The sequence below is a fragment of the Sus scrofa genome, chromosome 1 (genome assembly GCF_000003025.6).
Source record: "Sus scrofa isolate TJ Tabasco breed Duroc chromosome 1, Sscrofa11.1, whole genome shotgun sequence".
Taxonomy (NCBI): domain Eukaryota; kingdom Metazoa; phylum Chordata; class Mammalia; order Artiodactyla; family Suidae; genus Sus; species Sus scrofa.
In genome coordinates this window covers 265,933,579-266,077,757 of record NC_010443.5, presented here as the reverse complement: position 1 = coordinate 266,077,757, position 144,179 = coordinate 265,933,579, and the positions used below count along the sequence as shown (strand labels likewise).

The 144,179-nt window shown below is 44.3% G+C and overlaps 3 protein-coding genes across 33 annotated transcripts in view; 1 reads left to right on the top strand and 2 right to left on the bottom strand.

The window, feature by feature from the left end:
• Positions 1 to 3,071, bottom strand: part of LOC106507123 (collagen alpha-2(I) chain-like) — a 5,906-nt gene extending 2,835 nt beyond the window's left edge. The window contains exons 1-3 of the mRNA XM_021085471.1: positions 2,751 to 3,071; positions 2,476 to 2,688; positions 1 to 260 (exon numbers count right to left, since the gene is read on the bottom strand). The exon at positions 1 to 260 is cut by the window's left edge and continues 28 nt beyond it. Coding sequence (XP_020941130.1) covers positions 1 to 260; positions 2,476 to 2,688; positions 2,751 to 3,071 — 794 coding nt within the window. The remainder of the gene's footprint in view (positions 261 to 2,475; positions 2,689 to 2,750) is intronic.
• Positions 47,555 to 129,691, bottom strand: GAPVD1 (GTPase activating protein and VPS9 domains 1). Of its 30 annotated transcripts, none has more exons than XM_021068637.1 (29): positions 129,532 to 129,690; positions 126,587 to 126,766; positions 125,970 to 126,014; positions 105,031 to 105,248; positions 103,122 to 103,965; positions 102,229 to 102,315; positions 100,496 to 100,630; positions 100,163 to 100,352; positions 96,403 to 96,483; positions 93,830 to 93,990; positions 89,979 to 90,108; positions 88,793 to 88,918; positions 85,780 to 85,953; positions 83,711 to 83,851; positions 81,998 to 82,132; positions 81,387 to 81,506; positions 76,488 to 76,565; positions 75,987 to 76,357; positions 72,996 to 73,083; positions 71,943 to 72,023; positions 67,425 to 67,559; positions 63,055 to 63,184; positions 61,134 to 61,243; positions 60,689 to 60,848; positions 59,281 to 59,468; positions 58,325 to 58,538; positions 56,421 to 56,493; positions 55,281 to 55,478; positions 47,555 to 53,306 (listed from the first exon to the last, which is right to left on the bottom strand). In XM_021068637.1, exons 4-29 carry the CDS (start codon positions 105,213 to 105,215, stop codon positions 53,166 to 53,168), a joined length of 4,476 nt encoding a protein of 1,491 aa, XP_020924296.1. In that variant the 5' UTR covers positions 105,216 to 105,248; positions 125,970 to 126,014; positions 126,587 to 126,766; positions 129,532 to 129,690; the 3' UTR covers positions 47,555 to 53,165. The 30 variants fall into 30 exon arrangements, with proteins under 30 accessions (XP_020924296.1, XP_020924340.1, XP_020924404.1 ...); XM_021068642.1 differs by having other exon boundaries at positions 52,575 to 53,306; positions 67,437 to 67,559; positions 129,532 to 129,691; XM_021068646.1 differs by having other exon boundaries at positions 52,575 to 53,306; positions 90,042 to 90,108.
• HSPA5 (heat shock protein family A (Hsp70) member 5) overlaps positions 142,799 to 144,179 on the top strand; it is a 4,916-nt gene continuing 3,535 nt past the window's right edge. The window contains exons 1-4 of one of the 2 annotated variants that reach the window (XM_001927795.7): positions 142,799 to 142,908; positions 142,990 to 143,209; positions 143,295 to 143,526; positions 143,926 to 144,063. In XM_001927795.7, the coding sequence (XP_001927830.4) occupies positions 143,088 to 143,209; positions 143,295 to 143,526; positions 143,926 to 144,063 (492 nt within the window). In that variant the 5' untranslated portion in view covers positions 142,799 to 142,908; positions 142,990 to 143,087. Of the gene's footprint in view, positions 142,909 to 142,989; positions 143,527 to 143,925; positions 144,064 to 144,179 lie in introns of both variants that reach the window. The other variant, XM_021068830.1, reaches the window with a different exon arrangement.

Here is a 144,179-nt window from a genome sequence, read left to right as displayed (position 1 = left end):
GGACAGCCGGTCCTGCCCCTCCAGCCGGGCTGCTTTGACTCAGTCCTTTGCAGCTGCTTTGAGATGGGAACTACCTGCCCCTTTCTACGCACAGGAAACGAAGGCTCAGAGCGGGCTGTGACATGTCCAGAGTCACTCCAAGAAGAGCCGAAGAGATGAGGCCCTGAGGGCTGTCTGACTGGGACCTCAGCTCTTGTCCCTGCCCGACTGGCCTCCTGCCGGGAATGGCGCTCCACGCAGTGGTGGTGCATTGAGCCAACCTGTGCACAAAGAAGCAATGTTTGTATTTCTGGGCTGTTCAGGACTTTCCCAATTGCAGGAAAGCAAAAATGCAAAACATCTAAAGTCAACAAGGGGTTTGGGTTCAAACGTCAAGGAAAGGAAAGGTCGTAACAGTTTCTGCAGCCCATCCAGCAGGAAAGCCTCTGGCCAGGAGAGGGTCCCATGCCCATCTCTGAATCAGATGGACAACTCTGATTGGTCAGGCCAGGATGGGGTTTTCTTCCCTGTACTCCATAGCGGGTGCTGGGTTTGATGCCAGAAGGGAAGGGGGAAATACTGTGGGACCACAAAATCAGGCTACCACAAGGGCTATTTCACAGAGAGGTTAAGCAACCCTCCCCAATCACACAGCATGCCCCATCCCTTGTTCTGAACCAGTGTGTGCGTGCATGTGTGCGTGTGTGTGTCTGTGTGTATTGGGATGGGGGCAGGGCATGCTGGGTGGGGAAGTGGGTGGGGATGATTCTTCTGGTCCCTGGGAGAAAAAGTCTAAACTTCCTTTTTTTTTTTTTCTGGCACCAATGTCCTCCAAATCCTGGCTCCTGAAAGGCCATCCCACTTTCCACTTCTTCCTCTGACCGCATCCCTCCCACATGTGCAGCCACCAAAACACGTCCTATCTGCTCTGCTGGACTAGATACACCTGACCAGGGCGGGGCTTCCTTCATCTCTAAACTCTTTCCCACCCCCACCCTCCCAGGGCAGAGCCAGGCTCAGGGCAACTGCTTCTTAAAAGGATCTGTGCAGATTCTGGAAATGAGCTGGGAAGGACCTAAAGTCCCAGGGCTTAAAAACCTTGGGACAGGAGTTCCCGTCGTGGCTCAGCAGAAACGAATCTGACAGGCATCCATGAGGTTGCAGGTTCGATCCCTGGCCTCGCTCAGTGGGTTAAGGATCCAGCGTTACCGTGAGCTGTGGTGTGGGTCATAGATGCGGCTCAGATGCTGCTTTGCTGTGGCTGTGGCGTAGGCCAGTGGCTACAGCGTCTATTTAACCCCTAGCCTGGGAACTTCCAGATGCCATGGCTGCAGCTATAAGAAAGACCCAAAAAACAAACAAACAAAAAAAAAACCCCTCAGGACAGAGATGGCTCACCACGTCCAAGGCCCTCTCTTGTTTTTTTGTTTTGTTTTCTTTTTAGGGCCGCACCTGCGGCATATGGAGGTTCCCAGGCTTGGCGTTGAACTGAGCTGCAGCTGTTGCCAGATCTTTAACCCACTGAGCTAGGCGGCAGATGGAACTCACATCCTCATGGATACTAGTCGTGTTCTTAATCTGCAGATCCACAGCGGGAACTCTCCTGTTGCTGGTTTGGGGCAAATCCATCCCACTCCTAACCTTCCAGTCGGCCCCAGGGCATCGCTGTGTGAGGCTTGGAGTGGTGGGGGGGGTAGCACTGGGGAGGCGGGGGGCTTGGAGTCAAGGAAGCCCTGGAGATCAAAAGGTTTCTCCAGGGAGTTCCCCTCATGGCTCCATAGTAAGGAACCGGACTAGTACCCATAAGGACGTGGGTTCAATCCCTGGCCTCTCTCTCAGTGGTTTAAGAACCTGGTGTTGCCTGTGAGCTGTGTGGTGTAGGTCACAGATGCAGTTCGGATGGCACGTTGCTGTGGCTGTGGCATAGGCCGGCAGCTGTAGCTCCGATACCCCTAGCCTGGGAAGTTCCATGTGCCGGGGGTGCAGCCCTAAAAAGCAAAACCCAAAAAAATTCCGACAATAACACTACGCCCCCCCCCGCCCCTGCCCGCCCCCCCCCCCCCGCGCGCGCGCAAGGCTCTGCATCCTTCCAGCAGAGCTCCTGACCTACTCCATTCAAGTCTTGCCCCCGGGGAAGGAGCCACGGCATCTGGAGGTGGGAGGGGGAGGAAGCGACGCCCCCCCTCTTCATCGGCCAGCCCTTGTCAACCCTCGGCCTGGGACCCGCTGCTCACCCCGCTGCTCACCCCACCAGGCCCGCAGGGAGGACGGGCGGAAACAAAGGAAGCGTCCGCAGGGAACCCCGCGCACTCGCTCACAGCCCGGTCACGGGCCTGTTCCCCGCCCGGGCCACAGCCACACGCGGTGGACCCGCACAAGGTGACACCCAGTTCCGCGGTCACGCAGAGCGGGGTACACGCGGCGGGAAAGCCCGGGGGGCAGAGGCCGGCGTTTCTGGAGCCTTCGTCGCCGAGGCCCTGCGGAGGGACTGTGTACCGGGAGAGGAGCGGGTCCGGCCGCCCGAGGGTCGGAGGGTCTGCTGCCCGCGCGTCCATCCGGGCCTCGGCCTCTGTCGGCCGGGGTGCGACCGAAGCGCCCCAAACACCCGCGAGGATCTCCGTGGCCCGGCGGCCCGACGGCGGCGGTGCGGGCACGCGGCCCGAGATGGGCCCAGAGGCCCGCGCCCTCCCGCTCCGCGCCGCCCCTCGGCTGGACAGGGAGCCGCCAGGGAGGCCCAACCGCGGCCTCGTGGCGCCACCTGCGGTCCGCACTGCGCGGGCTTCGGCCCGGGCGCCGAGGGGCGCCGAGGTGGGTGTCTCCTCCTCTCCCGGGCGCGCGTGGGGGCTACTGTCGCGGCGACATCCTTTAGGTCCCGTCGCCCCTCCCGGAGCGGCCGGATGGAAAGGGCGGGAGGTGCCACCGCGCGCGGGTCCCGGGAGCCCGGCCAGAGCCCCGTGGCTGCGACCTCCCAGGCCCGCCCTGCCCGCGGCCCCCACCAGAGGTTGCGTCCTCATTTGACGGAGGGGGAAACCGAGGCTCGGCCCGCAGCCGGGAAGGAGGGAAACCAAGTCGGGACCTTGACTCCGGGGCATGTAGAAGGGGGACCCCTGAACCCCGCCTGCCACCTCCCAGGCCACTGAGCATGCTGGTTCCCTCCCGGCATCGCCAGCCACATCAGCGATGAGGCTGCAGCCCCCAGCCCTCCTCTGAGCCCCCACCCACACCGCACCGTCTGTCCTCAGGAACTGCTCCCACCCATTTAACACTGCCCTGGAGTCTTAGAAACATCACACCAGGAAAAAGCCCCTCGGAGACCCAGCCTCATTGCCCACCTTGGGCTCCAGAAACCAAGACCCATGCAGACCCCTTCGCTCTGACCTGGTCTCTTTGAGTCAGCCTGGTTGTCTGTGTCGAATGAGAGGCTTTAGAACCCCTCTACCACATCCTACTGTGCCAGTGGGATCATCACACCTGACGGTTTTTGCACCCAGAAGCGTTTTGAGGCCCTGTTCACCTCTCCTCTAATCCTCAGAGCCCTCATCTCAGCTCTGATTTCTAGGTGCCATTGTCTGTGCCAGTATCTGTCTCCTCCACTTTATCCCTCCTCCCAGATGGAGAGGTCCAGCTGAACTGATCCTGCAGAGTGGGGACTGCAGGCCTGAAGCACAGCTGGGTCAGATCCTGGAACCTGAACTCTTTTCCTGCCTGGGGTATTGAGCAGCCTAGACCACAGCTGCTCTGTGTGATCCTGAGCAAGACCCTGAATCTCAGGTCAGGAGGCTTGCCGGAGCTCTCAGGCAGGTGAGTGGCAGAGCTGAGGTTCCAGCCCCAACTTGAGACTCACTTCAGAGCTCCTGCTGGCCCGGTCTACAGCCACCATGTGGAATCCAGGCTGAGCTGGGCATCCGCACTGGCCTTTCCGTGTGAAAGCCCTGGGGAGTGGCCACTCCCTCGCACATACATCCCAAAAGTCACAATCGCATTGGTTACATGGTGTAAGGCTCTAGCCCAAGCCTGGTCCTCAGAGTTCCCAAGTGTCAGATGCTGCCAGGCTGACCCTCCCATTTTACAGACGGGCTAACTGAGTCCACAGAGATACAGGGTCTTGCTCAGGATCACACAGAGCAGCTGTGGTCTAGACTGCTCAATACCCCAGGCAAGAAAAGAGTTCAGGTTTCAGGATCTGAGCCAGCTGTGCTTCAGGCCTGCAGTCCCCACTCTGCAGGATCAGTTCAGCTGGACTTCTCCATCTGGGAGGAGGGATAAAGTGGAGGAGACAGATACTGGCACAGACAAGGGCACCTAGAAATCAGAGCTGAGATGAGGGCTCGGCTGGGGCTTGGGGAAGAAAAGACTGGGCATGGGAGGGGTCAGTCAGGAAGGATTCCCAAGGAAGTGACATCAAGTGGGCTTTAAAGGGTGCATAGGAGTTTGCCAGTGGAAGGTAGACAGGATATTTCAGGCTTAGAAGCTTGAGGGAACTCGGCTAGTTCCCTTCTATACCTTGGTAGTTAAGGGAATGGGCTTGGGCGCTTGACAAGCCTGGGCTGGAGTCCCAGCCCTGCTGTGTGACTTCTGGCAGGTGACTTAACCCTTCTGAGCCTCTCTTCCCTCAGCTATAAAAGGAGAGCAATGATGATCTCCTCAGACATGGGCGGTTGCAGGGTTAACAGGGGGTGGGATGCATAAGATGGGACGCACAGGGGCCTGGCAGGGAGACTAGAGACCACTGAAGGGAGCAGTTGAAAAGACTGCCGTGGCGGCGGAGGTCATTGGAAGGCACACAGACTGAGAGGGACCTTGAATGCTAAGCTGAGGAACTGGCTTCATTCTGAGCTCAGTGGGGAGACCTGAAAGGGCTTTGAGTCAAGGAGTCACAAACGGGATTTGTGTTGATTGATTTATTCATTCATTTATTTATTTATTGCTTTTTAGGGCCGCACTCGCGGCATATGGAAGTTCCCAGGCTAGGGGTCGCATCAGAGCTGTTAGCTGCCAGCCTACACTACAGCCACAGCAGTACAGGATCCTAGCCGAGTCTGCGACTTACACCACAGCTCACGGCAACGCCGGATCCTTAACCCACAGAGCGGGGCCAAGGATCAAACTCACATCGTCATGGATACTAGTCGGGTTCATTACGGCTGAGCCACAATGGGAACTCCCTGATTCGTGTTTAAGAAGGGGCCCACCTGGCCAGCATTAGGGCGTCCTCAAGGAAGGATGGAAACGAGGTACTGATCTCGAAGCCTGGCTGTGTCCTTGCCTCTGGGCCCCCTTAGTCCCTCCACTCTGTGAGGCTGAGAAGCGCCCCTGCCCTGATTCCAAGGCTGGGCCAGGGCAGGGGAAGGGCCTCGCCTGCAGCCCCTACTCTCACTGCCCTATGGCCCCAGACACCCCACACCTAAGAACCCGCAGCCCCTGTGATCAGAGCCTCACTCCCCCACCCCAAACACACACAGATCCATGCCACAGTCCCCAGTACAGGGAAAGAAGGGGCAGCACCACCATAATTTCTATTTCCTTCTAAATAGATGCTCCCAGACCTGCTCCCACAAAACCAATTAAAGCACCTGCCGGGGACGGGGCTTTGTCAGCAAATTATTTCCAGGCTCCAAGGCCCGGGAATAAATCTCAGAAGGATGAAGTGAATTGAATGAGGAAGGGACCTGAGCAGGCGGCGGGGGGGTGAGGAGAAGGGGGAGGGTCACTTTGGATCTGGGCATCTGCAAGTGGAGTCCTACTCCTGCCCCCAGACCCCTAGCCCAGACCCCAGCGCTCACCCCATGACAGTTCCATCAGAGAATTGGTTTCCAAGGGCTTGGACGTCCTGGCTCCAAGTCAGGAACTCCCCTGGGGAGCTGCCTGGAAGTGGGGCTTCTAGAGCTGGAGCAGGGGAGGGCGGATGGGTAGCTCCATGTCCTTGTCCCCATCACCAGCCTGTCCTGAGTCCCTTGGCTGCTCCCCTACTATGCAGCCAGAACTGGTGCGAACAGCCTCAGCGGGGAAGCTGGAGGTCTGGGCTCCTAACTCGCTGTGGGACCTTGGGCAAGTCCCTCCCTGCTTTGGGACTCAGTGTTTCTATCTGTAAAAAGGGTGAGGGAAGTTCAGCCATCGCTCCAGCTCCAATCTTTTTTTTTAAGCTGCACCCACGGCATGTGGAAGTTCCCAGGCCAGGGACTAGATCCAAGCCACAGCTGCAGTCTATGCCACAGCTACAGCAATGCCAGATCCTTAACCCACTGCGCTGGGCTGCTGATCAAACCGTTGCTTCCACAGAGACAAGCCAGATCGTTAATCCACCACGCCACAGTGGGAACTCCTCCAGCTCCAACTTTTTTATTTTTTTATTTTAATTTTTATTTTTTTAAGCACATGCTGAAATTTATTTTAAAAGGAAAGGCCCATCCTTTTTAAATTAAACTTGTACATTTTACTTTCTTCCTTTCAGAATCCTAATTTTAAAAAAAAACTTATGTTTCCACGTATTTAAAAAAAAAACCCTGAAACAAAGGAAACTACTAAAACATTACTTTTGTGACGGGAAAGGAGGTAATTGGATTCAACATAAGCAAAGAAAACTCTACATTGAGCAAAGAAATAAATGGTCCAACTTTTTTACTTAAAAATTTTTTTTATGATTTTTATTTTTTCCATTATACCTGGTTTACAGTGTTCTGTCAATTTTCTACTGTACACTAATGAAACTTTCCAGCTCCAGTTTTTTAAGGGCCTATGAAACTCCCGATGGCCTCCTATCTTAGGTCCAGACTAGCTTCTAGGATGCCCATGGACTCTCTTCCTGGGCAGGCAAAAGCCAGGGGGCAGGTAGAGTCCCAACCAATGCAGCCATCACTGCACCCAGCAGCTCATAGCCTGGCAGACGGGAGGGAGGGGCTGAGGGAGCCACAGGTGGGGAAGTGGGTAGTGACTGCTCCATAGAGGGTAGAGGCTTCCCCAGGGAGGGATTATTGGAGCTGGGCTTTGGAGGGTGAATGGGAGTTCAATGGATTGCAGTGTCTTTCTGGTTCACAAAGTACTTCTCTGAGAATTGGGAAAAGGCACCCTTACTTCCACTTTACTCCCATCAACTTAGCAGAAAATTGCCCTAAGTTTAGAAAAGCTGCCACATCTATGATTTGAACAGCGAGTGCCCCTAGAGTAGCGCAGTGTTCAACCCCAACAACTGTACTTCAGCTCTAAGAGAATCGGGCCCAAAGGGATAAGGAGCTGCCTATCCCACCAGCCTTGAGAGGGACTGAGGCAGGACAAGAGGCCCCCTGCCAGCAGAGGAGTGCCAGGGGACTGTCCCCAGGGGCGACACCCAACGTGCCCCATCAGCCAATGTCTTAGATTCAGAATGTTGAATGGTACGGATGGCGCCCCCATTTGGACCACAACCCTCAAGGAGTGACTGCCACTGCCCCGGATCCTCACTAACCTGCAACAGGTGCAGCGGAAGACACTGAGGCAGCTGGAGGCCTTGTCACAAAGGGACTACATGCCCATGCTTATGTTCAACCCAGCCCAGGTTCGAATCCCTGCTCATCCACTCACAGCGTGTGCACTTTGATGGGGAGGCATCCACTCTCCCCACAGGTTCCTGGTGACAGTGGCACAGTCAGCCAACAGCCAGAACTTGGCAGTACACCTTGCCCATGGTGAGGGCTCAGCAAGCGTAGCCCTTCTTACTGTTATTATAGTAGCTCTCCCCTCTCTGCACTGCCAGGACCCTCTGCTCCAGGTTGCATCCCCGTCAATTCACCACCGCCCACCTCGGCCCAGTGGGTAGTAAGGACCTGAGTGGCTGAGCCCCAAGCTAGGTGTTGCCATCATTGCCATTGTACACCTGACGAGACAGAGCCTCAGAGAGGTGAAGCAACACACTCAGAGTCACACAGCCCCTGCAGGGTGGAACGCGATTTGTAGCTAGTTCCCTCTCCTGCCAAAATGCCGACTGGAGCTAATTTCCTAGGTGCCTCCAAGGGGGAATCTGTGTTGGATCCAGATTCAGGGTCATTTTGAGAGGAGAAGCTACCAGGGGTCAGAGCTAGAAAGTTGCCGGGGGTCAGGAGCCTCCCAACTGCCCCAGATTGGAGGCTACTCACAAGGGCTGCAGAGTACCTGTGTCAGTGCCCAAGGGCACTCCCATCCATAGCTCCATAGCAGCAGGGAGGGTGCCCATCCCTCACCCAGCACCCAGCCTGGGGCACCTGGGAAGCCCTGGACTCTGGCACTATACTTCCCTAGGCCACAAGGGACACGCTCAGGCCACAGATTATTGGCAATGATAGCAGTAACCGTAGGTGGCACCTATCCTCCCAGCCTCTGAATTAGCTGAAGGAACCCTGGCAGTAACCCCTGAGGTAGGGACCAAGGTTATCCCATTTTATAGGTAAGAAAACTGAGGCCAGAGAGACATCACATCACATCCGGGGTCACTCCACTATCAAGAGAAGCAGTTTTCCCAGCCACCTGTCAGTGCTGGGTGGGAAGGGCTGTTTCCCCTGGTCTCCCAGAAGCATCTTTCCTTTAGGAGTTACACATTTCATTTCACCTGTCTCAGGAGAACACGGAAGCAGCCCTTCGAGCCCAAACCGTTCATGGATAGTGAATGTATTTTTTTTGAAGCAAGAAAAATCCTACATTGAGAACAGGTAGAACTGCTCCTGGACCCGGAGGGATGGAGGTGGGTCAGTGCTGAGATGCAGGGTCCATGTCCCTCCTCTGCATCCACACCCAGGGTTGTGGGCACCAGAGCAAGGGGATGAAGCCACAAGTCCTAAGGCATTCACCCAGAATGACTCCATGCCAGGCGGCAGGCGGGCACCCTGAGCACTGTGCAGTCACCATCGCTCACTGAGGCATATTCATGCCAGCTCTTCAGGGGGCTCACCTTCTGGACTTGACTTCTTTCTCATGATGGAGGAGAGAACTGGGCTCAGAGAGGTGAGGCCATATTCAGGGGCGCTGGGCTATGAAGTTGAGGCATGGGATTCCAGGACTTGCCTTTGCACCCTCGGGGGCCTGAGAAAGGCTGGACTTGCTTGAGGCAGTTTCCCAGGCCTGCGGGGCCATCCCAGAGGCTTCCTGTCAGTCTTGCACTTGCCCAGGATTTGTTTTTAGTTCTTTGGTGTCTGGGGGTGGGGGAATGGGCTGGGGTTTTTTGTTTGTTTTTCTTTTTCTTTTTTCTATTTGGCGTCTGTATACAGCAGCTTGATGCGAGATCTCAGTTCCCAGACTGGGAATTGAACCCAGGCCAGAGCAGTGAAATCACCAAGACCATCCTAGCCTGAGACCAGTAGGGAACCCCCATCTTGTTCTTTGTTTTTAATGACTTTTCTTTCTGACTCTAGAGGTGATTATACAAAGGAGTCCAGTACAACCCAGTAAGACGAGCTCGAAGAGTTTCTGAGCTTTAGGACAAGCTGTGTGCCTGTGGGGCGCATTACGTAGCTTCTCTGAGCAGCAGCTTCCTCATCTTCCAAGTAGGGGTCCTAATATCTTCCTCAGAGGGGCGTTTTGAGAGTGAAATGAGATAATATATGTGTATCTGTCAGCATTCAACTAGGAAAAGAGTATTGCAGCAGGTGGAATTATCGACGCACGTGACAGAAGAAGTCAGACGGGTGGGGCAGAGATCCAGAGATTATTGAAGCAGGCAGCCACTTGCTCCCTGGGTGGGGAGCACAAAAGGAGGAGATGGGGGGCCAAATGGAAGCTTGGAACCAAGGCGGGCCCTTCTAGGGGGTGGGGTGGGGCTGGAGCAGCAGAGGAAGTTCAGTCCTCAGTCAGAGGCGGCCCATGGCGCAGTGACAGGGGAGAAACATCCTGGCTTCCTCTTCCTCCTGCCCTCCTGTCTCCCCCAGTGCCCGCCCCCCACCCCAAGTGGCCACGTGAGGGGCCTGGGAAGCTCACTTGCAGGGTGGGCGCTATAGCACAAGACGGAGCAAGAAGAACCAGGGATGGATCTGAGGGCGTCTGCATGGGCGAGGGGGCAGCACAGCAGCAGGTGCCCAGCCCGGGCAGTAAATGGCTGGGATTCCTATACTTTTCCTTCATATTATTAAAATAACGCATGCTCACTATATTGGGACTCTTTGGGTTGTACCAGAGAGCTACTCAAGCCGGATTCAACAGGGGAAAAAGGAATTTAACAGAGCTCTACAGGGGAGTTTCCTGAAGGTAAAGCCTAGAAAGGCTGTTGGGTCTCCTCGAGCTCTCCCACTGTCTCCGTGGGGGCTGCTCCTTACTCTTGGCTGCACACAGGCTCCTCAGCCCGCCTGGCAGAAGACGGCCTCAGACAGCGGCCAGATTCAGAGTCAGGATTCCTTAGCCCCTTTTCCAAATTCCAGGGGAAGGTGTTCCAATTGGCCCAGCTTGAGTATCTGTGCCTGTCCTGATCCAATCAGCTATGGGGGTGCTGAGACACGGGGCTGCCCACATGAGTGAGGAGCTTGCACCGATCCCAAAACTTGTGCAGAAATTACAGAAAGTCTTTTTTCTTTCTTTCCTTTTTTTTTTTTTTTTTTTTTTTTTTTTTTTTCCTTATGGCTATACCCGGGGCATATGGAAGTTCCTGGGGCAGGGACTGTGAATCTGGGCTGCAGCTGCTGCAATGCTGGATCCTTTAACCCACTGTCTTTTCTTCCCAATTTCTATTATAAAGTTTTTCCTCTTTTTTGGGGGGGGGTGATTTTCTATGGCCACACCTGGGGCATATGGAGGTTCCCAGGCCAGGGGTCTAATCGGAGCCGTAGCCACTGGCCTATGCCACAGCCACAGCAATGCAGGATCCGAGTCTCGTCTGCAACCTACACCGCAGCTCACGGCAATGCCGGATCCTTAACCCACTGAGCAAGGGCAGGGATCAAACCTGCAACCCATGGTTCCTAGTCGGATTCGTTAACCACTCAGCCATGACGGGAACGCCTATACGGTTTTTCAAAACAGGCAAGTTGGAAGAATTGCACAATGAATACTCTCATACCCTCCATCTGGAGTCAACAGTGGTTCCTGCTTTGCCCATTTATCACTTTGTCTCTCTCTGGAGAGACAGTTTCTGTCTGTCTCTTTCTATACATATGTATATATGTATATAATACATATACAGGTTGGGTTTTTTTTCCTGTCTTTTTTGTCTTTTCTAGGGCTGCACCCGAGGCATGTGGAAGTTCCCAGGCTCGGGGTCAAATCGGAGCTGTAGCCACCAGGATCTGAGCCACATCTGCGACCTACACTACAGCTCACGGCAACACCAGATCCTTAACCCACTGAGCGAGGCCAGGGATCGAACCCGCAACCTCATGGTTCCTTGTCGGAGTCATTAACCACTGAGCCACGATGAGAACTCCTACATATACAGTTTCTGTCTGTCTCTCTCAGTTTCCGTCTCTCTCTTCCTATGCATATGTATATATGTATAGAAATATTTTATATATAAAAATATATAATGTATACAATATATATTAAAATATATAACATTTTTATATACATACAGATACATACCTATAATATGTTTTTCCTGAGCCTTTCAGAAATGGATGGCACATATCACGAATCTTCACCCACAAAAATCTCCCAAGAATAAGAACATTCTTTGACATACCCACAATGCCGTTATTATACCTAAGAAAATTAACAATGATTCCACAGTTCCATTAAACATTTCAGAGGGACTAATTCAAATTTCAGGGAGACTAATTGCCAGTGAGAGCAATTTCAAGGAATAAATAATATATGCAAAGTACCCAGCATAGTGCCTGGTACAAGTAGGAGCTTAGTAAATGTCCGTGTCCCCCCCACACACACTCCCCCAACCTCCGTCGCCACCACTTTTAAAACCACTAAGTAATTGCAACCCAGCATGACGCGATGTGCTGGTCAGACCCCCAGGGCGCCAGCTGGGGTTCCCCCAACTCTTCCATGCAGCCACAGGAGCAGACACTGAAAGCAAGAGGGAAATTGCTGGAAACAAAAGACGGAGTCACAGGGCACTGAACTTGGCCTCACCAGCCTCTGTGTGCCATGGCACCAGAGAGGGGAGCAGTGCCAGCCAATGCCACTCAGCCATGACATGGCAGATAGAGCTGGGCTTCTGGCCGGGGTCCCTCCACTTTCCAGGGCAAGAGCGAGTTTTTTTTTTTTTTTTTTAATTGTTTTCAAAACAGATTTCATGTGGTCCCAAAATGAGACCATGATTGTAAATTAAAGTGTAATTAGCCTTTACGCTTTTATATCATTAACTCTTCTCTGTTAATGATGCTGGCTGGAGCAGAAACCCTGCATTATGAAACCACATCCAGGAAATAAAATAGTGATTTAGATAATGGCCACAATGTATTGCTACTTACACATAATTAAACAAATGCTCCATTTAAACTTGGAAACATGACTGAATGTTGATTAACCCTCGCCCAGCGATTCTGCTCAGAACTGGGGAAGGGGAGGCGCCGTGAGCTCGTCCGGAACGAAGCATTTGGATCAGTCACATCTGCCCGCTATGTCGCCGGCCATGCCCCCCAGCCACACCTGTGCAGGGCGGGTAAGGTCTCGTGCCAGAGAGTGTGGCCATGGATGGCAGTGACCATGAAAGTTATCCTGGGACCCCTTAAGAAACCGCCACACGAAGAGAAGTCAGCCAGGCACAAAAAGATAAATATTGTACGATTCCTGTTATATGAGTCAACACCTAGAGGAGTCATATTCATAGAGACAGGAGTCCCCACTGTGGTTCAGCAGGTTAAGACCCCTACTAGTATCCATGAGGATTCGCCTTCGATCCCTGGCCTCTCTCAGTGGGTTAATGATCCAGCCTTGCCATGAGCTGCAACGTAGCTCACAGATGTAGCTTTGATCTGGTGTTGCTGTGGCTGTGGTGTAGGCTGGTAGGTGCAGCTCTGATTTGACCCCTTACCTAGGAACTTCCTTGTGCCACGGGGGAGGCCTTAAAAACAAGCAAAAAAATTCGTAGAGACAGAAAGAACAATGGTGGCTGCAAGGGGTTGGGGGCTAGTGTTTCATGGGTACAGAGGTTCAGCCTGGATGATGAAACTTCTGGAAATGGACAGTGGTGATGGTCATACAACAATGGGCATATAGTCAATGCCACTTAACTGTATGCTGTCAAATGGTTAAATAGTGAAATTTATGTATATTTTACCATGATTTTTATTTTAGTTTATTTAAAGCATAAGGAGTTCCCTGGTGGTCTAGTGGTTAGGAATCAGCACTTTCACTGCTGTGGCCTGGGTTAAATCCCTGGTCGGGGAATTGAGATTCCACATTACGGCGTGGCCTGAAAGGAGGAGAAAAAAAGCATTGAAAAAAGGACGAAGTCTCCACAACTCAGCTCTGCCGCCAACAGTTACAAAAAGTCTGAAGTTTCAGAGATCAACTCATTCAGTCCAGCATTGGGCCTGATGAGACCCAACTCAAAGCTTTATGGACATTTTTTATATTTCTTAAAACTGTGGGAGTTCCCATTGTGGCTCAGTGGTTAACGAACCCAGCTAGGAACCATGAGGTTGTGGGTTCAATCCCTGGCCTTGCTCAGTGGGTTAAGGGTCCGGCGTTGCTGTGAGCTGTGGTGTAGGTTGCAGACGTGGCTCAGATCTGGCGTTGCTCTGGCTGTGATGTAGGCCAGTGGCTACAGCGCCGAATCAACCCCTAGCCTGGGAACCTCCATGTGCCATGGGTGCCACCCTAAAAAGACAAAAAGACTAAATGAATAAATAAATAAAACCAAAGTGCATGACTGGATTGGTTATTTAGTGCTGCATCATAAGCGCCTCCAAAATCTAGTTACTAAAAACAACAATCCTTATCTGTTACCTCTCATGGTACCTGCAGGTCAGGACTGCTGACAGCAGGCATGAATTGTCTCTGCTTCACGATGTCTGGGGCCTTGGCTGGAAAACTCAAAGGCTAGGGCTGGACTTATCTGAAGGTTACCCCCTCACACATCTGACAGTTGGCACTGGTTGTCCACTGAGAGTCTAGCTGGGGCTGTCAGCCAAAACCTCCACACACAGCCTCTCCGGGTGGCCTGGGTTCCCGAACCACGGTGCTTAGGTTCCAAGAGCAACCATCACATGTGAGTGAGAGCGAGAGGATACAAGGCAGAAACCAGGTGGCCTCTGAAGGCCAGCCACAGGAGTCATGCAGCATCAGTTTCACCACCAGGTACAAAGTTCCGCCCAGGTTCGAAGATGGAGGATATTCATGACCCATTGTAACAAGAGTGTTGCGGGGGTTCCCTGGTGGCTCAGTGGGTTAAGGATCCAGCATTGTCCCTGCTGTGGCTCGGGGTGCTGTTGTGGCACGGGGTTTGATCCCTGGCCCAGAAACTTCCCTGTGCTGCTGGCATGACAAAAAAAACAAAAAAACAAACAAACAAAAAAAAAAAAACAGAGAGAGAGAGCACGCATGTGGGGAAATACAATATATGCCACAACCAGGCAAGTTACCCCAGTGGACCATCGGAATTAAATTCCAGTGGGCACCTCTAAGAGGTAACCTGCCACCCTAATATTTATTGAGCACTCGCTCTGGGGCAAGGGCTATGCAGAATACACACATATTATGCAGTAGTTAGTATTGTTGCCCCCATAATAAAGAGAAGGAGGCTGAGAGAGTGCTGGGGCAGAGACAGCCCGGCCAGCCACCAAACCCATCTTTCCTGCTTCCCATACGCACAGTTAGACCACATGGCCCAGCCTCCTGTGATTAGGTGTGGCCATATGCCTAAGCTCTCTGCCACGGTATGTGAGCCTAAATAAGGGGTGCCCCTTCCAGGTCAGGGCCGTAAACCTCCCTGTGGGTTCCTTCTCCCTTCTGGCCAGCAGGGACAGCGTTGGCACACAACCTTGGAAACACCCCTATTGAAGATGTCAGATCTTCTTCAGTCTGGGTCCCTGGATCACCTCCTGGAACAGGACCCCCCCCCCCAATTATTTATCACATCCTCACAACCTGGGACTGTTACTATAGCAACCAAACACTTCCACTGTATTTATCCATTACATATCGGGGTCTGTTTGTCACTGCAGCTCAATCTATTCTAATACAAGGGCATAGTATAGTATTAGATTGAATTTAACTCAAATTTCAAATCCAATTCCATTCCGAATTGCTACTTGACCACTGTGTAACTCAAAAATGGTCACATGTTAGCCATTTCTGATGATTCAACCTCATGCACACAAGTGCTTCTTCTCACCACTGGCTCTGTTCCACCTGCAGACGGCCGTAGCTTACTTAACCACTCCCCTTTGGACAAACATCTGTGTTGCTTCCAATTTTTTGTCCTTACACATAATGCTGCAAGAAATAGTCTGAAATATTTATCCTTGTGAATCTGTATGAGGGGGTCCGTCAGATAGATTCCACACAGTGGAATGGCTGAATTGGGGTTGCACATTTAAAAATTTGGGGCGTTCCCATAGTGGCTCAGCAGAAACGAATCTGCCTAGCATCCGTGAGGACGCAGGTTGGATCCTGGCCTCACTCAGTGGGTTAAGGATCTGGCATAGCCGTGAGCTGTGGTGTAGGTAGCAGACACAGCTCAGATCTGGTGTTGCCATGGCTGTGGTATAGACCGGCAGCTGCAGCTCCTATTCAACCCCTGGCCTGGAAACTTCCACATGCCATGGGGTGGCCCTAAAAAGACAAACAAAAAAAAAAAAAAAAGAAAGAAATTTTTTTTTTAATTTTTAAAAATTAAAAGAAATAACCACCTTACATCGGCTAGAATGGCCATCATCAAAAAGCCTACAAACAATGCTGGAGATGGTGTTGAGAAAAGGGCACCCTATTACACTGTTGGTGGGAGTGTAAATTGGTGCAACCACTATGGAAAACAGTATGGAGATTCTTCAGAAAACTAAAAATAGAACTACCATTTGACCCAGCAATCCCACTCCTGGGCATCTATCCAGAGAAAACCATGACTTGCAAAGACACATGTACCCCGATGTTCATTGTAGCACTATTTGCAATAGCCAAGACATGGAAACAACCTAAATGTCCATCGATAGAGGAGTGGATCAAGAAGATGTGGTACATACACACAATGGAATATTACTCAGCCATAAAAAGGAAAGGAATAACGATGTTTGCAGCAACATGGATGGGCCTAGAAATTATCATGCTAAGTGAAGTCAGTCAGACCATGAGGCACCAACGTCATAAGCTATCACTTATATGTGGAATCTAAAAAAGGACAGACTGAACTTCTTTGCATAACAGATACTGACTCACAGACTTTGAAAAACTTATGGTTTCCAAAGGAGACAGGTTGTGGGGTGGGGGCATGCACTGAGGTTTTGGGATGGAAATGCTCTAAAATTTGGTTGTGACGATTGTTGCACAACTATAAATGTAATAAAATTCATTGAGTAAAAAAAAGTTTTTTAATTAAAATTTGACGTGTGATGTTCAGATTACTCTCCAACAGTTTCTTACAATTGTGTGTGTGTATACATATATATATATATATAGTATAAATATATATATATATGTATTTGTGTGTGTTTAAACAAATGCTAATATAGGACTTAGTATCTATCAGGCACTGGTCTGTGTTCTTTACAAATACTAATTTATTTAATCATCGAAACAATGCTGTGAGGTATGTACTATTATTATCCCCATCCTACAGATGGGACAACTGAGGCCAAGAGCGCTAACTTGCCTCAGGTCGCACCAATGTACTTGGTGGAGCTGGGATTTGAGCCCAGCCTCCCCGGCTCCGGAGTCCCTCTTCATAAGCACACGGTCCTGCTGTATATGAGGGTGGGGCCTGCCCCAGAGAGGGCTCCTCAGACAAAACGTGGCAGCTGGAGGTCTGCTCTCTTCCCTCTAGGAAAAAAATGAACTTATAGCACAGGGTCACTGCCACTGTGAGCATGGAGCCTGCCGTGGGGTAGAGCTGTTTAATTAAGGAAAAAATTTTAACTTTTGCCTCCCCAACGCACAAGGAAGTTCCTGGACCATTTCCCGGGTCTGTACCACAGCAGTGAGAATACTGGATTTTTTTTTTTTTGGCTTTTTGGCTTTTTGGCTTTTTGCCTTTTCTAGGGCCGCTCCCTCGACATATGGAGGTTCCCAGGCTAGGGGTCTAATAGGAGCTGTAGCCACCAGCCTACACCAGAGCCACAGCAACACGGGATCCAAGCCATGTCTGTGACCCACACCACAGCTCATGGCAACACCGGATCCTTAACCCACTGAGCAAGGCCAGGGATCGAACCTGCAACCTCATGGTTCCTAGTCAGATTCGTTAACCACTGAGCCACGACGGGAACTCCGACAATACTGGATCTGTAACCTACTGCACCACAAGAGAATTCTAAGGACTTTTTTTTTTTTTTTCTTGTCTTTTTAGGGGATATGGAGGTTCCCAGGCTAGGGGTCGAATTAGAGCTGTAGCCACCGACCTATGCCACAGCCACAGCAACTCAAGATTCGAGCTACATCTGCGACCTACACCGTAGCTCACTGTAACGCTGGATTCTTAATCCACTGAATGAGGCCAGGGATGGAACCTGCATCCTCATGGATGCTAGTCAGATTTGTTTCCATTGCACCACAGTAGGAACTCCAGGACAATTTTAAATTGAGTAACTCTTGGAGCTCTCACTGTGGCACAACAGGTTAAGGATCCAGTATTGTTTCGGCAGTGTTGCAGCTTTGGCCAAAAAAAAAGAGAGAGAGAGAGAGAGAGAGTAACTTGCAGAAGTCTTCTCCCTAATTTCCTTTTGTCATCGTCTTGTTTTGTTTCTTTTCTTTTTTTTTTTTTTTTTTTTTTTTTTGTATTTTTTTGCCTTTTCTAGGGCTGCTCCTGCAACATATGGAGGTTCCCAGGCTAGGGGTCTAATCGGAGCTGTTGCTGCTGGCTCTGTGACCCACACCACAGCTCATGGCAACGCCAGATCCTTAACCCACTGAGCAAGGCCAGGGATCAAACCCCAAATCTCATGGTTCCTAGTGGGATTCGTTTCCACTGTGCCACGTCAGGAACTCCTCATTTTGGGTTTTCTTTTTTTTTTTTTTTTTTGGCTACACCCACAACATGCAGAAGTTCCTGGGCCAGGGATCAAACCTGAGCCACAGCAGTGACAATGCCTGATCGCTTAACCCACTGAGCACCAAGGAACTCCTGACTTCCTTTATTTCTCTCTTTTTTTTTTTTTTTTTTTTTTTTTTTGTCTTTTTAAAGCCTCACCAACAGCATATGGAAGTTCCCAGGCTAGGGATGGAATTGGAGCTGCAGCTGCCAGCCTAAGCCCCAGCCCCAGCAACATGGGAGCCGAGCCATGTCTGCAACCTACAACCACAGCTCACAGCAACGCTGGATACTTAACCCACTGAGCAGGGCCAGGGATCAAACCCTCATCCTCGTGGATACTCGTCAGGTTCGTTAATCACTGATCCACGATAGGAACTCCAAGGGCAGGGTAATTTTTCTATGAACAGGGAAATGCGTATGGGAATGGAAGTGAGGGTGGGGCACGATAATGGAACGGATATGAAGTATTGAAGTGGGCAGGTGCCCGAAGTGGAGTTCCCGGACTCCTGTGTTAGTCCAAGCAGCTGGGGATGGCTCCGCAGGGTTGCTCAGTGGGTTCGTGGAAAGCCAACCCCAAGGTAGCCTACAGAGAGAAGCTGAGATGCAGGGTTCTTTAGTATAATGTACAAGAAAGTCTCCCAAAGATCTGAGCAAGGAGTTCCCGTCGTGGCTCAGTGGTTAACGAATCTGACTAGGAACCATGAGGTTGCGGGTTCAATCCCTGGCCTTGCTCAGTGGGTTAAGGATCTGGCGTTGCCATGAGTTGTGGTGTAGGTTGCAGATGTGGCTCGGATCTGGCTCGGATCTGGCGTTGCCGTGGCTCTGGTGTAGGCCGGCGGCTACAGCTCCGATTCGACCCCTATCCTGGGAACCTCCATGTGCCACGGGAGCGGTCCAAGAAATGGCAAAAAGACAAAAAAAAAAAAAAAAAAAAAAAAAGATCTGAGCAAAAGATCTCTGCTCAGCCACCCCCCACTCCCCTGCTACGTTCTCTGGTGGGAGTGGGTGGTGGGGGGATGGAATTATTTCCAATCGATTAATCAATCAATCCATCATAGTGTCCCTAAGACCAAAGCAGGTAGGCAGCCTAACTTGACTGGTAGAAGCAGGAAAGCTCTAGGCCTGGTACACGGAAGTCTGAACTAAAACAACGGAATAGAGAATGTGGGCCAATGACCACCAAAGCCTAGACGGGGCATTTCAGAGTGGCAGAGCCGCTTGAGGAAGGACCCGCTACACAGCCAAGACTGTACACAATGCATTTTCCTCCTGGTTTCCCCCCAAAGGGACATGAGGCCTGAGTGACGGTCTGAGTTTGGAGAAAAGAAAATGCCGCGGAGTTCCTGTTGTGGCGCAGCTGAAACGAATCCGACTAGGAACCATGAGGTTGTGGGTTCGATCCATGGCCTTGCTCAGTGGGTTAAGGATCTGGCATTGCTATGAGCTGTGGTGTAGACTGCAGACATGGCTCGGATCCAGCGTTGCTCTGGCTGTGGCATAGGTTGGCAGCTGTAGCTCCAATTAGACCCCTAGCCTGGGAACCTCCATATGCCGCAGGTGCAGCCCTAAAAAGACCAAAAAAAAAAAAAAGGGAGAGAGAGAGAGAGAAAATGCCAAATATTTTAGGGATGACAAGGTGCTGGCTCTGAGCTGACACTCATTCCTGGAAACCCAAAATGCCACCGTGGTCCAGTCAGAGCAAGGGCTTCCAGAAGTATCCTAGTATCTTTGCCGCATAACAAACCACAACCATTTTCTTATGTCTCGTTACAAGGTGAGGAGTTCAGGCAGCACTCAGCGGGACATCTCTTCCTTTGGGTGTCCTCTGAGATCATTCAGTGTCACTCAGCTGGCCATGGACTGCTCTGGAGGGCTTGAGACATTGTCTCTCAAGTATCTGGTGCCCTGGCTGGAGGGCAGGGCTCAGCTAGGACTGCTGACCTGAGGGTCTGGCACGGGTCTCAGAGTCGTCAGGCTTCTTACTCAGCGCCTTGGGGTTCCAAGAGCAGCAGCGGCGGCAGACAAGGTGGGAAGTCCATCATCTTGCCAGGCCTGGCCTCAGAGGTTACATAGCCCCACTTCTTTTATTTATTTTTTAATTAATTAATTTATTTTTTTGTTTTTTTGTTTTTGCGGGGTTTTTTTGCCATTTCTTGGGCCACTCTTGCGGCATATGGAGGTTCCCAGGCTAGGGGTCTAATCAGAGCTGTAGCCACCAGCCTACGCCAGAGCCACAGCAACGCAGGATCTGAGCCGCATCTGCAACCTACACCACAGCTCATGGCAACGCCGGATCCTTAACCCACTGAGCAAGGCCAGGGATCAAACCCCCAACCTCATGGTTCCTAGTCGGATTCACTAACCACTGAGCCACGACGGGAACTCCCCCCAATTCTTTTATACTCTGTTGGTCAAAGCAGTCACAAGCCCACCTGGATTCAAGAGAAAAGGACACAATCTCCACCTGTTTTTTTGTTTGTTTTGGGTTTTTGTTTTTTGTTTTGTTTTGTTTTGTTTTTTTGTCTCTTCAGGGCCACACAAGCCCATGTGGAAATTCCCAGGCTAGGGATAGAATCAGAACTGCAGCTACCGACCTATGCCACAGTCAGAATAATGCTGGATCCGAGCCATGTCTGCGACCTACACCACAGCTCAGGCAAAGCTGAATCCTTAACCCACTGAGTGGGGTCAGGGATCGAACCTGCATCGTTATGGATACTGGGCAGATTCGTTATAGCTGAGCCACAACAAGAACTCCAACAGTCTCCACCTCTTCATGGGATAAATTTCAAGAAGATAGGGTCATATTTTTTAAAAAATCCTGTGGGGAGTTCCCTGGTGGCTCAGCAGGTTAAGAATCCAGTGTTACCACTGCCGTGGTTTGGGTTTAATCCCTGGCCCTGGAATTTCCACATGCCTCCGGTGCAACCAATAAATAAATAAACAAACAAACAAACTGTTGGGAATCGAATCAGGTAATTAGGAGAGTTTTGCTCACGGGCCAGCTCACCTGGATGCAGCGGATCCCTGAACACAGCTCAGAGTTACCTTCCCAGTTGGGATGCACAGCTGGAAGTCACATACTCAGCACCTGGTAGTTCCCTCACCTGTGCACGGAAAGCTGTTATGGGAAATAAAGGCCGGAAGGGGGCGCCCTACCAACCTGTAAAGCAGAAGCAACCCACACTCCTGAGAGGTGGCAGAGACGGGCGCCTCTGTCAGGGACGAGAAGGAGGCGGAGGTGGTGATTCTTGCGGCATCCCCCTTCTTCTCAACTCTTGGGTCTGAACCAAAGACAGAGCCGGTGGGTCCTGGAGAATGGCGGTAGCGTATCCTAAACTTCATCAGGTGTGGTTCCAAGTGTGAAGAATGTTCTCACGTTGTTTCTTTGCCAGAGCTCCTCAGCACATCTGGTACCACTTTTCTTTCCGGCAGCAGTTTACCTCCAGTGGGCCGGGCACCCGATGGCCTTCACCAACCTACCTCGGGGTTATATCAGCCCTCCAGCCCTCTTTCACATTCTAGACCACAGGAACCTCGACTGCGTTTCCCACGGGCCATCACGCTTGTTCCCTGAGCCCGCTATATATGGCACCACTCCCCATGGGGGACCAGAGCGTCATCTGGGGGCGGACGGAGGACACAGGACACTTCCATCACAACAGGAGCACCCTCTGCCCTCCTTGGCACAGACACTTCTTCTGAGTATGGATTTGCTTTCCCGGCCAAAGGCTCTGCCAAAACCACCTTCTCTGGACTTAACACAGCACCTTATCCATCAACATGGTATTCCATGAAGCACTGCTTCTGACCAGGGTGCTTATTTTGCAGCAAATTAAGTCTGGCTATGGGCTCGTGGAATTCACCACGGAATTCCCTATCACCCCAAAGTACCGTCTTTACAGAGGGGTGAGGTGGCCTGCTGGAGACCCCATTATGGCACCAGCGAGGAGGGACGCCTCGCAGGGCTGGGGCAGTATCCAGTATCCTCCAGGGAGCAGACTGTGATGCAAATGAGCATTCAGCAGGTGGGGCTCCTTCTCCCACAGCCATGATTCACGAGAACAGGATAGAACTAGGAGCAGCTCTTCTCACTATTATTCTTAACAACCCACTAGCAAAACTTTTGTTTCCCATCCCTGCAATTTTGAATTCCCCCCGGGGAGAAACGTTCCCACCTGGGGACCCAACAATCGTTGCACTAAATCATTGTTTCCCTCTGGCCACATTGGGTTCTTCATGCTGCTGAATCAACAGCCAAAAGGGGGTGATTAGTCCTGACTATCTGGGAAAATAGAGCCGCTAAACAAACAATGGGGATAAAGATGGGGGGATAGTGGGAATGGAAATTACAACTCAATAAAGGGAGGAACACTGGCCCAGACCTTCAGGAGGGAAGGACGGGATCGCCCCACCAGGCATGGAACCACCACCAGCTGGGTGCCTGCTCGGTGATGAAACGGAGTGAATACCAGCTCTGGCCATGTAGCATGTTGGAGAAACCGGGGCCGCAGTAGCCACCGGTATTTCTTCATTGTTTACCTATGAGTGTACTTAGGGATGCAATCAATTCTTTTCCTTTTTCCTCCTCTCCCATCCCCCTGTTATAAAGCATAGAAGGCGCTCATAGCTGTTAAACTTGCATCGGTGCTCAAGTTCTAGGTTATCAAAGAGCAAGTGTGACACAGCTGGGAGAGGAATAAACACCTCCCCCCACCCAGAGATGGACGAAGGGGCCTTTATACGCCCTGTGTATCCCATGGCTATGGAGCCACCGAGACGGGAGCAACATATGGGCAACGCCCAAGGTCAGCAGCTGGACAGCTGGATGGGCTTTGCTCGCCAGGCTGGCTGGGGGGTGATTCTTCCTCTGATCCTGCAGTTTCTCCTCTGGATCGTCTCTATCCCAGGTCCTTCCACAGCCATGTCAGGTCTAACCTTACACGAACCCCTCATCCGCCGTACCTGTGGTTCTGGATGGACCGTGGCTGGCATAAGGGACAGCTGTGGAAGGGCTCAGGGGTGAGAATGTGCAGGGGTGAGTTCTGTGGGGGTCCTGGAGGGGTGGGAGGCAGGAGGGAGCAGTGCTGGAAGAGGCCGTGGGGAGGAGGGTTTGGTCCCTCTGGGTTGCGAAGCCCATGCCAGTCAAAAGTGCTGCGCAAGGGAATGTGCGAGACACGGCCCCTCGCCAGCAAGGTCCCCCTGGCACCCACGTGGTTGTGTCTGTTTCCTCAACTATACACAGGAGGGAAAGACTCATCTAAGGAAGCTTTTCCAGCTTCCAAGCTTGCTGAGTCTCATATGGGAAGTATCTGGTTTGTGAGAACAGAGCCCCGTACGAAAAGACGAAAACGGGAGGTTTTTTTTTGTTTTTTTGTTTTGTTTTGTTTTTGTCTTTTTGCTATTTCTTGGGCCGCTCCTGCGGCATATGGAGGTTCCCAGGCTAGGGGTCGAATCGGAGCTGTAGCCACCAGCCTACGCCAGAGTCACAGCAATGCTGGATCCGAGCCGCGTCTGCAACCTACACCACAGCTCACGGCAACGCCAGATCGTTAACCCACTGAGCAAGGGCAGGGATCGAACCCGCAACCTCATGGTTCCTAGTCGGATTCGTTAACCACTGCGCCATGACGGGAACTCTGAAACCGGGAGTTCTTGTCGCGGCTCAGCGGAAACGCATCTGACGAGCATCCATAAAGACACAGGTTTGATCCCTGGCCTTGCTCAGTGGGTTAAAGATCTGGCATTGCCATGATCTGTGGTGTAGTTCACAGGCAAGGCTCAGATCTGGTGTGGCTGTGGCTGTGGCTGTGGCGTAGGCCAGTGGCTACAGCTCCAATTCAATCCCTAGCCTGCGAACCTCCATATGCTGCAGGTGCAGCCCAAAAAAGACAAAAAAAAAAAAAAAAAAAAAAGACTAAAATGGGAGTTTCCATTGTTGGATTCGATCCCTGGCCTCGATCAGTGGGTTAAGGATCCTGCATTGCCTCAAGCTGTGGCATAGGTAGCAGATGGGCTCAGATCCTATATTGCTGTGGCTGCAGTTGTGGCTGCAGTTTCAATTCGACCCCTGGCCCAATTAACTTCCATATGCTGCAAGTGCAGCCCTAAAAGAAGAAGAAAAAAAAAAAAAAAACAGAAACAAGCAACAACAAAACAGGTGTTCCTGCCCAGCCACACCTGACTCAAGTCTTGTTTGGGGGCAGGGTCCCAGCCTTGGGCAGCCTTTCGGTGGGGCCCAGGGCCTGCAGACAGCAGGTCCAGGCTGAGCAGAAGAAGGGACACTTCCCCTCCAAACTTTGGGGCTCGTGGCCCAGTGACACTGGCACCAGCCCTGGTGGCTGGCTGGCAGGTCATCCCCCGACGTGGATGAGGAAAACCAGGCTCAGGAAGCCTTGTCCAAAGTGCCACAGGGAGCGAGGGTGGAGGGGCCGGGGTCTGCCCAGCTCCCCAGCCCTTCTCAGTGGGGGCAGCTTGGCTTAGTGGCTCTATTTGTTCCCTAGGCCTACCATCACCAGTGCCACTCTGGGTGGTTTAAACAACGGAAACTGTCTCACGATCTGGAGGCCACAAGCCTGAGATCAAGGAGTCAGCATGGTTGGTTCCTTCTAAGGTTGAGAGAGAGAACTGTGGGCATCTTTGTGTCCGTTGGCTTGTAGAGCCACCCCAATCTCTGCCTCTGTCTTCGCAGGTCATTCTCTTTGTATGTTTTTTGCATCTTTTTCTCTATTCCAGTTGTGGTATGCAGCTGCTTGAGGTGGGATCTCATTTCCCAAACATGGGATCAGTTCCCAGCCCAGGGACTGAACCCAGGCTGCAGCAGTGAAAGCACCAAATCCTAACCACTAGACCACCAGGGAGCTCCCTAAATTTCTCCTTTTTATAAACACCAGATGCCACCAATCAGACTGATTAGAGCCCACCCTTCTTTTTTTTTTTTTTTTCCTGGCCACAGATATAAGGAAATTCCTAAGTCAGGAATTGAATCTGAGCCACAATTGCAACCTACGCCATAGCTGCAGCAACACTGCATCCTTAACCCACTGTGCCGGGCTAGGTATTGAAACCTCTGCTTCAGAGATAATGCCAGATCCTTAACCTGCTGTGCCACAGTGGAAACTCCATGACTTCCTTATGTGAAGACAAGCTCTTTATAGAGGGAATCAGATTTTTTAACTTTATAGAGGCAATCGAGTATTTTAATTTGGGGTGAGATATCATGGCACGGTGACTGGGGGAGGCACCTATAAGGATGGGGTTTGTGTGATGGATGGTATGAATCTGCTTATTGATGAGTCAGGGACGAGGGGTCTCTGACACCAGGGCAGGTATTTCTCATCCCGGGACTTCCCGTTCTGGTCCCTTAGATCATCCGAGATCCCACAAGCCCAGGCTTCCTCTGGGAAGAGGGGTCACAGCTGCAGGCCTGCTTCCACCCTTCTCTGAGCCACCCCTGGTGCTCAGCCCAGCCCAACCCATCCTCTCCCCGACCCCCATCAGGGCCGCATATGCACGCGCACACACGCACGCACGCAGGCACATGTGCACACACACACACACACATGTGTTTTAACTTGATTACCACTGCAAATACCTTGCTTCCAATAAGGGTGCATTCTGAGGTTCCAGGGGTTAGGACTTCAACGTTTGAATTTGGGGGGAAGGAACGGAATGCAACCCATAATAGTGGCTGAGAACCAATTTGCTCACCCAGACCTGCTCTGCTGTAAATCTTCCCTGGACGGTTCCCTTGTTAAACACACAGCAGGCTGGTCTCTGTTCATTCGGGAGGCAGAGGGCCAGGCTTCCCTGCCTGGATAGAGAGAGGTGGGCAGCCGTGTTTACCCCCAGCAGGGTCTGACAGATGAGCTCAGCAGCTTCTCCCAGCTCTGCCCTTGCCAAGGACCCTGACCCTGTGGGCACCTCATATAGCCCTCATTTGACCCTCACAACCACCTGCAAGGTAGGGATAAACTAGTCCCATTTTACAGATGAAACCACTGAGACTCAGAGGAGGGAATTCACCTGCTCACAGTGTCCGAGCTGATAAGCGTCAGGGCCAAGATCCAAAACCTGGCAACCTGGCCCCTGAACCCGAACTCTCAACCCTTACACTCAACTGCACAAATGGACTACGGCCACCTCCTGCGGGGCTGAGGGTATGGAGGGGTGAGCAAGGTGGAGGGTAGAGGAGGCCCAGTGACTGAAGCCCCAGACACCAGCCACAGGCAGGGCTCCACTGCCCGCTGCACCTGGCAAGGAGTTGGCAGGGGCTGAGCTGCCTCCCTCCAAGGCTCAGTTTTTCCACTATACAGTAGGGGAGCAGTGCTCAATGGTTCAGGCTGCTAGGAGCCTCTAGTGGAATCCACCAGGACAGGACAGCCCCATGTCCCATGAGGCACACTGGCTCTGTGCTGTCCCCTTCCCAGCCCAGCAGGGCCTGGTGTGCTGAAGGCACTGAGTAAAAGCACCATACCAGACACGTGGTTTCCATAACAGTGAATAATTAGCAAAAGTCACAGCCTACATGGAGAGATCAGATTGGCTGGCACAGACAACAGGCAAGCTAATAGGAAGAATATAGCTAAAATTTGGACAACTTGCTAAAATCAAAGTGTGAGCTAGTGTGAAGTGTGAAATCCCCAGGAGCCACAGACACAGGGGAATTCCTACCCCATGAAGGCTCTTCCCCGCGGAGCTCACCCAGGGCTCATTAGAAGGACTGGGGGGAGTTCCCGTTGCAGCTCAACAGTAATGAATCCGACTAGCATCCATGAGGATGCAGGTTCGATCCCTTGCCTTGCTCAGTGGACTATGGATCTGGCATTGCCATGAGCTGCAGTGTAGGTCACAGATGAGTCTTGGATCCAGCATTGCTGGGACTGAGGTGCCACCCGGCAGCTGCAGCTCTGATTCAATCCCTAGCCTAGGAATTTCCATATGCTGCTTGTGCAGCCCTGAAAAAAAAAGAAGAAAGAAAGTAAGATTGGGGGCAGGAAAAAGGTCAAGAGGCCCTAGAAAGTTCTAGAAGGCAGTCACTGTAGGAAAGGCATGAAGCCCCACCCACTATCTCCTTTTCCACTCTCTCCCCTAGGAAACAACCCCTAAGCATCAGAGAGCAGGGCAGGAAAAGCCCTCAGGGCACAGGCAAACACCCTCAAACTCTGGGCAAGAGGTAGAAATACATCCTGGACCTAGACCAATAGGTTTCACCTGCCACTGGGGGACACCCAGCTCCAGCCTAACACTGAGGCAGAACCAAGCAACAGAGAATGCTGCTTCTCCAGCCAGGCTTAGGAGCAGCTGCTGGGGGTGGGAAAAGAACAGAGAGGCTGCAGAGGCAAGGCAGAAGGGAAGGCCCAAAAGCTGAGGGTGGAACAGACACTGAGGAAAACCCTCTGACAAATCAGGCCCAACCCTAAAAATGGAAATGCTGGAGGTATGTAAAGCAACCCAGTTATAAAAGGGGGATGTGCAAAAAAACAGGCAAAAGATTTGAATAGACACTTCATCGAAGAAGATACAGGCATGGCCAACAAGCACATGAACTGATGCTCTTCAGTTGGTGGACCAAGGCAATGCTAGAGGAGCATGAAGCACTGAGGGAAAAATTACACCATGGTCAAAATTCTGCTCAACTGCTGGCTAGATTGACTGGACTCCCCAGAAGAAAGGCCCAGCCAAAGAAGTGTGCCCATTTCCAGGTTGAAATACCATTTAAGCTTAACAGCAATCGGGGGAAGTAGAAAACAATGGGATTAAACCCCCAAAATTATCTGGGGGTGTGACTTCCCACCTAGAATATCATACCCAGCCAAACTATCAGTCAGAATGGGCTAAAGCCATTTTCAGACTTACAAGATTTCTATTCAGCCACACAGAAGACTGACCCCAGGATTTCTCTCATGGCTCAGCAAGTTAAGGATCCAGCAAAGTCACTGCTGAGGGTCTGGTTACAGCTATGATGCAGTTTTTATCCCTGGCCCACGAATTTCTGCATGTCGAAAAAGAAAACAGACTTCAGAGGGGTTCTACAGTTCTTTTGGGGAGTGGGGAAGCATTAACCATCAGAACATAAAAACCTAATCAAAGGAAAACCTGAGATTCAAAAAAATTATCCAAGAAAGGAAATGTGATCAAAATTCCCTGCATGGGACAGATGTGAACAATACCTGCATTAGGTACTGCATACTGATTTAGCAAATGTTGGTACATTGTGTGCATGGAAAAAAAGAAAGTTGAGGTCAGGTTAGAAAGAGAACTAAATTTCCTGGGAGTTCCTGTCGTGGCTCAGTGGTTAATGAATCCGACTAGGAACCATGAGGTTGCAGGTATGATTCCTGGCCTTGCTCAGTGGATTAAGGATCTGGTATTGCCGTGAGCTATGGTGTAGGTAGCAGACTCAACTTGGACCCCGAATTGCTGTGGCATAGGCTGTCGGCTACATCTCTGATCAGACCCCTAGCCTGGGAACCTCCATATGCTACAGGCGTAGCCCTAGAAAAAGGCAAAAAGAAAAAAAAAAAGAAAGAGAACTAAATTTTCATGTTTCATTACAGGAAGTGAATAGTCATGTCTATAGTTGATGAGTCAAGGAGTTCCCAGGTGGCTTAGCAGATTAAGGATCCAAGGTTGTCATTGCTGTGGCTCTGGTTGCTGCTGTGGTGAGAGTTTGATCCCTGGCCTGGGAAATTCTGCATGTCACCAGTGCAACCAAAAAAAAAAAAAAAAAAAAAACCCCATGAATAAATAAATAAATAAATAAAATTGATGAGTCTGGAAATAGTGGTATAAAGTTGACAAATACAAATTAAGCGTCTATAAATTGTTTACAGTAATCACCTTTGTGGAAAGAGACTCAGGAAGGACATAGGGACGGGTCAAGGAAGAGCTGGCTTTTGTTAGGAGCTGTTAGTACTATTGGACTTTTTAAAACTATGTTCTTAAACAATTTGGGGGGAGGGAATTGAAATAATTAAAATGCAATAAGGATGAGGAAGCTGAACTGGTTTGGTCTCAGGAAGCCTTTCTACTTCTGCCAATCTATGGTTCTACAACTGCCATGAACAATGGGACAGTGAGAGCCATCAGATCTGAGAACCCATTCACCAGTTCTGCCAGTTGTACTAGTGTTTGCCTAATATTATCATTATTATTTTAATTATAGGGCTGTATTTAGGACGGTGTTATGGGTTGAATTGTATCCCCTAAAAAGGTACCTGGAAGTCTGGTTATAACCTCACAGCAGCTGTGAATGTGGCCTTATTTGGAAATAGAGTCTGTGCAGATGAAATCAAGTTAAAATGAGGTCCCTGGGGAGTTCACTGTGGCTCAGTGGTAACGAAACCGACTAGTATCCAGGAGGACACAGGTTCGACCCCGGTCTCTCTCAGTGGCTTAAGCATCCAGCATTGCCGTGAGCTGTGGTGCTGTCCGCAGACTCGGCTTGGATCTGATGTTGCTGGGACTGTGGCACTGGCTGGTGGCTACAGCCCTGAATTGGTCCTTAGCCTGGGCACTTTCATATGCCGCAGGTGTGCCCCTAAAAAGCAAAAAAAAAAATTTTTTTTAACTATTTTTGGTATCTTTGATATGACCATTTGGTTTTCACTGTTTAACAATCAGTGTAATTAATTCTGTTGATATATATTACCTGATAATGGTCTACCCTTCTTTTTTTGTATTTTTATTTTTTTACAGAATAAAATACATATATTTAAACAGAATTACATTCACATAGATTATTATATCATGGATCTTAAGAAAGAGATTAAGTGACTCCCTCTGGAGAAGTGGAATGGAAAATATGCTGAGACAATTAGGAAATTTATCTATACTTTATCCCATTTTGTATGGCTTTCATTTTTACTATTTAGTATTGTCTATTACATTTCAATTTTTCTTTAAAAATTAGCATTATATTAAAATTGTGTATATTACACAACTAAAATTTATAAAGAAGAAAGCCTTATATACCATTAAATATTTTATATAGCATAATAAAAAAATAGCTTAACTGGTAAGAATAACAAAAATAATATACCCTCTCCTCTGAAAATAAGTAAAATACAAAATGCATAAATTGGTTAAAAAACAGTGTAACTATATAAATATGTCCTCACAATTTGTTACATCTTACTGATTCTTCAGTATAGGCATTACACCATTCTAGGTGATGTGATAAACAAGACATTATAGACCTTACATTGTATCATGGAGAGAAATGGTTATTAATAATACAATTGTAGAACTCTATTATTTAATTGTAGAGTAGCATTATTTAATTATAATTATCATAAATTTTTTGATGGAGAGGAAATCAGAATCAGATCTAAGGAGACTTCAGCATTCCGAGAATGATGTCAAATGACCCCCTTCATGGTGGATTATGCACTTATTTACTATGAGATATATTTCTTCTCCAGAGATTCCTTGTTTGTGTATCAATTGTAGATTTTTGCTTTGCAGTTATTCTGAAGTTTTGATGTAAGAGTCTATATGTATGTGAGATTGTTTTAAGTTGTTGTTCTCTTAATTGCAAGTTCATCTCCGGTGTCCCGCATTTGTACCCACCTCTTCTCATGATTTCTGATTTTGGTGGTATAATTGTGCATGGACGATTTCTTATCTTTACTGTATGTATATCTTTACTGGTGAGCCTTGTCATGTGTGGCATTTTTGCTTCCTGTTGCTGTGTTTTCTTTTCTGCTTAGAGAAGTTCCTTTAGTATTTGTTGTAAGGCTGGTTTAGTGTTGCTGAATTCTCTCAGCTTTTGCTTATCTGAGAAGGTTTTTATTTCTCCTTCAAATCTGAATGAGAGCCTTGCTGGGTAGAGTATTCTTGGTTGGAGGTTTTTTCCTTTCATCACATTAAGTATATCATGTCACTCCCTTCTAGCCTGCAGAGTTTCTGCTGAAAAATCTGCTGATAACCTTATTGGGGTTCCCTTGTATGTTACTTGTTTCTTTTCCCTAGCTGCTTTTTTTTTTTTCCCACTGTACAGCAAGGGGGTCAGGTTATCCTTAGATGTATACATTGCAGTTACAGTTTTTCCCCCACCCTTTCTTCTGTTGCGACATGAGTATCTAGACATAGTTCTTAATGCTATTCAGCAGGATCTCCTTGTAAATCTGTTCTAGGTTGTGTCTGATAAGCCCAAGCTCCCGATCCCTCCCACTCCCTCCCCCTCCCATCAGGCAGCCACAAGTCTCATCTCCAAGTCCATGATTTTCTTTTCTGAGGAGATGTTCATTTGTGCTGGATATTAGATTCCAGTTATAAGTGATATCATATGGTATTTGTCTTTGTCTTTCTGGCTCATTTCACTCAGTATGAGATTCTCTAGTTCCATCCATGTTGCTGCAAATGGCATTATGTCATCCTTTTTTATGGCTGAGTAGTATTCCATTGTGTATATATACCACATCTTCAAAGCCACAGTCATCAAAACAGTGTGGTACTGGTATCAAAACAGACAGACAGACCAATGGAACAGAATAGAGAATCCGGAAATAAACCCTGACACCTATGGTCAATTAATCTTTGACAAGGGAGGCAAGAACATAAAATGGGAAAAGGAAAGTCTATTCAGCAAGCATTGCTGGGAAACCTGGACAGCAACATGCAAAGCAATGAAACTAGAACACACCCTCACACCATGCACAAAAATAAACTCCAAATGGCTGAAAGACCTAGCTGCTTTTGAGATTTTCTCTTTGTCTTTAATTTTGGTCAGTTTGATTAATATGTGTCTTGGTGTATTCCTCCTTGGGTTTATTTATTTATTTGTTTATTTTGTCTTTTTGCCATTTCTTGGGCCGTTCCTGCAGCATATGGAGGTTCCTGGGCTAGGAGTCGAATCGGAGCTGTAGCTGCCAGCCTACGCCAGAGCCACAGCAATGCAGGATCCGAGCCGCGTCTGTGACCTACACCACAGCTCACGGCAATGCCAGAACCTTGACCCACTGAGCAAGGGCAGGGATCGAACCCGCAACCTCATGGTTCCTAGTTGGATTCGTTAACCACTGCACCACGATGGGAACTCCCCCTTAGGTTTATTTTATATGGTACTCATTGTGCTTCCTGGATTTGAGTGAGTGGTTCCTTTCCCATGTTAGGGAAGTTTTTGGATATTATCTCTTGGAATATTTTTTCTGTCCCCTTCTCTCTCTCTTCTCCTTCTGGCACCCCTATGATACGGATGTTGGTGTGTTTAATGTTGTCCCAGAGTTCTCTGAAACTCTCTTCATTCGTTTTCAATCTTTTTTCTCTTTTATGTTCTGCATCCATAATTTCCACTAATTTGTCCTCCACCTCGCTTATTTGTTCTTCTGCCTCCTGTATTCTGCTGTTGGCTGCTTCTAGTGAATTTTTTATTTCGGTTATTGTATTTTGCGTCTCTTCTTGTTTAAGTTTTATATCTTGTATCTCTTTGGTCAGTGTTTCCTGTAAGTTATCCATCTTTGCCTCCAGGTTATTTCCAATGCCTTGCATCATCTTCAGCATCAACAATCTAAAGTCTTTTTCCTGGAGGCTAAAAATCTCATTGCTTAGCTGATTTTCTGGGGTTTTTCCTTTCTCCCTCATCTGAGTTATAGTTCTCTGTCTTTTCATTTTTATAGGTTTTTGGTGTGGTGATCTTTTTACAGATACTAGAGTTGTAGCCTCTCTTACTTCTGGTGTCTGCCCCCCTTGTGACTGAAGTCGGTATGGGGGCTTGGTGTAGGCTTCCTGATGGGAGGGGCTGACGGCTGCCCCCTGGTAGGTGGAGCTGATTCTAATCCCTCTAGTGGGTGGGGCTTAGTCTCTGGATGGGATTAGAGGCAGCTGTGTGCCTGAGGGGTCTTTAGGCAGCCTGTTTACTGAGGGGGGGGTGCTGTGATCCCACCTGGATTATTGTTTGCCCTGGGACTTCTCAGTGCTGACTGACAGGTGGGGCCAGATTTTCCAAAAATGGCCACCTCCAGAGAGAGGCAGCTGCTGAATATTCAGGAGAGCTTTGCCTTCAATGTCCCTTCCTCACAACAAGCCACATTCACCCCTGTTTTCCCAAGATGTCCTCCAAGAACTGCAGACAGGTTTGACCCAGATTCCCGTGGAGACCTCGCTCTGCCCTAGGATCCAGTGCACGTGAAAATCTGTGTGTGCCTTTTAAGAATGGGGTCTCCGTTTCCCCCAGTCCTGTGGGGCTCCTGTGCACAAGCCCCACTGGCCTTCAATGCCAAGATGCTCCAGGGGCTCTTTCTCCCAGTGCCAGATCCCAGCACATGAAGGTTTGATGTGGGGCTCAGAACTCTCACTCCTGTAGGTGAGTCTCTGTGAACCAGTTAGTTTTCAGTCTGTGGAGCTTCCCATCCGGGAGGTATGAGGTTGTTTATATCACAAAATCGTCCCTCCTACCTCTTGATGTGGCCTCCTCTTTTTCTTCTGGAGTAGGGTCTCTTTTTTAAGGTTTCCAGTCCATGGTCTACCCTTCTTGAAATAAACCCTCGTGAACATCATAGCTTATTCATTTGCTACAAAGCCAGATTCTCTTTGATAATATTTTTTGAAATTGTGTACTTATATTCAGAAGAAAGTTTTGTGTGTGTGTGTGTGTGCTACTTTACCAGGTTTTTGAAATAAAAGGTATACAATATTCAAAAAATAATTGGAATAGCTATATTTTTCTGTGGCTTGATAGTTAACACTATTTTATTTAAACAACTTAACATGTAGAAACTTTATTTTTGGTGTACAGTTCTATAAATTTTAACACGTGTAATGCATGTAATGATAACTACAATCAGGATACAGGACAATTTCTTCACTCCAAAAAACTCCTGTGCAAATCTTCCCTACAACAAATAACCCTGGCAAACACTGATTTGCTTTCCATTATTATAAAGGGAGTCTTTTTTAAGAATGTCATATAAATGAAATCAGAATATATAACCTTTAAGATGAGCTATTAAAAAAAAAAAAAGGATGAGGTCATTGGTATGGACCCTAATCCCATATGCCTGGGGCTATCACAAGAAGAGAAGAGAGACACACACACAGAAGGCCGCGTAACAACAGAGGCAGAGACTGGCGTGATGGGGCTGAAAGCCAAGGACTGCCATCCACTGCCCGGAACTGAGAGGGCAGGAAGGATTCTCCCCAGAGTTGCAGGGGGACCATGGCCCTGCTGACCCCTTGATTTCAGACGTGTATCTTCTAGAACTGAGAGAGACCACACATGGCTGTTGCTTTAGGCCACCCAGTTTGTGGTACTTAGTTATGGCTGCCCGGGGTGACGAACATAGAAGGAAACTGGAATCCTAGCACTACTTTGCCATTAAACTGTAGAAACATGCCTTTTGTTGTTGTTTGTTTGTTTGTTTGTTTGTTTTTGGTCTTTTTTGCTATTTCTTTGGGCCACTTCCTCGGCATATGGAGGTTCCCAGGCTAGGGGTCTAATCGGAGCTGTAGCCACTGGCCTACGCCAGAGCCACAGCAACGCCAGATCCGAGCCGCGTCTGCAACCTACACCACAGCTCACGGCAACGCCGGATCCTTACCCACTGAGCAAGGGCAGGGACCGAACCCGCAACCTCATGGTTCCTAGTCAGATTCGTTAACCACTGCGCCACAACGGGAACTCCTTTTTTTGTTTGTTTGTTTGTTTGTTGTTTTTTGTTTTTGCTGCACCTGCAGCATGTGGAAGTTCCTGTGTGGGCCAGGGATCAAACCCACACTGCAGTTGCAGCCTGTGCCACAGCTTTGGCGAGGCTGGATGCTTAACCTGCTGTGTCACAAAGGAACTTCCAGGAAGACTGCATTTTTATCACCATGTTTTTAATGTCTGGCACCACCAAGCTCGTCCCTGTCCAGCAATCTTACCGCTGATCCCGTCTGTGGAAGTGGGTCAGCTTCCTGCCTTCCTGGCTGGGCCTGGCCTCAGGACAGCTGAAGAACGGGGCTGGCTGACGACCCTGTGCTGCTGACAGCCACCATCCTTCCAGCTACTTCCAAATCCCCGCAGAGATGTGGACATGCTCTTTCAGCCTCAGGTAGGGCTCTGGCAGGGCTGAGAGCCTGCTCTCCAAGGAGAAGGGCAGGATAAAGGCCAAGATTAAGGCTCTTCTGGCCCAAGCAACCCCATTCTGGGGGTTTCCTGGTGGCTGTGCAAAGTTCAATGCACGCTGGGTGTGACAGCCGTGGAGGCTGTGGTTCCAGGACCATTCTCAGGGGACCTCCCTGCCCAACAGATGTAGGGAGCTGACTTGAAGCAGACCAGCACACTTGGGGGCCGGAAGACAGCCTGGGGGGAGCACCCCTCATGCAGGGTTCTAGGTAGGCTCTCCCTTGAAGGGACCACTTGTTCCCATCTCCGTCCCTCCCAGGGTCGTCTGGCTCCATGCTTCTGACTCTGTCCAATGAGCTCATCAATCTGGAAGACAGGCTCAGGGAAAGCTCCAGAGCAAGGGACGGTCTTTAAGGGGGTGGGGGGTCCACGCCGGTAGGAAAACAGAGCGTGCGGTCAAGAGGCTGGACCCTTGGAACGAACTTGTCATTGTCAAGGGCGGGGGAGGAGTGGCACTTTGGGGTCAGCCGATACAAATTACTATATAGGATGGATTAAACAAGGTCCTATCGTACAGCATAGGAACAATATTCAATATCCTGTGATCCACCACAATGGAAAAAACACGAAAAATATATACATATAACTGAATCACTTTGCTATACAGTAGAAATTAAAACATTGTAACTAAAATAAATAAAAATTTTTTTAGAAAAAGAGGCTGAGGGTGTTCCCATTGTGGCCCAGGGGGTTAAGAACCCAACTAGTATCCATGATGAGGGTTCAATTCCTGGCCTTGCTCAGTGGGTTAAGGATCCCACATTGCCACAAGCTGTGGTGTCAGTTGCAGACACGTCTTGGATCCTACATGGTTGTGGCTGTGGTGTAGGCTGGCAGCGGCAGCTCAGAGTCAACCCCTGGCCTGGGAACTTCCATATGCCGCAGGCGTGGCCCTAAAATGTAAAAAAGAAAAAAATGAGAAAAGGAGGCTGAGCTTTCTGGAACGTGGGGTGTGAGCCTAAGTGTGTGCAGAAATTAGAATTTCTGCCTCATTATCATGGAATCGTAGCTAAGCTCACTGCGTACAAGTGTGCGTGGTTGTGTGTGTTTGAGTGCATGCATATGTGTCTATGTGCATCCCTGAACACGAGTGTGTGCCCTGGGCTGGAGCGGACGAGCTCTGTCAATCCAACCAGGTCCACCCCTCGTGGCTTTCCATCCCCAAACTTTTTGCTCAGGAAATTCATTTAGACATTTTGCCACCTCCATTCGTTCCCACAATCACTATTGATGATGACGATGGCAGCCTCCAGTCCTCCGTTTGGAAAGTCTTTTTCTGCCCGGTGCTCACCAGCTCGTGACCAACTTCCAGGTAGAGTAAAGGATTAAATGGAAGGCACAATAAGAAGTGAAACAATTAGAATTTCTGCCTCATTATCATGGTAATCTTATCAGTCGGATAATGAGGTATTAATGGAGATTTAATGTGCATCTCATAACAGAATCCCTTGGAGAAAACACACAGGGAAATTGCTGTAAATCCACTTAATGATGGAGAAGTCCCAAAACACCATATTCCAAAGGATGAAAAATGCAGGATGCAAATGAGAAAGAATCAAGGTCAATAACACCGCGGGGACAGGCCTAATGGCAGATTTGGAGATATATGTAATAAAAATTGCATGTTGCTTTTAAAGCTCACCCTCTGTTGTTTTCAAATGTGCATTCCTCGTAATGAAACACGGAAGTGCAGCCAGAATGATTTGTATGTTTTAGAAACCGTAGGCGGGGTAGAAACATGTCTGGCAGCCCACGGGGAGCCATGGGGAAATGGGGTGTTTTACCGAGAGGCCTCAAGAGAACGGGGGGGGCAGAGGAAGAGCCCCTTGGTTGGCAGAGGGGAAGCAGCCTGAGTTCAAAGTCATTTGGGAAACCCCAGCAGAGAGAACCCCATCTACTTCTGCCCCTTCATTCACTCAGCATTTGTCGGGCACCTGCCGCGTGGCTGACTGCAGGCAACTCCAAAGATACAACCGACATAGGCCGAAAATAAAAGCTCTACTTCAGAGAGCACCTACTATGTGCCAGGCATTACTGAAATGCCGTACATGGATGATCTGGTGTGCTTCCAGCAGCAACACTGAGATGTAGAAACTATTAAGCTCCATTTTTTTTTTATTCTTTTTTTGCTTTTTAGGGCCGTACCCATGGCATATGGAGGTTCCCAGGCCAGGGGTCTGATCGGAGCTGTAGCCACTGGCCTATGCCACAGCCACAGCAGCGCAGGATCCGAGCCGGGTCTGCAACCTACACCACAGCTCACGGCAACGCCGGATCCTTAACCCACTGAGCGAGGCCAGGGATCAAACCCACAACCTCATGGTTCCTAGTCGGATTCTTTTCTGCTGCTCCACGAATGGGAACTCCTTTATTCTTCTTCTTCTTTTTTTCTTTTTTTTTTTTTTTTCCATGGCATGTGGAAGTTCTTGGGTCAGGGACTGAACCTGCACCACAGCAGCAAACCAAGCAACTGCAGTGACAATACCAGATCTTTAATCCACTGCACCACAGAACAAGAGTCCCGTTTTTCAGATAAGAGACTGAAGTTCAGAGAATTTAAGTTGCCTCAGGTTGCATCATGACCTGAACTTCACCACTATGACCCACACAAAAATGCTGGTATTTTTGGTTTATTCATATGGTTTATTCTAATAATTTTTTTGTGTGTGTCTTCTGTCTTTTTTTTAGGGCCACATCCATGGCATATGGATGTTCCCAGGCTAGGAGTCCAATCGGAGCTGTAGCTGCCCACCTACACCACAGCTCACAGCAATGCCGGATCCTTAACCCACTGAGTGAGGCCAGGGATGGAACCCGCAACCTCATGGTTCCTAGTTGGATTCATTTCCGCTGTACCATGATGGGAACTCCCATTCTAATATTTTTACTTCCTGCCTAGGGACACTTTCTGAGTGTGGAAGCTTCTAACAGGCAGGAGCGGGGACAGAAACATGACCTGACTTAAGAGTCACAGAGTCTAAGGAGCTGCCAGCTCTGCAGCCTGGCAGGGGACGAATGTGCTTCTGACATGGCCCCTGAAGTGCTAGTTCCCACACCAGTCCTGAGGGCTCAGTCTGTGGGTACCGAGTAAACAGAAAGGAAGCCCTGAAACACCCATCCTGTAAATGAAAAGCAGTTTGTGAGTTGGAAAACGCTAAGCAAATGTTGGTCCTTATATTTTATCGATAATCACAGATAGGAGTTCCCGTCGTGGCGCAGTGGTTAACGAATCCGACTAGGAACCATGAGGTTGCGGGTTCTGTCCCTGCCCTTGCTCAGTGGGTTAACGATCCGGCGTTGTCGTGAGCTGTGGTGTAGGTTGCAGACGCGGCTCAGATCCCGCGTTGCTGTGGCTCTGGCGTAGGCCGGTAGCTACAGCTCCGATTCAACCCCTAGCCTGGGAACCTCCATATGCCGAGGGAGAGGCCCAAGAAATAGCAACAACAACAACAAAAATAAATTAAAAAAAAATAAAAATAAAAAAAATAAAATAAAATCAATTGATAATCACAGATAACTCTTGGGCCTCCCAGACCCTTGCAAGGATTGAAGGTAAAGTTAGCTCAATTTTCTGTTTATTTTAGCGAACTTGGCAAAGGAGAATTTCATGGGGCTCTGAGAGCACAAGTGACTAACTGTCCCTGTTTTAGTTCTAACAAACCCCACATCCTGGGAAACACACAGGCCTGGGCAAACTGAAACGGTTTGTCACATTATCCCAGGGGGACACCTGAACACCCAGGGTCCCGGAGTGGAGACATCAGGCCGATGCCATCCAATGCTGGGCAAGCGGTTCCTGGGTGTCAGGCCCTGTGCTGGGTCCCCAAGGTAGCAGCCGACACAGACTTTCCTCATCAAGGACTGTCTGGGGGGTCCCTGGAACCTCCATCTTAATGACAGCCCAGGAATGTGCGGGGCAGAGGGGGAGGAAAGGGGAGGAATCTTCACCATCAAGCTACTGGCTGGGGTCTGGAACAGCCACTGAACCCCCATCCCAACAGCCAGAGGATCACGCACCCACTTTACAGATGAGGAAACTGAGACGTGGGCTGGTGACGGGACTTGCCCAGAGTCACAGGCAGCCAGTGAGCATCTGGAGGGCTGAAGAATGATGACAAGACCCCACTTGAGGGTAGAAATGGCCCCCAGAGAAGAGGCCTGTCGGAATCAGGAAAAAGGCAGATATTAGGCCACATTTCTTGGAGTCTTGCAGCTGTGTTCCATTTAATCACAGACTGCAAATTGAATGAAGTGAAGACAGTGTTGCCTCTTTGAATTTCCCCCAGGCCCTGTTTAATGAATAAATAGGCATGATTTGTAATTAGCTTATCCATTGTGCGAATGCTTCTAGAGCACCTGAAGTGAGTTAAACATGCCCCCTGCAAGCTGGTCGACAATATTAATCGCGCAGCAAACTTTTTCTTCCTGGTCCATGGTGCGTGCGACCGAAGGATCACATATTGTTCTGCAGTGGACATGTTGAGAAAAATTGGGATTTTTTTTTTTTTTTTTTTTTTTTTTTTGGTGTGGAAAGATGAAAGTGTCATCATCAGCTCTGCCTCCCCGTGTGGAACTTGGAAGCTACAAGTCCCCTTGGTTTTCATCAGCAAACACCAGATAACCTACAAAATCATCTCCCCGCCTCGCCCTCAACCAGCCGTTGAAAACCCCACAGCTGCCCACAGCAAAGGCTCCTGGTCACTACAGCCACCTCGCTGAGGGATCTGAGGCTGGAGCTTGGGTCCTCCACCACGCGGGCTGCCCTTCTTTGTGCAAGCTGTCATCTGTTTGCAGGGGCCGCCTGATACTCGCCCGCAGCCGCTGTTGGAGTCCACTAATTCCTGCCAAGCCAACGGGCGTCCTGTATCATTTATCCTGTAATTGAGGCGGCTTATCAGGAGTTCCTGCTTTTTCCGTGTAAACGATGTGGCTGGTGCTGAAATTCCGACTCCTAACATTTCCCTGCGCAGAGCTGGTGGGAGGGCCCCTCTCGGCACAGGTAGCTGTCTTGATTGCCTCCACATTTTCCAGCAAAGGGGTTTCCATTCATCTTCATCATGGGCTCAATCTGTGCGCAGAGAGGAGGCGGCTGCCCCGGTGGGGCCTCTCCACCCAGTCACCTGGAGGCTCTTGCTCATCTGTTCCTCTGCATTCGCAGCCGCATTTATATTCCGCCTGCCCTGCTGATTTCTCCAGGGTCTGTGAGGGATCTCTAGCAACCAAGCCCTCTCCCTCTGGGCCCCGCGTGGGAGGCCAGGTGCCAGCCTATTACAACAAAGGAGGAAGAGAAGGTCACCCCTTCCTCTGAACGAAGCGAGTCGTGAGGTGGAGACGGACTGTCCCTGCCTTGGCCTTGAAGTGGAAGTGGACTGGGGCCATGGAGGGGTGAGTGGGGAAGTGGGCTTTCCCTGCTTCAGAGACTCAAATTCTGTCCCATCTGCTGGTGCCCACAGGGTGCCAGCCTCCATTGTGCGCACTGGGGATGCCAAGGGGCTCACACGCTCAACAGGATCAGGGCAATAATGCACCATCCTCTACAGTTTGCAAAGCTCCACCCACTCGCACGTCACTTGACTCCCCCATAATCCTAGGCAGCTGAAACTTTGCAGAGAGGCAGACAGGATTCCATAGCAGCTAAAAATAAGGACTCGGAACTCCTATAGACCTGGATCAGATCCTGGCTCTGCCATTTATTTTCTGTGTGGCTTTGGTTGAGCCACTTCACCTCTCTGAGCCTCAGATTCCTCATCTGTAAAATGGGGCTCATAATGTTACCGGCTCACAGGTGAGGGTTTCTCGCAGGTGGCATGTTTAGAGCCTGGCACAGGAAAATGAGCCTTGGGAGTTCTTGTTGTGGCTCAACAGTTAACAAATCTGAGTAACATCCGAGAGAACGCATGCTCAATCCCTGACTTAGCTCAGTGTGTTAAGGTTCCACCATTGCTGTGGTGTAAACCAGCAGTTGTAGCTCTGATTTAGCCTCTCACCTGAAAACCTCTATATGCTGCTGGTGCAACCCTAAGAAGCAAAAAAAAAAAAAAAAAAAGCCACCCTTGAACCAGTAATATTCTCACCCCCAGAAGAATAAGGTGGAAGGGCTCTGGCAGTTCTCAGCCTTATATTGGACAGAACTGGGCTTAAGTCCTGCCTTGGTGACTCACTAGCTATTGACTCTGGGTTCTTGCCTCATCTGTAAAATGGGAATAATAACTTTGTCATTAGGTTGCTATAGAGAAGCCTTATAATTTTTCAAAATTTTGTTATTGTAGTTGATGACTTACAATGTTGCATTAATTTCTGCTGTACAGCAAAGTGATTCAGTTATAAATATATACATATATATATATATATATATATTTTTTTTTTGGTCTTTTTAGGGCCTGGAAGTTCCCAGGCTAGGGGCTGAATCAGAGCAGTAGCTCAGGCCTACGCCACAGCCGCAACACCAGATCCAAGCCATGTCTACAATCTGCACCGCAGCTCATGGCAATGTCAGATCCTTAGCCCACTGAGCAAGACAATGGATCGAACCTGCATCCTCATGCATACTAGTCGGGTTCGTTACTGCTGAGCCACATAGGAACTCCTACATATACATTTTATTCATATTCTTGAAAGCATATGGAAGTTCCAGGGGCCAGGGGCTGAATCCAAGCAGTGGCATGACCTATGCCACAGCTGTAGCAATGCCAAGTCCTTAACCCTCCCCTCCACAGAGACAAGCCAGATCATTAACCCACTGCGCCTCAGCAGGAATGCCTCATATTCTTTTCCATTATGGTTTATTACAGGTTATTGAATTTAGTTCCCTGTGCTATACAGTAGGACGTTGTTGTTTATTCATTCTATTTAATAGTTTGCATCTGCTAGTCCCAAACTCCCAATCCACAGAAAAGCTTACTCTAGCAAGAATGATAGTTATCATTTGTCCTAACAAGCGTGGGCCGAGAAGAACCTGGTGCATTGGTGTGTCTAGCACTGGGAACCCAGGTGAGTTTGGGGTCCATCTAGAGCTGTCCTAGTAGAGTTCAGTGAAAGGCCCAATTAAGGGGGGCAGGTTGGGACTGCCAGATGCAGAGAGGCCTGAGAGGGGCCTTTGCTGCACAGCTGTGCAGCCAGTGGTTTGTACCTGTCCTTGGCCACAAGATGTCACCCAAGCAACAGCAAAGCGGGGCCTGGAAGGAGCAGGGCCAGCCCAGACATCAACTCCGGGAACAGTAAATTCCAGCCACAGCACTTTTGCACCACCCACACCTAGGGATGCCTCAGGGGAAGAGCCTACTCCGCCGTGGGTTCAAATCCCAAGATTTCCTGCAGAATATGATACTGTTGCCACTAGAAGACCTCACCTGAAGGAGTTAATAAATAGGGTTAATGACCTCCTACTTCACAGAGTGGGATTAAACTAAGCCTGCGGAGCAGGGCGGGTGAGGAGGACGCGGTGCGAACAGACACTTGGTGATTCAGGGCGTCAGCGGGGCCCGCGCTCAGGACACCTGAGTTCCTCCACCCCCGCCCGGAGCCTCCTTACGGGTGAGGAGCTGAGCCGGGACAGGCGACAATGTGGCAGATCCTCGGCCCCCGAGGCGGCCCCAGATGGCCCAGCAGGGCCCACACCTACTCTGCGTGGCAGCCCCCTGGGGCTGGGATGGGGTCTCCAAAAGGGAGGAAGGGCGTGATCCGGTCCCCCGCTCTCCCGAGCGCAGCCCTGGGCGCAGGCCGATCCATCGAGGCCCGGCTAAGGGACCCCTGACCTCCAGACCCGAGGGCGGGCTGGGGCTGGAGAAGCCTGGAGTCCTGGGCGGCCAGCCTGAGCCTCCGAAGCTCCTCGCGCACCGGGGACGTGGCGCCGCTGCGCCGGCACTTGTCCACGTGTCCCTCCACCAGTTCGGGCCTGGGAAGGGACCACCTCGGTGACGCCGCCTCTCCAGCCCGGGGTGCGTGGTGCTGGCGGGGCATCAGCGTGCAGGGGATGGGAGTGGGGAGGCCGAATGGCGGGCGGGGCTGCGGGAGCCTGCCCCCACCTCTGGCTCCCCGGTGGAGATCCAGGGCTTGGGGCGGAGGTCTTCCCAGAGGATGTGAGGAGCTACGACCCTAGATCAGGTGGAGGTCGAGGAGCGAGAGCCTCAGTCTCGGCAGGAGCTGAATTTGGGAGGAAAGAATATGGAATTCCCACGGCGGGGGCCCGGGGGGGGCGCTGTGTGGCCTCTCACTCACCACCCCCATCGCCCCGATTTGCGGATATTTGGAGACACCTGCCATTCGGGGTCGGACAGTCCTCAAAGTGAGCACGGGCTCCGAAGAGATCACTACTGGTAGAGAATCGAGAATCTTTGCGGAGGAGCCTCCTGGGAGAGGGAAGAAAGGGTGGGGGCGTCTGGGGAGTCTTCCTCTTGGAAGGGCCATTGGAGCCAGAGGAGAGAGTGGTTAGGGAGAGCCTTGAAATCGGAGGGGTCCGCAAAGACTTAGAGGCAGGCCAAGGCTGACTGACTTTGGGTAAAGTGAGAGGTGTGAGGGGCAGGAGCCCAGCTGGAGGGGGAGGAAAAGGGGTAGAGGCATAAGGATGCAAATGCAGGTTGGAACCCAAGTAGAAAAGAGATGCTTTGGGGCAGAAGAGAAATCGGATCAAAATTAGCTCTAGAAGAAAGGGGGTCAGGGAGGCATGGAGACCCCCTAGTCAGGGGACAGTTGTGGTAATGGGGGTGACAAAAGTTGTGGTAGTGAGGCACATGAAAGATTTTTTTTTTTGTCTTTTGTTGTTGTTGTTGCTATTTCTTGGGCCGCTCCCACGGCATATGGAGGTTCCCAGGCTAGGGGTCCAATCGGAGCTGTAGCCACCGGCCTACGCCAGAGCCACAGCAACGCGGGATCCAAGCCGCGTCTGCAACCTACACCACAGCTCACGGCAACGCCGGATCCTTAACCCACTGAGCAAGGGCAGGGACCGAACCCGAAACCTCATGGTTCCTAGTCGGATTCGTTAACCACTGCGCCGCGACGTGAACTCCTGAAAGATTTTCTTCAGGAGGTGAGAGTGATCTGGACGTTGGGGGCAGTGATGCTTATGAGAGGGTACTTAAGGACTGGAATATCCAAATCCAGAAAAGTACTGACAACTAAAAAGTCACTCTCGGGGGTTCTCCTCCTGGCTCTGGTATCGAAGCTGACTAGCATCCATGAGCACGTGGGTTCGATCCCTGGCCTTCCTCAGTGGGTTAAGGATCCGGCATTGCCATGAGCTGTGGTGTAGGCCACAGACGTGGCTCGGATCCCTTGTCGTTGTGGCTGTGGTGTAGGCTGCCAGCTGCAGCTCCAATTGAAAGGCCTAGCCTGCGGACTTACATATGCCGCAGGTGCAGCCCTGTAAAGAAAAAAAAAAAAGTCACTCGCCATCTGGTTCTACGAGAATGAAGTCACTAGCTGCTGCAGTCACTACCTTGAAAGGAGCTCTGGGTGGATATCAGGAATGAGGCGCCCTGGGCTCTGGGGAAAACCGGCAGAACAGGCCTTTGGTCGTTAAAGATTTTCAGGAGAAAATTTTATGAACCCAGTTTTTTGCATCTTCTTATTCCTAAAAAAGCACTAAAGTCTTTAATGGAGCCGTGTGCTTCTCACGACTAGCAGTTCCTCAGAGCTGTCTGCTTAGCAAGTTCCCAAATAAAACTCAACTCACGGCTCTCTTGTTGTGGTTTCTTTTTCAGTCAAGAGCATGAAGGAAAATTTGAGAAATTGTGTCAAGGTGGTTATACTCATGACCACAAAGCACAGGGGCGCCTTTAAGTTAAAAATGAGTGGTTTCTATGCTCACAGGTGGTTCGCGTTTTCCCGGAATGTCTGGAGGCAGAGCTGGTGCTGCCTCTGTTTCTGTGACTGCTCTGCTGGAAGAGAGGAATGCTTTTCCAGGACTATGCGGCCTGTCTCTTGCCACCCACAATAGATCAGTCCTGGTTCAAGTTCATGAAATGGGATTAAAAACTAGATTGGAAAGAAGCTTGGTGCCTAAATTTGCGTTCACTGGCCAGAGTCTCAAGTCCCTGCTTGAGTCAGCTCAGGGGGCAGCCTCTTCCATCCTGGCTTCCAAACACGCGTGGTCCTTCTGGCACCGTCTGCAGGGTCACTGCGTTTGAGTTACATCCCTCAGTTAAATGCTACCGCAGGAGAAGTATTTCAAACACACACACACATATTCACCAAGGGTAGTGTCCGGGATCATTGGGGTGATACAGCCCAACTCAAGAAAAGCCCTTCAAAGAGGTTTTCCCTTGCCCTAGATTTGGTTCGTAGCAGATCGAAGATTAAATCCGTCTTCAGCCTCCTGGATCTGACATTACGACCACACACCACTCGAAACCTGTGGCTTTCCAGTAAGTGGCAAGAGTGACCCAAAAAGGGAAAAATACTTGTTTTTTGGCCACGGTGTGCAGTGGCCTGATGTGGGATCTCAGGTTCCAGGCCAGGGATGGGTCCAGAGCCACAGCAGTGAAAGTGCCAATTCCTATTGACTAGACTACCAGGGAACTCCTGGAAAACACTACCTTAGGCTCATTGGTGTCGCCCCGATTTGCTGTGGAGGAGGTGTTGCTGGGTATCACTGTGACACTGTGGTAATAGGTGGCCTTGGCATCTTCCCTCCTATCATCTGTTCCCTCTTATAATGTACCTCTATCTTCCTCCTCACCAGGCTGGCTCACTCCCAGCTCGCTACCCCCAAGTGGCAGCCCACTGCCTCATTTGTCACCATCAGAGCCACGAGAAAAAGATAAACAGGGTTAAGTGATTAAAAAGTGAGCTAAGGGAGTTCCTGCTGTGGTGCAGTAGAAACAAATCCGACTGGTGTTCATGAAGATACGGGTTCGATCCCTGGCCTTGCTCAGTGGGTCAGGGATCCAGCGTTGCCGTGAGCTGTGGTGTAGGTCACAGACGCGGCTCAGATCCCACATTGCTGTGGCTGTGGTGTAAGCTGGCAGCTGTTGCTCCAATTTGACCCCTGGCCTGGGAGCTTCCACATGCTGAGGGCACAGCCCTAAAAAGCAAAAAGCAAAAACAAACAAACAAATGAGCTAGGGAAGAGGGAGGAGTTAGAACCGACATATCGATGGATGGGAACCAGAAACAAGAGAAGAGAGTTTCTCAAAGATTCCCTTCCTTTCAGGAGGGGAGGGGTTAGGCTGCCCTTTGGGGCCAAAAGTCAAGTTGGTGGCCAGGGGCTGCTGGAACCAATGCTGTTATTTCACATGGGACACGGGTAATGAATGGAAACCAAACACAACAGAAATTAAACAGCCATTTGAAAAGCTGACACACTGAGGAAGACTAGACAAGTAACGTTTCATACAGAAATTTGAACACCATGAGCATCGGGAAATGTTCAGCACTTTGAGGTTTGGGAAAGAAACCGTTTTTACATAACCAGAGTATCAGTACAGGGAACATTTGAACTTAGGCAAAACTTTTTTTTTTTTAGTCTTTTTGCCATTTCTTGGCAGGTTCCCAGGCTAGGGATCTAATTGGAGCTGTAGCCACCAGCCTACGCCAGAGCCACAGCAACGCGGGATCCGAGCCGCGTCTGCAACCTACACCACAGCTCACGGCAACGCCGGATCGTTAACCCACTGAGCAAGGGGCAGGGATCGAACCTGCAACCTCATGGTTCCTAGTCAGATTCGTTAACCACTGCACCACAATGGGAACTCTCTCAGCAAAACTTTTAAAAACTATCATTACAGGATAAATGAGATGGGCTGCCAGGCAAGAGTTCTTGTCCTTTAAAAGGGGCTGCCTACGCATACCCTTGGGGGAGGTGGAGCCAAGCCTTTAGGAATTGAATACCTCCCACAGATGACAACTTTTACTGAGCCTCAGAGTCAGAAGGGGAGTTTTCCAGGAATACAGACTCCCAGGCTCTTCCTCAGAAATCGATCCAACAGGTACGGGGCAGGATCATGAGACTGCAGTTTATCATTGTCCCCCGGTAACGGTGAGGGCGGTCCTCTGACTCGTGATGCTCCTCAAACGTCCGTGAGGGTAAGTCACAGGAGTGACTTGTTGAAAGATGCCTGTCCCATCCCCTATGGATTCGGACTTGCCAACAGGAGCACCAGGTGATTCTTAACCGTAAAGCTGGAAAACAGCGGTCTATGGAGGAACTCTCTAGGGCACCTAGAAATGGACCCAAATCAGGCACCACCCCCAAAGACTGTAATTCATTTGGTCAACATGAGTCAGATCAGACAGATGCCTCCACTGAATTCACCAGGAATTATTGCTACAAAACATCGCAGCTATGTGTATTAACTAACAGCCCTGGTTACAAGAGTTCTGTCACAACTACAAACTAGAAGGACTAAGGAAAGCTGAAGTGAAATGTTCAATTTTTTAAAAAATCACACTGGATACCCTTTTCACAGGAGCATAAAATTTAATGTTTTTGGCCAGCAATATGCTGAATTCCTAGTGAACAGAAGTAAGATTACCATGGTTTCGTTGTCCACTGTCTGAACAGGTTCCATGACTGGGAATTGAGAGCTTTTTCCATTTTAGCACAAAAGCGGGATGATGCTTCCCGGATCCCCACAACCAGAGATTTTCTGGATTCTTTGATCAATTTTTTAAAGTCTGTGCACTGTGTTTTGGTATCCTCGGAAGATGGAACAAGATTCTTCAGGCGTGAAATGACTGAAACAAAAGCTCTTCAATGAATACTTAAATCTCTAGGTAGAGGACACGTTTACAGCCAAAAGGGCCTGATTTTACTTCCCAGAATCATGACACATTTTCCAGGCCGCACTACACAGAGGTCTAGCTAAACACCTTCACTAGCTCAGCATCCTCCGGGGAAAGCTGCAGAGCCACTTATTTAGAGAGAGGGTTGAGTGGGAACAAATATAACAAGAGTCCAGGTGACAGGGGTAATTCCAAGTTGGGAAGGAAAGTTGAATTCTACTTTCAGTTCTAGGCAAGTCACTGCATTAATTTTAATACTGAACAGACGGAACGAAAACAGAGCCCTAAGCCAACTTTTAAATGCTTCCTTCCAGATGAAGTGCAATTAGTATGGGGAAAGGGCTATTCCACCACGTGTGGGGGGAGCTTGCCCCTATGACAAAGGCTCCTGGCTCACAGAAATGTCCCTCGGCTGAAAAGATTAATAAGGGTTTCGGTGAATACTGTGATTAGGACATCTGCTCTCAGAACTAAGGCTACCACATACAGGCGTCCGACAGGAACGGTGTTAAAACAGTAAATGTTTACCGTCTTGTTAGCAACTGCTGGACAATGATTCTAATGCCTTCCTATATTGCACGTAACAAATACCCTTAAATGTTCAGATGAAAAAGACAAGTACGAATTCATGGAGAATATGAGTAATAGCTGAGAAGTCCAAAAAAATTTCAGAAGTGCTTCCGAATACAAAAGAGATGATGAAAACATGAAAACCCAGTGACTTCAACTGCTCTCCCTTTTTAATCAGTTTTGCAGAATGCTGTCATACATGGACAATCAGTCACACTAGGAGACAGGATGGGTTTCCTGTACAGATACAAGATTGTGCAAACTCATTAACTGAGGCTTACATATGGTTTTGTTTCACGAGGAGAGGCAGTCCAAAGCTGTTGAGGACAGGTGAAGCACAAGAACAGAGCGAACAAAATATCAACTCAGCAGAGGTGAATTTGTAAGGCGTGGGGCCCCTGCCCACCCTGTCTGCCATTAACCAAGGGAGAGGACTTCCTCTCCTGAATTTAACCTTCGCCGAGCACAGGTCCGTGGGACACGGAGCTCCGTGGTGCCTCTGCAGCTCAACCACCCCAACCCTGACACTGAAGCAAACTCTAGCTCCCTTTCTCCAAGTGGTCTCAAGAGTAATAACGCTACTCCTGGTCATCCTACTCTGCATAACCTATGTCCCGAGATCTATTAAGTGATTTTTAACCTGGCAACGTTCTCAAGCACTTTGGCATTCAAAATACCTTAAATATCTCACCACTGTTAATCTACTTCCCAAAAATTCTTTGAACCCTTGATAAGAGTATTTTTCTCTCCTTTTTTTTTTTCATTTTCTTTTTACAGTTGCACCTGTGGCATATGAAAGTTCCTGGGCTAGGGGTGGAATTCAAGTCGAAGCTACCATCCTACACCACAACCACAGCAGTGCCGGATCCAAGCCACATCTCTGTGACCTATGGTGCAGCTTGCGGCAACACCAACCCACTAAGTGAGGCCAAGGATCGAACCCGCAGCCTCACAGACACTATGTCAGGTGCCCAACCCGCTGAGCCACAGTGGGAACTCTGATAAGATTCTTTTTAATGTATATCCCCAAAGTCAGCAATTACATACAGAATAAACTCACTAGAGTTAGAAGAACTAAAAAGAGGGCAGACTTTTCCTAAAGAAAGAAAGCAGGGATGGAGAGGGGAAAGCCGCAAACACGCAAACGGAGGAAGCAAATTCCACGACCGTTTCCATCACCTCTATGCCTCCACTAACAAGTCGGAGCAAGTGCATCCCTACTTTCCATTTCACCCCCAATCGCATCAGAGAAAGGAATTGTTAAAGCTTCACAATATTGACCTTCCCTTGGCCCAAACTGGAATGGCTATGCAGGTAATAGGAAAACAGCATCAACCGGCTTGCACAGTCAGTTACTGCTCCTTATGGCCAGAACATGGCCTTGTGACTGTCTGCGAGGGTTTATGTTCTCTTGCTTATGAACCTCAGGACACGTGTGTTCAAAGTCTATGTTAAACAAAGGCTTCCAGGATACAACAGGAAAAGAGAAACCATGCACCACATCCACATTTCTTTTGGGGGGGGGGGGCGGCACACTCATGGCTTGTGGAAGTTTCCAGGCCAGGGATCGAACCTGCACCACAGCATTGCCCCAAGCTGCTGCAGTGACAATGCTGATCCTTAACCTGCTGTGCCAAAAGGGAACTCCTGACATCTATTTCCAATCATTCATGAAGTCTAATCCTCTTAAAGCAATTTAATAGCTGCATTAAAAAGACTTTCATAAGCAGGTGTTTTTTTGGGGTTTTTTTTTTTGGGTCTTTTTAGGGTCACACCCATGGCACATGGAGGTTCCCAGACAAGGGGCTGAATCAGAGCTGCAGCTGCCGGCCACAGCCACAGCCACGCAGATCTGAGCCACATCTGCAACCTACACCACAGCTCATGGCAATGCTAGATCCTTATCCCACTGAGCAAGGCCAGGGATTGAACCCGCATCCTCATGGACACTAGTTGGGTTTGTAACCCACTGAGCCACAACGAGAACTTCCCATAAGCAGGTTTTTTAAAAAGAAAAAGCAGCAAAAGCAGTAAGTGGCTGAGATTTGACCTAAAGTAGAGAAAGAAAACAAGATGCTTACTAGATTTAAAAAAATACTAATTTTACAAGGGAAGACAATCTTCCATCAGTATTTATATTACTTAACTGCCTCCAGAAGTAGAATATTAACACAAAATATAAACTGATTTTTCATTAGTTAATTCTACAAGATTTCAGTGAATTGAGCCACCGGCTCCCCATTTAACATCCGTTATCCTTATAAATTTCATGTAATAATTGGAAGCTACCAAATGTCTCCTGTGTGTGATTTTGTACTTTTGCACTAATTCTTCACATAAAGTTAGTTACTGGGGGGAACTGTGGTACCAAACACCCGAGGAACAACTACTCCTCTTTCCTGAAAGAGCAAAATCAAGTTACTACTATCTCACACCTCCACCATGCCATGCAGATAGTTAGCAATTCCTCAATTCGGAATTCAACACTATAATAAAACCCTGTCATGAAATCAAACCAGTGATGGTTAATGCTGAAGCCGTCCTTACTCCTGACAGGTTTCCAGAGGAAAAGAGCTGAACCGTCAGCAGCTGGGCCATGCGTCTCTGCCAGCACCCGAGTCAAGCCTCGAGCACCTGCCTCCGACGCAGAGATGTATCGCTGACGCCAAATCTCTGGGTTTCTGCCCTCGCCACTGTCTCAAGCACTGCAGAGGCCCGTCTCCTGCCGCCAGTGTGGCCCTGCACCCCCAGGTCACCACCTTCCCCTCCGTGTGTGATGTCCACATCTTTGTGCGTATTTCCACAAGACGGAAAAGATGTGGTGACCATCCTGAGGGAAAACAATTTCTCCCTAAGACTTAAGAGTTAATCCCAAAACAATGAGTTTCATCTATTCCAAGTCTTCGATTAACATTTACTGACTCAAATGCTGAACTCCCTCTAGGCCTTCGAAATCGTGTCAGATGGCTTGTTTGACTTGTAAAGTATTTACTTGTTTGACTTGTAAAGTATTTACCATGGGATTTGACTTTCTGAGACCTAGACAAGCTTGACAGTTACAGCCCACGAAGCACATGACTCTGTACACAGATTTCTTGACCTACCGTTCAAAAGGACATTTAGCTTAATTCTGATCTCCTCCTAAAAGGCAGAAACCACATCCCACGCTCCTATGCAACTTGCAATCAGTATTTTAGAATGAAAGGAACGAGAAGAGGTCGAGGCATAAAGAAAACCCAGCTTCTTCAGACACAATGGAGCACGATTCCTGGAGAGAGAGAGAGAGGAGACAGCCTCTGCTCCAGGCCGCTGGTCACAGGTCCCTTAAAAATGCCTGGAAATGCTGCCAGCAACAGGAAGACTCAAAGTACGGGACCAAGTTTTATAAAAGAAGCTAAGCATGTTTAGGAAACATACAAAATGAACCCAGTCAGTGATAACCAATGTACAACACTTGTGCTTGAAGCTTTGATGGGGCCTCCTTGGCCAGTTTCTGAGACACCAAAACCCCTTGCTGATTCATTATCAACACACAATCAACCCAAAATACAGAAACACGTATCTTTGTTCAGAAGAGGGAAACAAAGGCACGGAAACCTGCCAAAATAGATTTTTTTTTCCATAAGAAGAGTAGGGTTGATTAAAATAGTTTATCACTAGGAAAACACATATCACTAGAGTAGACAATACAAATTAGATTTTTAAAAATTACATTCACTGAATTCCTGGTCTGTGCATTCAATGTGAATCATCATCAAAAATATATTAAAGGTTTATAAGGAGTTCCGTCTGGGGTTTCTACACTATATCCAGCTGAGAAGTACCACAAGAACGCATCGGGCATCTACTGTTGCTTCGTACGTAATACATGGCGATGAAAGACCCTCTGTCCTACTGCGGGCTCAAAGACGTCCGAGGTGAGAAACGCCCAAGTGACCTACTCTGTGATCTTTATGCCCCTCATCAAAGGCAGTCCTGTGCATCAAACTCTACACCTAGAAACTTCAATAAACTGCATTACACTTTAATAAATACTTCTGCATATTTGTTTGCCTTTTGCTTTTAAGCGCAGCTTAAATTTTGTCAAGGAAACCATCCCACAAGAGGGTACATTACAACCCACTATCAGCAATAGTCCTTGTTTATTAGAATCTGAAGAATGTCCATATTACATCAAATATAAATATATATTATATTTACATTTCCTTCTTAGCTTTTCGATTTAGGTGAGTGTATTTATAGATAATGCCACTAATGTCACCACTATCACAATCCTCAGTGCAACTGGTATTTTCCTTCCATCAGATGCATATAAGATTAGACAGCATCTTCAAAGAGGTGTACTGCTTTTTTTTTTTTTTTTAATGAAAAGAAAGAATGGGTATCCATAAATGGAGATCTAAGAATTTTCTAGAAGATTTTGTTTTGTTTTTAGTATTTCAAAATACCTGAAAAATATGGTCCCTTTTTGCAGTACTCTTCTCCACATGGGGACAAGAAAATAAAAGATGCAACTCAGAAAGGAAAAGAGCCCAAAGAAAAGAGAACCTGCTTGTTAGCTCATTAATCTGTTTAGTAAAGATCTGTTTTAAAATGTCTGAATGCTGTACAGTATCATACAAAAACAAGTGTCAGCCTTCAAAGCAGCTGGTACATTTTCCAAGAGATCTGTTTGCCCTCCGAACAGTCTGCTGCCTTGGTGGGCCTTGGTCTTGGTCACTTTCGGTCATCGATGGTTTTAATGAATTCCACTGCTGCTGTGAACTGCATCCACCAATAGGACTCCTCTCCAGACAGGCAGCTGGCATAAAAGCTGCTGATATACTGAACAGTAGACAGCAAACAGGGTGGATTTGCCTAGAGAAATGGAAAATAAAAAAGAGTCAATCACTCAGAGCACAGCTCTGCAAAAATCACTCAGGGTAACATCTTCAAATGTTTTTCGTGAAAAGAGACACCAGTCCTTTTGAAAATAATCCTCCAAATCCTTTTTGGAACCTTAGCTATTACAAGCAGCAAGAGTATAAGCGACTTGGGTTTTAATCCTAGCTGAACTATCTAGAGCTTTCTATCCTAACAAAGCACTTAACCTTACAGGTCCTTAAAGAGGCTGAACTAATCCCAGTGGATTTACTCAGCATCCCAGGATTCCAGCATGTTAGATAAGGAGAGAAATGCTGCAGGCATATTAAGTTATGTCTGGTTAGCAAGTCCAGGTATAATCAGCTGAGAAAGAAAAAAACTGAAAAAGAGAGTACGTCTTCTGCTGCAAGAGGTAAAGAACATCTCCCACTTTTTCTTTTCCTTCTTGGCTGCGCCTTTGGTCTATGGAAGTTCCCAGGCCAAGAATCAAGTCTGAGCCGCAGCTGCAACCTATGCCACAGCTGTGGCAACATCCTTAACCTGCTGCACCATAGTGGGAACTCTGAATATCTGCTTTTTCACCTTCTTCATGCAGACAGAAAGGACACAGGTGTGTTAAGAGGTTGGGAGGACAAGCTAAGGCCTGTTTCTTAAAACGAGCTTAAATTGTTTCTACACAGAGACTAAACACTCCATCTGTGGAAGAGAGGAGCAACAGGCAACAGGAAGAGTTATGAAGGCATACTGATCCTACGGGTTCTGACTCTGAGCTAAGGGTTCAGTCTGCAGAGATACAGCAAACATTAAGAATGAGTAAGACAACAAATTTTTTGGCTGCATCCTTGGAATGGAGACGTTCCCAGGCCAGGGATTGAACACATGCCACAGCAGTGCCCACAGCTCTGACGACACTGGATCCCCAGGGAACTCTAAGAATGGGTAAGATATATATTGAATATACTTTATACATCCATAGATGGGCTGGGCTGACTGGATTACAAGAGTGATGAGGTTATTTGGTGGCTGTGTGTACTCAAACTGCATGGTACCACTCAACTAAAATGTTCAAAATAAACCATTTATTGATTTATTGATTTATTTATTATTTTTATTTCTTGGTCTTTTTGCCTTTTCTAGGGCCGCTCCTGAAGCATATGGAGGTTCCCAGGCTAGGGGTTGAATTGGAGCTGTAGCTGCCAGCCTACGCCAGAGCCATAGCAACGCGGGATCTAAGCCGCGTCTGCATCCTACATCACAGCTCATGGCAACGCCAGATCCTTAACCCACTGAGCAAGGCCAGGGATCAAACCCGCAACCTCACGGTTCCTAGTCGGATTCGTTAACCACTGCGCTGCGACGGGAACTCCAAAATAAACCATTTAAATGATGAAATTTTAACATCAAAAAAGGATGAGATGTCACTACTTTTAAAAATAATATGGTACAGAGTTCCCTGGTGGCTCAGTGAATTAAGGATCCAGCATTGTCATTGCTGTGGCTCAGGTCACTGCTGTGGCATGGGTTCAATTCCTAGCCCGGGAACTTCTGCATGCTCTGAGCATGACCCCCCCCCCCAAAAAAAGGTATAATTATAAAATAAGCTAAAAGAGGAGAAAGACAATTGGTAAATGTAGTAGTTTATATGCCAAGCACTATGAAGAATTCAATGTGAAAGAAGATGGAAAAAACACAGTAAAAAGAACTGCCCTTACTCGCTCATTCAGTAACTCTACACTGAGCTCCAACCAAGAACTTCAGGCACTGCTTTAAAAGCTGAAAATGTTCAGCCGGGAATCTGGTCCTCCCATCCTTTCTTTTGAAAATCCCAACTTGTGGACAGAACACAACTTGACATTAGATTCTTTCTGGGTTAACAGAGAGGGTGAAACGTGTAAAAGAGCCCAAGTCTCTGGCATCTCCTCGGAATGCCAACTAAACTCTTCTCACTAGGAGCCGCGAGGGGCCCACCTTTATCAACACAAACACCAACACGGGGACAAAGTCATCCGCTCCTGGGACGGAGTCCTCGTTGGCCAGGCTCAGCAGGTTCATGATCGTGGAGCACATTCTCAGGATGCACTGCACTTTGTCCCGGGGGGTCTTGTAAGCACTTATCGTCCTGATTTCTGACTGAGCAGATGGCCACGGAGCCTCCCGAAGATAAACCTACGTGAGACACAGGCAGACAGCTCCCAGATCAAACGGCAACCACCTCCATGGCAGGAGGCAGAGGGTAAGACGGGTACACATTCCTTTCTTCAGTAAAACCCGAACTGCGATTCCTCCCCTCCCTCCCACTTAAGACTGAAGCCTAACTTTTTAAAACACTTGGCTTTGCATTTTAAAAGACCACCCAGATACACATTAATAGAGAGATACGATAACACAGAACCTAGAATTTGTAAAATTTCAAACAACTATCTTTCTTAAACAGCTAGAATGGAACTTATCTATGCCTGGTACTTTTGTTGCAGTAGTTCTAGAAATCAAAGATGATTGAAAATAATTAATGTTTCATTACTAAGGATTAAAAAAATAAAAAAAAAAAACCCAGAAAACTCAAATACCTGAAACTTTCCTATTTTCTCATTTTGTAAGAAAGTGGTAAAATGTAAATATAAATAAAGACAGGTAAAAATGCTAATATAAATAAAAGGTCATTTGAGGTCATATTCAGATTCAATTCCCTCTCACACGCTTTGATGAGTTTTCACACTCTTTGATGTGCCCCCAGACCCCTTCCTCAAACGGGACATTCCTACAAAAATCTAACTGTAGAAGCATCAATGGACGGCAACCCTAACCCTAACCCTAACCCATCAGCAGAGCTGTGGACAGGAAGCCCTGCCTTCGCAGGGCAGCTTCGGGGCAGGGGCTCCTCCATGCTGCCCTCCCTCCTCTCACTATTAAGGTCCCTTCCCACGCCAGGGAATTTTAATCCTTGGAAAGACCTTTGAGAACCTTACAGTTAGACTAACCTGCATCTAGTGCAAATGGTGTTTTATCACTTATCATATTTCGCTTCCTTGAAAACTTGGAAACAGGTACATAGTGCACCAAGCAATTTTTATCAAGCAACAGCACACATGTTACATAAACCTGTGTTACCTCTGGTATCTGAAGAGCTCTGTGGTTTGCAGTTACTACTTTAGACAGTCTCTGAATATGTTCATGAAGAACCCTGAAAAACCCAAAAAACATATGTGAATATTTACTTCAGAAACAGGTACACAGTCCTAATTAATTTTTTTCAAAACACATTTAAAATGCTTCAGATTGACTTCTGGATATAGATTACAAACATAGTTGAGACTCTCTCTTAGCTGTAAGTATTCTATCTTGCCAAAAAACCTCTCATATTTAGGATTTGCTGAGAAATGCTGAGTGAGCTAAGGGGATGCCAGGGGAAGAGTGGAGTGGAGAAGCTCCCATTCCTGGCCTAGGACCGCATCCCGCATCCCAAGGGAGAAAGGAGAGGAGCTGCTTGGACAAACTAACTGATAAATAGGCCAAGAGCAAGTAAAGGGATCAAAAGCCAGAAACAAAGATCACAGATGCTTAGATGGAGAAGGGTCTCTGAAGTCGCTCTGTCATTTCATAGATGAAAATAACTAGAATTAAAAAGGTGAAGGAGGGAGTTCCCATCATGGCTCAGTGGTTAATGAATCTGACTAGGAACCATGAGGTTGTAGGTTCGATCCCTGGCCTTGCTCAGTGGGTTAATGATCCAGCGTTGCCGTGAGCTGTGGTGTAGGTCGCAGACGCAGCTCAGATCCCGTGTTGCTGTGGCTCTGGAGTAGGCAGGCGGCTACAGCTCCGATTAGACCCCTAGCCTGGGAACCTCCATATGCTGAGGGAGAGGCCCAAGAAATGGCAAAAAGACCAAAAAAAAAAAAAAAAAAAAAAAAAAAGGTGAAGGAGGAGTTCCCTGCGTGGCTCAGTGGAAACAAATCTGACTAGTATCCAGGAAGACTAGGTTCAACCCCTGGCCTCACTCAGTGGATTAAGGATCCAGCACTGCCATGAGCGGTGGTGCAGGTTGAAGACGCAGCTCAGATCCTGCACTGATGTGGCTGTGGCTGTGGCGTAGGGGCGGCTACAGCTCTGATTTGACCCCTACCTTGGGAACCTCCATATGCCCAAGTGTGGCCATAAAAAGACCAAAAAAAAAAAAAAAACAAAACAAAACTACTTTTAAAACTAAGCTTTCTTGAGATACAATTCATATCCCATACAATTCCAGATTTTTTGATATTCAAATATAACTTTTCAATCCCAGTAAATAGTGAGGATATGGTACAAGTCCCTCACTGTGCTTGACAGGGAGATGATTAAATGCATTATGTTCCTGCTCTCGAGACAAGAACAATCCAGGGGAGGACAGAGGCATTCATCACGTGACCACACAAGCCAGGGGCCGAGAACAGGGGACATCTGGCAATGTCTAGAGACACTGACATGTTTGGTTCTCACACCTGGTAGGATGCTACTGCCTCCAGCACACAGAGGCCAGGGATGCTGCTCAATGTCCTACAATACGCAGGACAGCCTCCCACTTCAAAGAATTATTTGGCCCCAAATGCTAGTCGTGCCAGGTTGAGAAACTATGACTACGACAAGTTTAAAACGGCAAGTGCTGAAGAAAGATACCCAGGCCTGAGGGAGCCCTGACAGTCAGAAAGGCCAGAAGAGGTTTCCCTGAGGGAGTGATGTCTGAGTCAAGATCTAAAGGAGAAGAGCAGGCGGAAGAAAGAAGGGAAGAACAGCTGAGGCCGAGTAAACAGCGGTGCCTTCCCAAAAGGCCAGACCAATTTCCGCACCCTCCAGCCTGATTCCCCACGTCTCTGAAAACTGAGCATTGTCATTCTTTCCGATCTTGTAAATCGGATGGCTGAAAAAAGGTTACGTGCATTTTTTCCTTTACTATCAGATACTAAGTCTCAGAGATAGTGTGTCTAAAATATGGGGCTGGCTGGTCTAAAACACAGGCACATGAAAGCAGAAGGACTCACTGGTCACGGAGTATGTCCCCATCCTGATTGGGGTAGAAAGCCAGCTTGAAGATCCGATTCATCACACTCCGCTCGATGGCCAGCTGAGCATCCTGGAGCTGCTCTTCACTTGCGTTCTGCCAGATGACATCCTGGGCCATCGCACCGTAAAGGAACTGCAGAAAGTCTTCCACCTGAGCAGTTTTATCATCAGCTGCTGTGAGTTTCTGAAAGTCTCCAATGCAAAATAATAATTTTTAAAACACAGTATTTGAACAATTTTAAATAGAAAATTAGAGAGGAATCGTGTTAATCACGCTCCTCAAGCCAAAAGTAGCTGGGCATAGTTTATCTCAGGAGAAAATGCAGCCAATTCATTAAAAACTGGGGGAGGGTAAGAAGAACGTAAAAGGTTTGGTTTTTTGTTTTTTGTCTTTTCTAGGGCTGCTCCCAGGGCATAAGGAGGTTCCCAGGCTAGGGGTCGAATCGGAGCTGTAACTGCCGGCCTACGCCAGAGCCACAGCAATGCAGGATCCGAGCCATGTCTGCAACCTACACCACAGCTCACGGCAACACCAGATCCTTAACCCACTGAGCGAGGCCAGGGATCGAACCCACAACCTCATGGTTCCTAGTCAGATTCGTTAACCACTGCGCCACGATGGAAACTCCGAACGCAAAAGCTTTAAGAACAAGATTGCTCTGTTTAAAAAAAAAAAAAAAAAATAAGGAAAACTGTGTGGATCCAAAACTTTATTAATTTTCCAATTTTTGCATACATTATAGATATTCAATCCGGGATAAAAATGAAACTTATTGGTTTGATATCAAGGTTTAATTAAGAAATGCCTGGGAATTTAAGGAACTGTTCTTAGACCGGTAGATACTCAAAAAAAGTAGCAAAACAGTAGAAAATGTCCGAACCTTCCCAATAACATATGGCTGAAGAGATGCTTAACCTAAAGGTCTTTGGTTACCTTGAATGAATTCCCTGATCTTCTTTTCTTTGCTCTCAAGCAGCAGCCTCACACAGACAGTGGTAAAATACCGATTGGCCACCTCTTTGTCCCGCAAAACCCTTTGCAGCAGCCTTTCCAGGTGAGCCTGTGTGGTCTGCAGTCCTTGTCGACAGCGAGTGAGGTAAGCAATGTAGGGGGCCCGTTTCCTAAAAAGGAAATATGCTCTGCAGGACATCACACACACACAGAGCATGCTTCCTGCAGGGACCAAGAGTCCTAAGTTTTCTTTAACCCCCAAAATTGCTTCAAAGACTCTGGTTTTACAAATTAGAATGTCAGGCCCCAGACAACCAGCCTAAGGACCGATTATGCTGCCAGCTCAAGAAACAGAACCACATGCAAGGACGTCATGTAAGCACAGGGACTAGAACCAATACTTTATAACAACTTTAAATGGAGTAAAATCTACAAAAATAAAATGGAGTAAAATCTACAAAAGTATCAAATCACTACGTTGTACACCTGAAACTACACCATACACTGTAAATCAACTACACTTCAATTAAAAAAAAAAAAAAGAGCGCTCTTGGATTGCTGCTCTGGTGCGAGTTCAATCCCTGGCCCAGGGAACTTCTACATGCCACAGGTGCAACGAAATAAAGAGTGAGAGAGGGAGAATGAAAGAAAGAAGGGAAGGGAAGAGGAGAGGAGAGAGAAAAGGGAAAGAAAAGAAAAACAGAACCATTCTGCATGTTTGCGAAGAAAATCATCTAGTGGGCTGATCACTCGGCTCCTTAACTCACTAAACATTAAGTCCCTTTGCACTGTTGGTCTGTTTTACACTGGGGCAGAGTCTCCACCCAGGGAGAACCTCACACTTCACAGAAAATTGACTGCCACGAAAACTAAAATAACAACAAAACACAGGCTAATATACCGCTCGATCATTAAACACACCACCAATTATTTGCTTATAGTTTAAATGTAACAATCGATAAAGAGCGCCCACTCCCTAAGCTTCCCTACTTCCAAAGCATCTCAGTTCCTTTTCTCCTTAGCTGTTAGCAAGTGACTCACAGCAGACAAAGGGTAGCGATTCCTAGGCCTACTCTTGCTTCCCTGGATGCAGGGAAGCAGTCTTTTCTGTCACTCCTAAAAAGGGGAACAACGACCTAGTTATCCTGGCCCCGCCTCCGCTAAAGGTGCTTTTGTACAAAGCTGCCGCAAACTGCACCCTCTTTACTGAGAGCTGCTCATTTATAACTACACTTCCAGACTAAACATCCAAATTCGTTCCTTAGACATCTACATCCAGGTACACACAGCCCTTTGTAGTAAGCCTAGATTCACTTCTGAAATAAGGACTGAGGAGAAAATACTTGCAGCTGAAAACAGGTGCGCAAGTGAAACAGTCAGGGCACCTTACCTGTAGTCCTCGGCGATAGAAGCCAACAGTTTCCTACAAGTCCTATTATCGAAGCGGCACACACAACGCATTGTCTCTTGCAGTTGAGCCATCAAGTTCTTATCTTGTAAATTAATTGCTTCAGCTATTTGAACTTTTAGGAAGCAGACAATTTCATTGTCTAAACAAACAAACAAACAAACAAAAACTTCTGTGATTGCTGAGAATTTCCATGGTCTTACACACACGGAAGGTCACCCTTCAGCCTCTGGGATGTCAATTTTGCTTTACCACATGTATCGGCAGAACTAATCTGAATCCCACTTCCAATCAGAGAACATTTTAATGACCCCTCAGAACTGTATGGAATGGCTACATAGTTTCAATACAGGAGAATACTGGCAATTTCATATGGCTCAACCTATAAATACAGAAAAAAAACATAAACCATCCTGCAGCAACTTACCTTCTGGGTCTGTGTGGTCGGGCAAACCATTCCTTGTTGAATGGGTTAGCACTGGGAAAGCAACAGAATCAGCAGAGCAAAGAGCAAGCCTCAGTTTCTTTTTTGCATCTCTGAAGAGTGAGTTAAAGATACATTAATTTCTTTGTCCAGATATGGTCACATTTTATGAACTATTATTATGTTTACTACACAAATTAACATGCCACCTCGAGACTCAAATGCTTCAAGTAGTCATAAATAAAAGATGATTTTTAACTTATTGACACCTCATTTAAGGAGCAGCCTCTCTAGTTACCTGGGGAGCAAGGCTGCAGAGTGCTCTGCACCAGGATCATTCAGCAGTCAACAGACTCAAGAGACCAATCAACACATGCTGAGTTCTATGCTCAGCACGATGAGCAAAGTCACAAAGGCGAATTATGCCAGAGTTGGGAGGGAGTCAACAGAAGTCATCCAAACTACCTCACCACCCAAACTAAGTCTTCTACCGCATCTCTTGAGAAACGAGCCTACCATAAGACAGCTCACCACCTCTCAAGAAGCCCCTCCTGTTGCCCCGTTGCTTTAACCTTGTGTGGAGCAGAAATCTGCTTGCTTTGAACTTCCAACTCCTGAACCACCCGCTATTATCTCTACAATGATGACACCAACACGGCTCTTCACACTGGGAGGGGCTGTCTGGATTCTTTTATCTGCTGATGCCTGTGTCCCTTTTCTGGTTCTGAAGGGCATGGACCAGAGCTTCTTCAGAATGTCCAAAGCTGCCATCCAAAAATGGAGTTGAAACACCTCAGAGAACGAGCCAGTTTGCTCCTCCTGCAGGATTACCACTTGCCCACCTCATCTGACTAGCTCTGAGTCTTTCCTCATTGGCTTGCTTCCTCTAAAATGAGTAATTTACAAATCAAACCAGTCAAATGTAATTATTTGCTCACTTTGCAAAGACTCCTAAACTGTATAAAAGTAAAGTCATGGCTGGAAAATAAAAATTATATCTTCCATTCCCCCTGATTTTAATGCAAGAAAAAATTATAAAGCTCCACAATATTTAAAAATAAAATGATATGTAAAATGCAGGGAATACAGACAATATTTTATATTAACTATAAATAGAGTATAACCTTTAAAAACTGTGAATCACTGTGTTGTACATCCGAAACATGTAACTATACCTCAGTAAAAAAATAAAATACAATAAAAGGACATGCTATTTAGAGTTTGCTTTGAATTGGAGGAAAATATGAAACAATATTGGCCATGTATTAGTAACTATGAAATCTGAGTAATGGGCACATCACTGTACTCTTCTACTTCGGTACATGCTTGAAAATGTCTATAATAAAGTTTAAAAAGAGAGAAAGACAGAGACAAAAATAGAGGATTGAATGGATAATCAGTGCTTTAAAACTGATCACCTTGTCGGAAAAACAAAGGTTCCTTATGAAACAAAAGCAAATTTTTCAGGCTCCTAAAGTCATTTTCTGTCTCAAGCCAAATTAGACACAGAGATCTGCCCAGGGAATGAGGAGAATGACAAACTGGGAAGGCTCCAGTAGGTTTACTGGGGACAGCGGGCTATTCAACAACTCTGAAGGGGGTCTTACCTCCTAGCTCTGTCCCCTCAGCACCGGTCACATGCTGGGAGTCTGCATGGGCAGAGGCACTGCCACTGTTTCACTAAAATTACTTATGTGGCCCCTGTGAGCATATGAGGTTTGTTTTTTTAAATCCCTGAATTAAAGCCTTTAATGTATGACATCCACAAGGGAAGCAACGTCTTCGCAATAAACAGCATTTCATTCTTATGTCGTCTCTGCTTTACACATTTATTAAGGGACTCAATGAAACACTTGACCTGAAGTGACAGCAATGGTGGTGAAAAGTTCACATCCAAAGGTCCTAAGTCCTACGAAAGAAATACCTGTAAGAGAAAGCTGAATCCTGAGGGTGGGCTGCTTGGCTCGCGGAGTCCGGGAGATCATCAGCTGAGATGTTTTGCAGGGTCTCATCACGAGGGGAATCATGGGCACTTTCACCATCACCCATAACTTCTAAACAAAACCCACCCCCCAAAAGGATAAGCAGGTTAATCTGGAATATTCTGGCACTGCTAGGTATTCAGAGCAACAATAAAGCAGTTCGTGCTCCTATCTCAGAGTAAATAAGTGCATAATCCACCATGAAGGGGGTCATTTGACATCATTCTTGGAATGCTGAAGTCTCCTTAGATCTGATTCTGATTTCCTCTCCATCAAAAAATTTATGATAATTATAATCAAATAATGCAACTCTACAATTAAATAATACAGTTCTACAATTGTATTATTAATAACCATTTCTCTCCATGGTACAATGTAAGGTCTATAATGTCTTGTTTATCACATCACCTAGAATGGTGTAATGCCTATATTGAAGAATCAATAAGATGTAACAAATTGTGAGGACATATTTATATAGCTACACTGTTTTTTAACCAATTTATGCATTTTATATTTTACTTATTTTCAGAGGGTGTATTATTTTTGTTATTCTTACCACTTAAGTTATTCTTTTTATTATGCTATATAAAATATTTCATGGTATATAAGGCTTTCTTCTTTATAAATTTTAGTTGTGTAATATACACAATTTTAATATAATGCTAATTTTTAAAGAAAAATTGAAATGTCATAGATAATACTAAATAGTAAAGATGAAAGCCATACACAATGGGATAAAGCATATAGAATAAATTTCCTATTTGTCTCAGCATATTTTCCATTCCACTTCTCCAGAGGGAGTCACTTAATCTCTTTCTTAAGATCCATGATATAATAATCTGTGTAAATGTAACTGTGTTTAAATATATGTATTTTATTCTGTAAAAAATAAATAAAATTTCAAAAAAAAATAAAGTAGTTCGTGCTTTCTAATAGTTCTTTGAAAAAAAACTTAAGTTATTGACAGCAATGATAATATACTGAGAAAGCAGTTGCTGAGAATAGTTTTACTTCTTAATCCAATCTTAATCCAAACAAAAGAAGTCTTTATTAAATTAATAAAGAGGAGTTCCCATTGTGGTGGCGCAGTGGTTAATGAATCCGACTAGGAACCATGAGGTTGCGGGTTCGGTCCCTGCCCTTGCTCAATGGGTTAACGATCCGGCGTTGCCGTGAGCTGTGGTGTAGACCAGTGGCAACGCAGACGCGGCTCGGATCCTGCGTTGCTGTGGCTCTGGTGTAGACCAGTGGCTACAGCTCCGATTCGACCCCTGGCCTGGGAACCTCCGTATGCCGCGGGACCGTCCCAATGAAATAGCAAAAAGACAAAAAAAATAAAAAAATAAATAAAAAATAAATAAATAAAAATAAATTAATAAAGATAATACTCTGTTATCACAATCACTGAACCACAGAACTATGAGGGGCCTCAAAAATTATCACCATGGAGTTTCCTGGTGGCCTAGCAGGTTAAGGATCCAGCTTTATCACTGCTGTGGCATGGGTTCGACCCCTGGCCCAGGAACTTCTGCATGCCTTAGGCACGGCTAAAAAGAAAAAAAAAAAAAAAAAAATCAATTCACATAACACCCTCATCTCACAGACATGGACTCTTGCCCAGGCAGAAAACGGCTGGCTGTGAACCCCTTGGCTGGCCAGTGCTAAGGTCTCCCATTCTTATCAGGGCTTCGCCCGCTGCCTGAGAAAAAGCTGAGGATGAACTAAAAAATGCAGCTAAAAGACATCTATGGTTCCCAAAGTTGTTTTTACGTTTTTAATTAATCAATTTTGATTATCCATGTATGTATAAAATCAAAAGAAATTAAAGTTCCTCAGTGTGGAGTTCCCGTCATGGCGCAGTGGTTAACGAATCCGACTAGGAACCATGAGGTTGTGGGTTCGGTCCCTGCCCTTGCTCAGTGGGTTAACGATCCGGTGTTGCCGTGAGCTGTGGTGTAGGTTGCAGACGCGGCTCAGATCCCGCGTTGCTGTGGCTCTGGCGTAGGCCGGTGGCTATAGCTCCGATTGGACCCCTAGCCTGGGAACCTCCATATGCCGCAGGAGCGGCCCAAGAAATAGCAACAACAATAACAACAACAAAAAAAAAAAAAAAAAAAAAAAAAAAAAAAGTTCCTCAGTGTGATAAAGATATTGGGCCTATTTAGGAAAAATATCTTTATCCTTAGGAGATAATTTCAAATGCTTCAGGAAAAAAAAAAATAGAAAATGCGGCAAAATGTTACTATTTGCTAAGTCTAAGTAGTGCTACTCCTTCAATTTTTTGGTTATTTTAAAAATTTCCCAGAGTTCCCTGGTGGCTCAGCAGGTTAAGGATCTGGTGTTGTCACTGCTGTGGCACAGGTTTGATCCCTGGCCAGGGAATTTCTGCATGCTGCCCCTGGCACGGCCAAAAAAACCAAATGAAATTTAAATGCCCATCCACCCCCACCCCGCCCAAAAGTGTGGGAAGTTCTCCCTGGCATTCCCTGTGAGTCTCCCATGGGCCAACTCACAGTACCAATGTCAAGAGATTCTTCCAGAGACACTCTGTGCACATACAAGCATAAATACTTGCAGTATACAATTTATGCTTTGATGTACTTTGGTTTCCTCTTAATTGATCTTGGGGATGATACCATATTTTTCTGACAACTATTCAAAAGTAGCTGTTAAAAGGCTACTTCTACCAACGACATTTTTCGCAGAACTTGAACAAAATATTTTAAAGTTTGTGTGGAAGCACAAAAGACCCAGAATAGCCAAAGACATCCTGAAAAAGAAAAATGGAGCTGGAAGAATCAGGCTCCTGGACTTCAGACTCTACTACAAAGCAACAATCATCAAAACCGTATGGTACTGGCACAAAGACAGAAATATAGATCAGCAGAACAGGATAGAAAGCCCAGAATTAAACCCATGCACCTACAGCCAACTCATCCATGACAAAGGAGGCAAGAAAATACAATGGAGAAAGGTCAGCTTGTTCAATAAGTGGTGCTGGGAAAGCTGGACAGCCACATGGAAAAGAATGAATGAGAACACTCCCTAACACCATATACAAAAATAAACTCCAAATGGATTAAAGACCTGGATATAAGACCAGGCACTATACAACTCTTCAGCCAAATACTCTCTGACATAAACAACAGCAACATCTTCTCAGATCCACCTCTTATAGTATTGACAATAAAAACAAACAAACAAAAAAAACAAACGGGACCTAATCAGACTTCAAAGTTTCTGCACAGCAAAGGAAACCCTAAACAAAATGAAAAGACAACCCACAGAATGGGAGAAAATCTTTGCAAGTGAATCAACTGACAAGGGATTAATCTCCAAAATTTATAAATACCTTCTGCAGCTCCATACCAAAAAAACAAACAACCGATTCAAAAAATGGGCGGAAGATCTAAACAGACAGTTCTCCAAAGAAGACATGCAGATGGCCAAAAAACACATGAAAAGATGTTCAACATCACTCATTATTAGAGAAATGCAAATCAAAACCACCATGAGGTACCACCTGACACCAGTCAGAATGGCCATCATCAAAAAGTCTACAAACAAGAAGTGCTGAAGAGGGTGTGGAGAAAAAGGAACCCTAGTACACTGTTGGTGGGATTGTAAATTGGTGCAACCACTGTGGAAAGCAGGATGGAGATTCCTCAGAAAACTAAAAATAGAACTCCCATTTGATCCAGCAATCCCACTCCTGGGCATCTATCCAGAGAAAACCACAACTTGCAAAGACACATGTACTCTGATGTTCATTGTAGCACTATTTACAATAGCCACGACGTGGAAACAACCTAAATGTCCATCAACAGAGGAGTGGGTCAATAAGATGTGGTACATATACACAATGGAATATTACTCAGCCATTAAAAAGAATGAAATACTGGCATTTTCAGCAACATGGATGGACCTAGAAATTATCATGCTAAGTGAAGTCAGCCATACAATGAGACACCAACATCCAATGCTTTCACTGACATGTGGAATCTGAAAAAAGGACAGACTGAATTTCTTTGCAGAACAGATGCTGACTCACAGACATTGAAAAACTTATGGTCGCCGGAGGAGAGAGTTTGGGGGATGGGGGGATGTGCTTGGGTTATGGGATGGAAATCCTGTGAAACTGGATTGTGATGATCATTATACAACTACAGATGTGATAAATTCATTTGAGTAATAATAAAAAAATAAAAAAATAAAACAAAAAAAAAAAAAAAAAAAAAGGAAAAGGCTACTTCAACTCGGATCACCTTTACCCTTCATCACCGTGATAAAAAGTGACTATTCCGTTCTTTACCATGATTATCACCTGCACTCTCATAGTTTGCCAGTGCTCCTTCACTGGGGCTGGTTCGTTTAATGGCATTCCTGTATTTGTCCAGGATATCTTCAGCGACCTGAGCTTGTGCACTGAGTCTAGGGCTGGGATCATCTGCAGGGGAAAGGAGAGTGAGAGAATGAGCTCCCCTTGCTTTGCCCCCACTCTGATGTTAGTACGATACCAGTAGCATAATCCCGAAGGCGGATTAGGAGGTAAGACTTAAAAAGAGCACATATCTCAATGTTATAAGAGGCACCATGCAGCTGCCTACTTATCCCATCTCTAGGTCTGAGAGCCTTGCCAAAGCACGAAATTGGGGAGGTTAGCTCCACTTTCTCATCATCGCCAGAATTCTGCATGACAGCGTCAAAAAGTTCAGTGCAGACTGAATGGATGATGGGTTTCTAAAGTGTTTACGCTCAAATCACTGTTATTAGCAATTCATGCTAACAGAACTTCCAACAATGCATTTTTATCTGCAGACTTCATTTATTCAGACTCTATTCTGGAGAAGGAAAAACAGCATTCAAACTTAGAATTAAATCCTTTTAAATAATCATTTTAAAATGCCTTCCTCCACTCTTCCTTCATGAATTTCTCTCTCTATACCACATCTGAAAACTTCAGATATTAACATTCTACCTCACTAACTCGCACCATGACGGAGCAGACCCTGGAGCAGAGCACTTTTGTACATGCAATGGTGACAAGGCACTTCTAGAAAATCTAGACATTGCTGGGGAGTGCTGGAATTGTACCTGGGGTGCGCAGAGAAAAAGCTTATTATCACAACTACGGATGCAGCACTGGTTACTGACAGGCCCACTATCCTGTCTGCAAAATCAGCACAGCCAAATATTTTCCTGGAGTCAGATGATAGAGTCACTAACATTTGACAAAGCAAAGAACTGCTACAGATCTATGGGACAAAATACAGCTCCATAGTGAAATGCAAACTGCTGTAATAGATCTTGGCCAAGCAGGTCATGTTCACATTCTGGTAGAATCCCATTTTTAAAAAAGTCTAGGAGTTGGAGTTCCCATCGTGGCTCAGTGGTTAACGAATCCACTGTGGACTGTGCTGTAGGTCGCAGACATGGCTCGGATCCTGTGTTGCTGTGGCTCTGGCATAGGCTGGCAGCTACAGCTCCGATTAGACCCCTAGCCTGGGAACCTCCATATGCCGCAGGTGTGGCCCTAAAAGGACAAAAGACCAAAAAAAAAAAAAAAGAGTCTAAAAACACATAGGAGTTCCTGCTGTGGCACAGTGGGTTAGGAATCCAACCGTGGTGGCTCATGTCTCCACAGAGGCTCAAGTTCCATCCCAGGCCCAATGCGGTGGGTTAAAGGATCTGGCATTGCCACAGCTCATGCACAGGCCACAGCTGAGGTTTGGATGCAATTCCTGGCCTAGGAACTTCTATATGCCATAGGTGTGACTGTAAAAAAAAAAATAAAAATAAAAGCACATAAAAATCACTAGGATTTATGTATGTGTGTGTTAATAGCAGCTAACATTTATTGAGCACTTACCAATGCCAGGAACTGTGCTAAGCGCCTTGCATGAGTGATCTCAATCATTTATCACAACAACCCCTAGAGTGAGGTACTATTATCACCCCCGGTTTTAAGAAGAAATCAAAGTAGGAAGAGGTTAAAGTCTATGTGCACAGGCTCTTCTCTTGCTTCCATTAAAAAAAAAAATACTTAACATTCGTGTCTCTGCACAAGTATGGGAAACAGTAAAGAGAAATGATTTCCAAAATAATTTAATCTTTCTGCTACAATGATATCTGAATGCCTAAGAGTCCTAATAAAATCTGACCTTCTTCAAAATGTAAACTGATAAAAACTTTATCATTACAAAATCTTTTTTTTTTCTTTTGCTATTGGTTTTGAGTGCTGTTGAGGGCTCTGAAAAAGCGCTGAATATAGTGAAAAAAATAGTGTTGCTTATAACCTTTATCTCTAAACATCATTCTTAAGAATTTTATCTGAGGACAATAATTAAAACACACACAGGAGTTCCCGTCATGGCTCAGTGGTTAACAAATCCGACTAGGAACCATGAGGTTGTGGGTTTGATCCCTGGCCTTGCTCAGTGGGTTGAGGATCCAGCGTTGCCGTGAGCTGTGGTGTAGGTCGCAGACACGGCTCGGATCCAGCGTTGCTGTGGCTCTGGCATAGGCTGGTGGCTATAGCTCCGATTTGACCCCTAGCCTGGGAACCTCCATATGCCGCAGGGGAGCAGCCCAAGAAATGGCAAAAAGACAAAATAGATAAATAAATAAATATTCTTAAAAAAAAAAAAACCAAAAAACACACACACACACACAAAATGCTGTATCTACAAAGCTGTGAGCAGTATTTTCAAAGTAGAAAAAAAATTGATATATTTTATGTATCCAAAAAAATTTAAATATCCAAAAACAGGAGAATGTTCACTGTAGTAAAATCATATAATAGATTATCTTAGAAACAGTAAAAATATTTTAAAAACCAATTACGTCTAGTAGAAGCTGAAAGAGATTTATGAAACAGCATGTGGCAAAAGAATACAAAGACACATACATACTCTGATGTTATCATGAAAAACCATGTACTATGGAAAGGCTGGGAGAGAACATGAAAAAAAAACAGAATAGTTAAGGTGGTAAGATTATGCGAAGACTGCTACAAAATTTCCTTTCATAACATTTAAAAAAACTGATTTAATGATACTTTTCAATGGGTCATTAATTAGTGGGTAGAAATTTCTGCACCAATAGTGAAGCTAAACTGCTTAAATCAAACACAAACAAAATGAAATATTGCATGGAAAAAACTTCCTCAGCTTCTAGCTTAGGCACCAAGAACTAAGAAAAGTGTATTGCCTAAAGACACAAGAAAAAGCAGTTCCTAACTTCTCCAGTTACCACTCCAACATTTTGAAAACATGAGCTTTCATTAAGCGTCTACTCTGCGGACGGCGGTGGAGTCCTACAACTAGGAGTCTGGAAAGAAAACGTAAATATCTCGCCTTTCCCACTCCTCTCAATCAGACTCTAAGTTCTGAAAGAACCAGAGTCGTGTGTGATTTGCCTTAACACCTACAACACTTAGCACAGTGCCTGGCATGAGTCAGATATTCAACAAGTATGTGCTGATTGAATAAGATAGGCTTGACCCCTCTCAGCAGGGAACTGGGGGCCTGAAAGCACAGCTCCTGCTGTTTAAAACCCTTTATTCTGGGAAAGTCTCCTCATCAAATCAACAGGGATGTATTCAAGGACATGGAAACGTCTATTTTAGAACCAGACGTGACACTGAAATGGGATTCTACCGGTACCATGCTGAGCTCTTTGGGAAGGACGTTCTTTTGAAACCTATCCCAGTTTTAAATAAATATCTTCATTTTAACTTAGTAGGATCATTTAAAATCAAGATAAAGAAAAAAAGAGGTGGGGAGTTCCCGTCGTGGCGCAGTGGTTAACGAATCCGACTAGGAACCATGAGGTTGCGGGTTCGGTCCCTGCCCTTGCTCAGTGGGTTAACGATCCGGCGTTGCCGTGAGCTGTGGTGTAGGTTGCAGACGCAGCTCGGATCCCGCGTTGCTGTGGCTCTGGCGTGGGCCAGTGGCTACAGCTCCGAATAGACCCCTAGCCTGGGAACCTCCATATGCCGAGGGAGCGGCCCAAAGAAATAGCAAAAAGACAAAAAAAAAGAAAAAAAGAAAAAAAGAGGTGAGAAATTGATTTCCCTCTAGATGCTCTTCCGTTCCTGGAAACAGGACACAGCTACCAAACTCCAGGCTGGGTCATGGACACTACCTCTCAGACTTTCTCCTTTTAAGGTGTTCACTCGTAACATGCCAAAAAGAAGCTGCGAAATCACAAATGCTGAATAAGGTAAGAACCCAACCCCTAGTTGTATTTTCCTTGGGTCAGATGGCAATGTTAAAATGATTCAAGCTGTAAAAAATTGGTCAAGTTTATAATAAATTTACAATACTGTTTGAACACTTATCACAAAAAAAAAAAGGAAATGATTAAGTAAAACAGAATTTCACGGTGATCCTGAATAATCGAGAACTACAGATGGAAATAAATTTAGAATTCTATGATCAACGTTCGAGAAAACTATTCCGTTCACGATCCAAAGATACGGCATGCACAGCCCTAAAACCGTCACCACACTCCTAGCAGGCACTGGGTGTCATCATCCCGCTAATGTCGGGCTCGAGGGTGTGGCTGGAGGCTCGGCATCAGGGGCCTCATCATAAACCGAGGTTATGATAATGAGGATGAGGATGGCGGGGGCAGTCTGCAGGAAGAGCACACCGAGAGTCACTGTGGCCACCAGCCGGAGACCACAGGGCTATGAAGAACACACTCCCCACTGGACACACACAGACACACTCTTCTAAAAAGGCAACGCTTATGGCACCCAAGAAAAAGTGTTATGAAATATGTGCTCTGGGAATGAAGGAGCCAGGAAGTCCATGGGTCTACAAACCTGTGAGTGTTGAGAATCTGTCAGGCCCCAGATCATCTTTGTCTTTTTCTTGTTTTTCTTTCTTTCTAAATGGTATAGGAGCTGGAAATTAAATAAAGTCAGTAGTGTGACACATATAACATACTGCACTACTCGGAAGACAGCAGTCATTTTGGAGTTTACTGGTGTGCCAACATTTCTAAGTGAAAGAGGTGAAACGTTTAAAAGCTACGAAATCCCGAGTGTCAACTGATAATCATTCTTAGAATAGCACTGAAGGTTCTTAAAGAAGCTTTCTGAATCTGCTTCGGGGTCATCTGCCAGAGGAAGAACGATTTAACAGGAATCTATTGGGACTGAATCAAAACCACGGCATCTGAACCTCTACTCAAAAAAACAACACATCCAAGCTCTGAGCCTCATTCTCTCCTCCTCAAGTGGGCTTGAGTCTGGCGTGAAAGCAGTGCTCCAAAGCTCCTGAGCGCCACAGTGCCGGGAAGAGGCCTTTGGAAGAAGCCCCTCGATCATCTCTCCTTTCTGGAAAAGGTGCTTCTGCCAACTCAAATTTCAATACCCATTGGTGTGATGCCAGGCCACTCATGAAAAAAGCAAACGATTTTTACACAACTGCCTTCCAAAATAAATACTAACATTCAGGGTATTGCCATTCTCAATGAACATAAACCTAAGAAGTTTAAATTTTCTCCAGGAATGTCAAGGATGAATTTTCCATGTTTGTTTAATAGCATCCCTTTTTCCTACAATAATTTTTAGTAATGAATACATCAAAAGTCCTGTATTTTTAACTTCAATGGTACATGATATTTAAACAACCATGACCTTCATGACTTTCATTTAAGAAACCACTCCTACCTCCTACAAAGAACAGGCGCCGTCACTTCAAGAGCTCTACCTTAGCATTCACTTGAGTGGAAGCATTTTCTATCCCTCAGAGAGCTAGAAACTCGGGCCCCACAAGCCTCACAGAGGAGTTGAGATATGGGCTCTCTGAAAGAGATTTGGGGGCTTTGCTTCTTGTTGCTAATATAGCATTCTGATATTTTATAAAATTACCTTTAGGCATGGCAGAAACAAAACGTTTTCTCCACCAAGGTCTGTTCCTGTCTGATTTCTCATCATCGCTATCTTTGCGTTCTTCAGTCTGTAGAAAAAGTGTGGGATGATTTATTTGGAGTTGGATAGCTGGATAAATTACTATGAAAAGGATTTTAGTTGGTCTGTCAAATGCAAAAACCACTAGTTTGTCTTCAAAGCAAAACTGTTCTTATTGTGGAGGCAACTTTTGGAACATGGAACTATACATTTAAGCACCAGATGAGGATCAGATCACTTGAAGGTATTCATTATTGTGCATCACTCTTAGTACACCAAAAACTTCACACAGAGTCTAACATAGAGTAGGCACCAATAAATACTCATACAGAATGAGTAAATACAATGAAAATAAAATCTAGAGGGAGGAGTTCTCACTGTGGCACAATGGGATCAGGGGCATCTCTGCAGCACCAGGACACAGGTTCAATCCCCAGCCCAGCACAGTGAGTTAAAGGATCCGGCTTTGCTGCAGCTGTGACACAGGGCACACCTGTGGCTTGGAGCTCATCCCTGGCCCGGGAACTCCATATGCTGTGGAGTGGCCAAAAAAGAAAAGAAAATCTAGGGGTCGTAGAGATGATAGCAGGAGTATTAATAATAAAACTAAGTATGTACTGAGTGCCAAACACTGAACATGAGGACATAAACTATCTCATTTAAACGTCACAGTAGCCTTAGGATATAGATACGATTATTAAGCCCTTTTTAGATGAGAAACATGGGGCTGAAAAAGGTTACCTCCCCTTCTTCCCCAAAGTTATACAGACTGTATGTGGCACAGGTGGGATTCAAACCTAGATCTGACCAACTTCTAGGTTCGTGTTTTGATCACAAATTACGAGTTATCATTAAGACCACATGTCAAAAGGTACAGACTGTGATTCCTTTACTAACCTATCATGTGACCTTAGACAAATCATTTAATTTCTGTTTTTTCATCTACAAAACCAGAAAAAAAAATACCTTCTCTAAGGATACCTATGTGAATGGGACATCAGAACCTAAGCAGAGAAATGAGGGCATCCAGGGAGGGGATGGGATACTGATTACATACAGGGGGACTGATCAAATGAGCACGTAACATGAAGAATAATGAAAGCAGGTTTCTCACTGCTGGAGAAGGGAATTACAAAATGGAATGGGAGGAAGACGAACTCAGTTCTATTGTTTTTAGACTAGAAATGGTTCTCTACATATAAAGATATAAAATACAGAAAGAAATACAATGTAAATGTAGTACACTCACATACATAAACACACACACACACATACACACTCCCTACCTCTGTCTACTCAGAAGCCCTGGGAGCAGCAACACCCCTACAGCAAAGAGCAGACCTAATATCCAGATCTTGATTTCTAAAAACTGTTTTCTAAAAGGAACAGGGTTCCTTGGAGAAATGGCTGATGCCAGGACAGATAGTACATTTTGTGGCCAGAAATAATTTCTTGTAACATTTTGTGCCAGAAAACAAAGAAATACTCAAAGAGGGCATTCCCATCATAGCTCAGCAGAAACAAACCTGACTAGCATCTATGAGAATGAAGATGTGATCCCTGGCCTCGCTCAGTGGGTTGAGGATCCGGCATTGCCGTGAGCTATGGTGTAGGTTGCAGATGCAGCTCAGATCCCACGTTGCTATGGCTCTGGCGCAGGCCGGTGGCTACAGCTCCGATTCAACCCCTAGCTGGGAACCTCCATATGCCTCAGGAGCAGCCCTAGAAAAGGCAAAAAGACAAAAAAAAAAAAAAAAAAAAAAAAAGAATACTGGACCCAACTTGAAGGGTGACTGCTGGCCAAATCAGGGACAAGCGGGTTTCAAAATAAATGGCAATTAACAAACCCGCTGACTAAAAACGGAAAAGCATGAGCCCATAAGATATAATAAATGGATAAATTAAAAACTTGATCAAAACCAGGATATTTACATATTTTCAAAATTCTCTCTCCCCCTGAAAATATGTATTAATTACAAAGGGGAAAAGAGTAACTAACAGTAGTAGAGGCTGGCAGACAGCACCTTCATCAAATGATCCAAACGAAGAGCAGAGCAACGGGACAGATTCAAAGCGTGTGCTACCGAAGAGCATGCGATGAAATGAACACAGTGTCACTTCAGCGACAGTCCTGCCGAAGATGAACAGCCTGAATCTAATCATGAGAAAATATCAAGCCGACCCAAATTGAGGTACATTCTAGAAAATAACTGGCCTGCAACTTTCAAGTCTGTAAAGGTCATGAAAGTCAAGGAGAAACTGAGGAAATGTCCTAGACTGAAAGAGACCAAAAACACATGACACCTAAATACATGATGTGATTCTGAATGGGACCCTTTCACTGTAAAGAATGTTCCTGGCACAACTGGGGACACACAAATGGGGCATGAGACTGAGACGGCGGTGATGCATCAGTATTTATTTCCTGACGTTCATGGCTGTACTAGGATGTGTAGGAGAAGGTGCTTGTTTGTAGGAAGCAGACACTAAAGTCTTCACAGGTGACAGAGCCTTGGAGCATCAGGTTGGCAACTTACTCTCACATGGCTGGGCTGGGAAGGTTCTTTGTATCTCCTTGCAACTTTTTTTGTAACTCTGATTGTTTCAAAATTTTAAATGATACCTCATTGGGAAAAAAGAAAAAAAGATAGGAAAAAAAATACTTCCTCTAACCATCTCTGAAGGAAACTGTGAGGTTTAAATGAAATGAGATAAAAAGTTGCTTAGAGAAAAGTTAAAAGTACCATAAAGATGCAAGATTCATTACTACAAAAGCAAAGTGCAGGTTTTTCATGGGTTCTATAGTCCTGGACATACCAGACGGACAAATCATCTTTCATCATGACACTGTCCATCCTTCATCCTAGATTTACATGCTGCACGTTAACTGCAGGTAACAAGAGAAGCAGACAGATGGAACACTACAGCTAACCACAGTTAGCAAGTCCATACCTCTCCTCTTGAGGAGTCCTTACTCGGGGACGACGATGACGAATGAGGTGCAGCCACCAAAGAAGTAGCACCAATGGCTGCGGCTGGAGGGAGTTCTCGCTCTTCGTTCCCTGGACGTCGGTTCCAGCTGGGGTCACTCATAGGTCGCCGGACAGAAGACACTATATCAGAGCTTCTGCTGCGAACTAATCTCTCAGGGTAAGAATGCCTTTGTTTGAATGCTTCCATCTCAGCTGGAGTTAAAACATGGGAACTGAAGTTTGGCAACCTGGCCTCATTTCCTCCCACAGCTCCTTCCAGGATTGGGGGGTCGGGAGGTGGATGCGATGGCCTGGCATAGTGAACCTTTGGCCTTACCACGGCGGAAGCCCCTGGAACACAGGGAAAAAAGTTTGCAGCTGAGAAACAACTGGTCCGACAAAGGCATGAACAAAGGGTTTTGGTTTCATTCTTCTGTCTATGACAAAACAAGAGTCAAAAAGTCCATGTGGCTACTGTTACCTTCATGTGAAGACAGTGGATCAAACATGGCCAGCAGAGACTCTGACTGAGAAGGAGGAGAGGTCAGCTGGTGGGCACCTAAAAAACAGATGAGCCAGCTGTCAGACCAAGTCAGAACTCATGCCTCAGGGAGGGTTACAAGACAGTGAAAAAAGGCTCTATCTTCCCAGCCTTCCTTTTTTGACCAATTAGAACCTGAGGGAGGAGTTTCTGCTGTGGCACAGAGGAAACAAATCCAACCAGAATCTATGAAGATGAGGAGTCAATCGCTGGCCTCACTCAGTGGCTCAGGGATCCGGCATCACCGTCAGCTGTGGTGTAGGTCACAGACATGGCTTGGATCCTGCACTGCTGTGGCTGTGGCATAGGGTGGCAGCTGTAGCTCTGACTGGACCCCTAGCCTGGGAACCTCCATATGCCTCGGGTGCAGCCCTAAAAAGCAAAAACAAACAAAAAGAACTTGACGGGCATATCAGGAAAAACAGAATCTAATAAATAGATTCCGATTACTTCAAATTCACTTTACGTTTTTATCTACATACATGGATTTTAATTATATTTCAGTAGTCTAGCATCCACATGCACATTATTGCTAATGGCCAAATTGCACTATGGTTCATGCAAAGAGCAGAGCCAAGAGATGTAAATCATCACAATTTTCAGAATGTCACACACACACACAAAGGAGTTCCCAAATGGTGTCCATGAGGATGCAGGTTTGATCCCTGGCCTCGCTCAGTGGGTTAAGGATTTGGCATTGCTGTGACTGTGGCATAGGCCAGAGCTGTAGCTCTGATTCAACCCCTAGCCTGGGAACTTCCATGTGCTGCAGGTGTGCGCCCCCCCCCCCAAAAGAATATCACAAGTTCCTTGAATCTCACCTTCCTTCCATCTACAAAATAGGGGCAATACTATCTACAGAAAGAGATAATTAAAAGTCGTAAAATTTGAAATTCTAATACTGCTCTCAGCAAAACCCAATTTTTAAGAGAACTTATAACAAAAGTAATACTAGATAATACCATAAAACGAACTTGAACTTCTAAAGTAAACTTACTTAAAGCTATAGGGTAAAAGATGACTCCTCTAAGCATATGTCTAAACAACCAAAATTATGATATTAGAGTAGATAAGTATGCAGAGACTAAAAGTACAAATATACAAAAGAAACTGTTATTCTAAACTTTTTGATTCTGAGCTCTTTTTTGATAATGAATTATTTTGCCATTTGATTTTTTTGTTCTATGTCTACCTTCCTTTTTTAAAATTATAAAACTACTATGTCATTATGAAAGACAGCTTAGAATATTCTCAAAATTTTGGTCTCAGAACACTTTTACATTCCTATAACTTTTTTTTTTTTACTTTTTGGGGCCACTCTCGAGGCATATGGAAGTTCCCAGGCTAGAGGTCAAATTGTTGCTGCATCTCCTGGCCTACACCATAGCCACAGCCACAAGGGATCCAAGCTGAGTCTGGGACCTACATCACAGCTCACAGCAACAACGGATCCTTAACCCAGTGAGCAAGGTCAGGGATCGAACTCACATCTTCATGGATACTAGTCGGGTTCATTTCCACTGTTCCACAATGGGAACTCCTAAAACTTTTGATCCTATAAGCTTACTTACGTTGGTTTTATCTAATGGTATTTACCATATTAGAAATTAAAACTGTAAAGAATACATAAATAGAATTTTTAATTTTTAGTAAATTTTATATTAAAAGTTTATATATTAATTCATTGAAACTTACCCATTACATGGTAACCCAACACTTTTTAATGAAAAATAACTAAATTTTCCAAAATAAAAAAGAAGAGTGACATTTTTACATTTTTGGTAATGCCTTTTAATGCAGGACTTAATAGCACATGGCTAGAGTTCCCTCGTGGCTCCATGGGTTAAGGATTCAGCATTGTCACTTCTGTGGCTTGTGTTTCAGCTGTGTTGTGGGTTCCAGCCCTGGCCTAAGAGCTTCCACATGCCACAGGTGTGGAAAAAAAAAAAACAGAACACAGCTAGATTCTCATATCTCCTTCTGCTTTCAATGTGTTATACTATGCTGTTTTGGTTGAAGTATAGCTGGTCTCACACAGATATGTAGGTGGAAAAGAGGCAATATTTTAATATCCTTTTCAGGAAAATGTGGAATATTATTCTTTGATACTATACCAAATCTTGACAAGTAGTAGGTTTTTTAAAGGTGAGCCACAATTTGGAATCTGAAACCAAATCAATAAACTTTGTGTACTCTGTTACACTGAAACTAATTGGTCTATCTTGCACTTTGAATGGATTTTTTTTTTTTTTTTTTGGCTGCACCTGTGGCATGTGGAATCAAACCGTATCACAGCAGTGACCCAAGACACTACAGTGACAACGCCGGATCTCTTACCCACTTGCACCACAAGGGAACTCCTAAACGGATCTATTACTCAAGTATGATTTTGTAACATCATTGCAGTGATCATCTGAAAAATATCAGTTCAACAGATATGCAGATCTTGCAAATGTTGGCACATTTCATCATATATCAAAAAATGACATTCTTAAGATCACCGCCAATCTTGTCAGAAAAGTTTTTAAATAGCAGAAAGCTGTCCAGCTCATGGAGGTGGAAACAAGTTTTCCAAATCTCTAATTTTTATTTGAAGGCTTGAATTTTATCACTGGCAACAAACTCTACCCTGCCAATTGTTTTCCTTGAAATGTCAGGCTCATTTTGTTAATTTTCCAGAAATGTCTGTGAAATAACGCAAGTATGAATAACTACAAGTCTGTCATTCTTTCAAGTAAAAATGAAAAACAAGTAAGCTCACAACTCAATCATCTAAGTGCTTTTCCTTGAGACACTTTATCACATTTCAGAATGCAGCAGATATGCACTTATGGGTCTTTCTTATTTCTTCAGAATACTAGACCAACGCGTACTCAAGAGTTAAGATACAGAATTAAATAACTTTTATTGCCTCATAAAAGACATTCACAAGCAAAACACTTTTAACTGTGACAGAGTACAGTGACTGCTGGCACGCTCTGGCGCCACTGCCTTGCTTTGTGCTAAGGCCTTAACAAATCTACCCACCTCTGCTTGTGCACTATTAGTGCAACATCAATAACCTTTTATTATTATAAAACTAGTTTTGACCTCTTAACTCCCCAGCCCTGAAAAGGTCTTAAAGGCCCTCAGGGGTACATGGAGACTACAGTTTGAAAACTGCTGGGTTTTTTTGGTTTTTTGCTTTTTAAGGCTACACCCGAGGCATATGGAAGTTCCCGGGCTAGAGCCAAATTGAGCTATAGCTGCCAGCCTACAGCACGGCCACAACAACGCTGGATCCTTAACCCACTGAGCCAGGCCAGGGATCAAACCTGCATCCTCAAGAATACTAGTCAGGTTCATTACTGTTGAACCACAAAGGGAACTCCAAAAACTGCTGTTTTAGAACAGTGGTTCTCAACTGGTGCTATTTTGTCCCCTAAGGGATCATATGGCAACATCTAGAAACTCCCATTGTGGCTCAGCAGGTTAAGAACTGACAAGAATCCATGAGGATATGGGTTCAATGCCTGGCCTCACTCAGTGGGTTAAAGATCCAGCATTGCTGCAGACGTGGCTCAGATCATGTGTTGCTGTGGCCGTGGCACAGGCTGGCCGCTGCAGCTCCAATTCGACCCCTAGCTTGGGAACTTCCATGTACCACGGGTGTGGCCTTAAAAACACCAAAAACAACAACAACAAAAGGCAACATCTGGAAACATTTTTGGTTTTCATAACCGCATGAGAGGGAGGGGATAGTATACTTTTGGTAGAGGCCAGAGATGCTGCTAAACATCCTCCACAGTACTGAGTATAAGGAAACTGGTTTAGAATAAACAAATATATACATACATATAAAAGTACTTCAAACCCAGCACCCCATATATAAAACCACTACTTACTAGCATTCTGGTGCTTCTTTACGGTGCTTTCTCTAAGAAAGGTGGTTTTTAGTGTTTTATTATCTTATATAAAACTATTTAAAATAAATTTTCCAAGTGATATTATGTTCTAGGTATTTCTCTAAGTTATTTCTTATTCTTTAAAGTGTTTAAAAGATAGCTGATTATGAGTTCCCATTGTCGCTCAGCGGCTGACGAATCCGACTAGGAACCATGAGGTTGCGGGTTCGATCCCTGGCCTCGTTCCGTGGGTTAAGGATCCTGCATTACAGTGAGCTGTGGTGTAGATTGCAGACGCAGCTTGGATCCTGAGTTGTTGTGGCTCTAGCATAGGCAGGCAGCTATAGCTCGGATTAGACCCCTAGCCTGGGAACCTCTATATGTTGCAGGTACGGCCCTAGAAGAGGCAAAAAGACAAAAATAAAATACAATAAAATAAAATAAAGATAGCTGTATAAATTCTAATAAGTGGTTACATCAAAACTCGCTTAAGAGTTCTCCTGGTGGCCTAGTGGGTTAAGGTTCTGTGGTTGTCACTGCAGTGGCTCAGGTCACGGCTATGGTGCAGGTTCAATCCCTGGCCTGCGAACCTCCACATGCAGAGCCCTCGGCCAAAAAAAAAAAAAAATTCACTTAGCCATTCTATTTTTCAGTTCTTAGGTTGTTTCTAATTTTCCGCCAATATAAACATTACACAGAACATGTCTGTTCATATGTAATGAAATATGAAATAGTTCTCTGTACATGAATTATTTCCTTATGACTGATTTCTAAAGTGGACTTAAGAAACCAAATTTAGTACATGAACTTTATTTAAAGGCCTTATGCACATATTGCCAAGTTATGCCCCAAGGTGCTATACCAATTCATATTATCACCAGTGATGTGTTAAGAGTGCCAGTTTCAGCCACAGATACGATCATTTCAAAAAGCCGTTCTCATTTGCCCTTCTTACCATGAGCTATTTCATCCATGTCTGGACTAGTGACAGAGTCTTTACCCCCAAAATCAGAGCTGCACTCAGACCTCAGGTCTTCAATTTTATTGGGAATATCCTCAGAGGTTGCACTTATACCTTAAAAAAAAAAAAAAAAAAAAAAAAAGGTAAAAAATAAACAGCAAGAAGAACAAAATAACCACACAAAAAGTTTATGAAGTTTGGAAAAATGTATACATCTCAAACTTTGGGGTCCCAGTTCTTTACATGTGAGTTGCTTGGTATTACATCCTTTACTGTATTAGTGCTTAAATATATTTACCTTGATTTGTACAATATAATCAGAATTATCACGTGATATCTAAATAAAGCCACAGAGGCTACCAAGAACAGATAGAGTTCTGCGTGTGTTAGAGGTGTTAGAGGTAACACACGCAGATTGTTTATGAACTATTTTGACAGGTTCTATAAAGCCATGCATTAACTTCTCATAGATGTCAAGTCCCATGGAAATACCTGTTTCCTGGAAATTACTCAGATCTTAAATAAAACATCCTTGCTATCAACTATAAATGGGGAGGTAGGAACACACCTTCAAATCCTTATTCCTTAAAACAAGACAGACATACCCGACACAACACTGAGGCCTGGTGTGCTGGGGCGGGAACTGACCTCCCTGACATCCGTATCATCAGATGTGCTACCCAGTCCAGAACAGCTCTCCAGTTCTTGCAGACGTTCCTCCTGCTTTAGATCTGGGGCCTCTAAACAGAAGATGTGAGGTAGCACATTAGGGATTCTATTAGCAAGTCACAGCTTCAGCTTTCATGACCCAGATGAAGAAGACTACCAGGGCATGAATGGGATCAGTGCAAAGTGACTTCTAAGTCTGGGCCAGTTAGCAAAGTCACTGAAATCGAGTGTTAAAGAAGTCGAGGTTGTGATTTTCATTCCAATACAGGCCAGTTCACTGCGGAGAGATGAAAACTCTGCTTCCAGACCACTAATCGAATATTCTATTGGTTAACAAGCAAACTAACAAGAGAATACAGAATAGCTTAGCATTAAGTCAACCACTTTAAAAGAAAAAAAAGGAAAAAAAATAGAATGGATAAACACTGAGATCCTACTACGTGGCACAGGGAACTATATTCAATATCCTGAGATAAATCATAATGGAAAAGAATGTATATACGTATAACTGAATCAATTTGCTGTCCAATAGAAATTAACACAACAATGTAAATCACCCACACTTCAATAAAAAATTTTTAAAGTACAAAAAATAAACAAATAAATAGATAAAATAAAAAATAATTCCTGTGGATGATCAATGGTAGTGAACTTATCCTACTGCCTCCTTACGTAAAGGTTAGCATGTCTGAATGTGTTGACATTATAAAATACACATCAGAATAACTTCATTGTTCTTGAGCCAAGCTGGTCAAATAGAATGTAATTCAGATATATGTCTATATTTGCATTCAGGTGTTTGATATTTAGGTGAAGGATTTATATTCATAATCAGAAAAAAGAAAGGCAATGCATAAGAGAAAGTACAAAAGACCTTCTATACATTTATGATAATCCTGCACAAAATAATTCTCAGGATTCCAGAGTCTCAATTTCAATGCTTTTCAAAAGCACATTAGGTATCTTTGGGTCAACTTTTCCAAATCTAAACATGTTTGCCAGGCATCCAACCACTCAGGGTTCAAGCTGTACTGCTTTCCTATCTTGTGATAAGTTAGTGGGAGATACTGAATTCAATGTTCCACAGTATGCTGATGAGTTACTAACAACTGCTCCCAAAATGACTGAACAGAGTCAGAAAGCACCTGCCATTTAGCCTATGCCATCTAACACTGCATTTTTTTCATGATGGACAGAAAATACCCTAAAGTAAATTGTCCCTTTGAAATTATTAGCAATGTGGAGTTCCCGTCGTGGCTCAGTGGTTAACGAATCCAACCAGGAACCATGAGGTTGCCGGTTCGATTCCTGGCCTAGCTCAGCAGGTTAAGGATCTGGCGTTGCCACGAGCTGCAGTGTAGGTTGCAGACTCGGCTCGGATCCCACGTTGCTGAGGCTGTGGCACAGGCCGGTGGCTACAGCTCCGATTAGACCCCTAGCCTGGGAACCTCCATGTGCCACGGGAGCGGCCCTAGAAATGGCAAAAAGACAAAAAAAAAAAAAAAAAAAAAAATGAAATTATTAACAATGTGATCGCCTCATACTTGTCAAATGTATATCTGACAAAATGTACGTAACAAAGAAATTAGGATACCTTATATTTAAAACTTCTGTGCACATCAAAAAGCAAACAATGAGAGCATACTAACCTGAGTCACTTGGCAATACCTCTACACTCCAAGCTTCGCTTGTTGTCTCTGATATGGTAGAACCAGTGCAGGGGTCAAGAAGCACTGACCCTGAACCTGGCAGGCAGAGTAAACTGCCTAACATATTCTCCGCTGCTGCACCTGTATAACCAGTAGGGAGCAAAGGGTTAACAAAGATCCTGAGGGAAAGAGCAATGACAATGGAAAAAGGCCAAAGCTACGCTAACAAAATCTCTTTACCCACAAGAAAGAAGCCAAGGGAAGAGCAGTTTCAATCAATAATACCACGAAAAACACAAAGTTCCCACTTTGGCCATGATGACACAAACTCCTTTCCATCAGTTTCCTACTGTTCACCTTGGTCTCCATAGAGAAAACACAAACCATGAGGTCATTTCAACAAGCCTTCACCTTGGCTTTTCAGCAAATGTGACATGTCCTTAACATCTTTCTAATATTGACTGTCTCTCAGGGATTAAAAACACTCAAACACAGACATTTAACCACCAGAAGGTTATACTGGCCAAATGTTTTCTTCTGGCACTTTAGCCACATACTCAAAGCAATAAAACACACATTGCCTCTGCAGCACGCATTCAACTGCAAATACAGCTTGTTGGCCCAATACAGCTTACTGCCAGGAAAAATACTACTTTGGCATCTGGAACAAAATAATACAAAACCAACTGAGAAATCTATTTATACTACTTAAAAATACAAATAGAAAAGATGAAGCATTATTATACACCTGTTCTGAATACTCAAGTTCAGAATGCTCCACTACTTCTGATTAAATCTAATAAAAGAATGATTCTATTTCAGTCCAACCCTTTTGGCATAGGGTTACTGGTAAAAGTTATTTTTTAAAGATATGTCATGAATAATTACAAATAAAATAATGCCTGGAACCTCCCTAAACATAATGGGGGGAGTGGATAAAAAGGTGGGAGGAGATGAAACAAAACTGCCATGGGTATGAGTTCTCTGGTGGCACAGTAGGTTAAGGATCTGGCATTGTCACTGCAGCAGCTCAGGCTGCTGCTGTGGCTTGGGTTCAGTCCCTGGCCGGGGAACTTCCACATGCCATGTGGGAAAAAAAACTGGCCAAGTGTGTATGCATAATTGCTGAAGCTGAGTGATGGGTATTCAGTGTTCATTATGCTGTTCTCTCATGTAGTTGTTTGAAATGTTCCATGATTTAAAAAGAAAATAAAGGAGTTCCCATTGTGGCACAGTGGTAATGAACCCAACTAGTATGTATCCATGAGGACTCAGGTTCAATACTTGCTCAGTGGATTAAGGATCTGGCGTTGCCATGGGTTGTGGTGCAGGTCACAGATGCAGCTTGGACCCATCGTTGCTGTGGCTGTGGTGTAGGCCAGCGGCTGCAGCTCTGATTCGACCCCTAGCCTGGAAACTTCCATATGCTGCAGGTGCAGCCCTAAAAAGACCACCCCCCAAAAAAAAGAAAAGGAAAGAAAAAAAAAAGATGGTGATTACAAAATTACATGAATTTGTCAGAGCAGAAAGAACAGTATCCTAAAAAGGGTATCCTAAAAAGGGTAAATTTTAATGTGTGTAGACTGTATCTCAATAAATTTGATATTAAAAAAAAAAGAACAACAACGACAAAAAACTGGTCCTTCTTTCTAGCTGAATTAAATCTTCCAGAAGTAAATTCAGTTTTTAAAGAATCTCAGTTATCATATTATTCTGAAAATTTTTATGGCCATAATCTGTAAGAATTCTCATCCTAAGGTAAGTTGTTTAGTCTCAAAAATATAAGCTAATCATAGGCTAAGTCAAGACTAGATAAGAAGTTAATTCAAAAGACTGGTTTTTATTTTTTGCAGGGGACAGGCACTTAAATGTAGACAGGGAAAACACTACCTATATTTAAGAAAAGAAAAAAAGAAATACACAAATGCCTTGTCACAATCATCTCAGCTTCCCAGTTACTGCTAACATATACACCATGTTTCTCAGAGCACCGAAGTTCCCTCCCATGAAGGGTAGGTGGGTAGGAAAAACTAAACAGCAATCTTCCAGAGACGTTAAATAGCAGTTACCTGCAATTTCTTGTAAGCGATCTTCATCGACGTTAGGGTCAAAATCACTTCCCAAGACATCTGTACTCCAGGTTTCACTCACTGTCTCTGATATATCCCTATCATCTGTCAGACCCATCATGTCACGAATTTCAAACTTCCTTAGCTTATCATCAAGATTATCCTGTGTTGTAGCTATCAAAAACAAAATTTCATTTTTTAATCAACTTTTAAAGAACCCATGTCTTTGAACTTCAAGTTTCATATTTGACCATTAACATTCAGCACATAGTATGTTCAGTGTTTTACTAAACTATTCCCTCAAGGATGACCTCTTTCTCTGAACTGAGCTCAGCATACATCCTCCCCCCTTCTGGTAAATTAACTGGGGCCACTGATGTCATCAATGGTCTCCCTGTCCTCTACATTGTGACTTTGGTCAAGAATTGGGATACAGTCTTCTGTCTTTGAATTTGCATAGGCCTGGTTACTTGCTTTGTCCAAAAGAGTAAGGAGGAAGTGTGCCAGTTGCAAGGTTAGGCCTCAAGAGGCCTTAGGAATGTCTGCTCTCTCATCCCTGCTTCTCCCAGGAGAACAAGCTACCTCAGCCTGCTGAAGGATAAGGAATCACATGGAGCAAAGCAAAGGTCATCCTAGACCAGTTCCCCATTAACCAAGAGACCCCCAGCTAAGATCAGCAGAGCTCCCTGCTCGACTGCTGGTGACCATAAACACATACACGGGTGAGCCCAGTTCACCTGACATGCTCAGACTTGAGCGCAAAAAATAAATGCTTACTGTTTTAAGTCACTAAGTTTTGGGGTGGTTTGTTATGTAGCATTATTGTGGCAATAATTAACAGATAAACCCATGGCAAATAAAAATTTTTCCACTTGACTTGGATACATCCTCTCAATTGAAGCAGTCTGCAATTTGCTTCACTCACTTCTTAATCTACTATTTCACGAAGTGTAGACTGCCAATCACCCATGTCAGAATCACCTACAGGGCTTGTTAAAGAGGTAATACTCTTTCAACTTTTTTTTTTTTCCTCTTTTAATTTTTTTTTTTTTTTGTCGTTTTGCTATTTCTTTGGGCCACTTCTGCGGCATATGGAGGTTCCCAGGCGAGGGGTCGAATCGGAGCTGTAGCCACCGGCCTACACCAGAGCCACAGCAACGCGGGATCCGAGCCACGTCTGTGACCCACACCACAGCTCACAGCAACGCCGGATCGTTAACCCACTAAGCAAGGGCAGGGACCGAACCCGCAACCTCATGGTTCCTAGTCGGATTTGTTAACCACTGCGCCACGACGGGAACTCCTAATTTTTTTTTTTTTTTTTTTTTTTTTTAAGGGCTGCACTTGAGGCATATGGAAGTTCCCAGGCCAGGGGTTCAATCAGACCTATATCTGCCAGCCGTAGTCACAGCCACAGCCATTCAGGATCTGAGCTGCATCTGCAACCTACACCACAACTCCTGGCAACGCTGGGTCCCTGACCCACTGAGCAAGCCCAGGGATCAAACTCGCATCTATGGTTACTAGTCAGATTCGTTTCCGCTGCGTCACAGTGAGTACTTCCTCAACTTCTATCTTAAGCTAATATTATTTTAGGTTTCTGCTATTTGCAGAAATTTTTTTTTTTTTTTTAGGGCCTCATCCATGGCATATAAGTTCCCAGGCTAGGGGTCCAATCAGAGCTACAGCTGCCGGCCTACATCACAGCTACAGCAACGCCAGATCTGAGCTGGGTCTGCAACCTACACCACAGCTCATGGCAATGCTGGATCCTTAACCTGCTGAGTAAGGCCAGGGATCAAACCTGCGACCTCATGGTTCCTAGTCAGACTCATTTCCGCTGGGCCACGATGGGAACTCCCTATTTGCAGAAATTTTTATCCTAAATATAACAGTGACAAACTGGTCCAGTGAAACACAGCAGTAGTTTTATTCAACACACGTATAACCCAACTGGCAATACTCTCTTCCTTTCTAAAAATACACTTACCCAGGATTTCTAGAAACGAGACATGGGAACTGCCTTCTGCCCCCGACTCCCTGGTGATTTTTTTTTTTTTTTTTTTTTTTTTGGTCTTTTTGCCTTTTCTAAGGCGGCTCCTACAGCACGTGGAGGTTCCCAGGCTAGGGGTCTAATCAGAGATGTAGCCGTTGGCCTATGCCAGTGCAACAGAAACTTGGGATCCGAGCCTCATCTGCAACCTACACCACAGCTCGAACCTACACCACAGGGATCGAACCCACAACCTCATGGTTCCTAGTCAGATTCATTAACCACTGAGCCATGACGGGAACTTCTCCCTGCTTTTTATGCCCATTAAAGTCACTGCCTCAAATTCTGCTGAGTGCATGTGCCCTCAACACTCCTGTGAAAGCCACCAGTGATCTTTCAATGGACAAATATAAAGGACTTTTTCCAATTAATCTCCCTAAAGCACAACAAGGATCCATCTACTTTTCATCCTTACCTTACACTGTTACTCTACTTGACAGTTCCCAAGTACTACGGTTTTCTGACTTGCTTATATTATGTGTTTACCTAGAATATCTCTAGTTTCAGCCAACACAATGCCAGCCAGGCTTTAAGCATAGCATTTTTTCCAAGTAAGCTTTTCCTTATACTCTCAACCACATGCATTACTCACTCAGAACTGCCTGGGCACTTTTATGATACTTTTAATCATTTGCGTACCATTCTCTTCCTATTCTAAGTTCCTTGAGCCCTGAGTACTTATCCTAGCATCTCCTTAAGATTTTAATATTACAGAATTGAAATACCAAATATTACAGAATTCAAGTAATTCATTTTAACTATTCTACGTGACTTAAGCCTAAATAATTCATTTAGCAACCAAAGACCGTTGTAAGAGCTGAAGGAACTATGAATAAATGCAACTTTAATGGTCATTATATCATCAACCGAACACAGTCAACGTACATGGAAACAGATTGTTTACTGTGCAACCAGGTAAATTCTCTGCTCCTCCAGCAACTGCATTCAACCTCACTTTACCTTGCTCATGCTCTAACAGCTGTAGAGCTTCCACTCCATTACTCCCAGAAGGTCCCGCTCCAAGTTCGGACACAGATTCCCCTTCCAGGTCTAGTGAGGATACTGAATTGGAACGATTTGAAGGACCTAGAGGAACAGCGATACTGTGAGTGACCTTTTTAAAACAGTCAAGATCTACCATAAAATTTTTTGTGCCTTGGTAAGAAACTAAAAACACTCATTAAAGTGCTTTTAATGCTGCATTTACACCCTGAAAATAAACATGCCTTTTAAGCCAGCAATTGTGCTTTAGAAATTTATCCTAAGAAACTAATCACAAAGTCATCTGAGGTTGCTTGTTACAGGGCTTCTTATAATGTCTGAAAAGTGGAAGCAATCCATATGTTGAAATAAATTTTGATATTTGCCCATTTGAGATGAAAACAGCTCTTAAAAACCATGTCATTCAAGAATAATAAATTACAAAGGGAAAGGTTACCGTTATATTGTTAAACAAAAAAAGGTTACGAAACAGCATAAATTTAGTTTTGCTCTAAAGAAAGCAAAATGTTAACTGTTATTAACAGAACGGCAAAGTTAGAGATGATTCCATTTTTTTCCCTCATTTTCTTATGTTTTCAAAAGTTAAGTCAAAAGGAAAACCTATTACAGTTAATGTTTATTTTAAAATGTTAGTAAACTTGAAAACTTTTCTTTAAAATTTTGTCCCAGCACATGGAGTGACATATTCTCATTTTACAATCTTGCCGTTTAATTTTCTTTCTTATTCCTATCCTTTTTTCCATTGTATCTTTCCGCCTTATTAAAACAACATAAGTATACACAACAGCCTGGAATACTAGTGAGCCCATTTTTTCCCATTTAGACATGCATCATATCCCTCTAAAGGAGCGCTATAAGCTTTGGTACATATCAATGCTAGTGAAACAGAACGTGGTATTATTCAAGACGCAAAGAAGACTTAGATCTTCTCCATTTTACACGACCAAAGGTCTCTTGCAATCTTAATTTTATTCAAGAAACAATCTTTACAGCCAACTGTTTTAAGATCACTGCAGGAAAACTTCATTACTCTCCTCAGTGAGAGGCACAGATGGTGTAATTATAATTTATAAGGCTCCTTTAAAGAACACAAAACAAAGTATTACTTGAATCACACAACTCCTTGAATGAAGTAACCCTTCACCTTCAGATATTCCTTCCAGATTATCACTGCAGAGGGAAAAGCGCAAGGTTTTATCAGGTTTACCGTGGAGTTTGTTTTCATCAACAGGGACATCTCCTTGCCCTCCATCCGAAAGCTGCATATTTAGGACCTGAAAATTAAAAACGCCCTTAGTTTATCACAACTGAGAAATTACTAATAAGAAAACAAACCACAGCTAATGCATATTTAAGTTCTTCTTAATATTACGTTATCACTTTAAACTAAAACCCTATTTACAGTGTTCAAGTTAAGCACCCCTGGGATAAAAGTGTAACAGTTAGTGGAGTTCCCATTGTGCCTCAGTGGGTTAAGAACTTGACTAGTACCCATGAGGATGTGGGGTTTGATCCCTGGCCTCGATCAGTGGGTTAAAGGATCTGACGTTGCCGTGAGCTAAGCTGTAGGTCGCAGGTGCAGCTTGGATCCTGTGTTGCTATGGCTGCAGCTCCGATTCAACCCCTAGGCCGGGAACTTCCATACGTAGGTGCAGCCCTAAAAAGAAAAAAAGAGCATCAGGAGTTCCTGATGTGGCGCACGAGGTTAAGGATCCAGTGTTGTCTCTGTGGTGGTGCAGGTTCTATCCCTGGCCCAGCACAGTGGGTTAAGTATCTGGCATTGCCACAGCTATGGCACAGGTCACAGCTCGGATTCTATCCCTGACCTGAAACTTCTATATGACGTGGGTGCAGCCAAAAACAAAAGAAACCAAAACATGTATCCGTCAGAGGAACTGAACCTATGATTTCCCATCACATTACTAGTGTCAGAGGCGGAACAGGCAATGGGATATAGATGAGTAGTGACTGGGATTGCAGGAATCAGAGGCTTAGGAGTCAGCAGTCTGGTCCTCCTAGTTCTGCCACAGGCCAACCACATGAACCTGGATAAGTTTTTTAAGCTCCCTAAGCCTCATCTTCTTCATCTATAAAATGGTAACAGTAACAGTATGTGCCACGGAGTTGTTAAGGATTAAATTTAAAATGTACTTAAAGCATTTGGCATAGTAAAATGACATATTAATTTTGTGTACATTTTTTTCAAAAGTTAATAAACTAATTCAACAGGAAGAAAACACATAAATTATTTTGTAGGCACCCGAATTAATCAGTCTAGTTTGAACTGCCACTCTATCACCATATACATGGCTGTTAGATGATTTCCAAGTAACATAAGTACTTCTCACTCCCCACAAGCTTCATAACTCAGTTTTGTGTGTGTATTTACAGCTTAATGAAGAACTGAGTGTTTTGCTGGAAGTCACATAGAATGTTTTAAGCACACCTGGAACTTGAACTCACAGCTACTGGGTTCCTAGCCTGTTGCTAGAATATGAATAATAGTATCCTCACTTAAAAAGAAAAAACATACAAAACCCCCCCAAAAAACTTAAAACAATGTGTAGGCACTGTTTCGACCCTGCATTTAAAGATAATCAATTAAAGGTTTTTCTAATGGCTCTATATTTACTTACTCATGTGATGCTTTTTTTTTTTTTTTTTTTTTTTTGTCTTTTTGCCTTTTCTAGGGCCGCTCCTACAGCATATGGAAGTTCCCAGGCTAGGGGTTTAATCAGAGCTGTAGCCACCGGCCTATGCCAGAGCCACAGCAACTCAGGATCCGAGCGAGTCTGTGACCTACTCCACAGCTCACAACAACGCAGGATCCTTAATCCACTGAGCAGGGCCAGGGATCGAACCCACAACCTCATGGTCCCTAGTCGGATTCATTAACCACTGCGCCTCCATGGGAACTCCTATGATGCTTTTAATCAGTCATTTAAAAATATAATTTGGGGAGTTCCCGTCGTGGCGCAGTGGTTAACGAATCCGACTAGGAACCATGAGGTTGTGGGTTCGGTCCCTGCCCTTGCTCAGTGGGTTAACGATCCGGCGTTGCCGTGAGCTGTGGTGTAGGTTGCAGACGCGGCTCGGATCCCGCGTCGCTGTGGCTCTGGCGTAGGCCGGTGGCTACAGCTCCGATTCAACCCCTAGCCTGGGAATCTCCATATGCCGCGGGAGCGGCCCAAGAAATAGCAACAACAACAACAAAATGACAAAAGACAACAACAACAACAAAAAAATAATAATAATAATTTGGGAGAGTTCCCCTTGTGACTCAGCAGTTAACGAACCCGACTAGCATCCATGAGGACGAAGGTTCGATCCCTAGCCTGTTCAGTGGGTTAAGGATCCAGCATTGCCATGAGCTGTGGTATAGACTGAAGATGTAGCTCGGATCCTGAGTTGCTGTGGCTGTGGTGTAGGCCGGCAGCTATAGCTCCAACTGGACTCCTAGCCTGGGAACCCCTAGCAGGTGAGGCCCTAAAAAGACCAAAAAAAAAAAAAAATTAAAAATTAAAAAATAAAATAGAATTTTGGGGGAATTTCCTTGTAGCCTAGTGGTTAGGACTCAGGGCATTCACCACTGCAGCCCAAGTTTGATGGTCTGGGAACTAAGATCCCACATCAAGCCACTGTGTGCTGTCAGAAAAAAAAAACAGGATTTGTTTTTTCCTATATGCTTAAAATTAAATGCAGACATAAGAATTCTACATTTTGTATTTTTAAGATAACCTGAACCTTTAAACTTACCATAGTGAGCAAAGTACAATACAAAGAATCTTCAGGAAAAACCCGTTAAAGGCCTCAAGAGTTGTACAAATTAACATAAAACACAAGGATTACACCACAGTGAAGATATTTCCCTGAAAGGAAGGCAGGCTGCCGTCTTCAAGGCTGCCACTGGGTTGGGGGCTGGCGGGGATAAGAGGGTAGAAGGCAAACTGCCACAGAGCAATCGGACTGAAATTCAGTAGTTTTTCCCCTCATTAAGCATTCCCCTAATTGTAACTTTTTTATTACATTCCAGAGTTCCTAAAAAGTTGTTTCTGACAGATTTTGCCAGCTCATTCATTTTGAGCATGTATGTGGAAAGACAGAGTTTCTGGAGTTTGATGGTCCTATTTCCTACGAGTCAGGGCCACTTTATCAACCACTGTCATCACTTTATCAACCACTACAACTGGTCCCTTCTTCCCAGGCCAGGAATAGGTTTTCTTAAATAGTAAGCAGTCACTGTTGAAAATAATGCTTCTTTCTCAAGAACTCACAATCTATGAAAAGAGGCTCCTACCTTCAGAAAGTCAAAATTTCTTTCCTTTAGCCTCTGTCCCAAGCTCTCTGTTTTACAAATACCTTAAAACTGATTCCCATATCCCCAACCCCATTTCTTCAAAATATTTTACTTAGTTTTGTTTTTAAATCTCTTCCATTTCTTCCTAACCAAAGAATATAAACTATTTCTAAATAATGTTTGACTTTTTAAAGTAGGGATGCCACTAGTACATCATTAAAAAGAAAAGAAAAACAGGGAGCTGCCTGGTGGTTCACCAGGTTAAGGATCCAGTAGTGTCACTGCTGTGGCACAGGTTCAACCCCTGGCCTGGAAACTTATGCATGCCACAGGTGTAGGCAAAAAATTAATTAATTTAATGAAGTTTTCTTTAAAAAAAGAAACGAAACACAAAACATTTTCCTACAGGTCGCCATAAAAGTCTCTTCAATTTCCATACCAGTTTCCTGGCTTCCTCGCTCTTCTACCACCATTAGTAAAACTCCTTTTGGTGTGGATCTGGTTACCAACTACAGTACCACAGGTGTATTCATGCAAAAGACCTCCAGAACTGTTTACAGGGAGTTTGGCATCGGAGGCAGTATCATAGGTAGACCCACTGAAGATGATGAAAAATACCTATTAAATGCATATCGATTTACAGAAACAAATGACCTTTATTTAGAAGAATCTAAATTTCTTAACAATCACAGTCATACCTCATTTTCTGACATCATCCCTGGAGTAAGCTGAGGACCTGTTCCTAAGGAAATGACCAACACCTCTTCTGGCTGTACCTCCTGGATGGTTTCTTGAGCTGATCCCTCATGGTCCATATGTAAGTCCATTAGCACATTGGTGCGGCTTCTGCTCCGAGTTGCTAATTTAAAAATTTCAAGTAAGATAATTTAGAGAAAAACACAAAATTAAGAAAATGGCACATTACTACCAAAGCATGTTTTCCATTAACACAGAACATCTACACATGAGCCAAAAAAAAAGTGGTAATAATATGAATAAGACAAAAATAAGGAGTTTCCGTCATGGCACAGCAGAAACAAATCCGACTAGAAACCATGAGGTTGCAGGTTCGATCCCTGGCCTCACTCACTGGGTTAAGAATCCGGCGTTGCCATGAGCTGTGGTGTAGGTCGCAGATACGGCTTGGATCTGGCGTTGCTGTGGCTCTGGCGTAGGCCGGCAGCTGTAGCTACGATTGGACCCCTAGACTGGGAACCTCCACATGCCACAGGTGTGGCCCTAAAAAGACAAAAAAAAAAAAAACAAAAAACCAAAACCTTATCTTCCCAACTACTCCACTAATGACTAATACAGATCCTCCTTTAAAACCAATCGAGAAACAAAGATCTGTGTTCACCTGACATGGAGTAACAAACTGTTTACACCTGCAGAACAGCAAATACATCCCAATCAATTTAAGACTTGGGACAGACAAGAAAAGCATTACTTTATTTCTCATCTTTTCAAGACACCTTCAACTATTTCTCCTACAAAATGATTTAATTGCCACAGGTCTCCCATACTAACAACTAAACTCACAAGCATTAGAAAATTTCATATAGAGATTGAGTTATTTTTGCCAAACAGCAGAAATTTGCACAACATTGTAAGTCAACTATAATTTTTAAAAAAAGAAAGGAGTTCCCGTCGTGGCTGAGCGGTAACCAATCTGACTAGTATTCATGAGGATGAGGGTTCGAGCCCTGGTCAGGCACAGTGGGCTAAGGATCCCATGTTGCCATGAGTTGTGGTATAGGTCACAGATGTGGCTCAGATCCCACGCTGCTGTGGCTGTGGTGTAGGCTGGCAGCTGTAGCTCCAAACTGACCCCTAGCCTGGGAAGTTCCATATGCTGTGGGTGCAGCCCTAAAAGGACAAAAAAAGAAAAAAGGAAATAAAAAATTAAAAAGAAAATTTCATATAGAAATCTGATAGCCATATAAAGTTATATTCGTTAATTAGGCAACTGTTGATAAAACCAAAATCAGTTTTTGAAAACACAGTTTTTCCTAAAATGTATTAACCTCTTTAAATGCAGAAGAGAGTTCTTTACATTTGAATATGTTTGCTTTCTGCGTAATGGAAATATTCTAAACAAATGAAGGATCAATTATTTTAGGGTGTTTTCTCCCTAACTATGAGTAATACGCTTTTCCTAAAGTAACCCCTCCTATAAATCTTAAAAGAACTTTCAGAAACCGGAAGATTTAGGGAGTTCCCATAGTGGTGCAGTGGAAATGAGTAGTATCCATGAGGACTCAGGTTCAATCACTGGCCTTGCTCAGGGGGTCGGGGATCCAGTGCTGCAGTGAGTAGTGGTGCAGTTAACAGGCAGCTTGAATCCTGAGTGGCTGTGGCTGTGGCTGTGGCGTAGGCTGGCAACTTTAGCTCTGATTCAACCCCTAGCCTGGGAACTTCCATATGCCACAGGTTCAGCCGGAAAAAGAAAAAAGAAAAAAAGAAAGAGACTGCAAGATTTAGATAGTTTGTGATGATTTCTCTGTGAGTTTTAGTGTTCTAAGTTTCAGTTTTCTTTCAGAGGATAATAAAATATGATACAATCAGAAAACTAAATAGATACTCCTTCAGTGAAAATAATCAAAAGCACAGACATAAAGCAAAAACATTCAATTAACAACAAAAGTCTTCCAGCTTCTGTTTGAGTAAAAGCTGGTCCGCTTAAAGACAGAAATATAAACAATCACCTTCTCTCCACAATACTGTAGATCTGGTCATCAATCACTCTTACTTGAAAACTCCAAGCACATATCAACTTCCGAAAGTCTAAAAACAGGTTCCCTCATACCTGTATTTGCTAACCTTCACTGTCTTCACTATGGGCCCCCCACCCCCCAGCGCCTCTCTCTCCTTTTTTTCCCCACACCCACAGCATGTAGAAGCTCCCGGGCCAGGGGTCGAATTCAAGCCACAGCTGAAGCAACACTGGATCCTTAACCCACTGTGCAGGGCTGGGCACAGAACCTGCTCCTCAGCAGCAACCCGAGCCGCTGCAGAGACAGCATCAAATCCTTAACCTGCTGCACCACAGCAGGAACTCCTGTCTTCTCTTAGCTGTAAAGTTAAATTCAACTTTATGAACAACTACATGAATCTTAAGTAACATACTTTATAATGTACAAATATGCAAATGATCAAAATTCACGTAGCATTTTACATAAAGCAAAAAGCAACATGCACATGGAGCACAATTTCATAAACTATTTCTCAAATAAAAGTTATATAAGAAGAGGAAGAACAGCCTATTACCCACCAAACGGGGTTACTAGAGTAATATGAGCAGTAAGATTGGTGGCTGAGGAATCCCAGGCAGTGATGGCTGCTAACTGTTGTCCTGGGTTGCGAAAGCATTAAACAGAAAGAAAACCCTCTGAATAATGGGCACATTTTTGGAAATATGAAGTACATTCAATGGCCAGGTAACATAACTACACAAAATAATACTGGGCAAACATTTGAAATTTACTTTCCATTATACCCATATTTAATGACTCTTCTGGATGACAAGAAATAAAAGAACTAATGTACATGTATGAATCATGGAGGGAAAAAAAAAAACCTCTGGCTTACCAAAATCATTTATTACTGATAAAAGTGCAAATAGGAGTTCCCTTGTGGTACAGTGGGTTAAGGACCCAGCACTGTCACTGCAGCACCTCAGGCAAATGCTGCGGCACAGGTTCTATCCCTGGCCCAGAACCTTACATATGTCACAAGTGTGGGTTCCCCCCAAAAAAGTGCAAATAGCTATAATATTAAAAACTGAGGAGATCCCGTAGTGGCTCAGTGGTTAACGAATCCGACTAGGAACCACGAGGTTGCGGGATCGAGGTTGCGGGTTCGATCCCTGGCCTTGCTCAGTGGGTTAAGGATCTGGCATTGCCATGGCTGTGGCGTAGGCCAGTGGCTACAGCTCCGATTTGACCCCTAGCCTGGGAACCTCCACATGGCACGGGAGCAGCCCTAGAAAAGACACACACAAAAAAAAAACTGATAAAAAGAAAATTAAAAATTAAAACCCTTTCATCTTTTTTTATATTTTTAGTACTGAAGTCTGACAATTTGCAATTATGAAAGCCAAAGACTTGAAGAACATAATGCCACATTCCTGAGGATGATATTATTCCATGTTATGTTAAATGTAAGGTATGTTAATTTTTTTTTTTTTGGTCTTTAGGGCCTCACCCTCAGCATACGGCGTTTCCCAGGCTAGGGGTCCAATCAGAGCTATAGCTGCCAGCCTAAACCACAGACAGCCACAGCAACATGGGATCTGAGCCGCATCTGCAACCTATACCACAGCTCACGACAACGCCGGATCCGTAACCCACTGAGCAAGGCCAGGGATCGAACCCACAACCTCATGGTTCCTAGTTGGATTCATTTCCACTATGCCATGACGGGAACTCCAGTAAGGTATATTAATGTTAAGAAACTGACAGTTACTTTCTTTTTCTTCTGGCCATGTCTGCAGCATGTGGAATATCCTGGCCCAAGGACTGAACCCCTGCCACAGCAGCAACCCAGGCTGCTGCAGTGACAACACTGGATACTTAACCCACTGCACCACAGGGGAACTCCTGACAATTCTTAACAAATCAACTCATGGGAGTTTAAAAATGAAATCTGGGAGTTCCCGTCGTGGCGCAGTGGATAACGAATCCGACTAGGAACCATGAGGTTGCGGGTTCGGTCCCTGCCCTTGCTCAGTGGGTTAAGGATCCGGCGTTGCCGTGAGCTGTGGTGTAGGTTGCAGACGCGGCTCGGATCCAGCATTGCTGTGACTCTGGCGTAGGCTGGCAGCTGCAGCTCCGATTCGACCCCTAGCCTGGGAACCTCCATATGCCGCGGGAGCGGCCCAAGAAATAGCAACAACAACAACAACAAAAGACAAAAAAATAAATAAATAAATAAATAATAAATAAATAAAAATGAAATCTCATTCTTCAAAATGTATAAAATATTGTTAACTATTTATGTTTACTAAACATTGCTGAGCTCCTCACTGTCATTAAAAAGCTGGCACTAGGAGTTCCTATCATGGCTGACTGGAAACGAATCTGACTAGTATCCATGAAGACGTAGGTTCGATCCCTGGCCTCGCTCAGTGGGTCCAGTGTTGCTGTGAGCTGTGGTGTAGGTTGCAGACAAGGCTCAGATCTGGCATTGCTGTGGCAGTGGCATAGGCCAGTAGCTGCAGCTCCGATTGGACCCCTAGCCTGGGAACCTCTATATGCCGCAGGTGCAGCCTGAAAAAGAAGGGAAAAAAAAAAGCTGACACTAAAATACCCTTGTCCTAAACATTCTTTCTGGGTCTTGTTTACTTTGTCTAACGTCCATTCATCCTCCAAAGGAAAGCACAGCCTTCATCGGTTCCAGGATCCTCTCTTGACAGCAGCACCACACCACTACGTCAGGTGTCCCCATAACCCTCTGTGCTTTCCTCCATCAGACCCTCCATACACTGAAGAGTCCTAGTCTCTTGTGCTCCCCAACAAGACTGAGCAACTAACGTGAGTGTAAGGGCTTGACGTAAGGGCCTCCGTATCACCAGTGTGGAACACTGTGCCTTACCTAGAGAATAGGGATTATACCTACTCCTTCTGCTTGGAGTTTTTGCATGAATTAAATGTAAAAGAACATTTAGAAAGTGCTTATCCTGGGTCTGGTACATAGCATACGCTCAATTAATTTGTGAATATATAGATAATAAATACTAAGGAAACAAAGTTTAATTATTAAACATAATTCTTAATAAACTTGACAAAAATAAAACGAAAGTTTTATTTTATAAAATAACAGGAATCTTAATTCAATCAACACAAGACTATTAATAATGGGAAAATAATAACTATATGTTTTCAACTTTATTGATAGAAACTTCTACAATAATATCATTATATTATTTAGAAATTTGGGGAGTTCCCACCGTGGCTCAGTGGTTAAAGAATCCGACTAGGAACCATGAGGTTGCAGATTCAATCCTTGGCCTTGCTCAGTGGGTTACGGATCCGGCGTTGCCATGAGCTGTGGTGTAGGTCGCAGACACGGCTCAGATCTGGCATTGCTGTGGCTGTGGCGTAGGCCGGAGACTACAGCTCCAATTAGACCCCTAGCCTGGGAACCTCCATATGCTGCAGGAGCTGCCCTAAAAAAGCAAAAAAAAAAAAAAAAAAAAAAACTACAACAAAAAGAAGAAATTTGGAGAAAGTCAAATGATGACATGCCAAATCACATTTCCAAAAATGTCGAAGACATTAAAATATAAAGTTTACTGGAGTTCCTGTCATGGCTCAGCAGTTAACAAACCTGACTAGGATCCATGAGGATGCAGGTTTGATCCATGGCCTTGCTCAGTGGGTTAAGGATCTGGCATTGACATGACATGAGGTGTAGGTCACAGACATGGCTCAGATCTTGCCTTGCTGTGGCTGTGGTATAGGCTGGTAGCTGCAGCTCTGATTTGACCCCTAGCCTGGGAACCTCCATGTGCCAAGGGTGCAGCCCTAAAAAGCAAAAAAAAAAATATATATATATATATATATGTGTGTGTAAAGTATACTGTGAGTGGCCTGATTCCTATTAATTATGAAAAGTATGACTAGATAAAGCTAAAGCCTACTGATGAACTGTAACTAATCTGGGGCAATTTTTTTTTCTTTGGCCATACCCACAGCACATGGAAGATCCCCGGCCAGGGATCAAATCTGGTACAGCTCACAGCTGCAGCAACACTGGATCCTTAACCCGCTGTGCTGGGGCGGGGGATTAAACTTGCATCTCAGCAGCAACTCAAGCTGCTGCAGAGACAAGGCCAGATCCTTAAACCACTATTCTACAGTGGGAACTCCATTTGGGGGCAATTTTTTAAAATTAAATTACTATCAGTAAAAATGAGGAGAAAGGCTTCTACAAATTACTTAAAACTATACTGCAAAACACTAAGCAATAACAAAGCCTAATTGAAAACATTAAATTTAATGGAAAGCCTCAGTATGAGAAATCCTCTTTACCTATAGGCAATCGATTCTTTTTATTTGCTGGAGTGGTTGCTGGAGACAACTGCGGAGTATTATAGGGAGTCATTTCCAAACTGCTGCTTTTTCCTGGCTTTGGCTGGGGTAGATTTGCCAATAAATTGTCAAGAGCCATTCTGTCTTCCCTCAGTTGATCTCCAGACATCACACTCTTCATAAAATTCACCTGGCAGAAGTAAAGGACATTAGCTTGTGAAATCAATTTTTCAAACACAATATATATTTCTTACACAATGTACTCATCTATGACTCTGCCCAGTTTAGATAAATGACTTTTGAGAAAATTCTATTAAAGAATAAAGCCATTACCAGAGTAATAAGCTGACTGTAGGTTATATAAACCACAGTTCGGCTCAACCCTTCCAGAAGATTAACAGAGGACATTGGCGGCGTCTCCACTGCACGGCCTCCAATCACAACATCAAGGAAAGCAGCAACACAGCTCTGTTCAAACATGAGAGAAAAAAAAAAATCACAATAAAATACTTCCCCTGGAGTTCCCGTCGTGGCGCAGTGGTTAACGAATCCGACTAGGAACATGAGGTTGCGGGTTCGTCCTGCTCTCGCTCATGGGTTAACGATCTGGCGTTGCGTGAGCTGTGGTGTAGGTTGCAGACGCGCTCGGATCCCGCGTTGCTGTGGCTCTGGCGTAGGCGGTGGCTACAGCTCCGATTCAACCCCTAGCCTGGGAACCCCAATATGCCGCGGGAGCGGCCCAAGAATAGCAAAAAGACAAAAAAAAAAAAAAAAAAAAAAAAAAAAATACTTCCCCTTTAAAATAAGGGAAGAAAATTCCGGACTCAGGTGGACAAGCATGCAGAAAATTTTTCTTGAAAATTATATTAAACCTAATATTTAAAAAAATTAAAGTTGACCGGATTCGTTAACCACTGCGCCATGACGGGAACTCCTGTGTGTGTTTTAATTATTTTCAGAAAAGTAAGAAAAACAATTCGATGAAAAAAGGATAATCTTTCCAACAAGAGATACTACATCAATTTCATATCTGTATTGAAAAAAAACCCCACAGGAGTTCCCGTCGTGGTGCAGTGGTTAACGAATCCAACTAGGAACCATGAGGTTGCGGGTTCGGTCCCTGCCTTGCTCAGTGGGTTAACGATCCGGCGTTGCCGTGAGCTGTGGTGTAGGTTGCAGAAGCGGCTCGGATCCCACGTTGCTGTGGCTCTGGCGTAGGCCGGTGGCTACAACTCCGATTAGACCCCTAGCTTGGGAACCTCCATATGCCGCAGAAGCGGCCCAAAGAAATAGCAAAAAGACCAAAAAAAAAAAAAAAAAAAAAAAAAAAAAAAAAAAAAAATCAAATTTAAAAAAATAATCTTAAGGAGTCCCCTTGTGGCATAGCGGGTTTAATCCAGTGTTGTCACTGCAATGGCCCAGGTTGCTCTATGGTGTGAGTTCAGTCCCTGGCCTGGGAACTTGCACATGCCACAGGCGAGGCCAAAAAAATAAATAAAAAATAAAAATAATCTTAATAGCTCTTTGGATCTCATTACAATGGCAACTCTCCAACATTTCTATAAGCAAGAATTAGTAATCTTTGATGACAACTTCCTTTAAATACTGCTGATCCAGGAGTTCCCGCCATGGCTCATCAGAAATGAATCTAACTAGTATCCATGAGGACACAGGTCTGATCCCTGGCCTCGATCAGTAGGTTAAGGATCCAGCGTTGCCATGAGCTGTGGTATAGGTTGCAGACACGGCTGGGATCTGGCATTGATGTGGCTCTGGCATAGGCCAGCAGCTATAGCTCCGATTCGACCCATAGCCTGGGAACCTCCATATGCTGCGGGTGTGGCCCTAAAAAGACAAAAAAAAAAACAAAAAACTGCTGACCCAACATTGTAGGCTGCTGATCCAACACTATCCTCTAGAGCCAAACCAAAGGTAACTCTGAAAAGAATATTTAATTTCCCTATCACATGGGGAAAAGATTTAATAAAGAGTATAGTTAGGTTTGCTAATACTTTAGCAGAACCTTCTATAAACAGCACACCCCATGACATAGTACTCATTCTTACTTTGTCAAATTTGCCAAGGCTGCTCTTTGTCCGGGGATCTCCCTCTTCAGAGCCAGTCATTGCCAACTGCTGCAAGAGGCGGCCAACCTGCAAGCCAGAGCAGAGATGGGAAGACACAGGCTATATATTTACAGAGTCCTCACTTTTCCACTGCATTCTAAAAACCTGTTTCATGAGAATATTCACAACACCTGACCAGCATACAAATAGGATCCCAAATAAAATGTGCACCTTGTCTATATCAGTCTTTACTGTATTTTACTATGTTTAGGTTGAGTTATAAAGAATAAGTAGAGGACTTCCCGTCATGGCTCAGAGGTAATGATCCTGACTAGTACCCATGAGGTCACAGGTTCGACCTCTGGCCTCGCTCAGTGGGTTAAGGATCCAGCGTTGCTGTGACCTGTGGTGTAAGGTAACATATGCAGCTCGGATCCCAAGTTGCTGTGGCTGTGGTGTGTAACCTGGTAGCTGCAGCTCTGATTGGACCCCTAGCCTAAGAAATTCCATATGCCACAGGTTCAGCCCTAAAAAGAAGAAAACAAAAACAGAAGGGCTGTGATCAAGTCTGTGGATCCACCCCAGAAGTCGAAGCTGTCCTTCGTCTTCCACCTGCCATTGCAAACAACAGAGGCCATTCATACCACAGTAAAACATCTAGGAGTTCTCCTGTGGCATAGCAGGTTAAGAATCCAGAGTTGTCACTGCAGCAGTTTGGGTCACTGCTGTGGCTTGGGTTGGATCCCTGGCCCAGGAACTTCCATATGCTGTAGGTGCAGCCCCCTCCAAAACAAGATAATAACAATGTCATCATATTTCCTGTTTCTGCTCCTACTGCCCAATTCACTGATTTTAAACTGAATGCCACATGAATAACAATAGCAAAGGCATACCTGCATCAGATTAAATCTTGCCACCTCATTAATAGGAGCATCGGATATTATTCCATACTGTTCTGGATTGACCACTGCAGGACAAATGAAGCAGGCCAAAAGGAGATCAGTACACATTGCCCTGACCTCCCCGACTTCCAGTCTATCTACACAGGAGAGAGTTTTGTACATCTGTGACACGATCCACCTCAAACTATGAGGAAAGCAGTACGTGTTCTGCTTGAGATAACCAATAAATTTGTTCACCAAAGCCACTAGTTTGGCTTCATTGGACTCTACCATCTCTTGAACTTTTTGCCTGAATCTCTCTGAGCCTTTCTCGCCAAAGAGTTTTTCCTGTTGTGAGGGGGAGAACCTCTCAATCAGCTTGTTTGGATCTGTTTCCAGGTGATCTTCATCTTCCACAAGCAGCTGCATGATTGGCTCATGTAAAGTAGCTGTGAGGAAAAGTTTGGCAGAAAACAGTCCTTCAGAAAAAAGTTTAAATAAGATGCTGAAGGCACAAGTTCCTCTCCTCAAAAGCCGCCTAGGGTTGTCACTTTCTTTAAGTTCAAATTCAATCAAGTATCTCAAAACTTGAAGGAGGTAGCTTTCATCTTCCTGCATGATGCAGTTGCCATAGAGAGAGGTAAAAACTGTGTAAATGACACTTTGTGTGTTCTCCTGATTAAGTTTCTCTCCAGCCACCAAAGAGGAGGCAATAAGACGAGGATTTTCCCTTAATCGACTCAAGAATTCTCCATAAGCAGTCTCCTGAAACCCCAATTGCTTATATCCATCCACAAACTGTGTATCTTCCAAAATCTTGGCATGTTGGCAACATTCAGCAGGGGAAGCTTCAGCACTAAAAAAAAACGAGCAAACGAGCAAAACAATAAAATTAACAACAATAATAATATCTAACACATATACTCTACAGAAACATGGAAATGTGAGTTGGTTATAGTCCCAGCGATGAGATCACTCGGAATTGCTGAAATCTTTTAGACCACCTGTATCTGCATGTGTGAAGAAAGTCAAAACCAAAAAGTATAACAAAGGATGAGTTCTTCATATTAAAACAGGTTCAGTGAAAAGTAAAAAGAAGTAACCATTATTCTGGTTCCTATCATCAAAGATTAGTCCTGTCTCTTTTTGAACGTCACATAAATGGAATCATAGAGTATATACTCTTCTTTTCTCAACAGAGCACCACTATTCCCAGAATTAAAAACTGCCTCTTGGAACAACAGAACAATGGGGTATTAAAACGGTGAAAAACAAGGTTTCTAAAACTAAAAAGTAGCTATACAGGAGTTCCCATTGTGGTGCAGTGGAAACGAATCCAACTAGGAGCCACGAGGTTGCAGGTTCGATCCCTGGCCTCGCTCAGTGGGTTAAGGATCCAGCGTTGCCATGAGCTGTGGTGTAGGCACAGACTTGGCTAGGTTCCCGCATTGCTGTGGCTGTGGTGTAGGGGTCCAACTGGATCCCTAGCCTGGCAACCTTCATATGCTGCGGGTCCGGCCCTAAAAAGACAAAAAGACAAAAAAACAAAAAAAAAAGTAGATATACAATAACAAAACATGAAAACATATATTATTAAATGATATTAGAAGAAAAGCAGAACACAAGATAATTTACTCTCTACAATAACAAAATGTTATACATAATACCAAGAAACAAAATTAATTGGTGTAGCATAAAATATTAATGCTAAATTTTTAATTCTCTACAACAGTGCTTAGGTTAATGTAGGTTAATCAGTAAACAAAATAAGCAAAGACTCACCACTGTCATGCTGATTTAAACTATCCCAAACCATGCACCTTGTTGGGAAGAGATTTATTTGCAGTTGGCAGTTACATAACTGCTACAAGCAGAAATACGGTGGTTCATAAAATTTAAGACCTCAAAACCTTTCCTTTACCTGGTTATGATAAGCCGATCCAAATTAATTCTCTGTTGCTTAGCGATCCACGCGGTACGATACAACTTTTCGGCTGTCTTAAGTACATCTGCATTAAGCCTCTGAATGAGCTGTTTCTCAGAGTTTACGTATAAGCGTTCCTGCTTCAGGTGATGGGCCAGAGTATGAATATCTAGCTTCACCATCTTCAAATGTGGAAAAGGTACAAATGTTGATCACTAAAAGTAAAAAGAAAAGAAAGGTTGTCTGTTTTGTTTTGGCTGTGCTTGAGCATGTGGAAGTTCCCAGGCCAGAGGCAGAATCCAAGCCACCTATGCCACAGCTGCAACAATGCTGGATCCTTAATCGACTGCAATGGGCTGTGCTGGGCTGGGGATGGAACCGGCACCTCCACAGAGACAAGCCAGATCATTAACCCACTGCTCCACCATGGGAACTCCTTCCAGCCTTTTTTATAAAAGCACTTGGGTGAGTTCCTATTGTGGCTCAGTGGTTAAGATCCGGACTAGTATCCATGAGGATGCAGGTTGGATCCCTGGCCCGGCTCAGTAGGTTAAGGATCTGGTGTTGTCACAAGCTGTGCTATAGTCTCAGATGTGGCTTTGATCTGGCATTGCTGTGGCTGTAACTGCGATTTGACCCTAGCCTGGGAACTTCCATATGTCCTAAAATGATGACAAAAAAAAAAAAAAAAAAAAAAAAAAAAGCACTTGGCACTACCCAACATTATATTATATGCATATTTATCACACTTAGAGTATGGCTTCCCCACTAAAAGGCAAGGGCCACTGATGCTAAGGTTTACCTGTTTTGCTCACTTCATAACTGTAATTTCAGGGCTGAAGAGAGGGCCTGAAGAGAGCTGAGTAAGTATTTGCCAAAGGAATGAATGAAATCACACAATTCTTGTTTATCTAGTAGCTAAACAAACTGATATAAATAGCACACATATTTTAAAGCATTATTAGTTAAGCTATACCCTTGAAACTAGAACGCCTGCCAGACCGCAACTGTTTTAAATCAGCAAAAGCAGTGTGGCCCAGATAGAATACAATGTTGTGTTCAGACAGCAGAAAGTCATTAAGTTAGAAAAACGCTTCTGATTAAGAATTAAACATTCCTGAGGAACAAAAACCAAGCATAACTCTCCAAGACTTCAGACAATATTACAAAGTTACAGTAATCAAGACAGTGCAGTATTGGTACCGGTATTGGTTCCAGACCAATGGAACAGAATAGAGAACCCAGAAATAAACCCCTAGACACCTGTGGTCAATTAATTTTCAACAAAAGAGGCAAGAATATGAAATGGGAAAAAGTCTCTTCAGCAAGTGGTGCTGGGAAAACTGGACAGTTGCATGAAAATCAATGAAACTAGAACACATCCTCACACTATGCACAACAATAAACTCAAAATAGCTTAAAGACTTAAACATAAGACACCATAAAACTCCTAGGAGAGAACATAGGCAAAACATTCTCTGACATCAATCATATAAATATTTTCTTAGGTCAGTCTCCCAAGGCAATAGAAATAAAAACAAAAATAAACCAATCCGAGTTGCTGTGGCTGTGGTGTAGGCCAGCTCTGATTCAACCCCTAGCCTGGGAACTTCCATATGATGTGGGTGCAGCCCTAAAAAGACAAAAAAATAAAATAAAAACTACAGTGAGGTACCACCTCACACTGGTCAGAATGGCCATCATTAGTAAGTCTAAAGTAACAAATGCTGGAGAGGGTGTGGAGAAAAAGGGACCCTCCTACACTGCTGATGAGAATGTAAATTGGTACAACAACTAAGGAAAACAGTATGGAGGTACCTCAGAAAACTAAATATAGAAACTACCATATGACCTAGCAACCCCACTCCTGGGCATATATCCAGACAAAACTTTCACTAAAAAACATACATGCATCCCTATGTTCACTGCAGCACTAGTCACAATAGCCAAGACATGGAGACAACCTAAACATCCAACGACAGATAAACGGATTGAGAAGAGGTGGTACAGAGAGTGCCCATTGTGGCTCAGTGGTTAACGAATCCGACTAGGAAACATGAGGTTGCGGGTTCGATCCCTGGCCTTGCTCAGAGGGTTAAGGATCTGGCATTGCTGTGGCTGTGGCGAAGGCCGGCAGCCAATTCAACCCCTAGCCTGGAAACCTCCACATGCTGTGGTGTGGCCCTAAAAAGCAAAAAAAAAAAAAAAAATCTGGTGTTGTCACTGCTGTGGCACGGGTTCAATCCCTGGCTCAGGAACTCTGCATGCCACAGGTGCAGCCAAAAAAAGAAGAAAAGAAAAAAGAAAGGAAAGAAAAAGAATAAAACATCATGATCCTATACTTGAAAGTTGCTATGAAACAAAAGCTTTAAACATTCTCACCATAATACCAAGAAAACGGTAATTATGTGAGGTGAAGAATGTACTAATCTTACCGTGGTAAACATTTTGCAGTATATGTATATCAAATCAATATATGCCTTAAACTTACACAATGTTTGATGTTAATTATACTTCAATAAAGTTGGGGGGAAAAACGTTGTCCCAGTCAGATTCATAAGTGACCTTAATGGATTTATTTAGAATTTATACGAAACAATTTGCAGTAAATTCAGATTCTTAAAGAGGCTGACCACCTAGACAACAGAACTCTCAATATGTTTAGAGATCCAATGAAAACGTGTCATATATATTAAATAAATATTTTGGTGCTAAAACCAAAAAAGAAAAAAAAAGAGAATTAAACATTATGGTGGAAGAGAGAAATATACTCAAAACCATCCTATTCAAAGAAATAGATTCAACAACTTGAAGTTTGATTTCAGAAATGTTTAAACTTTCTTTTATTTTAATCAACTACTGATGACTAGGAAAGTTTCAGATAGTATCATCTAACCTGAATTCAACTGCTTTCAGAAAACACTTTCTTATACCTTATCAATTCCCTAGCAAATGCTGCAAAGCTATTATTCCAAATCTCCTGTATTAAATCCTCAGACTGCTTTCCTCTCAAAAGGCTGAAATACGTCTACCTCATCAAGATGATTCACTATTAAGTTAGTCACAAAAACATGAGGATGCGGGTTTCATCCCTGGCCTCACTCAGTCGGTCGGGGATCCAGCATTACCCTGAGCTGTGGTGTAGTTTGCAGATGTGGCTCGGACCCCATGCTGCTGCGGCATAGCCTGGCAGCTGCAGCTACGACTCAACCCCTAGCCTGGAAACCTCCATATGACTTGGGTGCAGCCCTAAAAAGAAAAAAAAAAAAGTGGTGACATACATATACAATCTTATTATACATATATAATCTTATTAACTCAGCCTATAGAAAACACCTATGACTTTGTAGACTTCCATGTGGGAATTCTAACATCCTCTAGGGGGCTCTAAATCCACAGACTATGAACAGCATCATTGAACAAATGGTTTTAATTATGAGGAAGTATTCTGGTTATGACAACAGTACTGAAATGCTTCATTAATTAGTTCTGTTACCTTGGGTACATAATGCATATTCTCTGAACCTAAGAATTTTTTTCATCCATAAAACGTGGACACATCTACATTTATTTTGTGCCTAGAATGAGCAACATGTTAGGTACTAGGATACAAAAAAGGTTAAAATCTTGTATGTATCCTCGAGGGCCTTCTAATCTAGTAGAAAGAGGCAGACTTGCAAGCAAATGGCTGCCCAAACATGTTATGGGAATTATGCTGGAAGATTTGTACAATGGAAAATAAGGATGAAAGAGAGTGACTGAGGAGTTAGGTACCTGTGCCTACACTTAAAAGACAAGTTTTTGGAGTTCCCATTGTGGCTCAGCAGAAACGAAATCGGACTAGGAACCATGAGGTTTCGGGTTCAACCCCTGGCCTCGCTCCGTGGGTTAAGGATCTGGTATTGCCATGAGCTATGGTATAACTCTGGCAGTAAGGAAAACGGTGAGGAGGTGGGAATGGAACTGGATGAAGGAAGACTAAGAAATTGTTGATAACAATGGGAAGAACAGGACAAACCTGAGAGATACTGGGAGGTAGAAAATACAAGACTTGCTCTCTCCTACACATGGGCAAGGTGAGGTAGAAGTTTCCAGCTCTAGGGACAAGGGCTGGTGGTGGTATTATTCACCACAATTGAGTATTATATGAAACTTGTGCCTGGTATGTTTCTAAGAACTTTACACACTTAATCTTCATAATATCCCTCTGAGCCAGGTGCTTTGTAACAAAGAAACCTGAGGCTCAGGGATGCTGAGTAACCTGCAAGGCCGCTCAGGTGAGAGGCGACAGAGCCAGTAAACTATTATTAGTACTACCCCAGATCTCTGCAAAAATGACTCAGGAATCTTGCAGCTACACAGAAGAATATCTTTTCTTTTTTGTCTTTTTAGGGCCTCACCGTGGCATATGGAGATTCCCAGGTTAGGGGGTCTAATCAGAGCTGTAGCTGCCGGCCTACACCACAGCTCATGGCAACGCCGGATCCTTAACCCACTGAGCAAGGCCAGGGATGGAACCTGCTACCTCATGGTTTCTAGTCAGATTCGTTTCCACTGTGCCACGACAAGAATTCCATTTTTTCTTTTTTTTTTAAGAATATCTTTTCTTTAAGAGACGCGTGCTCAAGCGTGTAGAAGTAAAGCGTTAGGGTGTCTAGAACTCACGAGCACCTGGTTCAAAAATATTAAAAGATTTTTAAAATTAAGCAAAATGTAAACAACGTCCAATCTGGTTGGTGGGTATATGGTGATCATTGTACTATCCTTCAACAGTTTCTGTATATTAGAAATTTTCCATAATAAAATGACAGAGGAAAATCTTCTAGAATTCTCAAACCATACCCTTCTTGCTGCCTTAACATAATTTAATTTGACAATTACTGACTTCTTTTGGAACCTAGCCAGGTCGCCTAATCTCAAGGAGCTCAGAGTCTAGTTACAATTGAAATACTGTTCAAGACAGGATACATAAAGTGTTTCCAATGAAAGAGCAAAATATGAACCAATTTATGCAGTTTAGAAATTAAAACTGTCAAGTATAGCTTCATCTAAAAATTAACACATGAAAGTAATGTTCTATCTAATCTAAACAAGAATTCAGCTTCTAAAATGTTTAACTGGGAGTTCCCGTCGTGGTGCAGTGACTAGGAACCATGAGGTTGCGGGTTCAATCCCTGGCCTTGCTCAGTGGGTTAAGGATCTGGCGTTGCCGTGAGCTGTAGTATAGGTTGCAGACGTGGCTCGGATCCCGAGTTGCTGTGGCTCTGGTGTAGGCCAGCAGCTACAGCTCTGATTGGACCCCTAGCCTGGGAACCTCCATATGCCATGGGAGTGGCCCTAGAAAAGTCACAAAGACAATAAATAAATACATACATACATACATACATAAATACATAAAGCCCAGAACACCAGATAACCTTGGTGAGCATCTTCTTTTTCTTTTTCTTTTTTTCCTTTTTAGGGCCGCACCTGCGGCATATGGATGTTCCCAGGCTAGGGGTCAAATCAGAGCTACAGTTGCTGGCCTAAGATACAGCCACAGCAACTCAGGATCCAAGCCATGTCTGCAACCTATGCCACAGCTTGTGGCAACGCTGGATCCTTAACCCACTGATTGAGGTTAGGGATCAAACCTGAATCCTCATGGATACCTGCAGGGTTCTTAACCCGCTGAGCCACGACTCTGGCATTTTCTTTCTTAAATCAAGTTCCATTAGACTATATGAACTTCTACCCCTTTGCTGCAGTTATGCACTACAGTCTCCCTCCTCCAGTGATCATTTGACTCCACCAAGACTTTCAAGCCATGAATCTCACTACCTTTTGACTAACCTTCACCCCTTTTCCTTCTCTTCTGTGTCCCTGCTATCATAAACCCCATGGTCAATCACGATGATCACTTGCTGAATACACTCTCAACTTGCCCCTCTCGCTCAACTAAATCCCAGTTAAATCCAATGCTCTGCCTACTCCCAGTTTACACCTGTGGAAGAGAAAACCAACACACACTACCATGCTAATATCACTCTAAATTCATGATCACAAACCCTGTATATATATGAGGAGTTCCCACTGAGGCACTGAGGGTTAAGAACCTAGCCGCAGCAGCTCAGGTCATGTGGAGGCGTAGGTTCAACTGCTGGCCAGGAAAGTGGGTTAAAGGATCCAGCACCTCGGCTACAGCCTAAGTTGCATCTGCAGCTTGAATTCAGTCCCTGGCCCAGGAACTTCCATATGCCATGGGCGTGGCCATAAAAACCATACAAAAAACCCTCTATGGGCCCTTCCTGATGGGGGACACACACACTATTACTTCCCCAGTCCATCCACCACTCCTCTACTCTCCCAGGCAACAAACAAATTCATACCATTCTCTCTCCTCAAATCTCCAACTTCTTCCCCTCTCATTATTCTCGGCTCCTTGCCACCTACTTCCCTGAGGAAAATGAAGAAAAGATTTTCCACAGGCTCTCTGCTTTAGTCCTTACTTCCAGCCTCCTCTTAACACAGCAGCCAGAGTGAATCTGTGAAAGTCTCGGTCAAATCATCTCTCTCCTGCACTCAAAATCCTCCAAAAGCTTCTTTTCTTGGCTTTCCATGGTCTACCTCCATCCCTCTGAACCTCTCTGACCTCACTTCCTATTCCCAGAAGACCATATAACTTACAATCCAAACCAGGACACTACTGGGAGTAAAAGTGGACAGTATTAATAATTTCATCAAGGAGTTCCCGTCGTGGCGCAGTGGTTAACAAATCCGACTAGGAACCATGAGGTTGCGGGTTCGATCCCTGCCCTTGCTCAGTGGGTTAACGATCCGGCGTTGCTGTGAGCTGTGGTGTAGGTTGCAGACGTGGCTCGGATCCCGAGTTGCTGTGGCTCTGGCGTAGACTGGTGGCTACAGCTCCGATTCGACCCCTAGCCTGGGAACCTCCATATGCCGCGGGAGCGGCCCAAGAAATAGCTAAAAAGACCAAATAAATAAATAAATAAATAATTTCATCAAGACAAGAGATATAATCAAGGACATATGACCACTCTCTTACCAGATCCCTCATTCATTCTGCTCCAGACATATTCTCAAACATGCCAGGCATACTTCCACCCCAGTACCTTTGCACTTGCTCACCACCCAGGTCTCCTACTTCCTTTAGGCCTTTTTTTCTTTTTTTTTTTTTTTTTTTGTCTTTTTAGGGTCATACACTTGGCATATGGAGGTTCCCAGGCTAGGGGCTCAAATCAAAGCTTCAGCTACTGGGCTACACCACAGCCACAGCAATGCAGGATCTGAGACGCATCTGCGACCTATGCCACAGCTCACGGCAATGCCAGATCCTTAACCCACTGAGCGAGGCCAGGGGTTGAACCTGCAACCTCATGGATACTAGTCAGATTTGTTTCCGCTGAGTTACAACAGGAACTCCTATTTCCTTTAGGTCTTTATCAAGAGTCATCTTCTTCAATGAAGTCTTGGCCACCCTACCTAAAATTCCAACCCCGACCCTGCCACACACTCACATTACCTCTCCCTACTTTAGTTTTTCTTGTTAGCACTGGTCATACTATACATCCCAGTTATTTGTCTTATGTGTTGACCATCTCCCCAAGAAAATGTAAACTCCCTAAGAGGAGGGATTTTTGCCTAATTTGCTCCCTACTCTACTCACAATGACTAGAATAGAACCCATCACATCACAAGCATTCAGTACACATTTGCTAAATGAATATATGAATGAAAGATATTTCAATAACATATTCATGCTAAAAACCTCGTAAGCAGAGGTAGAAATACATAGGAAGAACATGTATGCAGGGTTTTTTGTTTGTTTTTTCTTTTTTTGGCTGCCCCATGGAGTTCCTGGGCCAGGAATCAGATCCAAGCTGCAGTTTTGACCTACACCATAGCTGCTGCAATGCCAGATCCTTTAACCCACTGTGCTAGCCGGGGATCAAGTCTGCATCCTGGCACCACAGAGATGCTGCCCTCAAACCCGCAGCATACAGAAGTTCCCAGGCTAGGCGTCAAATCAGAGCTGCAGTTGCCAGCCTAGGCCATAGCCACAGCAAGGCCAGATCTGAATTCCATCTGCAACCTACACCATAACTCACAGCAATGCCAGGTTCTTGACCCACTAAATGAGGCCAAAGGCTCAAACCCACATCCTCATGGATACTAGTTGGGTTAATTTCTGCTGAGACACAATGGGAACGGCATTATGTAGTTTTTGATGGATAGGAAAAGAAAAAGTAAACACTATGAAACTATCAATAAAAGCTAACTAAAGTAAGCATACTATGGGGTTCCTGTCGTGGCTCAGCAGCAATGAACCCGACTAGTATCCATGAGGACATGGGTTCGATCCCTGGCCTCACTCAGGAGGTTAAGGATCCAGTGGCGTCATGAGCTGTGGTACAGGTTGCAAAGTGGCTGGGATCCCACATTGCTATGGCTGTCGTGTAGGGTGGCAGCCACAGCTCCGATTCGACCCCTAGCCTGAGAACTTCCATGTGCCCAGGTGCAGCACTAGAAAGACAAAAAAAAATAAAGTAAGCATATTGTACTAAAAACATTAAAAATACTATTTGGGAGTTTCATGAAAGACTTAAAGGAAAAATCAAAGTGCTCAAAATTTATACTTATTCCTTACTTCTTAGAGGATAATTTCCAAACTCCTTAGCCTAATGTTCAAGGGCCAGTCTTGCCCTAACCCTCACCTCCAGTCCTATCTCACATTATTTCCCTATATAACCCCTCCATCCCAGCAAACCTGCCTTTTCATTTTTATTTTCAATTCACTTTTATGTTTATATTTACATCATCTTATTTGCCTGTTCTAATTTCCAAGGCCTAGCTCAATAAAACTGTCCTTCCCAAGCAGAGTCTGACCCCAGTAATAAATTCCAACTCTGAACTCTTAAAGCATTGCTTATCCATACCACTAAATTGGATAAATGAGGAGTTCCCATTTATTTTCATCTTTAATGTCGACATTTTGTTGACATTATTTTAATTTTTATTTTCATCTTTAATGTCTACATTTGGTTCTTCCAGCAAGAATGAAGGCTTCCCTCAAAAGATGAGAACACCTCTTCGATCTATGTATTCCCAACCCCCAATAACATGGCCAAACACAAGAAATTCTCATATCTCTTTGCTAAAGCAAGTTGCCCAGAGAAAAAGAATTTTTAACGTTAGGCACATTTCACGATAATAAACAGAATTATTTTCCTAAAATTTGCAAGCATCTTCAAAGTTAGATAATGAGTGGCCAAAAAATGAATGAAAATTTACAATATTAAGCTCAGGGCTACTTATCACATTTTCTACAAAAATAAAATCGATTATGCTCATGCATGTTAGGTCAGGTTTTAAACTTTTCAATTCGCCTTACGAGGACTTATCCCTAAGACCCCAGCAGGGAGAGTTCAGTTGAAGGAATGAGGCACACTGGGTTTCCATATCCTTCCAACAACAGTATAGAGGTTGGCAAATGATGGCCTCTGGGCCAAATTCAGCCAGCTATCTACTTGTATAAAGTTTTACTGGAACACAGCCACGTCCATTTGTTTATATGTTACCTATGGCCGTTCTCATGCTCAAACAGCAGAGCTAAATAGGTGCCAGAGTGCTTCAGAATCCTTATGGCCCACAAAGCCTAAAATATCTACTATCTGGCCTGTTATAGAAAAAGTCTGTCAACTCCTGATAAGCAAGCATACCTACTTCTAACAGAGCATGGAGAGGAAACACAGCCTGATAAGGTGAAATGTGCAAATGAGAAAATACATCAGAAGTTCCAGGGAGGATACACGTATTAAAGATGTTAGCAACGATGCCTGAACCAACTCCTGTGACTCCAAAGGACCTAAAGTAGGGGGAAAATATTTCAAATGTTTTACAGAGTGAGAATCATGGTTCACGTTTTCTCTAATGACAAGTTCTAATTAACAGCATCCAAAGTTAATGATATGTATCGAACAGTTCTAAACTCTCAGCCTGAAACAGCTAGAGTTCAAGTAAACAAAGTAATCTTCACTTTACACATTTAATAAATTCAAGATTAACGCTGTAAAAGTCCATAAGAGAAGACCACTCACTACTTTATACTTTTCTATAGTGACTACTTCATACAACACAACAGAAAGGATACTAACAAACAAACAAACAAAAAACTAGAGTCAGAAGAGCTGAGGCACGGAACACTGGGCTCTGACACCTCCTGGCAATGGGATCTGGGGCCTGGCACTTCACCTAAGCTTGTGTTTCCCTGTCTTCAAAACTGGGATAATGCTCTTATCTATCTCACGTGCTAAACAATACATTTCACCTAAGATGACCATAAAGTAAATGATGCCACAAAGTAGGACATCACTATTCTTGTCAATTAAGAGGTAGGGAAATTATTATAATTTCATTCAGACACTATGAGATGTACTCCATATCCATCACATGAAAGAATTGACTAAAATGAACACTTTCATGAAAATAAGTAAGAAATATCAAAGTATAACCCGAAAAGGTAAGACAGACTACTTGCAAACATGGTGGAACCTATACCTGTAAAAGGATTATTAAAAGTGAAATTAGGAGTTCTTTGGTGGCTCAGTGGGTTAAGGATTCAGCATCGTCACTGCTGTGGCTTGGGTTTGATCCCTGTCCCAGGAACCACCTCATGCTATGGGAGAGGCCAAAAAAAAAAGTGAAATTAAAGGCCAGCCATCCTCAATCAAAGAACACTTAAAGGAGTTCCCATCATGGCTCATCAGTTAATGAACCGGACTAGGATCCAAGAGGATATGGCTTCGATCCCTGGCCTAGATCGGTGGGTCAAGGATCTGGCATTGCCATGAGCTGTGGTGCAGGTCCCAGATATGGCTGGGATCTGGCGTTCCTATGGCTGTGGCATAGGCCAGCAGCTACAGCTCCAATTTGACCCCTAGCCTGGGAACCTCCATAAGCTGTGGGTGTGGCCCTAAAAAGAGAAAAGAACATTTTGAGTAACGTGTCACACACAGGTATGGCTTTGATATCTGAGAATAAAGCATATTTTGCAAATAAATTAATGTGTCTAATTAAGATGATCTAATTAAAACTTACACAAATAATGACAACTAAAGATAACACAATATCCTGTATGGGATCCTGAAACAGAAAAAGGGCATTAGGTAAAAACTAAGGAAATCTAAATGAAGTATGAACTTTAGCTAATAATAACTATCAATATTGGTTCATTAATTGCAGTATATACACCTTACTAATATAAGATGTTAATAATAATAGGAACTTGATGTTGTATATCTGGTAACTCCCTGCACTACTATCTCAATTTTTTTTGTAAATTACACTGTTCTAAAAAGTAAAGTCTTGGAGTTCCCGTCATGGTGCAGTGGTTAACGAATCCGACTAGGAACCATGAGGTCGCGGGTTCGGTCCCTGCCCTTGCTCAGTGGGTTAACGATCCGGCGTTGCCGTGAGCTGTGGTGTAGGTTGCAGACGCGGCTCGGATCCTGCGTTGCTGTGGCTCTGGCGTAGGCCGGTGGCTACAGCTCCGATTCAACCCCTAGCCTGGGAACCTCCATATGCCGCGGAAGCGGCCCAAGAGATAGCAACAACAACAACAACATCAAAAAAAAAAGACAAAAAAAAAAAAAAAAAAAAAGTAAAGTCTACTTATATTGTTTTAATTACATAAATAACGTAATTCTAAATCCAAACATCCATCCAATTTTGCAACTTTTTTCAGTAAGAAAAAACACACAAATTTGAGACGTGCATTTAAACACCGCAATTTATCAAGCTCCAACAACCACCATCTAGGATAAGGATTATCAACTACCACATGATGTCCCAGAACCCATTAACATCTGGTAACACATTGTAGTGTTTCAACTATCACACTAAAAGTATTTTTTCTTTCAGTTCACTTCAATGAGAAATGAAATACAGAAACTTCCTAACACAAAATTTCCATAGCTATGTTACATTTTGCACTAATTCCTGGTCAACTAAAGCAACACAAATACATTTCCCAGCCAGTTGTTTAACAGAAGCCAGTTTTTATATTAATTTCCACTTAATAGCAAACTTTTTTTTTTTTTTGGCCTTTTTAGGGCCACACTCGTGGCTTTATGGAGGTTCCCAGGTTACAGGTCAAATCCGAGCTACAGCTGCCTGCCTACACCACAGCCACAGCAACATGGAATCCGAGTCGCATGTGCGAACTACACCACAGCTCCCAGCAATGCCAGATAGCCCACTGATTGAGGTCAGAGATCAAACCCACATCTTCACAGACACCAGTTGGGCTCATTACTGCTGACCCACTACAAGAACTCCAACAGCAAACTTTTTAAAAAGCCAGAATCAGGAGTGGCCTAGCAGATTAAGGACCCAGCACTGTCACTGCTGCAGCTTGGGGCACTGCTGTGGCTTGGGTTTGATCTCAAGCTCAGGAATTTCCACATGCCACAGGTATGGCAAAAAAAAAAAAAAAAAAAAAGTCATTATAAGTATAATGGTTGAGCTTGAAGAGGAGAGTTTTAATTGACTAGTGGCAATACAGTATATGGGTGCTTAGGAAATAAAAACAATTATAACTTCCATGAGTTTCAGGCTTGTCATGTAATAGGCACCAACCAGTTGCTTTACATGTAAATTCTCATTTAATCTGGGTAACACTCCTGAAAGGTACGTATTCTCATCTATTTTTAACAGATGAAGAGACTGAGAATTAAATAACTTGCGCAAGGTCAGATTAATAACTAGCAAAGCTGAGACTAGAATCCAGGTGTATCTGGCTCATGCAGCTTTTAACCACCATGCCATCTGCCTCCCAAGAGTGCTTTAATTTACTGTCAAAGTCACTTCTTTTTTTTTTTTTTTTTTTTTTTTTTGTCTTTTTGCTATTTCTTTGGGCCGCTCCCGCGGCATATGGAGGTTCCCAGGCTAGGGGTCTAATCGGAGCTGTAGCCACCAGCCTACACCAGAGCCACAGCAACTCGGGATCTGAGCCGCGTCTGCAACCTACACCACAGCTCACGGCAACGCCAGATCGTTAACCCACTGAGCAAGGGCAGGGATCGAACCCGCAACCTCATGGTTCCTAGTCGGATTCGTTAACCACTACGCCATGAGGGAACTCCCCCAAAGTCACTTCTAATCACTCTACTCTTTCAACAATTATTAATACGTCAGTGACTATCTGGAAAACTTCTTTCTTAGAAGTTTCAAGCTAGCTGATCTTCTCAGGCTTAGCTGGACTTTAGGACTAAATAACCTAAATTTTATTAAAGAGATGGTATATGAAAGTTTAGAAAAAGTTACTACTGATTAATCCAGATTATCACCCTGGTAATTAAATGCATACACATAGTAGGTCCTATCCACAGTATCTTTTTATTTAAATTTTGTTGGCTGCGCCCACGGCATGCAAAAGTTCCCAGACCAGGGATGGAACCTATGCCACAGTAGTGACCACGCTGGATTCTTAACCCAATGAGCTACCAGGGAACTCCTCAAGACCGAAACATACTAAGAGTTCTGGGTACAGCACTCTAAAGTAAAATGTAATGAGCTCAAGACTAGCTATGTAATCTCTAGTGATTAATATAATCTTCCTGGAATTCAGTTTTTCAACTGAAAAACAGGGAATTATAGGTATCATCCATTTCCCATAATTAACGCTCGATAAATCTCCAAATAGATCTAAGTTCCCTAGCTGGTTCCAGAATATCTCGGTCACCTTGCCCTCTCTCTCTATGAGCTAACTGGGATTTTCTGTGGGCAGGTGGCCCCAGAGAGTAACCAATATTTTCAAAGTGATCTCCACTACCTACAGGTTTACGTCCACAATCTGCTACCAGGCACCAAGCTCTCAACCATGAATCCCTCTTTTTATATCTCCTGTCTCATCTCCCATCATTTCTCCACTTCCCTCAAATCAGATGTTGCCGCCATACTATATCCTAAAGTCTCCAACATTTGCAGATGCTATTATCTAGGTTTAAGAGGCCCACCGTCGCCTTATTTTCAAGTGAACACAAGATTTCTCCTTTAAGGCCCAGCCCCCAAATCTCTTCTCTCTGTGAAGCTCTGGGGGAACTGCTCCTGTCAACAAACAGGGTGCAGCCTTCCTCCCTTACGACACCAAGTGGGAAAGTTATGCCATTTTTAAGGCTCTTTCAGTTCTTCTATTTACATCGTGGAGAAAATCTAAGCAAAGTGCCAGTTTGTCTTCAACACTTCCCAATCTCCCATTTTAATTAAAGGGTAGCAAGCTCCAAACTCAGCACCTTCTGCAAAGAGTAGCAAGTAGGTTTTATAATGTTGTTCTATTTTCATTACATTTAGGTTGCTTTCTATTTAGAGCAAAAGATGTTAGCCTTTCACTATGGTAGCAATACAAAGCTTCTTTAAAAATATGTTTAGGAATTCTCGTTGTGGCACAGCAAAACGAACCCGACTAGTATCCATGAGGATCAGGTTCAATCCCTGGCCTCGTGAGTTAAGGATCCAGCATTGCTGCAAGTAACAGCATAGCCTGAAGATGTGGCTCAGGTTCAGATTTGGCGTGGCTGTGGCTGTGGCGTAGGCCAGCAGCTGCAGCTCTGATTTGACCCCTAGTCTGGAAACTTTCACATGCCGCAGGTGCGGCTCTAAAAAGGGGAAAAAAAAAAAAAGAAAAAAAATTAAAAAAGTTTAAAGGTGTTCCACAAAAAGGACATTAAATAAATAATAGTATAAAAGTATGCAGATTTGGGAAAAATCATGTTACTCAAGGATTAAGCACAGTAAACACTGTTATTTGTTGATGCCAATACCTTGACAGAATTGTTACTTTTTTTCATTACCTAGAAACTTTTCATCACAGTATTTATGTAATATTGATACTAACCTCAGAGAGCAAAAACAGGGCATGACTGTTATTTTTTAATGACCTACAAAGTGATCTATATTCTATCAATGAAATAATTTTAATTTGAGGTTTTATTTTAATTACCCACCACTTTTCAGGGACCTAAGAAATCCATAATAGAGATATGCAAATATTTTTAATAAATGTAATCATGCTGAATTACAATGATCTGTCTATATGTATTTCCTCTTAAAAGACTTAACCTTCAGCACAGGAATAGTTTCTTACTCACTTTACAATATTTTGTTAAATTGCCTGCTTTAAAATCATCAAAATTCATCTCTTTCCAAAAAAATGGAGAGAAAAACACAGTAAGCTTGATTACCTACACTTCTTTCACTCATTAATTCAACAAATTATTAAACACCTACTATGTGCTAGGCACTGACGAACAGGACAGGTTGAGGTCTGCTTTTGAGGGACACACATTCTCATAGGAATACATGATATTCTAATGGCAGTTCTGAGTGGCTATCACAGACTGTATTTCTAAATACCCTCTATTTAGAAACTTCTGCCCATTCCTTTCCATGGTCAGTTAAATCTCACTTAGGCAACAGGGCCCAGCCCAAACTGACCAGTTTCTAGACTCAGTTTTTCATTTGGGCTCATTTCTACCATAGCATTTTATACTCTTTGCAACAAAATATTTTCTCAACAAAACTCCAAGTTCCCTGAAGCAGGGATGTAGTCATCTCAGTATCTGCATTATTTGGCAGAAGAACTGGCATTTAGCAGGTGCTACATCAGCATTTGAAATTATAAGAAGTTAATAAATAAGTGAGTGACTAATGAAGAGCAATCCTCCAGTAAGGAATCATCAGCCAAGCTGCTGTTAACTCAGTTCTAAAATGATTAAAGAACAGTAACTAAATTTAAGTTGAAAACATCTCCTAACTTTCCAATGAGCATGTCTGAAATAATTACTAATGAACCAAAGAAAATATTTCCTCACAATTAAGAAACATATATCATGGGGGGGGGGACATGGAAACAAGTGATACTTTAATATCTTTAGTTGATATTTTTGAAACAAAAGTAAAACATTGTAGAAAACAGAATGGACTTAGTACCAACTACTCCTGGCACAAGTACAGGGAACTCAAAGACACACTACTTTGAAGATTCAAGAACATAAAATAGAGCCAGAAAGCATCTGTAATTCAAACAAACAGTACAAGACTTCTTGTTATGACACCAAAACTCCAGACCCTACCAAAATTAATAAAATCCAAACAGATGTCAATTTTACCCCCAATACACTAATTTTCCAGAGATAAAGACAAACCACAAAAATAATGAAATTTATGCATACAAAATGGCTATTATACGATGCAACTGACATTACTTTCAAAACACCTGGATAGCTAATATGCATGACTTAGTAAATACTCATGTATCTTTACTATTCTGGTTCAAAAACTTTGACTTTTTAAAATTTTCCTTGAGGAGTTCTCTTGTGGCACAGCAGGTTAAGGATCTTGCATTGTTACTGAAGCTTGGGTCACTTCTGCAGCATCTGGCATTGCCATGAGCTGTGGTGGAGGTCACAGATGCAGCTCAGTGGCTTGGACCCCATGTGGCTGTGGCTGTGGTGTATGTAGGCCAGCAGCTGCAGCTCCGATTCAACCCCTAGCCTGGGATCTTCCATATGCCACAGATGCGGCCCTAAAAAAAAAAAAAGCAACAAATAAATAAATAAATACAAATAAAATATTATTTGAGGAGTTCCCATCGTGGCGCAGTGGTTAACGAATCCGACTAGGAACCATGAGGTTTCGGGTTCGGTCCCTGCCCTTGCTCAGTGGGTTAAGAATCCGGCGTTGCGGTGAGCTGTGGTGTAGGTTGCAGAAGCGGCTCGGATCCCGCGTTGCTGTGGCTCTGGCGTAGGCCGGCGGCTACAGCTCCGATTCGACCCCTAGCCTGGGAACCTCCATATGCCGCGGGAGCGGCCCAAGAAATAGCAACAACAACAACAACAAAAAGACAAAAGACAAAAAAAAAAAAAAAAAAAAAGATCCAGTGTTGCTGCAACTTCAGCATTAAGTCTGATTCAATCCCTGCCCTAGGACCTTCCATATGCTGTGGGTGTGGCCATTAAAAAAAAAAAAGGAAAACATAATAAAAACTTGGCATAGACTTCCCTTTTGGCACAGCAGGTTAAGGATTTTGTATTGTCACCACAGTGGCTTGGGTCCCTGCTGTGCCACTGGACTGGTTCGATCCCTGGCCCAGAAGCTTCCACATGCCATGGGCATGGGGAGAAAAACAAAACAAAACAAAAAACTTGGCACTAAGATCTCCCCTGTTGAAAGATCTGCTAGTGCAACTACTTAAACACTTAGGACCAGACAAATTCTGTGAATAATTTAAAAAATGTGAGATGTTTAAGTCCAATGAAAAGGACACAGTACTTAACTTCCAGATATAGTTCAACAATGACAAGCTACACACCAACAGGCAGAAATGTGATGGTATTAAAATTATATTCCTTTTTTTCCCAGAACCAACAAATAACACAAAAATATCCACCTAATCTAGAAATAGGTATCAGGAACTTTCACAATTTATAAACCTTCAGTACTTTTATCAGTCAAGTTATATACCACCAAATCTAATTTTCTCCTATTCAATAACCTCTAATGCCCACTAAGACACATATAAATCTGGAGATGAAAACTCTTAAAATCCTTAGAACCCTCTACGAACTTTTGAGAGGAAGATTTCACCACCCACATGCTGTGAGGAAGTTTTGGTCCCCTGGATAAACTTAGCTTCTCCCATAAATACAGTGGGTGTACAAAATGACCAAATAGAAGAGCAGAAAGAGAACTTTCAGCTTCAGCTGCATTTTTGCTGAGCTGCAATACTGGTAAAGCCTGTTTCAGGATCCAAGAGTACACCCTCAAATTTAAGGAAAGCACATAAACAGCAGGCTGACATGTCTATTTCATCACATTTACCAGAATGGTACTTACATAAAATCACAAATATTTATTATCAAACTTCAAACAGCAGCATTATCACTAACTGTGTTCTACCTAAAAGGAACCCCCTGGACCACAAAAACAAAACAAAACAAAAAAATCGTGTTAAATAGCTTTTCAAAAATAAATCAACCATTAAGATGCCTCTGCAGATTTAGGGAATTTATGGAATTCGTAACTCTCAATAGTTTACATAATATCTGGGAAAAAATAACTCAATAAATGTAAGCTATTATTGTCATTACTATTATTATGATGTTTTGGAAAGATGAAATAGGAACTTACTATAAAGGAGGCTTACTTAAGGAGTTCCCATCGTGGCACTGCAGAAACAAATCCAACTAGGGACCATGAGGTTGAGGGTTCGATTCCTGGCCTTGCTCAGTAGATTAAGGATCTGGTGTTGCCGTGAGTTGTGGTGTAGGCCGCAGACAAGGCTCAGATCTAGTGTTGCTGTGGCTGTGGTGTAGGCCAGCAACTGTGGCTCCGATGAGACTCCTAGCCTGGGAGCCTCCATACGCCACGGGTGCGGCCCTAAAAAGCAAAAAAAAAAAAAAAAAAAAGGGGGAAGGGCTTCCTTAAGAATTCTCTTTTCATGAGAATCCAAGTTAGCTCACCACACCCTTCAATAGTACCATATTAAAAGGCACTTTTAGAGAAATCAAAGTCAGATTTCTTTGAGTCAGTCCTTAGGTTCTAAAAGAGGTAAAAATGAAATGAATTCTGCAAAAATAATTCATATTTATTCTTGGAGTTCCCACTGTGGTGCAGCAGGTTAATGATCCAGCATTGCCACAGCTGTGGCACATTCAATCCCTGGCCCAGGAAGTTCCAAGTGCTGTGGGTGCAGCCAAAAAGGAAAAGAAAAAAAAAAAGGCATCAATCTATTCATTCCTAAGCTTTTCTGATACAGAAATCCGTACTTGTAAACATTTTGCAATTCTGCCTTAATTGCTATGACTTTTAGACCTAAAGTATTTTTATCAGGTAGTCAGGATTTATAAACAATGAAAGTAAAATCAAGAGGTAGGACAGAGTTCTGCATTAGAAAGTGAAAGGAGGGAGTTCCTATTGTGGAGCAGCAGAAATGAATCTGACTAGTACCCATGAGGATGTGGGTTCAATCCCTGGCCTGGCTCAGTGGGTTAGGGATCCAGCGTTGCCATGAGTTCTGCTGTAGGTCACAGATGCAGCTACGGATCCTGCGTTGCTGTGGCTATGGTGTAAGCCAGCAGCTGTAGCTCTGATTCGACCCTGGGTACTTCCATATGCTGTGGGTGTGGCCCTAAAAAGACCAAAAAAAAAAAAGAAAGAAAGTGAAAGGAGGCATGTCAGAGTGGGTTGAAAATAGATGACTTTAGCTTCAGTCCTAAAAACTTCTCAAATAGATGTACTTGGATAAAAATCAGATTGCTTGGAAAGATAATTTGATTCTGACCCCCCCCCAAAAAAAAGGGAAATAGGCTAATCTCCCTGAACTAAATTTTTGTCTTTTACATTTACCAATTTTAATCCTTTCAAACATTCACAGAAAATAAACTGAAAACATAATTTAGGAAGAAGGAAAAAAAAAAAAAGAACTGAACACATTTAATGCCGTGCTTTCCACTAGTCTCCAGCGTGGGTGTACAGGCATTACATGGGAGCGAGACCAAGCAAACACCTTTTCAGACAGACATCGTAGATTAATGAGCAGACACCTTGCCTGTTTTTACAGTTACAGTATGCTTAAAGCCTATATATTTTTTTAATTTTTATTGAAGTATAGTTGATTTACAATACTGTGTTAGTTTCCTGTACATATAGCGAAGTGATTCAGGTATATATAAATTTTCTTCAGATAATTTTCTATTATACCTTATTACAAGATATTGAATATAATTCCTTGTGCTATACAGTAAATCCGCATTGCTTATCTATTTTATATATAGTAGTTTATATCTGCTAAATCTCATACTCCTAATTTATCCCTTCACTCCTTGCCCCCTTTCCCCTTTCGTAACCATAGGTTTATTTTCTATATGTCTGTGAGCTGGTTTCTGTTCTGAATATAGATTCATTCTTATTTTTTTTAATTCCACATATAAGTGATACATACTATCTGTCTTTGACTTACTTCACTAAGTATAATATTCTCTAGGTCCATCCATGTTGCTGGCAAATGGCAGTATTTCATTCTATTTTATGTAACGCCTTATCTTTTTAAGACTACAAGAAAGGTGAATATAAAGATAATTTTGGCTTAATACAGTGTATTTAAATTATATATATTTTAGGGTATAAATATATACCTCTTAGGTATAAATATTTATAAGGTATCTGGTTCATCTTCAAACTTAAGCAAAAAAGCAAGCAAGAGAGACGACATTATAGAGACCCTTAGGAAGTCTGTATTTTTTTAAACATTTGCTCAATCTTTCATTTAGATGTATTAAGTTTGAGAACTTGAAGTATCAACAGATATTCACCACTTCTTTTAACCTTTGCATTGCAGAGTTCAAGACTGGGTTTCAGATCAGAAACAATGAAGAACTGACCTTCTGAAAATGTTTTCACAAAATCATAATACATATTGAAACATATTCCCAAAAAATCAGAAAATATAAACATCAAGGTAAACATTAAGAAGGAAATTTTAATTATTCGTAATTTTAAGAATCAGAAATCAAACAATTTGGTATCTAAAGCCTCTTCTAAAATGTGTACACAATACAGAAATTATTGATCTAGTTCCTTTACAAATCAAAATATCTTGATTAGGAAGAGTTAAAGCCGCAAATAATTCTAAGCAACACAAGTTTAGGCAGGTCAAATGCAAGAAAATACATAACTGAAATCCTCCTTACAACTAAGAAAAAAAAAGCTTCAGAGAAGGAAATATGTATGGTGAATAAAACAAAGTTTGAAGGGGAAAACTTAATTTTGAGAAACCTTCTTTTTTCCAATTTTTTTTTTTTTTGGTCTTTCCAAAGCAAATAAGAAAGATTCCACTTGTATCAGACTTTTACCCTTGCCCCCCCAAAATCATACTTTACCTTGGAGAATAGTAATGTGTAACCAACTTCCCAACACACTCACTCCTAAAAAAAAAAAAAAAAGTGAAATATCTTACAATTGGAAATATATCCATTTTCCTGCTTCAATTTTCTGCAAATACTAGGGGTAATTTTTCTAAATAAACTAAATTAAACTGAGACACATCATGTTTAAATTGTGGCAAATTTTGTATTGTTAGTTGCACCAAACAGAAGTTAAAAAATATTGTTGCAATTTCAATAATGCCATTATCAGGCAGCATCACCTTGTAAGTTGGTAAGTGCTAAGTGCCATCACTGGAGAGCAGCTCACTAACTCACAGTGGAGCCAAGTGGGTGAAGTGGGAAGTGGCAGTGTCGTGATAGTGGCCAAGATGGCACCAGAAGGACAGCATCGCTTATTTTAAAGTCAGGGATGAGGTATGAAAATGGAAACGGCGAAAGAAAGGTTGAGAGCTGGAACACCAAAAGATAAACTAGCAATTACTGGGTGAAAGCCATGTTCCTGAGGTTTTACAGCTATGATTATTATTATTGTTGTTAATCCTATGTGATGGGTATTTAACACCTCCCTTTTACAGATGAGGAAACAGGTTTAGAAAAGTCAAATAACTTACTGCCTAATCATTCAGCTACTATGCAGCAGAGAAGGAATTCAAAACTAGATTTCTTTGACTGCACAGCCCACACTGTTTTCATTTCCCCAGGCTGCCTCTCTGGGTCTTCGGTACATAGGCAGACTTCAGGTTCCCTGGGAGCAAGTTCACTGTAGTGGGTTCTAGGAGGGAGGGATCCACCTGGAGGCAAATGGTCACATACTATCACGTGGGTAGCCTAGATTTCTCAGCCTTTGTTCATCCCAAGCTACCTTGATATGTAATCTTTTCTTCCATTTTTCCCTTTTACAGATCTAACACATAGGAAGGAAGGAAGGAGGGAGAGGGGAGAGGAAGGGAGGCTGATGTTCTATTTGATTTACAAACTCCTCTGTCCTTGGCTTTGTTCAAGTTGGTCCCTTCACCTGAAGCCCTTCTTCAACATCCCTATAGCTGATCACATCTATGACTGAAGGTCCAGTTCAGGTGCCATCTCCTCCACAGAGCATTCCCCAATCTCTCACTCTCCCATTTAGTAGCAGTATCTCCAACCTAAATTGTCTTGACCCTGTATATATAAATATACGTAAATATACAAATAACAGGATGCCACGTAGATATATGGTATAAATAAAATAAAGGGGGGAGTGGAGGAAGAATGACCCAAGGGGCAGTGTAAGGACACGGAAGGTATCAAGCAAGACCTCTCTGAGGCGCTGATTTGTAACACGGGGTGTTTAATTCCACATACACTAATTGGGCACCAACATCTGTTTCACAAAATACTCTTCTTCACCTTTCCGCACCCTCTCCTTAATCTTTTCCCAAAAAAAGCCTGTTGCAGTGGCTTTCCAATATTGCTATTATTTTAGAGGAAAAAAATCCTACACAGGATGTTGACAAGTGCTTTACAAACAGGGGCAAATTTCAAGTCACACATACTCTGAAAAAATGTTAAGAGTAACTTGTCAGTGAGAAATCTGATGTCAAAAGGAAGCTGAACTACAAGAATTTACAATATAATGTCAAGAAAATGACTTAGCAACTCTCCAACTCTACAATCAGCACATTTACCTTCTAACATATAGGAAAAGAAGAAGAGCAACAAGAAAATATACCTGAAAGAGAGATTCTGCAGTTTTTCACTTAAGAATAGAAAAATGAGAATTTCCTCCCCCATTCAAAGGCCACTCTACCTACGACCTAAAGAAAACCAGCACACACTAAAATTTTCTTTCACAGGCTTCCGTGAGTTTGGAGGGCTTCGACCACTTGGAACTATGAGGTGCCTAAATACAAAAATCTAAGGGCCACAACCTTGTAAGTTAACTATACTCCAATCAAAAAATTTTTTTAAAAAATCTAAGGGCCAAAGTACTCACTTCCCTTTCTGCCTCAGATTATTCTGCCGATTCACTAGTACCCTGAATGAAATATCTGTGATCTACGCTATCTTTCAAAACTATTACTCTGATCCCAGTCAAATCTTTTCTCCTACTTCCATGATTACAAAATTCCCTCTTTCGTGAGAAAAAGAATGTATATATGTGTGTAATTGGGTCACTTTGATGTACAGCAGAAATTGGCAGAACACTGTAAATCAACTATAATAAAAAAATAAATAAAATAAAAATTCCCTCTTTCCTCTGCACTGTCATCCTATTTGCCTTGACTTTTTTCTTACCTAATGATTCAAATATTCTTCCAAGCAGACTTATACATCCCCAAAACTTATTTCTGCTTCAGGAGTTCTTAATCTTTTTCTGCCATGGATCTCTTTGGCAATCTGGTGAGGCCAATGGACCCCTTTTCAGATTGCTTTTAAATGCAAAATTAAGTAAATGCAACTACAAAAGAAATTAATTATACTGAACTATTAGCAAAACAATGAAAAACCCAAATACTGTGATGTATGCGCAGCTTTATTATCTCATTAAATAACAAGAACTAACAATGGGTCTAAAAATACCATAATTCAGAGAAATTATAAACATATATGATATTCTGAGATACCTGCAGCTGTAAACATGACACAAAAATATCTGCAAGAAAGTCACAGGCATTACTACAACTACTGTGATTTGTTGCCTATATTCCTAACTGAAGGAAATGACAATAGCTAAATAATAAAAATAAAGATGTAATTTTATTCCCTATTCTAGTTCAAGGACCCTCTGAATTCTATCCACCAATTGGTGAATCTCAGGTTGAAAATCATTTCTAGTTCAAAGCCTTGCTCAAACTGATTTCTGTCACAAAATTTAACATCAAAACATTGATTTCTCCTTTGACCAAGCTCTCATCTGAACATATCACCATGCCTCCTCGTTTGTGCAGATTTATACACACAACCCTGCTTATTTCTCTGATTTGCCTAACCAGCACCCTACTTAAATTTCGTCAGTCAGTAAAAGGCGAAGTGGAAGGAAAGGAGATGGGAGCAACCAACAGCTCCTCGTTACGGACCTCCAACAGGAAGTGGAAAGATGCCAAGTATGGAGTGTATGTTTACCGTAGGTGGACAGCCCCCCACGACTCGTCCCCTGAGTCCAGCCTGTCAAGAGTCTCCGAAGCAAGCCGTCTTCACCAGCGGCACTCAGGAGACATTCCACCTCCTCCCCGCCTCCCATACTCAGTTCTCTAGCTGCCAGGTCGCTCGCCTCTGGCCCTCACACGGAGCCGCCCGGCGGTCCTCCTGTCCCTTACCATCCCATCCCCCACGCGCCCCTCCCTCTCCTCCGCCCCAGGCTGTCCCGGCCCCGCGCGCCGCCACATCTCTCCCCTAGACCTACCCGTGTCCCCCCACCCCCATTCTCCCGACACTGGAGGGAAGGGCCCAGGGCCCAAGGGTCAGCGGGACCCGGCGGCCCGCCGTCAGGCGCAGACTGCGGCCCTAGGCCGGAGCAGCACGGCCGCCAGGCAAGGAGCTCGCACTCCGCACGGGGTGATCGGAGGCGTGCACTCACCCAGAAGATCGTGCAGAGAAAGGCACCGAGGTCTGCGCCGTCCTGCCACTCGGCCTCGGAACCGTCGCCCTCGCCGCGAACTGCCACCGCCGCTGCCGCCGCCGCCACTTGGCTTCCCTGCGTCCTGCGGCGGCGCTGCCGCCACGCCAAGGCGCGTGCGCTGCGCCGCGGGGACCCCTGGGACTGGTAGTTCGGGACCCGGCAGCCAGGGGTGCCTCTTCCGCTTTTTCCAGACAGTCGGCTGCGAGCTGGCGCTGTCTCGGTCGGCTGGGGTACCAAGCGACGGCTTCCGGAAAATTGTTCGTCACACGACGGACCTTGCTTCCGCATACGGTTCTGCTGGATGTGAAAAATTCGTCTGAGCAAGTATGTATAAAGTAAAACAATTTAGAGCATTTATGTTTTAAATAACAGCTGTCACTTGCCTAGAACGCATCATTCGAAACACACACACACACCCCTCCTTTTCCTTTCTGTTAAAAGGGTCATGAATTGCCTTTAGCGATATCTGAATTTTCACTTTTAAACCTGATTTCCCACTCCTTTTCTCAAATTTTACTGATTGTAATCTTGCCCATAGAGTTTTTTTAGGTCGATTGACAATTTATCTAAAACAAAATTGTTTGCAAAAAGCAATTCAGAGATATTCAAATATCAAGTTAACTGAGCTGAGCAGTCATAGAAACCTTACAGTTGGAAGACATTTGAAGGTCATTAGTCCAACACCCGCCGGGGCAGGAATTCCGTTTTGTACATTCCAAGACAGATGGTCATCCAACTTACATTTCAACAGGTCAGATTTCAAGGAGCTCACTTCCTTAAGTAAGGCAGCCTGCTCCATCGTTGGAGAGCTTTAAATGTTAGTAAGTTCTGCCTCCTGCTGAACCAAAATCTACTTCCCTTTTACTTCCTTCCACTGCTAGTGGTTATGCTGCCTGGAGCAATATAGAACATTTTCCACTTGACAGCCCGTACAAAAATTGAACACAAAGATTATATCCGCCAACGCTAGGCATCTCCAAGCAGTTTTCCAACAATTTCAAATGTGATTCAGCTCCCAGACTGCTTTCCATTTAGTCATCCTCCTTGATGTATTACCTTTAAAACTTGTCAAAATCTGCATCAGATTTATCACCTCATTTTATTACCACGAGAATGGTAATAAAATGGTTCAGCAGGTTAAGAAGCCCAGATAGTGTCTATGAGGATGCAGGTTTAATCCCTGGGCTTGCTTGGTGGTTTAAGGATCTGGCATTGCTGCCAGCTGCAGTACAGGTCGCAGATGCAGCTTGGATTTGGCATTGCTGTGGCTGTTGTGTGCTGGTGCTGCAGCTCCAATTTGACTCCTAGCACAGGAACTTCCATATTTTGCAAGTGTGACCATAAAAAGAAGAAAAAAAAAAAAAAAAGAACATTCTTTGGTAAGCTGGTCAGGTATAATTGCTGTCATATTGCCATTCACCTGATTCTAGAATCAATGCAGAAGTTCCCTGGTGGCACAGCAGGTTAAGGACCCAGTGTTGTCACTGTTATAGCTCTGGTCCCAGATGCGGTATGGGTTCTACCCCTGACCTGGAAATTGTCACATGCCACAGGTACAACCAAAAAGAAAAGAAGAATTCAACTGATCAAAAATTATTCCTGGGAGTTCCCATTGTGGCTCAACAGTTACCAACCAGACTAGTATCCATGAGGATGCAGGTTCAATCCCTGACCTCGCTCAGTAGGATCTGGCGCTGCTGTGAGCTGTGGTGTAGGCTGGCAGCTGGAGCTCCAATTGACCCCTAGCCTGGGAAGTTCTATGTGCTGCGGGTGTGGCGCTAAAACGCAAAAAAAAAAAAAAAAAAAAAAAAAAAAGTAACTTCAGCTCTGTTACAAAACATTGTCCAAAGCAACAAGGGAATTAAAAAGTAAGAGGACATGGTTTACAATTTAGAGTAAAAGGATAATTCCAGATTTCTGGCAAAAGTCTTCATCATATTGAAGAGCCATGACTTTAAGAAGGAAATAACGAATGGGAGGAGTTTGCGTTGTGGCTCAGTGGATTAAGAAACTGAATAATATCTATATGGATGTGGTTCGATCCCTGCCCTTGTTCAGTGGGTTAAGGATCTGGCATTGCTGTGAGCTGTGTTGTAGGTTGAATACGAGGCCCAGATCCTGCATTTCTGTGGCTTGGCATAGGCCAGCAGCTGCAGCTCCGATTCGACCCCTAGCCTGGGAACTTACATGTGCTTAAGTGCGGCCCTACAAAAATAAATAAATAAATAATTTTAAAAATAAATAAAAAGATGCTCAAAATCAATAAATAGTATTGCTGGAAGGCAGAGAACTCCATCTTACCACTGTCTCTCTAGAACCTGCCAGACTACCTGGGATATAATGCATATATGTCCTTTAAAAAAAAAAATGAATGGGATGAATAAACAGTAAACCAAAGCCCTTTTCTTTCCACTACATCACTCAGCTTTCTGTGACATACAGGGACATGAAGTTACTTGCCCACAGTCATGGAATTCACACTGGATCTTGATTAGAGCCCAGTTCTTCAGGCTCTTAACCTCATACCCTCCAGACTGCTTTGCCACAGAAGCAGAGAGGAGTAACAAACGCAGGTTTTTTGGGGTTTTTTTTTGTTGTTGTTGTTGTTTTTTACTTTTTAGAGCTGCACTTGAGGCATTTGGAGGTTCCCAGGCTAGGGGTCTAATCGGAACCAACCTACACCACAGCTTACGGCAACACCAGATCTTTAACCTACTGAGTGAGGCCAAGGATTGAACCCACATCCTTATAGATACTAGCTGGGTTCATAACCTGCTAAGTAACTCAAACTCCTCTCAGAATTTTTTTAATGTTCCCTTTCCTTCCATTTATGCATAGCCAGTCTTGGAGATAAGAAAGTAGGTGCTGTGCCAAGTGATCTGACTTTGGCAAGTATTTCTGGACAAAAATATTTTTTCTCATGTCCATGAATGCCTCTTGAATGTTATCATAAAGGATAGAAGCATTGAATTGTAGGTGTTAGAGCGGAGTATCTGATCCTTTCATCCAATACCTGCATTTGTTTGGGTTGGGAGGCAGTTCCTCACAGAGATACTAATTAAAAAGTAGGCGTTCCCGTCGTGGCGCAGTGCTTAGTGAAACCGACTAGGAACCATGAGGTTGCCGGTTTGATCCCTGCCCTTGCTCAGTAGGTTAAGGATCCGGCGTTGCCGTGAGCTGTAGTGTAGGTTGCAGACGCGGCTCGGATCCCACGTTGCTGTGGCTCTGGTGTAGGCTGGCAGCTGCAGCTCCGATTAGACCCCTAGCCTGGGAACCTCCATATGCCGTGGGAGCGGCCCAGGAAATGGCAGAAAGACAAAAAAAAAAAAAAAAAAGTACATGCAGGAGTTCCCTGGTGGCCTAGCAGGTGAAGGATCTAGTGTTGTCACTGCTGTGACTCAGGTCACTGCTGTGGTTCGGGTTGGACCCCTGGCCAGGGAATTTCCACATGCTGTGGGTGTGGCAAAAAAAGAAAGCAGTACGTGTCCCTGGGAAAAGTAACATTTCAGTTATTATGCATCTATATTTAGGAAAGAAATGTGACAGTTAATGAAGAGCAAACCACACCAGAAAGAAAAACAGAGACATATCCAAAAAGAAAGATTAGGAAGAGGGAGAGCAAGATGAAAGGGAAAAAAACAAGGACTTGCATCTATGATGCAATTTTATCTATTTGGCACATAGTTTGGGAAGTGAATTAGTTTAAAGCTGTAGTACACTTGGCTGTAGACAGCTGGAGCCTGTGCAAAGATTAATCTTGGTATCTCATCTGAAAGAGTCAATTAAATTATAAATAGATGATAGGTAATAGTAATAACATGGATAGAAACGAATACAGCAGAGAATTCATAATTTTCCTGCGAATGAACTCTGAGACTGTATTTTCAACTGTAAAATGGAGATGTCACCAACCCTATCTATCCCATCTGGCTGTAACGAGGATAAAACCAAAGGATGCCGTTCAAAGCTTTGCACCATAAAGCAAAACAAAAAATTTGATACTTTGACATAGTTCCAACTCAAACAGCAGGCAAACCTTCAATGGTAAAGGCTAATTTAGCCACTTTTTGTTTACTCCATTTCTTTCCCAAAATTTATTTTCAGTCTGACAAGTAATGTAGGAATTAATTCCTGTTCTTAAAAAAAAGGTATTCAAGGGAGTTCCCATCATGGCTCAGCGGAAACGAATCCGACTAGTATCCATGAAGATGGAGGTTCAATCCCTGGCCTCACTCAGTGGGTTGGGGATCCGGCATTGCCGTGAACTATGGTGTAGGTCGGAGATGCAGCTCGGATCCCACATTGCTGTGGCTGCAGCATAGGCTGGTATCTGTAGCTCAGATTTGACCTCTAGCCTGGGAACTTCTATATGCCTTGGGTTTGGCCCTAAAAAGCAAAAATAAAAGTATGCAATACAAACAAGTGAGAAGTTCCTCTTGCTTTCCATCCAGTTCCACCCAGAAGCAGACAATCTTCTCAGCTTAATAGGTATCTGCCCAGATTTTGGAGGGGGTATTTAGCACAAATAGAATCACATTATACGTACTGCTCCATAGTCTCTAACTTGCTTTTTTCATGTAATAATAAACCCATCATCTTTCCATATTGATACATAAACATCTACCTCATTGTTTTGAACTCTACACAAGATTTCCATGGTATAATCTACCCTAGTTAATTTAGCATCCCATATTGATGGACATTTAGGTTGACTCATCCCATTTTGAATAACAACAACAAAAAAATACATGTGAATTAACTACATACTATGCTAATTCTTTTTTTTTTTTTTTTCCTTTGCCTTTTCTAGGGCCACTTCCTGCAGCATATGGAAGTTCCCAGGCTAGGGGTCTAATCTGAGCTGTAGCCGCTGGCTTAGGCCACAGACACAGCAACGCCTGATCCAAGCCGCATCTGTGACCTACATCACAGCTCATGGCAACGCCGGATCCTTAACCCACTGAGCAAGGCCAGGGATTGAACCCAAACCTCATGGTTCCTAATTGGATCCATTAACCACTGCGCCACGACAGGAACTTCAATATGCTGATTCTTAATGGGAAAATTTTTCTAAAGCTCCAGAAAATCTAGACAGACAATCATGGAAGCTGTCCTACATACAGGTGGCAGAAAGTATGCTTCATAAAATCCTTTCTGCACTTTGGAACAGCTCAATTGAAAGTAAAGGACAGAGGAGTTCCCATCGTGGCTCAGAAGTAATGAATCTGACTAGCATCCATGAGAATGAGGGTTCAATCCCTGGCCTTGCTCATTGAGTTAAGGATCCGGCATTGCCATGAGCTGTGGTGTAGGTTACAAACCTGGCTTGGATTTGGTGTTGCTGTGGCTGTGGCGTTGCCTGGCAGCTGTACTCCAATTTGACCTCTAGCTTGGAAACTTCCATATGCTGTAACTGTGGCCTTAAAAAGCGGAAAAAAAAAAAAAAGAGAAAGTAAAGAAAGGACAGGACTCCAGTCATAATCTTACTCCATGCTCTGGGCCCTTGGTTGTCCCGCACTGGCCCCCCTGGCCAGTACAGAAATAATGATACTCAGAGGTCAATTTACTGTGAAGCTGATGGAGCTTATAATTTGAGACAATGAATTCATATAGTCACATGCTTTTGTAACATTTGGCAAGGAATTTAAAATTATTGGCTTGATTCAGGGCAACAGATAAAACCCTAAAACTTCAAAATACTGGAAATGAAGAAAGTGATTCCTGTAGAACAGGGTCATAAATCATGCAACTTGCTCTTCAGCCCAATAAAATCTAGCCTAAAACTTCTCTTTCCCATCGTGGCGCAACAGAAACGGATCTAAGAACCATGAAGTTGCAGGTTTGATCCCTGGCCTCACTCAGTGGGTTAAGGGTCTGGCATTGCCATGAGCTGTGGTGTAGGTCACAGATGAGGCTCGGACCCCGCGTTGCTGTGACTGTAGTGTAGGCCAGCAGTTGTAGCTCTGATTTGACCCCTAGCCTGAGAACCTCCATATGCCTCGGGTTTGGCCCTAAAAAGCAAAAAACAAAAACAAAAATAAACAAACAAAAAACCTTCTCTTTCCTTTTTTTTTTTTTTTAATTATTTAAAAAAAATAAAAAATTATTTTTCTTAGTGTTCCCATGTAGTGCAGAGGGTTAAGGATCTGGTGTTGTCACTGCATCGGCTTGAGTCACTGCCGTAGCATGGGTTCAAACCCTGGCCCGGGGGAGATCCCATCCCTGGCTCAGCAAAAACGAAGCTGACTAGTATCCATTAGGATGCTAATTTGATCCCTGGCCTCGCTCTGTGGGTTAAGGATGAGCTGTGTGAGCCATGAGCTGTGGTGTAAGTCACAGACGCAACTCAGATCCCATGTTGCTGTGGCTGGCATAGGCTGACAGCTACAGCTCCAATTCGACCCCTAGCCTGGGAACCTCCATATGCCTGGGTGCAGGGCTCCCCACCCCAAGAAAAAAGAAGCACAGTGATAAAAGGAACGTTGATAAGTTTCTGTCTGTCAAAATATCTGCTCATCAAAAATAGTATTAAGGGAGCTCCCACTTGGCACGGTAGGTTAAGAATACGGCATTACCACTGCTGTGGCAAGGGTTACTGCTGTGGTGAGGGTTCAGTCTCTGACCTGGGAATTTCCACATGCCATGGACATGGCCAAAAAGAAAAAAATAGCATTAAGTTCCATGACTTGATTTTGGTGATGTTTACATGAATCTATATGTAAGATAAAACTGTATAGAACTATATACAAATAAACATACACATACCTACAGGCGAAAAAGATGATGAAAACTGAACATGATCTGTGGTCTAGTTAAAAGGAATGTACCGTGTCAATTTCCTAGTTTTTCCAACTGTATAAGAAATCACTGTTGGGAGTTCCACTGTGGTGCAGTGGGTTAAGGATCCGAATTTTCTCTGTGGCGGCATGGACTTAATCCCCAGCCTGGCACAATGGGTTAAGGATCTGGTGTTGCCACAGCTGTGACTCAGATTTGATGCAGATTCCATATGCCCTGAGTGTGGCCAAAAAAAAAAAAGATATCACCATTGAAGGCAGCCGAGTGAAGAGTACATGGGATTCTACTATTTTTGTGACTCTCTGAAAGTCTACACTTCTTTCAAAATTAAACAGGTTTTTTTGGGGTTGTTTTTTTTTTGTTTTTTTGTTCTGCGATTTCTTGGGCCGCTCCCACGGCATATGGAGGTTCCCAGGCTAGAGGTCCAATCGGAGCTGTAGCCATCGGCCTACGCCAGAGCCACAGCAACTCAGCATCCGAGCCGAATCTGTGACCCATACCACAGCTCACAGCAACGCCGGATCCTTAACCCACTGAGAAAGGCCAGGGATCGAACCCGCAACCTCATGGTTCCTAGTCAGATTCGTTAGCCACTGAGCCACAAGCGGAACCCCTCAAAATTAAACGGTTTCTAAAAACACCATTAAGAGAATAAAAACAAATGCCACAGAATAGGAAAAAGATATTTGCAACACATATAACTGAAAAAACGATTAATACCTAGAATATGAATAATTAACTAATTGTAAAATAACTCAATAGAGAAATGAACAACTTCAGAAGAGAAGTTAGGAGTTCCCATTGTGGCTCAGTGGTTGATGAACCCAGCTAGGATCCATGAGGAAGCAGGTTCGATCTCTGGCCTCCCTCAGTGGGTTAAGGATCTGGTGTTGCTGTGAGCTGTGGTATAGGTCACAGACATGACTCAGATCTGGTGTTACTGTTGCTATGGCTGTGGCTGTAGTGTAGGCTGGCAGCTATAGCTCCGAGTAGACCCCTAGCCTGGGAACCTCCATATGCCACGGGTGCGGCCCTAAAAAGACAAAAGAAAAAAGAAAAGAAGTCAGAGTTCCCTGGTGGCTCAGCAGGTTAAGTATCAGCATTGTCACTGCAGTGGCTTGGGTTGCTGATGTGGCTAGGGTTTGAACCCTGACCCAGGAATTTCCACATGCCATGGGCATGACAAAAAAAGAAAAAGAAAAGAAAAAAAGAAAAAGAAATCACAGCAACGTGGATGGACCTAGAAATTATCATACTAAGTGAAGTTAGGCAGATAGTGAAAGACAAACATCATATGATACCACATATATAGGGAATCTTAAAAAAAAAAAAGGGTACGAATGAACTTATTTGCAGAACAGTTATAGACTTAACAGACTTTGAAAAATGTATGGTTACCAAAGGGACTTGTGGGGGTGGGTAGGCACTTGGGGGTTGGGATCGGCATGTGCACTCTGAAGTATAAGGAGAGATTGGCCAACGGGGACCTGCTGTATGGCACAGAGAATTCTGCCCAATATATTCCCTGTGATAATCTATGTGGGAAAAGAATCTGAAAGAGAAGGAATGTGTGTATAAAGTATAACTGAATCACTTTGTTGAACAGCAGAACTGATCACAACCTTGTAAATCAACTCTAATAAAATTTTTAAAAATGGGAAAAAATAGAAAAATTAAAACTATCTTCACAGCAAAAATTGATTTAGAGGAAAATGAGATTTAATTTTTCTTTAAAGAGTTATAAGACTACAAAAATTTTGGTATGGAAATAAGGGCAAAAAAAGACTCTTGTTAAACTTACTGTTACATGCAAATTTTGGTTCTAACTTTACTCATTCAAAACACTGCAAGAAACTTAGGTGAAAAATAACTGGATTGCTCATCTGATTTATATCTCCCACAAAAAGGCATTTAACAGATGCTTTTTGTATTAACGTCTACCTAATGTTTAAAAAAGGACTGAGAATGACCGATAAAAATGTGAAAACTTTTTATTGAAAAAGTGTGCAATAAACATGTGAAAAAGTATACAACTCCATTTGTGATAAGGGAAATTAAAATTAAAACTACAATGAGGAATTTTAAAAGATTAAACAAGACTAACCCTGTGAGAGCATGTGTAAAATATATGACAAAAGAAAATCTATGAACAAAGGAATACATGTGGTAGACCCTGTTCTTATTTTTTCCTCCTGAACTTTCCCATGGATGTGTGAAGAGTTCAACAAATATTTGCTGAATTGATCTATCTGTAAGTAACGTAGGTATCTTATTAACCATTCAATCTGTGGCCTTACATATAGACCAAGGGGGAAAATACAGGTGATTAATATTTGGACTTTTCTATTAAAATCACATCAAAATAATAATTTTCAAAAGGCAACTGAACTGCCATTAGCTAATAACATCTCCTTTTAAGGAACTAATAAGAGACATTGATTTAGAAAAAAAAAAAAAAAAAAAAAAAAAAAAAAAAAAAAAAACCTACAATGAGAAGCCAGTACACATGCCCTAGACTGTCAGATAAAAAGTTTGTATCAGAGGATTTCCTGTCGTAACTCATAGTAACATACCCGACTAGTATCCATGAGGACCCTGGTTCAATCCCTGGCCCCTGCTCAGTGAGTTAACTGTTGCTGTGAACTGCGGTGTAGGTTGCAGACGTGGCTCTGATCTAGCGTTGCTGTGGTGTAGGCCAGCAGCCACAGTTCCAATTAGACCCCCTAGCCTGGGAACTTCCATATGCTGTGGGTGTGGCCCTCAAAAAATAAAAATAAAAATAAAATAAAAAATAAATGACAAAAAAAAGTTTGTATCAGAGTTCCTGTTGCGGCTCAGCTGGTTAAGAAGCCAACTAGTGGAGTTCCCATCTGGCTCAGCAGAAACAAATCTGACTAGTATCCATGAGGACAAGGGTTCAATCCCTGGCCTTGCTCAGTGGGTTAAGGATCTGCCATGAACTGTGGTCTAAGTCGCAGACATTGCTCGGATCTGGTGTTCCTGTGGCTGTGGCATAGGCCGGCAGCTAAAGCTCTGATTCGACCGGAGAACTTCCATATGCCACAGGTGCAGCCCTACCTAAAAAAAAATGTATCAACTGTTGACAATGATGTGGACACCTGAAATTCTCATAAACTTCTGGTGAGAGTGTACATTTGGAAAGCAGTTTGCTATGATCTGCTAAAGCTGAACATATTTAAACCTTTCAATCCATAAATTCTAACCCTGGTCATATACATAGAGGAATTCATGCCTGTGTGTACCAAGAAACATGTAGAAGAATGTTTATAGCAGCATAGTTTGTAGTAGCCAAAATGCTAAATATGACACTAATTTTGTATAGGAATACTATACATTTGAAAATTAATGAATTAGAGCTACACATAACAATAAGGATAAAACTTTTTTAAAAATGAGTGAAAAAAGCCAGACACAAACAAATGCATACTCTTGGACTCCACTTCTGTCAAGTAAAAACCAGGTGAAACTAAGCCATGATGTTTGAGGACATAAATTTATGTAGTTAAATTCTAAGGACAATAACAATAAAGAAAAGTAACTTTTTTTTTTTTTTTTTTTTTTTTTTTGCTTTTTAGGGCTTCATCTGCGGCATATGGAGGTTCCCAGGCTAGGGTCCAGTCGGAGCTGCAGCTTCCTTGGAGAAATGTCTATTCAGGTCTTTTGCCCATTTTTCAATTGGGTTGTTGCCTTTTTTGCTGTTGTGTAAGTTGCTTGTATACTTTAGAGATTAATCCCTTGTCAGTTGCATCATTTGAAATTATTTTCTCCCATTTTGTAAGTTGTCTTTTTGTTTTCTTTCTGGTTTCCTTTGCTGTGCAAAAGCTTGTCAGTTTGATTAGGTCCCATTGGTTTATTTTTGCTTTTATTTCTGTTGCCTTGGGAGAATAACCTGAGAAAACATTTGTAAGGTTGATATCAGAGAATGTTTTGCCTATGTTCTCTTCCAGGAGTTTGATGGTGTCTTGTCTCATATTTAAGTCGTTAAGCCATTTTGAGTTTATTTTTGTGCATGGTGTGAGGGCGTGTTCTAGTTTCACTGATTTGCATGCAGCTGTCTGGGTTTCCCAGCAATACTTGCTGAAAAGACTGTCTTTTCCCCATTTTATGTTCTTACCTCCTTTGTCAAAGATTAATTGACCACAGATGTCTGGGTTTATTTCTGGGGTCTCTATTATGTTCCATTGGTCCGTATGTGTTTTGGTACCAGTACCACACTGTCTTGATTACTATGGCTTTATAATATTGCCTGAAGTCTGGGAGAGTTATGCCTCCTGCCTGGTTTTTGTTCCTCAGAATTGCTTATTATTGACATTTAACATTCAGCAAACTAGATTTACCTACACACTTTCATATTCAATCCATAAACGATCACACTTGGGAATATACTATTATACATACATATAAAATATATATAAGAATCCCTAATATTTTGTTTTTTAAAAGATACTACAAACACCAATATACTCAATTCCCTTTGGAAGTTAGCCAAATATCATTTTTCTAAATCTTAGAAAAAGGGGAGTTGCAAAGGTTACTCCATCAATCAAAGATGAAGCTGAAATTGAGAGCTCTTTTTTTTTTTTTTCTTTTCTTTTTTGGCTGCCTCATGGCATATGGAGTTCCCAGGTCAGGGGTCAGATTCGAGCTGCAGTTTGTGACCTAAGCTGCAGCTGTGGCAACACCAGATCCTTAACCCACTGTGCTGGTCCCAGGATTGAACCTGTGTCCCAGTGCTCCCAAGATGGTGTCAATACCGTTGTGTCACAGTGGCAGCCTCTTAAGAGCTCTATTTTTAATGGATATGGATTATGATATACAGAGAAAATTTGCTTGAAATTATATGTAGCTGTAATGTGGCTGAATGGTGATTTCTGCTTGATAAGTGGACTGATGCAACCTGAAGAAGGGTCAGTGTTACAGCACTGTTACAAACACTGTTGAAAGAGATGGATGATGTAACATCTATAGCACGAATGGAGTCAACTCTGAGTCACCAGTATAACCTTTGAGGAGCACTAAAGGAAAAAGGAAAATTCTTGAGTGCTGACTCCTCCACTCAGAATCTTAGTCAACTGTGTGTAAGATTTTTCGGTGTTATTTGGATACAATATTGCACATACCAATGAATCTCAAGAAACCATTTAGTGTAAAAAATTACTGGAGTAATTCCTGACTCTAAGTCTCACAAATTTTCTGTAAGCATCTCAAAACAGTTTTTATGAGGCCTTTGGCCTGTCTCCGGTAGGTCCTCTAAAAACATTTGTTGAATGAATGAACTTAATTTTTAAATTGTTAAGGGCATTGGTTAATGAGGGCAAATTGATTGGTTACCAATCCTAACTCTTATCACTAACCAGTTCTATCACATTAAACCAGTTAATCTCTTTTGATCTAAATTTTCTCATCTGGAAAATGGGAAATGCCAATTATTGAACTATAAGGACCAATTCACACAGGAAACAGAATAATGCTTGGCACATAGTAAGCCTGAAGTAAATAGTAGCCTTTATCTTTTTTGCTACAGAATGTTATACAAGGTATTATGAAGATGTCTTTGCCTAACAAATACGTTTAAGTACAATCAGACCTCTTCCAGGCAGAGTGAAGGTGGTAAGGCATAAAGGATGAGCAAGGCCTTGCAAATCATAACCTGAGCCACAAAGGGAAACGATGGGCAGGGAAGGGGAACACAAGGGGTGACAAGTTAGAAAAATGACACATCCCCGGATGGCATTAGTAAGCTTTTCAGGAGAGAACTGCCACCGTGGGGAGGGGATTCAGGGCTGGGAGTCAATTACTTTGCCCAGGCCCGTCCTGAGACTTACAAAGGGGCAAGGCAATGTACAGAGGCCTGGAAAAGACAAAGATAGCGGCCGTGGGGCTTGGACATTCTACTGCCGGTTGTGGCTATGAAAGGGCAGAGAAATTTGTCCTGAGGCGATTCAAAGCCTCTACGCTGACACTTTCCTGCCTGGAATGGGATGGAGGCCAGGAGGAGGAAGAGCCGCATCCCTCGGGACGGACGGAGGAAGGGCAAGCCACCGGGCAAGAAAGGGGCAAAAGGCTTAAGTCCCACCGCCTCGGGGGAATCAAGCATGCTGGACCGGCCGCGGCCCCTCAAGGCCCAGCGTAGAGGAGGGACTTCACCAGTTACCGGCGGAAACAGCCTCGGGGTGAGAGGTCGCGTCACGGACAGGCAGTTGCGAAACCAATGGGGCCGGAGCACCGGGCGGATGTTGCCTCCCATTGGTGTTTGTTGGGCGCGCCCAGCAGCCAATGAGTCCACCCGGGGGGCGTAGCTGTGACGTTAATTGCGGAGGAGGCCGCTTCGAATCCGCGGCGGCCAGCTTGTTGGCCTGGACCAATCAGTGGCCTCCAACGAGCAGTGCCCTAGCCAATCAGCGGCCTCCACGACGGGGCTGGGGGGAGGGTATATAAGCGGAGCAGGCGACGGTGCGGTCGACGCTGGCCAAGACATCACAGACGCATCGAGTTGGCTTTCCGTGTGTGTGAGAGGTAAGTGCCGCGGCCTGCCTTTCCAGACCTGCCAATTGCCTTGTCCCCTCTCCTCCTGATTTCGGGCCCTATTGTCCTCAGCTCGGTAACGTTGGTGCGCTCCGGTGGTGCGGCTTGTGATCGGTTTGCTTGCGAAGCCCTGCCTGCTGACTGACTGACTGGCCGACGGCGCCCGCAAGATGAAGCTGTCCCTGGTGGCTGCAGTGCTGCTGCTGCTCGGCGCGGCGCGGCCGGAGGAGGAGGACAAGAAGGAGGATGTGGGCACGGTGGTCGGCATCGACCTGGGCACCACCTACTCGTGGTAAGTGGGGTTGGTGGAAAGGGGAGAACGGGGCGTGGTTTCCTGAGCGTCGTGGTGCTGATTGCTGCCTCGGTTTTTCCGCCAGCGTTGGGGTGTTCAAGAATGGCCGTGTGGAGATCATCGCCAACGATCAGGGCAACCGCATCACGCCGTCATATGTGGCCTTCACTCCTGAAGGGGAGCGTCTGATCGGCGATGCAGCCAAGAACCAGCTCACCTCTAATCCTGAGAACACGGTCTTCGACGCCAAGCGGCTCATCGGCCGGACATGGAATGACCCGTCTGTGCAGCAAGACATCAAGTTCCTGCCTTTCAAGGTTCGACTGGGTTTTCTCATCTAGATAGAAAGTGGGTGGTGGTGGGAGTATTTAAGAAGTTCCTGAAAAACGGTGCAGAGACTATCAAAAAGGGTACAGACATAATGTGTATAATAGAAAGTTTTGTTTGATAGTTTTAATGTGTTACAGAACTTAAGACAATAAGGTTGGCAAAGAAATGTCATGTAACTGTTTTGTCCGTAGATAGTGGGGGAATTAAGAGACTTATTAAAACCGAAGAGGCTTGAAATTGTAAGGCACCAATACTCCTGAAGTATTCGGTTCCAGGGGACCAAAGTCAACCAAACTATGGGAGGAAGTGGGTCTCAGGCAATCCTCTTTTTAGTTGGTAATGGCAGTGCTCCTAGTTCTGAAAATAATAGTTATTCTTTAAAATAGGTGGTTGAGAAGAAAACTAAACCATATATTCAAGTTGATATTGGAGGTGGGCAAACAAAGACATTTGCACCAGAAGAAATTTCTGCCATGGTTCTCACTAAAATGAAGGAAACTGCTGAGGCTTATTTGGGAAAGAAGGTCAGTATTTCTAGAACAATGTTGAGTTTTACTATTACTATTCTTGATTTGTATTGTTGTATAGATGCCTTTATCATTTAAAAAATCTGAATGACATCCATGTATATCAATTTTGA

What these genes read in the sequence shown, in the direction of transcription:
- GAPVD1 (XM_021068631.1), bottom strand. Translation starts at nt 105,215, where the DNA reads ATGGTGAAGCTAGATATTCATACTCTGGCCCATCACCTGAAGCAGGAA. An exon ending in GATCGGCTTATCATAACCAG is followed by an intron (nt 103,966 to 105,030) that starts GTAAAGGAAAGG and finishes GTTTTTTTTTAG; the next exon opens with TGCTGAAGCTTCCCCTGCTG. An exon ending in TGTTTCTGCCATGCCTAAAG is followed by an intron (nt 72,024 to 72,995) that starts GTAATTTTATAA and finishes TTTAATTTCCAG; the next exon opens with CTCCTATACCATTTAGAAAG.